Source organism: Gavia stellata, chromosome 9 (assembly GCF_030936135.1).
Source record: "Gavia stellata isolate bGavSte3 chromosome 9, bGavSte3.hap2, whole genome shotgun sequence".
In the NCBI taxonomy this organism is placed as follows: domain Eukaryota; kingdom Metazoa; phylum Chordata; class Aves; order Gaviiformes; family Gaviidae; genus Gavia; species Gavia stellata.
The window spans coordinates 20,993,314-21,137,492 of NC_082602.1; the positions used below are offsets into that span (position 1 = coordinate 20,993,314).

General features: G+C 41.8%; 4 protein-coding genes across 6 annotated transcripts; 1 reads left to right on the forward strand and 3 right to left on the reverse strand.

The window, feature by feature from the left end:
- Positions 1-1,837: 1,837 nt before the first annotated feature.
- C9H10orf71 (chromosome 9 C10orf71 homolog) lies at positions 1,838-26,827 on the forward strand. Of its 3 annotated transcripts, XR_009484091.1 has the most exons (4): positions 1,838-2,098; positions 13,006-13,176; positions 15,029-20,305; positions 26,056-26,827. XR_009484091.1 is itself a non-coding variant. In XM_059820893.1 (3 exons), exon 3 carries the CDS (start codon positions 15,205-15,207, stop codon positions 19,834-19,836), a length of 4,632 nt encoding a protein of 1,543 aa, XP_059676876.1. In that variant the 5' UTR covers positions 1,838-2,098; positions 13,006-13,176; positions 15,029-15,204; the 3' UTR covers positions 19,837-21,013. The 3 variants fall into 3 exon arrangements, 2 of the variants coding, with proteins under 2 accessions (XP_059676876.1, XP_059676877.1); XM_059820893.1 differs by lacking the exon at positions 26,056-26,827 and having other exon boundaries at positions 15,029-21,013; XM_059820894.1 differs by lacking the exons at positions 1,838-2,098; positions 26,056-26,827 and adding an exon at positions 8,039-8,108 and having other exon boundaries at positions 15,029-21,013.
- A 9,817-nt stretch (positions 26,828-36,644) lies between these two features.
- On the reverse strand, positions 36,645-53,622 carry DRGX (dorsal root ganglia homeobox). The gene is made up of 6 exons (XM_059821530.1): positions 53,589-53,622; positions 50,627-50,724; positions 50,271-50,372; positions 47,515-47,687; positions 47,072-47,184; positions 36,645-36,910 (listed from the first exon to the last, which is right to left on the reverse strand). The coding sequence occupies exons 1-6, from the start codon at positions 53,620-53,622 to the stop codon at positions 36,645-36,647; spliced, it is 786 nt and encodes a 261-aa protein (XP_059677513.1).
- Positions 53,623-70,897: 17,275 nt separating this feature from the next.
- On the reverse strand, positions 70,898-75,965 carry LOC104257000 (bone morphogenetic protein 7). The gene is made up of 5 exons (XM_059821496.1): positions 75,671-75,965; positions 75,277-75,416; positions 74,405-74,521; positions 73,023-73,224; positions 70,898-71,346 (listed from the first exon to the last, which is right to left on the reverse strand). Exons 1-5 carry the CDS (start codon positions 75,963-75,965, stop codon positions 70,898-70,900), a joined length of 1,203 nt encoding a protein of 400 aa, XP_059677479.1.
- A 10,162-nt stretch (positions 75,966-86,127) lies between these two features.
- Positions 86,128-131,267, reverse strand: ERCC6 (ERCC excision repair 6, chromatin remodeling factor). The gene is made up of 22 exons (XM_059821056.1): positions 131,255-131,267; positions 130,655-130,707; positions 129,691-130,124; positions 127,025-127,145; positions 124,542-124,650; positions 121,927-122,653; positions 113,357-113,482; positions 109,410-109,568; positions 104,641-104,776; positions 99,296-99,466; positions 98,660-98,836; positions 97,172-97,288; positions 95,647-95,742; positions 93,592-93,810; positions 92,735-92,845; positions 92,175-92,294; positions 91,036-91,130; positions 89,005-89,150; positions 88,218-88,919; positions 87,431-87,632; positions 87,018-87,096; positions 86,128-86,579 (listed from the first exon to the last, which is right to left on the reverse strand). Exons 3-22 carry the CDS (start codon positions 130,119-130,121, stop codon positions 86,151-86,153), a joined length of 4,473 nt encoding a protein of 1,490 aa, XP_059677039.1. The 5' UTR covers positions 130,122-130,124; positions 130,655-130,707; positions 131,255-131,267; the 3' UTR covers positions 86,128-86,150.
- Between the last annotated feature and the right edge of the window lie 12,912 nt (positions 131,268-144,179).

A 144,179-nucleotide genomic window follows, 5' to 3' on the forward strand; every position in this document is an offset into this window, starting at 1 on the left:
CTGTGTGTTATTCAGTAATTTTCCCCAGAAGTGGTTTTATTTTAATGACAGGCCATCTGATCCCAGAGTCTCATCTGAGCACTGAATTTGCAAATATATGTATTTATTATCATCATATTTGAACAAGCGTAATGCTTATCCCAAGATCTGAGTCCTTTCAAAGCTGGAGTCTGTAAAGCACATTCATCATAATGAATAGTGTTAACCCCAGCTGCTTTCGTGTGAGAGGCCTGTTTTGGATTTTTCAAGCAATCAACCACCCTTCCTGCACTAGCAATTACAATTTCCATAGGGGTCTTTCTAGTTGTGATTCAGCCTCTAAGCAGTTCATAAGTTCATGGGCTTACAGAAAGCAGGGCTATACCTGCCTCTCTTCATAGACAGCAGGGATGAGTTTATTTTTAGCACAAGTACTCCAGAAATACATTCCACCCCTCTTTAGAAATGTGTGGGAGAGACAGACACACATATACAGACAGTTTTGCTTACATTAGTGTCAGTGGGTGCCTGAAAACTACTTTTCCACTGTGAGTTTTCATCCCAAACCTTTTTTTGTTTGCAGTGTGCGCCAGTTCTCTCCAATGTCTTGGTTTGTAGGTGCCATGACTCAAGCAGACACCAAATACTTGTGCGCAGGTGCTCTGATGGGTGCAGGGGGTGGGTAGCAGTTGGAAGTGTGCAGTTTGGGGCCAGAACTTACCAGAAGTACCCTGATGTTTGGCAAGACCAACATTCAGTTTGGGATGAGTTAGGAGAAGCACTTGAGCAGCAAAAGCCCAGACCAGGAGTCTAGGAGAGTGAGCTTTGCAAAATCTTCCTGCTGGGATCTGAGGTGAGTGCTACACCTCTCCCAGGTGGGGAATTCAAAGCTGAGGGTTGCTTTGCAGAAGGCAGGTCATTGTCCTTCCAAGGACCGGTAAGCTTAGGCTGCTCTTGGATTGCAGGGAAGGTTAGTTCATCACAAGCCTCCCGGTGCTCAGAGATTCTCAGGCAGCAGATGCCACATGGTTGTTGCCTTGCTCATGCTGTAGCAATGTAATTAGCAGCACTTTTTAAAATGCAAATGAGCACTGGGCTCATGTGGAGCACTGCTGTGCCATGGAAGCAGGAGTTGGGCTGTAATCGCAGGAGATTCTGCTCTTCATATTGCTACAGGCTGTGGCTCAAGTCCAGCTTGATGCTGAGCCCCAAGAGAGCCTCATGACTTCAGTAAGGAGCTCTGCGCACTCAGTGTGGCACAGGGTGCAATCCATTGTTTATATCTGCAGTACAAAAACTTAGCTTGTTGACTTCATGGCATATTTCCCCTATTATTCAACATCCTATTGCAGTTTGCCAAATGAAACCCAATGCTGGCATGTGCCTCCCAGGAGGGCGGCTGGTCTTGTTTGCTTTGGAAGGATGGTGGAATGGGGTCCTTACTCCAAGAACGCTGGATACGTTTGTCCAGCCTTGATGATGAAATGAGCTATTTATGAAAAAGCACTGGTAGGGCAGTAATGTGTTACTCATGTGCATACTTCTTACACAGTATTTTTAATGGTGACCTTAAAAACCATTTTGACTCCCACCTGTAGGTACAAAAATGCAGTGCTTTAAGGTTTGAATCACTGGCTGTGGCAAGCCAATCGCACAGCATTACTTTCTGTATTAGTTATCTCTGAAGCATTACCAATGGCGAATTTGAATGTAAAAATAGCTGATGACTGTTTGTTTCATCTGTCTGTTACTTGACACCGCATGGTTATTCCAATACGTATGTTTGCCTCTTCCCCACCATGATCTCCGTTTGGTTTCCCCTTGCCTGATAACTATTTAAATACATTTTACTAACTTCGGATTCCTTGCTCACTTCACTTCACCTGGCTGGGCAGGTCTGCGAGGGCTCAAGGGTTAGCTCCTCCACTTTTATTGTTTTATTTATTTTTCAGTGGTTGTTTCCATTAAGATAACCATGTTCAGAAGGAGAGTCTGAAACACATAAATAATGGGAAGTGCTAATAGTAAGCAGGCTGCTGTAAAATGTGCTGGGGCTTTGACTTAAGGGAAGAAAGCACAGCCCTGCACTGTCCCTGGTAAGGAAGCTTCAGCACAGAAGGTAAGGGGGAAGCGTATGGGTGGTTTTAAAGCAGGGAAATGGTGAAGAATGGTGGTGTCTGAGCGTGTGAATGAGTGTGCTCTCAAGGATCAGTTGTGTGATTGCTCAGATAAGAGAAATCAAACCGCATTTATGTCTTTTTTTCAGTGATTAGAGGTGTCCAGCATTTTCTGCTCTGTAAAATGCAGGATTATCTCTGAAAGTTTGTGTGTGGAAAGAGACATACATATAGATTTGTATGCAGTGATTACTATTTATGACACATATAACTATTTGGTAAAGGGGTATGATCTTTTTAAAAGACCACTAAATTGCTATGAAGCTCCATTTAATTGTGCTGTGCATTGTGCTGTAAGCAACTTCAAGCAAATATACATTGATTTTATTTTCCAGATGATTACTGCCTACAGATAAGATACTCCTAAAAACTTTAGTGATTTGTGTAGGGGGTTGAAGGCATTTTTATTTCTCTTTTTGGAACAAATAGGAAGAGAATAATTTAAGTACTTTATAGAGAGCAATTAGTATACTACAGAGCTTGAAAAAGTAAAATAGTTCAAATACCTAGGCAGTGCTAAGAGGCCACTATAAATGACTGTGACTATGACTTGTATCCAATTTTAATCACTGGAAAATTTCTTAAATGGCATAAGCTTTTCTGAGTCCAGTTGTTGCAGAACTTCTTAATCTGCCACCCCAAGGAACTGCATTTTATTAGCCTAGTTGCAGAACTCAGCAGCAAAATAAGAACAGAAATAATTAAAATTGAGCTGGAGAAGCCAAACTGCTTATGCTTTTTTAAATGGCCTGTGAACAGGCAATCCGATTAAATCTGAATAGGGAAAAGTTTTCCAGCAGCAGGCCAAAGCAACCGGTTCACACTGACTTTGTACAGCATCAGCTAGAGGGTTCTTCACTAGTCCTCTGCCATTGCTGGGAGGGAGGCTGGGGAGAAGGAAAAGTGAGAAGAGATAAGAAGGAGAAATAAGCTTTCTGGACAGGATCAAAGTCCATGGCTCTTTTCCTTCACTTCTTCAAGGAATTGATCATGTAAAAAGCAAATGCCCTCAGTTAAATGCTTGAAGGATAAGGCCTGTGGAAAATACTAACAAATAAAAGATTCCCAGTATATTGGAGCCCCCAAACAACTAAATTTCTCCGTCTTCCCATGCTTGTCACTAGGAAGGTATTTACATACATATTCACAACTTTTAGTTACCAAAACAGTTGTAACAGGCACTCACCAGTGAACTTGAAGGCCACAGCTGGGGAGAGGTATGCAGGCATAATCGCATCCCTGCGCTGCAAAACAAAAGCACGCGGAAATTTTACTCTCTAGCCTCTTATTCCTACCTGCTTCTCTGAAATGTTTGTCTTGTCTGTGCTTGCGTTACTAGAGCTGTGCAAAAGGCCCACGAAAAAGTAAACCCCTCCAAGACCAGGAAAAAAGCCAACTAACCCTGTGAGTCAGGTTGGGAGAAAATACCACTCATCTGCATCGGTCTTTCCTTTCTTTAGTCTAGCTGAGTTTACACAGGCAGAACGTTGCTGGCAGAGGCAAATTCGGCAGGTGGGTTTTAGCTGCAGGCTTCGCTGTGCTGGCTTGCCTGCAGCCAGGCTGCCAGGTCACACAGAGCCTTGTCTGGTGTAAGCAAGCGGGTGAGTCCATTGCTTTCAGAGCTAGCGTGCCTTGCTTGAGGTAGTGTCGCGTTTTGGGACCGGCGGGCTGTGAGCCACCTGACAGGTGTGTGGGGAAAGGGAACACAGTGGGGGCTGCATGTGTGCACTGATAGGGGAACTTTACCCTTGAGAAAAGGTTGTCCCTCTTCAGTCAAGCCTACATATGTTTTTGGGTGGGTCACTGATTGCATATACATACATATCCAAAGGGTGTGTGTGTGTGTGTATATATATATTTTCATGTGTGTACTAAGTTTGGTGGTTTGTGACTATGTTGCTGCTTGCCAGGTTTTTATGGCTTTCAAGTGTGCATGGTCAGAGAGACTGCTACCAAGACCCCTGTCCCTTAACAGCCCCAGAGAAACTGAGGCAGTATTGAAGCCCTAAGAGGATAACCCTTCCCCAGAAGTAAGGTTTCCCTCTCTCTTGGGTCCCCCTGCCAAATGATCCTCTTTGGACAGGTATGGAAAGCAGATCTTTAATTACAGTCCTAGGTTTCTTTATCATCCATCTCCTGTGCTTGCAAATAAAGATATACAAGAAGGCATTAGCTAGTAATGATTAATCTAAATCACCTAGTAACAGTCAGGCCAACCTTCTTACAAGCCAAGCAGGTCAAATAGTGATGCATCTTTATTTTCAGTCTTTCACATAGCTACATCCCAGTAGTTTCAGGGATGCTTTCCCTGTTACTTACACACTCTGTCTGAGGCTGTTTTGGGAACTGTGATAGGGCTATGACAGTCAGGTACACGAAGGCCACCTAACTCATACTTTCCACTTGGAAAAGATAGAGATGAAAATCCCTGCAATTTCTGGAAAGGTCTCTAAAAGAGATGCATGTGGTTAACATTTGGCTACACCTTAATATGCAGAGTCAGCAAACAACAGTATCTGGCAGTTTACAGCTACTGCTGATCCTCAGTCTCAGATGTCCCTCTATCTATCACCTTTACCTAGATCAGACATAACCTGTCATATCTTAAGGTCAGCTTGGCTTGCCTGTCAGCTTCATTATAGACCCTTGTACAATTCTGCACACTTCTGATGGCTTCTGCTCTGTTGAGATGTATTTCAGGTGTGTCCCTGTCCCCATCCTTTGTATGTTTCAAAGCATAGGGCTCCATTGTGCAGAAATTGGAGTAAGTGCCCAGGACTCTCTGGGTTGTTGGTGCAGAAGCAGCAGTATGTTCAGAGGGAACCAGACCCTGCAAGCTGCATCCAGGATTTGTGCTGGGGCAGTGGAGCAGTGTTACTGATCATGATATTGTTGGTCACTGAGACTCATTGTTTTAACTGATCTGCTTTTAAGTAGTGACATTAGGACTTAGTCTGTTTCTCCAAAACTGAGAAATGACTCTATGAGCTACAGGAGTTGTGACCAGGCCTGTTAACTGAATGAAGACATAGAACAGTAGGTAGAATTGCCACTCGGGGTGTGGGGGAGAATTGAGGAGAAGGGCTGGGGAAGAAGTGTCTGGTGACAGCACTGGGCTGTGGGTGATGCTATTGCCTGCCTGCAGGTTTCTTCAAAGGGTCTGGGGGGTCTGGAAAAGTACTGTCATGACAGCATCACTGAGGTTGCTGAGGGACTGATTCAGCCAGAGTCATTGGGGTCTCTCTTAGGGAATAAGTGTAGATTCTGCTTAAATCTCCTGTTATTTTCCTTTCTGACTTTTGCATATATCCTTCAGAGAATAATCACAAGAAATGCCTTACCATATGCATTAACTATAAACAAATGAGGAGGTGCCTTGGGGACACACCATTAAATCATAACAATGAATCAATCTCTGAATAGGAAGAGGGAGTCATCATTTCCCAGGAAAAAAAAAAAAAAAGAACCCCCACTGCACAGTGAAGAGGGAACTGGAAGGAGCTTCCATCTTGCTCAGGATGAGACCACTGGCTAGCTTTTGCTCCTCGGAAGGAGGAAAATAGTATGGCCTCCAGGGGTAACACCTGGGGGTAAGGGTGGGTACCTGGGGGTAAGGGTGGGTGGGCTCTCCTTTGCCCTCTCAAAGTCCTCCCATAGGTGCATAGCTAGCTGTCGCTGGCCATCTTCCAGATAGCAGGCGGGAGTAAAGCAAGCTACAGCTTTTGTCCTTCAACTGGAATGGCTCTGTTATCATCACAAATGGTTGAGGAACAGTTTGTCATCGGAGGAAAGATGTTATGCAAATGGATGGTTGTGTGCTTGAGTCATATGCTCTGGCACGTATGTAAGTATGTATTTCCCTCCCTGCCACACTGCTTGCTCAAGAACTGAGCTCTCTTGACTGCGCTTGAAAGCTAGAGCAAGGTATAAGTAAGAAATAGCTCTATTCCTGCAGCCTGAGCCAGAAAACCTTGAAAATCAAAGCATCCACCTTCTCTTCCCCTCTCTGGTACAGATACCTTTTTGTCTTTGGTAACATAAGACAGGTATTTTAGGATATTGCATGTCCGTAAATCCCGTGGAATTCAGTGAGTGATAAAACCACTTAGAACTTGAAACAATTTTGAACCTAGCACCTACAAATGGCTTGAATTCTTTACTTTATAGAAAACAGATTCTGCAAAATCCTTGTCCAAACCCTAGAAATATCCAGAAGATATAAAGGAAAGGAGAAGGTGAGGCTACCAGTAAAAGAATAATACTGGTTTTCTGCAAGCCTATTATTTCCTGAGACTGCATCCCGTGTGAGTGGGTGCGGGTCAGACTCTCCTTGTCAAGAAGCTTAAATGGTCTAAGTGTAAACTTGACAGTGCAGATGGCATTGGTGTGCTGGGGCTAATAAAGAGGGCAGTGTAAGTGGGGGATAATTTCAGGTTCCCCAGCCTGGAAAGAGAAGTGAGGCATGGCTGGTTGCTAGCTGCAGATTTCCTTGTATTGGTCACAGAGGAGAATACACCTACTTCCCTCTTGTGTCTAGAGTACTTGCTGGTATCATTACAATTTTCCCATGACAGGGGCTGGGACTGTCAGCATGCTCCTTTACAAGGCATCCAAGCCATTACATTTGTTTTCTTGTCCATGTGTTTTTCTTCCCTTCCCTCCTTGTCGTGTCCTGTCTCTAGCCACTGCGATGCTGCAGTACTCTACAACTTTCCCTCTACTGTGGGAAAATCCCCTTTCTTCCACTCAGGAAGTGAAAATTCAGAAGCTTTCATCCTCTAAGCCTTGCTTGAGACTAAATGAAAGGAGATGAATACCTGCCTCATCAGCCAAAATCCTGTCAGTGCTCAGTGGAGGGGCTGTACTAATGCAATGTCAGTTGTCACCTTTAACTAGTGAGGAAGGCTTGAGTCTTCATGATCTCAAAGAGACATACAGGTATCAAGAACCTGAGGTGGAGCTGAGATCTTTGCAGTAAGTCAGTCACCTGCAAATCCATATGGATTTCACTACACAATATAATGCCAAGCTACAGCACCATACTCAGTTGAGGGTTTGGGGTTTTTTTGCAAATGCTATGGTAAAGTACCATGCTCTATGAAGGGCAGTGGAAAGGCAAATTTTTGCCTTAACTGACAAAGGTTAAGGTCTTCTTGTGTGATTCAGAAAACATAGATTTGGTTCCCTGCCCTGACACCGATGCCCTGTTTGATCTTGGGCAAATCAGTTGTTTGAAGCTGGGCCTTAGCTGCTGATCTGTAAATGAGACAGAAATCCTGCTTGCAGTGGGAGAATTTGTAAGGATAAATAGCCACGAGGTGTACCATATTACTGGGGAGCTGTATAAATATCTCAGTATACAATGACTGACCTAGTTACAGACAGTAGCCTTTTCCAGTCAGACATTTAATGCCAAGAAATGCACTGTTTGGGTTCAGTTGCTTAAATGTCACTTGTCTATTCTGACTTCAGGCCATGGGAGGAGCAGCATCTCTTTGCCTTGTGATTCTCGTAGGCTTGTGCTGTTTGTCAAGTGCTGCACCTGCCCTTTGCTTGTGTTAGTCATGTGCTCTGAGCTTTTGACTTCCTCCATCATTTCTGCATGTTACTGACTCTTCAAAGGCAGTGGATAGGGCTCAGGTAATGGAAGGAGTGAACAGGAGTTGCAAGAAAGCCTCAGTCCAGATACAACCTGTTCTGAGAAATATCTCCTTCTTCCAGACTTGACAGGCCTCTTGGCAGAATGGGGCATTTGGAGGACATTGCGAAAGGCAGTCTGGAGACCAGCTGGAAATAACTGTTGGGTCTTTGCCATTGAACCAGAAAGGGAAAGGTAGAGAGACTTGCCATGATTCACCATAGCTGTCACAAGCCATCTCTGTTCCTCCCATTTTTCTTCACGCGAGATTTTCATCTCCCAGTGCTTGAAGCTGTGTGGTCTGACCTGAAGAGGTAAGCATTCCAGCTGGGGCCTGGAAGACGTTCACATCCTTTGGGGGAAGGACATAGAGCAGGATACATAACACAAGGTCATTAGCTAGATGCACTCCCTTCTTGCATTCATGCTTCCACCAGGTTGCACTGACCTTCCTTGAGCTGTGAGTCTGATGAGTCCCTGGTTCCAGCTCCCATGGCAACAGATGCACGAGCTTCAGTAGAGCTCACTGGGAGAAAAAGACTTCAGCTGTCTTTTCTTCAAAAAAAATGGTTTGATTAAACATATAAAATCACAATCATATTCATTTTAACAACATTTCCCCTAGAAAGATAATTGGAAATTATTTTTTTGATCATTTGGAATATTTACTTAGGGAAATGTCAAAACAAGATCACACTCTTTGTTGCAATACCATCAGACTATTGTTTGCTGTAGAAAATAAAAAGAAAAGTTTCAGTTAATGTTAAATAGCATACACCTTCTCTGACTTAAGAACAGTAGTAATATACTATTTTAACTATTATGGTATATATTACATGCTACTTCTCGTGGCCTATAGTGTAAAAATAGTGAAATTATCTGAAATGAAAAGATATTTTTTAAAATCTGAATGAAATTTTGAAATATATAATTTAATTTCTCTTCAGAATCTTTATTCCACGTGAAATTTCAAAACCAATCTAAATAAGAACATCTTCCCATCACAAACACACACACACAAACACATTTCCAACAGATTATAGTGTCCATAGGATGACAATTCAGATTGCCAGCCTGCTCTGCTGGTCCAGTCTGGGACTGAACAACATCTACCACACCACTCTTAGGTCTAGACATTCTAGTAAATATTGCAGAAAAGAGCAAAATTACTTTATCCCAATGGCACTGCTATTGTCAACGGTGAGTGATACAGGTTAGAAAATCCGAATTGTCCAGAGGACATGATTTGGTGGCATAGCAATGTGGTATCGGTTCCAAATCCCTTTCCTTCCATGTTGGTCTGAATACCACATGGGGGTGAGGTTTGGCTCTTCAGAGATGTTGGATTTCACTTTACTGTGGTTACAGTTACTTATGCAGCCTTCTGGATAGTGCCCCAGTGTCAGCTTAGGAAGCAGTTGTATTTAGAGTCACCAATTCTGTTCTCAGTTATTCTACTGACGTCAGTAAACTGACTCTAGATTTATACCAGTGTAACTGAGAACAGAAGTTGGCCCAAAGTCAAGAACAGTCTCTCCTCTTCTCTGGCCCAGGACAAGCTGTTCGAGACACAATTGCTGGGCCAAATCCTCAAGGGGAATGGACCCCAACCTACACTGGTTTGGTCCAGACACATGGTTCCTTCACCTTCATTCCCAGTGCAATGATCAAAGATCTGATGCTGGAATAGCTGAGGTCACCTTGTCCTACGCTAGTCATTTCTGTCAGTGTTTGAGATCTTCACCCTAAGCTGGACTGACTTAGTTCTCCACCCTCCATCAACTGGAGCAGGTATTTGTACTTGAGCAAATTCCCTTCCCCCAAGCAGGAGAATTCACTTTGGCCACCCTTTATGACCTCAAAGCATAGATGAAAGTGGTCTTGTTGGATGAGGGAAATGGAGGCTTGTGCTAATATCTTTCACCTTATGACCATCTTAATCCAGAAATTGCCTTTCTTGACAGTTTGGGGGAATGTGGCTGGGGCAGCACTGTCCCTTTTGCCAGGCAACTCTGTTCCTGGGTTAGGGTGTTGTGATCCTCCCCCCGGTCCATGTGCCCCATGGACTGCTCAGGGAGGCAGTGTGCCTGGAGGTGCCCAGGCAGCAGGGTGGATCAGAGGGAGCATTTAGCTCGATGCAGCCCAATATGACCAGCCCACACATTCTTGGCAGTCCAAGTAGCCCAGCACAAGGGATGTTTAGGTATTCTACACCAGGCTACAGCGGTCTTTCCTTTCTCCTGGACATCCTTCTGGTTCCTTGTCTCTGACAGGGACTTACAGGGTGACCTTTAACTCCCTGACACCTTTCTGTCTGTTTTCCTAAATGGAAAATGAAGACAGCGGTACTGCGATCATTGACCAACAGCAGCATGTTCAATAACCATTCACTTACTGATCGCTGCTGCCACACAGGACTTTCCGGCAATGCTGAGAGCTTACTGAGCCAGCCTGCCTGGGCTAGTGAGGAGCTGCCATTGGCTGGGAGCGTCGTCTCAGCCTGATGACACATAGCTGAACAGGCCTGTTGCCATCCAGTCCTCTCATCTGATTATGAGCTCCTGTGTGTGCCATGAACAAACACACACCTATGCAAAAAAGTCATCAATTCATTAGGGATTCTCCTATTTCCCATGGTAAGAAGCACTAACTATTTGTCATGACGATCCCCTGGAAGCCCAAAGTAGCAGCAGCAGCATGTGTGTGAGTAGATCATGCCGCTGAATAAACCTCAGCCAGCAGTCACCACAGGGCTCTGAGTTTGGGGCTGGAACTGTGGATGGATGCCATACAGAGAGCACCACATGAAGAAACTATAGCTCACAAAGATTTGAAAAAAATAAACCTTTCTTCCCTCTCCCTTCTTTTCCCATCATCAAGGAGAATGCAGTGCTGCTGACTTCAGACTGCTATGCAACTCACAAGGGCGCTGCCAAAATGCCACCGCGATGTCTCATGGCACAACATTTCAGCCAAATGCCAGCCCTAGGTGGAAGGGGGAACCAACCAGCCCTTTATATATTGCAGCAGCAATGATGTCATACGCTCCAGCCAAGTTTGCTGGTTTGCCCAGCTCCTGTCTCGTGAAAAAAGTTGACATTCAGTCTATGCCAGGCCAGGAATAGTCTCTGTAATTTAACCTCCTCATCACAACTTGCTAGGCACTTAAGAGAGCCACTGGAAAAAGCCTCCTATTTAAAAGAGAAGGGAGGTTGGTTTCTGATTAAGCTCCTTGAAATCTGTACATTCATGCAAGCTTTTTCGGTAGCTCATATCAGATGATGCCTACTGCAAACACCTCACATGCTTCTCAGCATTTCCCAAGCAGTTCCAAATGCCCAGCATTGCTCTCCTGTGTCTTGAAAATAGCCTGAATTCAGGCATCCTTAAATGTTTTAACTAGGTGAATCCTGACCTAAGTTCAAACACTGCACCTTGCTTGCTGGCTGCCATGTTTGTCCAAAAAAGTAAAGAAATGGGACTTTACCAGGTTATTAAACCAGCCATGAACAGCTTCTTCGCCCAAAGATCAGAAGTTGCCATCATATCTATACAAGGGTTAGCCAGATCAGTACAGTACTGCTGTTTCAATCGAGTCCCAATAGTGATCTGCACCTTGAATGCTTGGTGTAGATACAGCTTTTCCAGCTTGAAACATTGCACCACCCAAGTACTAGTATTATGGCCAAGAGAGACAAGGATCTTCACAAGAGTTTCAGAGACAGTGACAGTCACTATTCTTTTTTAATCAGTGGTGCTGAGTTGCTTTTGTAACAGTGAGTCCATCTAGGAAAATAATTGCTGAGATTACATCATGATCTCCATGCTTATTGTTACCCTACTCACTTTTCAACAAATGTTCTCAGTTTACAAGGGACAAGATGTTTCTTCAGACCTCTGTCCACGAGATCTGAAAGTCGAGCTTCCTCCTAGTTCAGGCACCCCCACCAATAAATAGTGATAAACATTGTGCCGCTGGAATTTAGTCAACAGCCATGTTGATGAGTGAGCCAGAACATAATCACAATCTCCCACGGTTACATTGGCTTTGCACAGTTAAGAGTACCACAGAAGCAGTAAAATTGTAATTTACCCTCTGAGCAAAGAGATAACTGAGTACACATCTCCGCAGTGAGGATGCCCTTTTACATCTGGCTGCAACCAGACGTAACATTGGGGTTTTTTTCTTTGCTTTTACTTTTTTTCCTCAGACTTGTTAAACAGACCACAAAAAGCTCTGATTGGTACAGGCTTGTCCCTAAACTAACACTGACAACTGTCCTTCCTCCGGTAAGGTGTAGGAGGCCATCCCAGTGGGCGAGACCTTGTTGCTGCTTTTGCCAGTGTGTTTTGAATACTACCGGCTGACACAGAAGTTTTCTTAGAGGAGACCTTTGCTTCAGGAAAACTTACTGTATCTACATCTATGTACTATTTGCATTACCTCAAGGACAGGCAGTTCTCCTGGTGGGAAATGGATATATTCTTGCAAAGATGAAACAAACTAGCCTGAACCTGGGGGATCTCTAAAGCAAAAGGACAGCAGCAATGCACATTCACCATAGCTGAGCTTTCCTTTAGCATCTCCTGACTCTGGTTCATGCATGGAAGCAAAAAGATGGGTTTGTTTACTGCCCCTCACTATCCCAGCTCTCCACATTTCCTCTCCTTCACAACAGGGAGAGTGAAAAGGGTGGACTTTCAAACATCAGCTGCATTAGTTCCCAGCCCACCACACTGACGTCTGTCTATACTTGTTGGCAGTAGGAAGTCATATACAGGTGGAGTGAAAGCACACATTTTCCTCTGCAGTCACTCTGAAAGGGTGGCACAGCAGGGACATAGCAGCAGGGAAGAATTCATCTGGCACAACCCCTCTTTTTAGCCTGGAGATGTCACCCAGACTTTGCAATGGGCAGACTGCCAGGAAACCATTGCTCACTGAGCTGTTAGTCCCTGCTGGGGCTACCAGAGAGTGCTGGAGGTTGTGATAGTTGTTTGCTAGGAACCTGACTGCACTCCGCAAGCTACCAAACCTTTGAGGTATCTGGTTATTATCACTCTGGGATGGATACCTGCCTCTTTTGGTAAGAAATCCTGTAAATCACTCCTAAAATGGTTGTAAAATGTGGATGAACAAATAAATGAATGACTACAGCACAAGACAATCTTCAGATCATGCGAACAAATGTCTTTGTTTTCAAATTACAGAATTCACTTAAGATCAAAAAATGCTGAAGGTCGGAAACATCCCGAGACATTACTTCTGTCAAATCTACATCACTGGAGTACTTCTACCTCCTCACTAAAGATGGTCAGAAATGGAGCCAAGCACAAGCAGGAGAGGGAGTTCTAAAGATGAGAAGCAAAGTTACGTGGCAGGTATGTACCTGTGCTTTCTGCTCATATAACAGTTAAGAATCAAAACCAAGAGTGGGATGGTCTTTCACTCATCTTCTCTTTTTTTCTTGCTGCATTAGACACAAAAATGTATGTGCAGTGGGGGGAGTGAAACTCACTTTTGAAAAACCTTTGTACAAAGTAAAATGGAGAAGCTCTATTAAGCTCTTTTTATTTCTGGTGTAAATCTATTGTAGTTCTGCATAAGTCATTGGAATTGTATGGCTGGAAAGACAGAATCAAGATTCACTAGGATACTTTGAGTCTAAAAATAGGTTGGGTGAGGTGTTTTTAAATAGAAAAGGAAAATGAAGAGTGTTTTCATTTGAAGAAACAACCGAGCCTCAGTAGCTCAGCTGATTAAGCCCAGTTCCTCTGACTTTTCATACTTTGACCAGCACTGAGTCATCATAGGGAAAAACATGCCCCTTCCAAGAGTCTCACTGAGATGAGCCAAAGTGGAATTGTGGATTTGGACAGCTGGAGGGGCTGAAATCTGGATCTGGATTTCATTGCTCAGTTCTACAGTGGATCCAAGCTTGAGATGGAGACAACTTTCAACTGTATAGAAGCTGGAAGCTGCCATAGATGTGAAGTGTGGTGTTTCAGCTCATCACAAGTTAATGATGCAATTGTACTAGGAAATGGAGATACACATCAAACTTTCCTTGAAGAGTCTGAAAGTACTTTCCTTTTAGCTATCTCTTAAATATGCTTTTAAGCTGTAGTTTAGTCAATACCCTGCTCAAGCACTTGAATGTGAGAATAAGTATCTAAAGAGTTTACAAAGTAAACTTTAAAGAGTTTTAGTATACAGATTTCAATTATGGCTGAAGGGTCTATTTTGCTTATACTTGTTCCATCCAAAGATTCTTCAGATTGATGTGGAGATAGACAAAACCCACAGTGCTGTGGGCCCTGACTGTGCATCGTAATCAGGGTTTAATGGGAGTCTGTGATATTTTATAATTGTGTTGAATGAGTTATCTTTTGCTCTCAGCAGTTCTGGAACTGAAACCAAATATTCCCTGTGCTCCTTTAGTGGGTCTGCTAGAGTCCCCTAGGCACTCCTGCCTTCTACTGGCTAAGCTGATATTAGCAGCCTCTTCAGTTTCAGTATACCAGCCAACCGTATCTGGATATGGGTGGCTAAAGAATTTTACCCCAGCAATATTTGCTTGGAACATGCTAATGCACAGTAAATCATCTTTAGCTGTGGTCCCATTCTGCTTTCTCAAACAAGGGTTCTGCTCAGGGTAATTGCCACAGCAAAGCTCCAGCCTGATACAAGCAAGTTCATCTCTATAGACTTCATTTTCTGCAGTCATGAGCTAAAAGACAAGTGAGAATCGAGTCTTCTACAATAACTTTATTTTTCACAAAATATTTTAAATTATAATTATGATATCTTGCCAAGTAAGTTTTACCAACTTTTCTTTCATTAAGTAAGTTTTCTCCCTTTTTATTACTAATTCTTCCTGGGCAAAAAACCTTAGCTAAATACACACACAGCACTTGGAAGTGTTTATGGTTGGAGGTATGGGAGGGGAAATGCTTGAAATTTGGCTCTTATATTCTTGTTTAAGAGCCCAAGTAAAGAATCTGAGGTGAAACCACTTTTTTAATGGCACTTTCCAGAAATTAAACTATCTACCATGAGCTACCTGAATTGACCAAAATAACAATTATTTTTCATGTTGTTTATTGTGTTGCTAGCATCTTGTTTAGAATACATGTAGGAGCAAATTAGTCAGTGACTGATGTATCTCAAAATGCTCTCTGTCTAATAGTGTTAATATGGAAAAATGGTGATTTATAAATTTTGGCTTTGCAGGGAAGAACTTTTCCTTCAGCTATTCCGTAAGATGAATCAATGTGCAGCAGCACCGTCTGGAGAAATCACTTTGTGCTTGTGAATTGCAAACAGCTGGAACCACCCAACACAATCATCTGCATATCTGACACCTGAAATTAATCCTTTGGATAATTCATTCATGACTCCCAGGAACAATGCAGGGAAATAAGAAACATACAGAAGGACATAGTGATTCCTCAAGTATTGGGAGTCTCCTGGATGACACAGACAGAGAGGTGAGCAGTCTCACAGACCGGGCTTTCAAAAGTTTGTGTGTGGCAGAACTCGAAGACTCTTACAATGAACCAGATCTTGCCATTTCACCTGACTTCACCCTCCAATTCTCTGCTAAGTTTCACCCAGGGACGTTAAACCATACCGTTAAGAAAAGCAATGTCTGTAACAAGCTAACAGCAAGAAACAATGAACATACAATATGGGCTTCAACATTCCAGCAGTTACCAAAGTGTGCTCCAGAGGAGAAAAGGATTGCTAAAAATAACACCTTTGCCATGGAAAGGAAAAAGTTGAATTTGCCAGTCCCTGGTCCAAGGAACAATAAACATGTTTCAAAAGTGTCCTCATTGATTAAGACATTTGATAAGACTGCAGACCAAGGGTCAGGAAGTTCCCTGATAGCCCTTAAGCAACCCATTAAGAATAGCCTTCAAAAGTGTAAATTAAATCATGGAAATGATATGGCTTGCTGGGATGACACAGACATTTTAAGCATCCACAAGGAACTTTCTGAATTTTCTGAGGCTAGTCAAGGTAGCCGCTGTCTCAGTGGCAAACATGAGCCACAGAAAAGACCTAATAAAATAGACCTGAGTTATTGTGGCTCTGATGATTATTATCCTGTGCTGATTGAGATGTCAAAAGTAGCCAAGTCAAATTTTTCCCGTTCGTCTAAAAAGGCTTTAAAAAACAGAAGTGTGAAAGTTAATGAGCCAGCAAAAAAAGGTAATTTTCTTCACAGTGAGAACAGTGCTTTTGAATCATGGAATGTTCATCATAAAAAACTGACTGAAAAGGAGGAATTTGTTGATATAAAAACAAAAAAGGAAGGTCTTGCATACCTGGAAGAAGCACCATTTATTAAAGGATCCCACACACGTGAACATAAATTACCACCTGACAAGATCACTGCTGCTAAGAAGCAGGAGAGAGACTTTCAGATGGAGCCAGCTCCACCAGAAGCTGCTTTCAGCATCCCTCTCCCAGCTGTATACGTACCTCAGGGCCCCCTCCCTTCAGAAACCGAATTTCCTCCTGCTCTTCCTCCCACGCCCCCCCCCAGGATCCATGCGCACCAGGGTCCTCCTCAGCCACCCCCACAGGCACTTCCTCTTCCACCCCCCACCCAGCAGGGCCATGCCCCAAGACCCCCTACCCCTGAAGTCCCTCCTGTGCCACCACCCCCAATGCCAGCTCAGCTTTCCCCCCCTGCCACCTCCCAAAGCTCCATCTCACCCCACTCCGTGTCCTACAGGATGGTTTCACCCTCACCCGTGTCCCAGGCACTCAGCCCGCCTCCACCGAGACCTCTGGCCACCTTAACCGAAGAGGGGGCCCTCAGTCCCCAACTGGGCAATACCTGTCCACCCTGGAGGAGACAGAGGGCTACAAAAGGGGCAGCAGAGAAGAGACAGACTTCAAAGGAGAGGCTGACAGCCAGCGATGAGACAGTTTCATTGCCTGAAAAAGTACCTGGTGCTGAAGCTGGTCTGGATGTGACTCCTCTGGCTAAACAGGTAAACTCCCCTGGATCAATCAGTCCCTCTTTCAACATCACTGAACTCTTAACACCCATTATACCACCAAAACAGGAGGCAGACCCTGTGGAAAGCGAGCTGATCCCGCTGACACCTCCTCCCACTGAGAGTGTGGCAGCGAGAGACCACGAGGGGAGCGCGTTTGGTGATTACAGGTCTTGGGATAGTTACAAATCGAAAGCATCAAGTCTGTTATTCAACTTGAAGGATGTGCGTAAACGTGTTAAAAGCATTTATACCCCTTCTCCCCTGTTAAGGGCCTTGGAGGAGAAAAATAAAACTAGGGAAAATGTACAGGAGAGTACAAAAATGAATGCCTCACTCTCGACTTTACAAGAAAAAAGTAACAAAAATATTGCAGAAAAAGATGAATCAAGTGATATAACCTCCGTATTGTCTGGCAGTGTTCAGGAAAAGGAAAATAAAACTGATTTAACTGGACACTTTACAGACAATTACCTGACTTTGAGTTCACCCCAGACAACAGCAGACCTTTTATTTTACCAAACTGGAGACAACTTGCAGCAAGACAATTCAAAACACAAAAGTCTGGTTAAAAACACAAGGGGTAATGAAAACTTCCCCTTGTTCAGACATGAATCAAATGAACCTGATTTAAGGAAATATCTGCAGTATCCAACACTAAAACCATTCAGTAGGGACAATGCAGACACAACAGCTGGGCAGCCCGGGCAAAATCCCAGTGTCCAGGGTGAGGAAAATGAGAGACAGGCTGCTAATCAGAAAGAAGAGTTTGCCTCCAAAACACTCCCAAGCCAACTCTCACCAGCAGAGGATGTGCCTTACAGTGACATCCAAACCAGTATGGTGGTAACTGGCCATGAAGCACAAAGCAAAAGAAGCAGTAGTTCTTCGGAGCAATCTTTCATCTCCACGGTAGAGCAGCCACTTCAGGAGGAGCCGTTTCCACTGGTGCCCCTGATGCAGAAGGCATCCCTTCAAGAAAGCCAGAGGACTAAGAGTGAAATGGGTGCAGACAGTAAGAAAAGCCACAAGGAGAGAGGGAAAGAGGTTGGGGAAGATGAACTGCAATGTTATGCTTGTATCGGCTCTGGTACTGGTGCAGCAGAGAAGAGGGAGGGTAGGATTACTGGGAATGAAGAGAGGAGCTTGATGAAAGAGAAGCTGAGAGACAAAAGGGACGATGCCAGCAGCATGGATTCTGCTTCCAACAGTATAAGGGACATGTCCATCCCCAGGTCCGAGGAGCCACAAACACCCCCATCTTCAAGCTCAACCAAACCCAGTCTGTTTATGATTAAAGATAACACATTCAGGTCACCTCAGGTAATAAAGGCTGTCAAGCTGCCCCTGTTCAGGTCCTTTTCCCTGGATGATACAGTGAGCAGCAGTTATAAGGAAATGGAAAGTAGGTTTGTGCCCCCAGCAGAGCACAATAAGCAGCACCGAAACATGTTGCATGCCCAGGAGGTGGGCTGGTCGGCATCAAGGCGCAGAGGGCAGCAGAACGTGAGGGATGGAGCAACCGACACAGGGAAAGAGGCCAGTGAGCCTGGATCTACTTCAGCAACACTGGATCCCAGTCTTCTGGAAGATACAGAGAGCTTTTCGTTAGGGAAGCTGATGGAAGAGGATGAAGAGACTTGTGCTTTGTTAAATAAAGTTGGGAAAATGAATGGGGAAAGTATCTGCAGAAGGAAAGAGAAGCCCCAGACTAGGAAGGCAAGGCACAGCTTAATGCAGCCAAATTTAGGTCTGGAAAATGACCAAGCACAAAACGTCCCCAGCTATCCCACACAAAGACAGACAAATTACTTTAAGAATCATCATTTACCTAATCGCAGAGGTGGCTCTTGTGCGAAAAAAATAATCACTAGGGAGACCATTTCCCCCGTGACTGGCTCCTTATCAGAGGACCACACGTATTCTCCTGTATCCCACGAAGCTTTAGAGGATATGCTACATATGGAAGGTGCACCAGTTTTGTTAGACAGTCTTGCATGCTCTTCTGTTACAAGCCCCAGGTCAGGCAGCACAATGCACTCTCTTGCTGCCAATTCATCGTCAGACAAGCCAACAAGAGAGACAGAGGATGTTATAAACCCTGTCTTGCCAAATGTGGCACTAAAGAGCCAAGCTAATATGTCTGCAGAAGAGATACTTGATTCAGCACAGAGGAATCTGCCTTCTGATTCTGCGGGGGAAGCTGAGAGACTGGAGCCCAGGGGACTTGGGGAAAGAGCAGCAGGCAAGCCTCCTGCTGTGCCACCGAAAACAGAAAAGGCTCTGCGGCGAGCAAAAAAGCTGGCAAGCAGGAGAAAGAAAATGCAAGAGCAGCAGAAAAAACATCAAACTGAGCATACAGATGCTGTGGGGAGAAAGTCTTCTCATTCTGGAAGGACACTAGCATCTTCCTCACCCTTGGGATATTCTCCTCTCCATCCTGCCCCTCACTCAAATTTTGCTCCCACAGAAACCAGTACAAGAAGACCCAGTGGTGCATCAGCAGTAAGCCCTTCACCCTCTTCAACCCAGCGTAAACTCCTCCAAGACCCTGACTCTGGCCAATACTATGTAGTTGATTTACCAGCTGAAGCTAATTTAAAGACATTTTATGACCCAGAAACTGGCAAATATGTTCAAGTCTCAGTCCCTTCCTCGGAAGGGAATTTATACCAGCCCCACTCTTCAGAAATTATGAATTCTCCCTATGCCTCCTACCCTAGAGCACTGCCTTTAGCAGCTTCGTCTGTAGCAGTGCTGAAGTCACCTTCTCAGCTCTCCAAACCTACCTGGTTGATGCCGGCTGTACCAGGAGAACAAGGTGAACTACCTGAAGATGGCCAGCAGGACTACAGATATGCTGAAGCTGTGGATACCCAGACCTATATTGAACCAGCCTCTTACCCCTACAGTCAAGATGCTGAAGAAACTCAAGTTCACTTAGGAAAGGACATGAGCCCAACCCCAAATACTGACATAGTGTCCCTCGCAGATTTAGATGATTTTGCTGCTGAAGGAGTATCTTGAAAACTGAAGTAATGAAATATGCCAGCTAGTGTTTTGAAGAACCGTTTGGACAGACACATGCACACAAAAGCACATGCAGATTTGATGTTTGTACAACACTTTATGTCTGAATCTCATTGTGGTTTGGGTGGGAAAGAAAATGAAAGCTGACCACACTGAAAAATGTGAGGTGATGATCACTCTGAAGAAGCGTGAAACTGAGTAAGCACCAAATTATCAGTGAGATGAAGGGGCAATGCCAACTCAACAAATAAATACAACAGTATGAAGCCACTGCTTGCTGCTGCTTCTGCTTTGCCATTATGATGGCTGGGATTGCCAAAGCAAGTGTCCCTTTGCCCAGATGTGTTGCATGATATATGACACAAAGTAAAACCTATGAGACCATCTTGTTCATCCTATGAGACCTAGGACAGATGCCGCATCTGCTGAACTTTTCTTACTCACTGCCTTTGAACTACATTGACAGGTAGAAAGCATATGGCTACAAATATGCCATAAACCCAAGATTCATTTTTTGTACACATTGATTGCCCAGATGTTACTGACAAGAAGATTGTATAGTGGATGTACAATACAACAGCTGTGTCAAAAAACCTTTAAACAACCACAATACAATTACAGCTGCTCTAGACTTCTCATATACTATTGCAGTGTCCACTAACATGCTGCTGAATTCTTTACATTTCTTGATAATCTCCAACCCCCTTAGTGTCAGGGGTTATTTATAATGCAGCTTAAAATGTCAACTTATCTTGAAACTTGGCCTGAAATATTTTGGTAAGGAACAAGGTTGAATGAAATCCCATAACAGATTTAATTTTTTGTTAGGATGAGAAGACCTTTGCTTGTTATAATTGAAGTGCTTTTTGTTTTGTTTTGTTTTCAGGCTCCCACTGAAATACAACGCTAACTTTTAAAACCTGAAAAACATTGTACCTAATTTTGGTCTTGTGAATTCTGTGATTTTTAAAAAAAAAGAGATACAAAACATCCAAAGTATTAATTTCTAGAAAAGTGCTTCTTTGGTTTATCACTTTTCTTTGAAAGATCTGTATCAAAATATCACTCAACCTTGCGTAACCTTTTTTCTATCATCATAGACAATGAGAGAACCTTGGTGAAAAGATGGAAAAATTGAAAGTAATATGCCTGCTTATAAATATCTATATTTGGATATCGGTTTCCTTTTTCTCTGTCTTATTTTCATACTGTTTTCCCCAATTAAAACTGAAGTGCAGGAACTCTAAGGAGGAATTTTATCAGTGACTTTCAGCCTGATTCACATCTCAGGCTATTTTTACAGGATTGTTTTCTCTGAAGTGACTCTTGACTTCCTGAAAAGAAAGGGAAGAATCAGGCCTTTTGCTAATAAATACAATGTGGAGATGGGACACAGCCACTGCCCCACTCTCCCAGTTTTAATATGTATGATAGAGGTTTTCTTCAGTAAATTCTTCATTTCCCAGGACTGAGGCTGCTCTTAGGACACAGACCAACACTTGATGGTTTGGCTCCTTCCCTAACCTGAACTCAGCTCTCAGCCTTCCTCCATCCCTGATGAGAGCTGTGTGTTCAGAACCTGTCCTGATCCCATCAGACACTTCATTTAGTCAGTGCTAATTGCTAAAACATTTCCCTTAGAGGGGCTAGAAGGGGCATCTCTTCATTGATTTCAGTGTGGTTTGAATTTGGCCCTTAATGATTTTATGAGGTTCGTTTCACCTGTTATGCAGAGTTGTGTCAGATTTGCCATTCTGTGATTTGGCGGGGACAGTTGCAGCAGAGGTGTGGGGTGGAAATGGAGAAGCTTGCACTGGTTTGGTTTGAGTTTTGAGCACATTCAGCCAAATGTCCATATTTGAATAAACATTTATTGTTCAGTCTCCACCCTTGAAAGTTTTCAACACCTGACCTGGGCTAGCCTCAGGGCTGATCCTCCTTGAGCACGAGGTTCATCCAGAGACCTCCTGAGATCTCTTGTAGCCTGAATTAACCTATGATCCTATTCTGCAAACATTAAAATTTTTAAACCAACTTTGACTTGGAGCTCAGAAAATGCAGTCTCCCCTAGGAGAGGGCTCATTTTGAAAGAAATAAAAAAGAATTTGAAAAGGAAGAGTGTTTCAGGAACAAGGATCAATTTTCAAGTTGTTAAATTAAGTGAAATGGCTCCTATTACAAATATTTTTCCTTTTCTTTGGTCACAAATATTTTGCTAAGCTGACATGGTGCCATTCATGTCGCAATTCTCTGTTGCTGTCACTGTAAACAGCACAATGTCTATCCAGTATAGAGCAGAATGTCATCTACATGTTAAAATATAGATAAATAGATCTATTAAAATTTTCCATGGTATATTTAGACAGAACTTATGTAATCTGAAAGCCTAGCAGAGTGCACAAGCCCTTTTTTTTTTGTTTGATATTACAAATTTCAATGCCTTTAACAGCCACAAATCAAGAAGTAGGCAGGCTCTCAGAGGACAGGATAAAAGCTTGCTTTCCAGGGGGAGACTGTGGATACAAAGTATCTGTGCACAGATATAAGAGAAATGGTAATTTGATAAGCAAAATATACCTTAGCATTTTTAAAAATCCGTTTTGCTTGGTTAACTGTCATTTGTTTTGTAGATATGCACACTTCTGTGCCATTTTTTTGAGGGCCTTCTTAAGCTCTCACTGTGGAGAATGGGATCCTCCAATATACTACTTCTAGGTATGCGAGGAAAGCAGAGTGTATTTTTTACTCCACTGTGAATGCCAACTGAAACATGGGCATCTGAAAAGGAGCCAGTCCTAACTTTCATACCTACATTTCAAGTAGGACTTCTTTATTTTGGCCAATCCTTTCTGTTAGCTGCATTCACAGCGGGCTGTGTCGCTTAACTTGCACAACGGCTCAGTCACTCACAATGTCCCAGAGGGAGTTTTGTCCTAGGGAATTTGCAGCTAAACAAACACAGAATTGGGGAGTTTTGAAAACAAATATGAAAGTGGTTCTCGTCATGTATCCAGAGCTTTCCCTAGAGCACTTTGCCACAGGGAGTGAATGATGTTACATAAGTGTTGCTCCAGGTCCCAGTCCAGTATTGACTCCATTTGAGTACGAACCCATCAGCAAACCTGTCTCTGGCTTAGACCACGCTGTTGGCCAACTTCTTGCTAGGCCGTGGGAGAGTGTGTGTGTGTACAAACACACACATGCAGTCACATAAACAACCCTATATATATATGTAGAAACGTTATTTTTATATATATAATATAGCTATAAAAGTGCCATTTGTATATCAGTATAAGGCAGCAGTAATGCCTGTGATGGTGAACACAAAATGTTTGTGCGTTAAAAGGAAGCTAAATGACATCTTTTCAAATAACAAATATTTTTCTTTCCTTGCCCTTTTGTGTTTGTGTGTGTTGGGGGTTTTTTCCACTGCTGCTGTGGGAAAACGAGGATGGAAGAGGTCATTACTATGCAAAATGACAGCTGTAAATTGACCTCTTTCTTGGGGCGGAGAGGCTATGGGTAATGTGCAATAGTCATGAAAGTAGTTGTAGGAAAGCACTGTTTCATGATGCAAATGACAGCCACGTTAAATCATAGGTTAAAGAGGTGTTGAGGAAAACTAAGCTGAATTCTGCCTTGCCAGCAGCTGGTGGTTAGGCCTAAAGAACACAGCAGGCTCTTTGCATGCACAGAAGCACAGCAGGCTGAAGGGAACAGAGGGCTATTGCTTTCATTGCTCCCTTCTCCTGCACGTGGCCTTTTTTGTGTGTTGCATTTCTGGGTGCCCTGAGGCTCATTTACAGCGGTGGTTCTTCCTTGGTAGATGTGACTGAGGCCAAACCTGGCTTATCTAGTCTTTGGCTCTTGGGCCAGAACCGCCTCCCTTTGAACATCCTTCTCTTTCTGGGGCAGCTGCAACACCTTCCAGTCCAGTTGTTACACAGCAGACTTGGACTGCCATCCCACAGCCATGGCTCTGTCCCATGAGCTTGAATCTCCTCATGCAAAATGGTGGATTTGTTTTAGAGAGTGCAGTTTAATTGAAATGGCCTGTGTGTGTGTATTTTTATCAACTCCTTCTTGGGTGTTCAGTGCCTTCCTAAGTCATCGGTCCAAGAAAATGTGTGTCATTGGCATGTTGCATTGATGCAACTGTATTTGCAAATTAGTAATTATTTATTGATTAATAAACAAAATAAATAGGACTTGTTTTACAATACTGGAATGACTTCTAGCCAGCTTTTTCATTGTAATTGTCTCATTGTAATTTTATCTCCAGTTATGCTGGCAGAAAACGTTGACAACACGGAAGTGTGTATTTGCGTGTGCATGTGTGTGGTGCACAATTAAAAGATCTAGGAGACGACTGGATGCAGGGCATCCATCCCCTTTCGCCCCCTCCTAAAGAGAGGGAGCAGGAGGCTGGGCAGAAGCACCTTTAGCCCAGGACTCTTGCAATCGTTCCCACCCCTCCCTGCTGTGTGAGGGCAGCAGTTTGGCCAGAGGACCCTGGCCCCAGCACCCAGTCCAGCAGCACTGGAAGACAATCATCTTCTTGCCACCACCCAGAGGACATCAGGGCTTTCTCATTCTGTGTGCCCCCTCCACCTGGGGGTAGTTACCAGGTCTGTAATTTGATGTAACTTCTGTTTTTCCTTACTAACCAGTCCTGCCGACTGTACATAGTCTCCAAAGTCTTGTCAGTGATGGTTTTACATTTCTCCTCCATTCCTCTTATTGTCTGTTACATTATGAAACACATCAGAGACTTTTCTCAAAGTCATTTTGGCTCAGTCCTTGTCCAGACTGGCAATTTTATTTAGATCTGCTGTGCTTTGATCCCTGACTAGCCAAGCAGTCCTTGCTGACAGTGACAGTGTTACTGTGGTTTGAATATAACAGAGCATAAACAGAAAAGTTGGCTAGTTATGTTTTTACCAGAAATACACTGACAGATTTCATATCTGTATTTGGGGGATGTACTTTCTTTCCTTTCTGAGTAAATAAAGAACTCTCAGTTTGATCCTCTGTTTCACCCAAAAGCAGCATCAGAAGCTGGTGATATTGTACATAGTGGGTTACATGGGCTCTAGTGAATACATACAAATGTGTAATTTGGAGCAACTGGTGTACATCAGTCATTTTTATTAAGGAAACTCTGCTTCAGACCCTTGTAAGAGATAGAAAGAACATGGAACACTTGAGTAAATTGAACTTCAATGTGGTTTTTTTGTGAAATACTCATTATAACAACAGAGGTCAAGGATAAATTTATTTTGTCTTTAGGATGATTATTCTGGTCTTATGATGATCTTACATTCACCACTGTCCCCTGATATTAAAGATAATATTGTAATTATGGGGTTTAAATGGGTAGGGAATGGCTGAAAATGACCTGTGGTCTTCCCTCGCTTCTTTTTGATATTCTCCAAGATTTCATGATGTTGGTTTTTTACATTAGATAGTCAGGTCTTTGGTACTCTATGGCCAATTAGAGACTTGTTTCTAATATGATATTGAACATACTTAGAAGGCAGCGTTTCAATAGTGCAGAAGAGAAATCATTTATGTCCCAATTGCCTAAAGCACTGTGTTTTTATTAAAGCAGATTTAACTCAAGCCTTTGGGGAAGCAGCTTGCAGTGCTAAAAGATAAACACTTTCCCATGTCAAAGTTCATATCAAATAAATCAAGACCTGGGGTACTTTGAAAGAAAGAGAGGGGGAAGACTCTGAAAAGCAGGGACAATCTTTGAAATCCTTCTAGCAATGGAAAGAAGTTGAACTCCAGCAAAAAGTAAAAAAAAGTTCAAAGCTGGAGATATGCTTTGAAAAGCCAGGGCTTGTCAAAGTCAAGCTGCCTGACAGGCTAACTCTTCCCTACACTGGCTTGGACTCCCTTGTCCTGGAGCTCCCCGGTGTGTTCACGCTACTGCCTGCTGGCATTCAGTGTCAGAGACTCATCTTCTCACAACTCTCCCTCCAGTTGCTTAAAACTGGCATAGGGAATGGCAGCATTCAGAGAGCACAACAAAACCTGCTCCCCTCCGCCCCCCACTTTTTTACTATGCCAGAAATGCCACTGTTGTCACCAACAACATGAAGCATTTCAGGTGAGCTAAGGTGGCCTTCTTCAGGATCTTCCTTACATTGACAGGCCATGTATGGCAGACAGACTCTGAGATAAACAGCGATCCTTCTTTCTATTCTGCAGGGGATGTGAGCTGGATCTGGCCCAAGAGAGACCCTTTCTTCGATTGCACTGAGGTTGCTGAAAGTCTGTTGGTGGAATCGGTTTCTGCTGGCAAGCACTGCTTGCCTGGATCAGGTCTTCTGAGACTGCGTCCCTTCCCAAGGAAGGTGGATGGAAACATTTCAGAATTATTCCATGCCAAAACTGGCTGTGGCTTTGTGAACCTTCCAAAAGGAAAAGTCAGAAAAAAATGAAAGGAGAATGTCATATTGCATTATAATATGAGGCAATGTTATTGTTGATAATACATCCATACATGGATGTGTGCCTATACAGAGATGTATCTAGGTATGTCTACATGTCTATATATAATTATAGATATAGTATTCATGTTCTACTGAAGTGTCTGGACATGATCTAAACAGTGCCCTTGAACTGTCCTTTGCATCCCCCACCTATCAGTCCACACATCCTGTTACTTGCAGGGTCTGCCCCAAGGGAGTTCCGTTTTCCCCTGGGCTTCCCATGTACTCTGGCATGTTCCACTACACCGGGGAGACAAATGTTCACCTCTTTCCATATTCTTGCCAGGACTAGAGGGTGTACCTGCAATGCCCCCATCCCTGCTGCTCAAGGAGCAAGAGGTCTCCCTCACGCAGACTCCTTTTGCTAAAGGTGGTGCAGTTGGTGAGTCCTGAGCAGTTCCCCAGGCTGGGCCAGATGGGACTGTAAAGGGAGGTGGAGAAGCCCTTTTGCTTAATACTTCCCCTTCATGAAACCACTGCATTATCATCCCAAGACTGTTAACAAACACTTCTCCTGGCAATGGGATCAGGCCCAACAGTCCAACCCAGCAGCATAACTGGCCCTAGCACTGATCCTACTATCAGTAAACATCTTACCTTAGCAACCCGATGACCCCGAACACAAACCAAGCAGATCAAATACCAGCTGGAGTACTGGCCCAAAAACCTCCTGACAGAGCCAAGCCATGTGACTGCACCTTAGCAGGAACTTCTCTGCTAAAAAAAAAAACAGGCTGCTTTCACAACACACAAACTGCTGCTAAAAGAAGCACATTTGGGGTGGTTTTTTTCAACCGCTGTCTTCTGAGGTGGGAAATTTGCTGAAAAATTATTGAGAAGTCCTCATTTGCATACATGTATGTATAAGTAAACAGTCCTAGACATTTTCTTTTGGATTGAAACAACTTTTTAAAGAAATCACTCATTAAAAAACATGTATTAAGAAGTTGAAACTAAAGCAAAAGTTTTCAAATATCTCAAAATGTTTGCAATAGTCCAAGCTGGTTTATTACTTTGTGGTTTGTTGGGCTGAATATTGTTTTGACTTTTTTTTTTTCAGTGTTTATTTTTTGGGGTTTGGTGGTTTGGGGTTTTTTTTGTCCAGTTTGGAATGAGGAAGAGATATCACCATCACCAAAATGGCTATGTTAAGGGAAAACAGTTTCTGGTCCAGTCACAGACAAGTGCTCCTAGCGCCGGCTGCCACCAGTGAGCCACTGTGGAGCTCTCTCCTGTGCTGGACAGTCCGTATCTCTGGATACAGCTGCCATGTGGCCAGCTCCACACTGGTGGTCTTGTTATTAACACTGAGCGGGGACTATCCCTGCTGCTAACTAACTGTGTTTTCAAGTGGTAGAGGAACGTGGTTGTAGTTTTATATCCTTCTGAGCATCCAAGACATGTTCAATAGTGTGCAATATCTGCATCCCTGGAGTATACTAAAAGAGGTTATCTGATTGTGCTCAGTAGGACACTAACCACGTGGTTTACACTTGTCAATTTTTACGCTTCTCATCTGAAAAACCCAAACAACAGCCTGGTCCTTGAAAAGCTTCCAGCCACATTCACGATGTGAGAGTGGCACTAATGTAAGACCAATGGTATATTCACACTGCACTTGAAGCGCTCCTTCAGGGAGCACAGCTTTGTCAGTAAAACTGAGCTTGGTACTATGGCAGGAAGACCACCCTGTAAATAAATCTGACCCAAGTAGTAAAAAAAAGGTTTTATACATGTGACTGCAACTGTACTATGAGCTTTTGCTGGAACAGCATTGTCAGCCAAGGTCGCGTACGCCTGATAGGGCTGAGCAGGAGGAAGCCTGTGATGCTCAGGGGACATAGATAAAACCACACAAATCCCAATGCATGCTTTTTATTCTGGCTAATCCTAAATCCAGCCCAAATCAAACTAAACCCCCACTCAGTCCTATTTCCCCCAAATTAATGCTCACACTGCTGTGTATATGCCGTTAACTAACTCAGCACACAGTAGACACCATCTCCTGTACCACACTGGACTGTTTGAAGACTTTTCTGCCCCTTGTTGCTTATTGCTGTCTCTGCCAGCAGAAGCACTTCACAAGGGCTTCCTGGTCCACCTGTAGCGAGCCCAAAATACTCCCTCCTGCTGATAGAAGTGCGAGGAGCTAAGCTCAGGAAGAGAAAGGGTCCCAGGCAAAGGGCGGGGGGAGAGGGTGAAGGAAGACCCATGTGCTTAACAGGTATCATCATTTACAAAAGAAACATCTGGCCAATGCCACTCCCTTCTGCAGCAGGTGCTAAGGCTTGCGTTCCTATGGGCCTTGTTAAACTGTGGCCCAGATATATCCACCCTGACATGCAGGAGCTATTTCAGTTGGGCACATGTAAGTCCCAAAGACAGAGACTATGAAATCAAGGCCAAATCACTTGTCCATGCAGTGGCAGTAGGAACAACATGTCTTCAGTACCTTGGCTCCTCCTTTCCTCACTTATTAATGTAATTCTAAAATCTAAGTAATAACAAGGACTCTCATTTATTCACTCCTTTCCTGTTTTCACAGTGTCTGGCAAACAGTGTATTGCAGAACAGAAGAGCTCCAGTGTCACTAAAGTAATTTTATTATGTATCATCTGATTCATTGAGCTGGTGCAAAGGCATAGCTCTTAACTCACTGGATTATTGTTTAAAAAGTTTGATTTGATCTGAACTGGGCAGAAATTGGAAGGCTTCCAGAGTTTCCCATAAACAAGAGGCTTCCCAGCCTCAGCAGCTCTCTAGACAGTTGACATTTGTACAGAGCAGCAGACCTATGACATTTTAACAAAACAAATTGAATCCAACCAATGCTACCTCAAAAGAAAGTTTCAGCCCAGATCTAGTGATCCCTTTGTGTGGGGCAAAGAGTATCGCCTGCATCTTCAGCTGTACTGCTCCTCATCTCTGGTGAAGGCGTGATGCAGCCAAGGCAGCGTGGCATTGAGCAGCAGGGTGACACAGAGGCACTGAGGGGTCCCAGATGGCTCATAAGCCCTCACTGAGGGGACAGCAAGCCTCCCAAGCTATGGAGGCTGGTTCAGTTACTAAAGAAGGGGGCCCCTTAGCAAGAAATACCTCCCTTCGGTATGTCTTCACTGAAAAAAACAGATATGTAGGGCTCAGGATGGCTGGGCACGGTGCAAAGGGATCACTTGTAAGAAATCACTGAGTAAGAAACTGTCCTACTTCCTTTCCCTCCCGCTTGGACCCAGGTTGTGAGCTCCGTCCCACAGACTCATAGTGGAGGTAGGGATAAAACATGCAGCAAGTCCTGGGCTTCGCTGACAGAAAAATGGCTCTGTGGGGTGCATGAAGCTGACTCACCTAAATGCAGGTCCTGAGCCCTATGGAGGGAAACCCCATCAAAAGGAGATGAAGCTGGGGTTTGCTAACAGACACACACACACATGAGCTAATGCCTGGCTGCTTGTTGTCTGCGTTATTTATCTGAACAGCAAGCTGCAACACCAATCTGGATTACTCCTGGGTTCAGCCCCTCGGGAGAAGTATTCAGGTATTTGGCTTTCTGAGTGGGATTTTGAAACTTTCTTTTCTGACCCCCGTTGGACTGCGATTGTGAAATCCTCCCTGGAGAGCCTCTGGCTCAGTCCCAGTTAGGTTTAGCTCTAAACATGAGTAATGGTTCAGAGGAGAAATGGGATCAGCTCTTTTCTCCTGTACATCTTCCTTCCCTGTCAGCAGCCAATTTGTTGTGTGCTGCTACAAAAATATTTCTAATAAAAACAAACAACTCCCAGGGATGCTCCTATCTCTTGCTATGCCAAGGACTGGTGATCACATCAGCATCTTGGTTCTCAAGCATCTGCCAAAACCTGATGGCTTCAGCCAGCATGATGGCGCAAGGGTGAGCCAGCTGTGATATAACAGGCAGAGTTTAGGTTCCTGGGGAGTCTTCTTTGCAGAGATGGGCTTCTTTATTTAATGGGCCTTGGATCTTATTTAACACATCGGCTCATGTACAGTGAGGGTGTAAAGAAGCTCTGTGTTTATAATAAAAAACCTCAGCCTATTCAATACCGAGGGGAGTCCTAATAAATTTGCCACTATAGCAAGTGTTAGTGTCTAGGGCCAATATTGAATGCTGGAGTTCAATAAACAAAAATTCTGAAGCAGGAGAACCAAAAGGTAAACCAGTTCAGCTCACAAAACAAACACAATTTAATTAGAAATTAAAAGTTTTCTCCTGACCTTGACCAGTCCCAAGAACCAGCGTCTCAGACTGGTTGTGTCTGGGCTGCCTTCTGACGGCTGTTCCCGGGGTGCACTTTCTGACCATACTATCAGAGGTCTCCCAACCTGGGCTGAAGGGCACTGCTCAGAGTACACAGGAACTTGTATACCAGAATAGACCTTGGCAGCTAATGAGCCATATTTGTCCAGGCCATCTGTGGGGCAGAGGATGGGTAAAAGTTGTGAAAGTTGACATACTTCCAGGTGTCCACCTGTATACAGCATTAATGTCACAGTACTCTGGCTTGTGCTGCGGGTTAGAAAGCAGGGCAGTAACAACCACCCCGCCATTAGACCAGCCCAGAGAAGTGAGTATTTCCTCTGTACTAACAGAGTGTTGCAGTCTCAGGTGCTCCAGGAGACTGTAGGGCCATTTAGCTAAACTGTTAACTGTCCAAGACCAGAAACAGCTTCAATACTGCTGTCACTTTTTATGAGAAAATAGAGATGCAAGGTAACTTCCAGGCCCATCAGAACAGAGTTGGGATGGGCATTAGGTCTGGAAGTGATTCAGCCTGCAAAAAAGAGCTGCCTTTTGTTGCTCTGCATGTGAGAACTCTTCTTGGCTAAAATGGTCATGGTTTTTTCCTTCTTTGTTTCATGTCATGGATGTTACAACAGCATTGCAAAAGCACTGACTACAGAAGAAGCCATCAAGGCTAAATACTGGAGGACTTATGCAGGCCAATACTTTAAATCCTGGTGAGTTTTAACTATTATGAGTTTACCACAGGAGACTTGCCACAGCTCAAAAAAATGATGCTCAGACTTCTGAGACAGCAAACAGGCACCTACTTGTCTTGTGGCAGAGAGCTTAGGGCAGACAATAAGGATGTTGTGGTCGGATTATTAAAATATTGGCGACACACGACTCTCAAATAAGGCTGGATTTGCTATATGCCAATGAAATTCTTATTCTCATGGGTCAGATCTGTGTAAAGGCTTATTTGGTTGGTATGAGGAAAAGATTGTATTTTGTGGTAATATGGTCACCTGAAGTCAATATTTTACTACAGTGCAAAGGAAGTTTTTAACTGGAGAGGATAAAGCATTGTTTATTGTACTCTACTGCTCTTTTATTTATGGCAGGGGTGTCAAACTCTTCAGTGGAGAGGTCTGAGTTATGTACTCAGAACTCGGGCATCAATTCAGGGCTTCTCACTTCCCCCACTTCACACATTGCTTCCACTGCACAAACAGCCAGGGACAACAGGATCTTTATTGAGTAACGGCTCTTTTAGAGGGAGAATGTGCCACAGCAGCACACCACAAGCTTTTCATCTCCATCCCCTGCTCCCTTGTGGTCCGCCCAGCAGCAAACGACTTCCTCCCTCACTGCGCTGGTTTCTTTCTGCTGCAGGGAAGCAGAAAGCTTAAGCGCGCAGCAGAAATGCAAACTTCCCAGAGGCACAGCCCTACCAGCAGGCTTTTCTCCCTGGCCCTGACAGGGGATGGGGGAGTTCTCCGGGAGATGCAGACAAGGTCAACCCAAACTTGTCAAGGGCAGCAGCCTGTGGGGAACACAGAGGGGAGGGCACCAACTGCAAGAGGGTAGAGTTTGATGGTATACCAAGTTCTTTTTCTGCATGCACATGGCCTTCAGCATCATTGTAAATAATACTCTTAATAAAGAGCCAATTAGCCTAACAATCTCATTACTATCCAGCATGCAGTGTAGGACACGCTAGCCTACGGCATAACTGAGCGAAGGTGCATTCTCAGCTTCACATTTCCTGCTATAATGTAGGTAGGCATCAGGAGGCCTGAATAGATATACAAGAGATAAAAATCATGGAGAGCTGAGAGGATGGCATGCAACCTTATAAAGAAGGTCCCATGGCCTGGCGCTTTTCATCAACCTGCATTAACAAAATCTAGACCAATGCGCTGCTATAACCAGAACACAAGCCCTGAGAACCGATTCCCCCAGCTGGCTCTGCCATAGCCTCCCCAGTGTTGGGCTCAGTGCTCTGCATGGGACAGGGGGAACTGTGGTAGGGGGACAGCACAAGCAGGGAGGCAGCAACAGAGCTGGAGGCAGGACTGCAGGCTTCCGACAGAGCAGTGAGTGAGGATGCCAGGAGATGGCCTGCGCAGGGAAGGTGGGGGATGAGGGGAAATCTGGGCATTGTGAATGTCTGTGATTTCTTGAGAAAAGCACCCAGGACTGGACATGCTTTGCCAAAATCATGCAAGTGACATTTGCACAGAGGCCGTTCGTGCTACACCTGGCTCATGCTAGTATGGAAATTCACAGACAATTACTGCATGGGATCTGGTGACAATGCAGTAAGCCGTTAAACAAATCATCTTTGTCTTACATCCATTCCTCAAACCTTGGACTTCCATTTTCCTTCACAGAACTGAAAAAATATCATGCAGGCTGATTTTGGAATAGCTCACATGTAAATCATCCGCTTGGGCCTCTCATGCCGGGGTTCAGCCTGAGTGACTTTTTATAGCCGAGTTATAAACTTTTAAATGCCAGACTTAATCAGAGCTACTGAGACGGTCATTACAGGAGTGGTTTAAGTGGCATAGCCCTGATATATGATAGCACAGAAAGAAGGTAGGTGGCTCATCCACGGTGGGCAGTCTATTTGGGGGTCTGGTGGCTAGAAGCGGGCACAACTGAGAGTTTTGCTCTTGCCCTTGTGCTACTGCTTGGTGACCTCAAGCATGTTCCCTTGGGCTGCACTGCCCTGAGCAGACAAGTCTCAGACCAAAACTTGAGAGGAAAATGTGGCTCACCATGCCCTGGTTCCCCCAACATGCTAACGAGAATGCAAATATATATCTACCTCCCCTAGGGAAGTTGCAAGAACTGTTGGCAATTTGGGCTAGGGTTTAACGTGGTATTGTGCAGACTTAAAACATACAAATCTGAAAGCCTCATTTATGGCTGACTTAGAACAACCACCCACAAAATCATGCTGAATAATTATAAGCACAGACACATCAGACACTGAAGACTCTAAGAGACTTTGGGCTCAGACTTTAGGGGGACTAATTCCACTTTGCTCCTAACAGGAGGCTCTGCAAAACTTTGAGCACCCTAATTTTGCAAGTTGTGAGACACCCAGCAGGTTCCAGCTGTGAATCTGAGATCCTCCCCCACTCTGCTGCATGTTTGTGGTCTAAGCAGGACTAAGCAGGACAGTCATCAATGTGAGAGCAGATGCTTGGACGGAGAAATTGATCTGAAGAAAAACAGTACAGGAACTTTTCACGGTCTTTTTTCTAAATTTATTCAAGTATTAAATGAACAGAAACTACAGCATGCATCAGATACTTTTCTTTACTGTACAACAAAACTATGGACTTGTTTGTAATTGCAGCATTTCCAGCAACATCAGGCAGACTTGTCGATGTTATCCAGTTTTGCACAGTCACTAGAGTGTCGCATCATGAATTATTAAATCAGTGCTTCGTGGTAATACATAATTTCTTATCAATTATTCATGCTAATGTGCGTGTAGTTTACTTAATTGTGTTATTGACGATCAAAAGTAATTTCCTGAAAATCCTCAAGGACAGAAAATTTAATCAGCGTAACTACTTTTCAGATGCAATGCTGTTAAGTATTCTTAATTTGCTCAACAATTCACTTATTTATGTACCTTTCTGGAGGAAATACGAGTTTAATCAAACAATTAGATTGAAGAGTTAGTGTACAGAAGGGCTGAAGTTCAACTGAATGCAAGGTAATTATGTTGAAATGAAGTTGGGCCTGCCTCTTTGGAGCAGAATTTTTTTTTAGTCTTTTTTTGGGGGGGGCATCCACAAAAAAAAAAATTATTAGGAAGATCACTAAGAAAACAGTGAATCTCTCTTCTCCAACTGCTCCCCACAACAAAGTACACAGCAATCTATTTTATTTTGGTGGAAGAAAAAGGTTGTTGCTGTTGTTTAAACTAAGCCATAATTTGCAGCCGGGGAAGCCATCTCCACCTACAGTTCAGCAGAGCAGCTCCTGAAGCAGGAACACAAAAGCACATTTCCCCCGCAATTAGGACAGTTCAAAAGGAACACATGGTGTAGCAAAAGTAAAGCAAAATTACTCCATTTGATGAATGTGGGCCCTGTCAGTCTTTTCTTTGTACTTGGATTAAAGGACAGACCCAGCACTGCCCTCCCCAGTGGCTTGTCTCCAGAAGAAACAAATCCCACCCTGGGGGCATGGCCAGTACCCTTCACTCCTGGAGCAATGAAGGTGCTCGGTGCTACTGAGCCACCCCCTGAAGACCAGGGCTTCCACCCTTTGAATGGGCACTGATACCAAGCCCTGTCCAAGGTGTGCACTGGGGGTATGGGAGGGTCCTGTGAGCCCCAGACAAGTCCCGGGTTCTGTGAAATTCATAGGCTGAGATCACCTGGGTAGGGTAGAGAAATTTTTGCTGCCAAACTTACTTGGGACTGCCTTTCCAAGCACATCCTCAGGCTCAGATCCTGCGAGAAGCCAAACACAACCCAGTGTAAAAGCATGTGCTCAGCACATTGCAGGAGGTCCTCAGCACAATATGCAGGATCAGCCCTGAATGAAGAGCAGCAGAAAAAACTTGCGCTGGTAAAGGAAAACCTACAGGCTCTGCTAGTCAAGATTCTGTGGCAAAATCAGCCCATGGGTTAAACAGCACCACTTCTAGGGCTGCAATGGGGACCCCTTAAGGGACAGACCTTAGTAGCGTTCTCACAAAGGACCTGCTCTGAAGACATTCAGAGCTGACAGGAATCCTTCCACTGGCCTCCGTGTTACTTGGTCAAGTCTCAGAGCAGTGGTTTCACCCTGTTCTCCAAGGAGGTCTGTGGACAAGGCTAAAGAGTCTGCAAAACGCACTTAAGAAAAGCAAGTCCATGTCACTAAGTTTAAATCTGCATCTGTATTCCTCATGGAAAAAATGTGGGGCACCCCAGATTAAAATTCCTGCTTTAGAGCATTAGATCTTAGTCTGCTTTGCTTTGGGGAGTTTTGGGTCAGAGATAAGACTATATTGCCTGAGGCACCAATTTCTCCTACGCACTGTGCCCACTCTGTAATAAGATATTTTCATATCTAGATTCATTACAACAAGCCTTCAGTGAATGGAACAGTCTGATTTTGGATGGCATAAAGGAATATCCTTCCAAGCTTTATTTTCTTTTGACTAAAAACACAACATGCAAGTACATATTTGCAGTGTTGCAATGCAGGATTATTTTGTTTTACAGTCCTTCTTTCCAAGAGAGTGATGCTGAGTATCTCAGCTTTGTGCAGATCTAGACATAACTGCGCTCTCCATTAAATACCAGCATGACTGTTTGAAGCTATGAACGCTGCTCTGGAGTCATATGTCTTTTATGTCTAACCCAGGGAATGGCAAGGGTAACAAACTAATGTTCACACAGAGACTAGTGCAAGGATTTTATTCACGGATAAACTGATCTCAGCAATTTCCCAGTAATCTACTCCATGGAAAGTTTCACTTTCGGGGAAAAGAAGGGAGAAGGAAAAAACTGTGAAGAGTTTCGTTCTATGTTCTGCTTCTCTTACACCTTGCCTGGGATAGATTTGGTTGAAGTCAAATGCCATCAGAAAAAAGCAGGCCAAGCTGGTTTATACCTGCATATTCCTTCACCTCTGCTGTGCGCGGTGGGGTAAATGATGCCTGGATACCTCTCCTGCCTTGGACCTTGCGTCTGGAAGCACCGCCCTGCTGCCAGCCCTCCGTCTCGCACGGGATGGGAGCTGAGGTGTGCAGGAGCAAGCCAGGATCCTGGGCGTGTCGACGTCCCTGGGATGTGGAAGGGGGCTAAAAAGAGTTTCACGAACGTTTCCAAACACAGATAGTGCCGATAAATCAGGGGAATGAACCTACAGTGAGGCAAGAAAAGCGAGGGTGCGTGAAAGGCAGCCAAAGAGGCCACTCAGATTTGCCAGGTCCTTGGCGGCCCTGTGACGTCCTGCCCAGGCACGGCCACACTGCAGGCCACCCCACAGCAGAGCCCCGGTGGCAGGTCCCTGCCCTGAGCCGAGGGGCTGGCGCCGGTCCGGTCTCATACGCTCTTCTCCCCTTCCATGTGCTCCTTGGCTGGAGAGGGCTGCTTGTCCTGGCTGCCCTCGGGGCCGGGTTTGGCAGGAGGAGTGGGACTGCTGCTGGTGGCGGGCAGGAGGTTGGCAGACTGGAGCACAGCCTCCGAGTGCTCCCGGGCCTTCATGCGCAGCGCGGCCACGCTGGCAGTGCGGTTGCTCTGGCAGCCGTAGGTGGGCAGGAAGGAGAGGCCCATGGGGTCTGGAACGCAGCACGAGCACAGCGGGCTCCCTGGGGAGGAAGGAGACAAGGCACCATCACTGATGGGGAAGGACTGTCTGACTGTTCCCTCCATGGTCAATCTGGAGAGGACAGAGATGGTGTTGGAGTCTCGAATGGCAACAACCCCCTCCCCTATTGACCTTTAGCGGGTACACAGATGTTCTCTGCATCAGGGCTAGAAAAGACAGATCCTGTTCTGCTGAGGCCCACTGTGAAGGACCTTACACTGTGAGCCATCCAGGGTGACAAACAGAGCGAGCGAGGGCGAGCAGAATCAGAAGCAAGCAGTGAAGTTTAGATCACATGAGATTTCCTCACAAGCAAGGCTGAGCTCATCCCCCGCTCTCATACCAAGGTGCTGCTCTGTGGCTACCATCAGCCCCGTGCTGGAGGTGTCCCCTGCCCTCCACCTGCACACTGAAGCCTGGTCTGCATTTGTTGGGTGAGTGTGGGGGTCCCATCACTTGTCTACACCGGAAAGATTACTGCAGAGAGAAAGATTAAAAGATCCTGGTTATTGTGCAGGAACTACCGACCTTCTCCTATCTCACTGTAAGATGAGATAGGCTTTTCCTTGGCCAGGCCCCTGCCAACTATTGGTATCATGTCTACCTGCAAGAGTCTGTTCTACCTTCACCCACGCAACGTCTGTGCTGCTTAAGGATGACAACTCAAAGAGAACAGCCTCCAGAAGTGAGCCAAGGCCACCTAAAGCTGCTGCTGCTGACATGGCTTAAGAGTCCCATCGGGAGAGATGGGCCGGACCATCTCTACCCTATCATCTGAGACACAGGCTGTTCAAAGCAGGCAATAAAACACTGGAGAGAGTGTGAAATTAGTATTCCTCTCCCTTTAAGCCAAAAGGCAGCCCACTGACAGAGACAGTCCTCACTCCACTAGTTTCCTTCCTGATCTGGACCACTGAAGGCTCTTCCTCTGGCTAACCTTTGATAACGCTGGGACTTGGCCAGTTCCCAAACAATCACATCTGGAATTGTAGGTTGACCACTGGGCAGGACATGCAGTCCATCCAAAAAGCCACCATGGTACCTAGCTTAGATTAATCTATTGAATGAAGGAGAATGTATCAGAAGAGTAGGGAGAGGAAGCAGGGGGGGATGGCTGAGCTACTACTTTAATTTACTCTCTGGTGAGAAACATCAGGTGACACCATTTTTCCAGGGGTCTCAGAGGCCACACAAACTCCACATCCTCTTCTACACACTGGGCAAAAGCCTGTCCTTTGCTGATACACTGCCTCCCAACAAGAAACAGCCTAGCCATGCATATCCTGACACGATGCAATGTCTTCCTCTGATCTTTCCAAGCCAAGGACTTGCTTTAATTTCTGCAGTTAATATTTGAGTTAAATGGCTCATGACTAAGTGATGGAACTAATAACCTGCAGGGAGCAGGTAGTCTTTCTTTTACACTTCTGCTCTCGGTAGCAACGGGTCAGCACCCATCTGCTAGGGATGAAGGCAGACAGTTGTTTGTTTTAGGATGTTGGCAAGACTTCCCCACAGCAATTGTAAGAGATTAGCAGCTTGCAGCTAACATTCAGGAAAAAGTACTCTTTGCATTTAAAAAAAATGGATCTACAAGGAACAAGTTACTAATGTAACTGGAAAGTCTTCTTTTCTCTTGTAATATTCCTCTGTTAGAGTATATGGTCAGCAGACCAACATTTCCATGGGTCCAGGCATTCAAATAAATCACACAAGCAAGTTTCAACACTTGACTAAAATCCTCCATTTTTTGCTTTTAGCACTAGGAAGCTCAGTCTTGAATTCTGTGGCTGATTTGAGCAGGTCAGAAGGAGGGTTTATAACAAAATCCACTCAGTAACACAACCTACAGTTTTTGCCACCACCAGCCACACTAATAAAGTCATTTTTTGCCCTGTTGAATCGCAGCCACTTCAGGGTGTTGGATGGCCACTGTTTTAACAAGAGGGAGGAGAGGAAGACTGGCACTTCAGAGTCCCTACAGCTTGCAGCAGGTCTTTAGCTGCAGATGTCACACAGAAATTTGTTTTTTCACTACTATTAAGCCCCACTAGCTTAAGGTTCAGCTCTGAAATGGGGGGGCATGGAGGCCTGCCTGTGCATCAGCTGCCTTTGCACTGCTGCTTTCGAACACAAACTGAGTGAGACTTTCAAATGCAGCTGTTCATCTCCCAGGTTGAGGAGAGGGCTGGCCCGTCTTCGGTACCTAATGCAGACATTGTCTGCTTAGTGGGAGGTGGAGAGAAGTGGAAAAGAGTCTTCCTCTTTTCAGAAGAGCAGGAATCAACTCCTTCCCCTAAGAATAATTTTCATTCCATTGTTAGAGAGGGATAAAATAATTATCAGTCTTCAGTACCAATCTAAGCTCTTCGCTTAATAATTAGACCTGATATTACCAAGTGGCTCTGCAACCTGAGGGTGCAGTTACCTGTGGTGGAAACTAGGCTATCTCTAGCAATAATTCACCTATAAACCATTCCTTTCATTTTCACTGAGGTTAAAACACTTGTAAACAACAGGTCACACTCCAAAAAAATGTAAAGTAACAAGTGCCATTTGCTCCTGGGTCCAGCTGGAATAGAGGAGAGTAGGATTTAGCCCTATTTCTTTCTAATGTAGTTTGTAAGGAAGGTTGTATCTACCTTAGAATTGCCTGTGTCTGTGGGTAATAAGTCCAGCGAAATCTATCGGACTTTGCTGGCACAAAAGCCAAGACGAACAATGGGAGAATCAGGAGCCCAAGGTCTCCACCTGCCCATCAGCCAGCCCACGATGGACAGGGATCTTTCACCAAGAAGGAGGTATCCACATATAGCAGACATCAATGTTTTTTTACATCTTATTGCAGTAACCCTGAGTCCATGATGGGGAAGGAAGGAATCATTCCTACTTATTTCGGATCCTCAGAGGAGTTTAGGCACCTAGCTCCCATCAGAATCAGTGAGGTTTAGGCAGTTAGCCCTAGATCTTGATCCAGCTTCCACTAACATCTATGACAGTCTGACATTACTTTAATGGGATTTGGATCAAGTTGCTACAATACAGACAGGGTACCATTTTCTTTCTTTCAGGAACTTACTGCCTCCTGTACACAAAATTAAAATACACAATTAGATTTCCATTAACTTACAGCAAATTCTGCTGAATTGATCTGAACCTCCTTGTATTCCTATATGAGATCATACCTTAAATGCTCAGCCTGAACATAAATACTTAATGTAATAAATACAGTCTGAAATATTTGATCCACTTGGCAGTTTAATTGATCTACTACAGAGACTGACAGGAAAAATTAAATTAGTTCTGTCTTGTCTCTGCCGACATCAAATTTCAATTGTAACAATATTTGATCTACAGTTTTGGTTGTGGACCCTTTTGTGCAGTTCCAAGGTTCAGTTTCAGCTGAGAAGAGTGGGGTGGGAGCGGGGTCCATATTGATACATAAGTATTTAAAACATATATTTTGTATTTCAACTCAACAGTTTAAAGAATTTAATAGATAGCCTTTCCAAAAGGCAAAACCCCAGTTCCTTTCCTCTTTCAGTATTTGTGCATATCAGCATTTGATGTGGACAGCTGAACAGCAACCTAACACGGAGGAAAGCGAGGAAAAATTCCTGTTTAAAATCCTCACCTGTCAATGCATACTGTTTACTTTTCAGAGAAAATATTATGCTTGATTTAAGTATTGTTTACTTCTGATAGTAGTCACATTGGTTTGCTTCAGCTCTAAATCCTCATAAAATCTGAAATCACTTTCACAAGGGTTGGAAGGTCAACAACAGCCTTGAGTTCATAGTGTCATTTGCCAGTGAGAGCTGATTCAAAGGGAGTTCCCTCTTGCTCTTCATACATGATGCCAACACTGTGTCTATTAAAGTCTGAGGCACAAGCAGGAAAAACAAAAGGGGCTTTATCCAAACCTTCTTGAGCTCTGAATCAGGAGGTTCAGAAGCACAAGAAAGGCATGAACTTAAAGCCTGAAATGGAGAGGCACCAGATGCTCCCAGTACAATTCAGGGTAGCCTCAAGGCTGCTAAAGTTGTGCTAGATGGTTCCTCTTTCTAGTGCCTAAGCTGGTTAAGTGTGGAAGGCAGCCTGTGCTACCCAAAGGCTGGAAGAGCACTACAGAGCTGACAGCAGAGTCCAGATGTTATGATTTCATATCTCCTTGGCTTGTGAACCCTATATGCCCAATGCAAACAACAAAGAGCTGATGATCTGGCTCAGTTGCTCTAGCAGGAACGTTTATGTGTCAATAACTTGACACTGGAACTGGAAGATTTCATCCTCCTTTATTTGCACCATTAGTACTGTTCCAAAAAAATAATTCAGAAGCCAGAACCTTGGCTGCTTGGACAGGAAAGCTGGTGGCAAAGTCCGCAGGAGCTGGGAGAACAGAAGCAGCCTTTTGAATACTGTCAGCTCAGCAACCATTTGCCACTCTTCCCTTCCACATCAAAAACGTGATCTGACCCTAAATCCTGCTGACATGTGTCAGTCCAAGAGGGGTCAATAGGAAACCTTGTCCAGCTAAGGTCCGCTAACCTAATCAAGATTTGTCCTAAAGGAACAAGCCAGCACCCATTTCCTAGTATCTGCATATTCCCTAATATTTGTGATAAAGACCAAAAAAATCTACCTGCGAGGTAGGGCAGTGCTAGAGTCGGGGACCTGTGGTACAGGAATGAAAGTAATTTGCTCAAGGTCTGTGAATGTGCAGCAAACTAAAGAAATTTTTTAAATTCTGTAAAGTCACAGTGTCAGGTAAACTAGGGAAAATGCCGAACAGAACCCACTTGATATATTTGCTATATTACATGAAAAAAGCCAGTAAATCCATAATCAAGAATGACAGAGAAAATAAAGCACGCCAAGAGTTTTGATTTCTGTTCCCCAGTCTTACTGTAAGCAGTGGTGCTTCAATTCGGTAAACACCAGTTCAAGGGTAAGTTAAGTCCTTGAACATTTCTTTCTCAGCCTTGGCAATGGGAATTGCCCAATGGAATCAGGCAAATTCTCTTCATCTTTCCATAATAGGAATTGAAATGTAATGGATGGGCAGTTCTAGTTGTGGCTTTTTTCCTGGATACTGCAATTAAGCCTCCCTGATATGAACAACAGCAACCACAGCAGCAACAAACCATAAAAGAGCCTAATCAATGGTGCCCTGGAATATCCACTTTGATGTGCATGATGCAATCCTGCTTCTCTATCAGTGGCATGGAGGTGCCGTGAAAACTAACTGAGCTATAACTTGTGTAGAGCAGAGCTGTGGGTGAATTATGAAAGTAATTCCCTGGCAAGTGTAATTATTTCTCTCCTCATACACTGCACTCATCACGGGGTCTGGGGAAATTTCAGTGGAATGTAACAGACACACTTTTGGCCTCAGCCACCAGAATGGTAGAACACTTCCGCTAAAAACCGGAGATTCTTGTTTACACCCATTAATAACATCTTCTACATTAATGAATTGCATTCATGCTGTCATCCATTAAGAAGGTACTTTGAGGTCTCTCTCTGCACAGAACACTAGCTTCTCCTGATGACTCTATTGTTATACGGCCCATAAATAAAACAAGTATTTTCCCTTCATATTTGAGGTCTGCAATTAAATCTACTAAATGGACTGCAGATGCATGGTTTACAGTAAGTGATTCGTCTTGGAAGATCACGGAAACGTCGAAGTCACCACAATGAAGTAGCATAGTTGTCAAATTAGGACAATTTCAGAGAGTAATGAACACCAGAAATTTCATCTATGTGAGCCAACCTTCTTCCTGGCTACGGCCAGTGGTGAAGAACTAAAACCCTGAAGTAGGAAACCCTGTATACCACAGAAATTATGATCTTATGCTAATTTTTCAAATGAGAAATTGCATTTCCTGAAAGAACAGTACACAGTGAGGTAATATGGTAGCTGACAGATGCTTGCTACTAAGTACAGCCTCCGATGTGCTAAACTTCAGAGAGGGAGAGGACTCACCTAGGGAAAGGAAAAGGTCTGTTGTATTACTGAATAGAGAATATCGGATAGAAACAGAGAAAAACTGTCCAGTGGTAATATACTCTTCTTTGGAACAGACTATGCTCTGAATTACCATTCTGATCTCTGTTGTACAGCTGGCCTGCTTTCTTCACAGAACATCCTGTGGTGGCAATACCACCCCTTTGAGGAAAAAAAATCACCGTTTTAGAGACAGCAGGGTTCATGGGGCATATTGCTTAGGGAGAATAGTTTTCTTCTCATTCACCAGAGCAGACCTAGTCTCATGCTTCAGCAATATCCATACTGAGAAGCGGCACATGTGGGGTTCAGACGAGTGCTGCCTGTTGAAGAGTTGCAGAGCCACACAAAGCATGAGGCAAGCCTACACTGCACTGCACAGTCTTTCCAAAAGCAAAGTTGCAGGCTCAGTCCCTGCCCCATGCTACACTGTCCTGAGATTTCTCATCTCTGCTAGACCAAATTCATCAACTATTATATCCTTATACTACAAATTAGAACCAGGAACTATGTGCCCTAGACACTTCATGCAGCCTTGGAAATCTGGGGCTAGAGCCAAGCAATCAAAGTCAGAGAGGGAGAAAGAGAGGTATTTGTTTCTTTACAGAAGACAGAGAACTCTCAGGTGGCAGAATGAAAATGGTCCCTGAGAGCATAAAATAATTGTTAATCAGTTACATCACCATCATCACTTGTTATTCACTGTATTGATTTTAATTGTCTCCTTCTAAAGCATCAGTCAAGTATTACTCACTGACACGAACAAAGTGTTGGCTCACAAGCCCAAGAAACCATGTCTTGTCCTCTCAAAAGAATAAGAAAATAACCTAGACTTCCCAGCAGTATCTGATGTGCTGAGAGTGCCCATTTGTCTGCACGCAGCTTTTACGGTCTTACTGAAGAATACGATTCCCTTCACTGGCCAGGATTGTTCTCACGATGGTGGGAATACATATCTATTTACAGGATCCACATAGAGGACCTGCATTTAATTTGACATTTGCATAGAAGAAAGTGGGGTCATGCATCCATTGGTAGTGAAATGGTGCTTTGATTCTGGAGCAACTATTTTGCTTTCAAAAGCATGAAGATTTCCTGGTAGTTTCAAAGCATGGCCAGTGCAAGAGAGTTACCAAGAAGAGCTCTTGATCTTTTCACTCTTCCATAAAACTTGCAAAATCTTGGAAAACCTTACTACTTGCTGAATTTCTCCTTATCCAAGCAAGCCAAAAACCAAACAGCTCAGAATTTTATGCCCTGTGCTGAGTTTGATGGGATTTTGTGTGGCATAAAGTTCTATACCCTCAGAATCACTGTGGGAGAGTCTTGTTGGCAAATCTGCTGCAAAATGTGACTAGATTCGTAAGGGAGATGCTTAGGTCACTTCATTAAGACACATAATGACACAGACTAATGCCCACCTAAATGTAGGGTTAGTTGTCCTTTGACAGGCCTGAAGTGTACAAATCAGCTCCTACCTCAAAGGGGGAAATGAGAAGGGAGACTCAAACAAACTGAATTGAGTAAGACAAAGGTCATATAAAGGTTTTGTGAACACTGTGTCTCTCCCTATCCTTTCCCTGCTTACAACAACCGTTATCTCTTCCTCCAGAATGACATGTGAGCTTAGTTGTGCTCTCAAATACATTGGTTTAGATGAACCATCGTTCACCTGGTGTTTCCATACCAAAGAAAAACGAAATACAAATCAGGCCTGTGATACTTTTGGTCCACTCAGAAACTTTAGAGAGCGTCCTGTTCATCACTGCCAGGCAACGAGACTGAAGTTCAAGGTCTGCTGTGCATAGCCCCTACCCCAGCCCAAGTGAATTGCTTTTGGAGAAATAGGGAAAGAGGAACTTGCTGAGATGAGCCAAGAAAAGAGGAGACAACACTCCATATATAAATATCACAAGAAAGATGCCACAGTTATTCTCGGCTTGTATAAATCAAATTTGCCACCTTATAGAACAATAAAATCTTCCCCCTTAACCTCAAAGCCAAAATTTGATATTACTGAGACTTAGCTGCAGAAGAAAAAGATGTCGCCTCAAAGCAGCAGCTCAGTCTACAAGTTCCTTGCAAGTATAACAATATGCTGACAGGCATAGGCAGCTCCACAAAGCTCCTGGTAGGTGGATATGCAGATATGCAAATCCGTAACTGGATTTCTTAAAATCAAAATATACTACGTTATCCCAGTCCCCTTGCATGTATCTGGAGATTTCTAGTGCCAGGCAAGAAATACAAACCAGGCATCTCAGGAATGAATTGCAGGTGTAGCTGACAACATTCATCGAGAGGCTATACATGCATCTGATAACTGACCATCCCTATACAAATTATAAAAATCTATATTCACATTTGAGACCAGTTTTTCAGGGACACTGCCTCTTAGCCTGGGCAACTGACTGTCTAATAAGTATCACAACAAGAGATTCAGGAATAGGATTTTTTTCTGCCCCTAAGTTATAAAACTGCTATCAAGTAAAAAGGAGCAAATTATTAATTTCTCAATTTAGTGGCTGAGCTGTAAAATAACAGAAAATAATATCTGGAAGTCTTCCAAATAAATAAAAACAAAAAAAAACCCCTCATGACCAATATTTCTTCATTCATTTTTATTTCATTTTGCTTGGCTTTTGTTTATTGGGGTTATTTTTTTTTTAAATTTAGCTAAATTTAAACATGAAACAAGTGAGAAACATATTGAGGCATTTAATTTTGAAAATGCTTAAATGTAAATTTTAAGAAAAAAAAACATCCATTACTTCCATCCAAAATTATTCAGTGAACACAACCACATTTCCACACCTTTCAACCTGCCCTGGACTACATTTGTCAATGAACAATCTTTTTGCCTGAAGAATTTCACCTGTGTCTACTCCAGAGAGGCTGTTCCTGCCCAACAGAAGAAGCCCAAAGTCTCTGCCCCAAGACTTCGCAGTCACAGATCGGAGATCAAGAGGACTCGTGCAGTCCAGCAGCCACTGCCCACTTACAGGGTTTAGGTTGACAGTCATCCTTTAAGTTTTAGGGGTCAGGTCACACCTGTATGGCTTTTCTTGATTCAAAATCACAGGTCCCACACCTATCAAAATAGCAGTAGCTATATGGTGTGTCTGGCTTCAACTTTTTTGGCAAGACAGGAGGGAAGGGGGAACAGGGGCCAGGACACCAGACATAATGCAACACTCAGCAGTTCCAAGCATTTGCTTCCAGAATATACCTTGGCAATGCTGATTTAACTGGAAGCACTCACAAAGAGCATGAGGTATGCCAGAGAACATAGTGAGAGGTATTAGAGGACACTTGTGTTCATAGTGGAGGGTCTTAAACTGGGAAACTTTCCTCACAAATTATTGCACCACATTGAGGCAGAGAGTAAATGTATGTGCCACTTTGTGCTTGGCAGTGCTATGAGGCTTTATATCCTATAAATCTATAAATTGAATTCATCCTGCTTACACCCTTAGTATTATAAATTATTAGACTAGGAACAGCTAATGGATCAGCTGGTGATTTACTTTTAAAAGATGCATACTGCTGTTTTTTGGGAACTGAAAAGGATGTGGACACTAGATGTACCCTTCCTGAAGCCTGGGTCCCAGGTAATGAGGAATTACTTTGTATCCTCCCCTGTCCCCACGCACACGCTTTATTCAAGCTCTCAGAGGGGACCTACTGTTCAAGAAGAGAAAGGGCTGGCGTTGTGCAGAGATGTACTGCAAAGGAAACTGCATGCAAAGAGCGGATGAGGCATCGGTAACAGTGCCAGGTAATGTATAATGCAAAAGGATGTGTATAACTAATTTATTAGTATAAATTTGACTCTTAAAAAAAAGCATACGCAAAGAAAACTCTAAAGGAGCAAACCCTACCTGCCTTGCTCCTTGAGACAAACACTGACCTCAATAAAACTAACTGTCTGAGTAAAATGAAGGAGCTTTGCCACAAACGACACTACAATTTACAACAGGAGACTCACTCCTGTACCTGCAGCATCGGTCAGTGCAAGTGCTGTCAATCATAACAGAAAGAAGGATCCATCGTTTCCCAAAGGTTTCTCCACTGGCTCAACTGGGAGCATACTACCTAGCTCAAAAGAGCTGCTCTTTGAGCTCACCCCTGAAGTTAAACAAAGTCACTTACCTTTTAGAGAGGCGACATGGGATAAAGCTTGTGCGTAGGTGGCTGTGTTGAGAAGAGTCCCCGGCAGACAGGAAGGGAAGAAAGGTCCTGTAGGACCCACTGCTCGACTCAGGCTGATGGAGAAGGGAAAACAACTTACTTAAAACCAGAACTAGCTGATTCCGAAGACAGCGTATGTGCATGCACACAAACATGTTGGTGGCTCAGTGTCCAACTAGATGGGACCAAGCGTGGATAACATTAGCCTGCCACAGCCAACAGCTTCTCAACATCTCCATGGGGAGCGGTGAGTTGCAAGAGAGACAGCTCATCTTCTAATGATTTGGCCTGTACCTGAAGATGGTACTGCGTAGGTCAAAGCTTAGCAGCAGGCTATGTATGTACATACGTACGATACATGCTTGCCCCAAAGAGAGGCAGCTGATAACATGTATTACTCTTACCTCTGCTGGATCTCCAGACTCTCTTTTTTATTCCTGGTTTGATCTGCTGGAGAAGGGGAATTTAAATTCCTCACAGGAGGTGCCACCTCAGCCATGGTTTCCTTAGAGCCCTCTTGGTCGGAAGCACCCCTCTCTGTTTTCCTCCATTTAGCTCTTCGGTTTTGGAACCACACCTGGAGCAGGAGAGAAATCCAGGCTGAATACCGTGTTTAGCCCAATGCAAAGCAAGGAAATTGTAAACTGTTACTCTAGTGAAATCAGTCATTTAGAAGATTGGCTAAAACTTCTTCTTATTTGTGTCCCCATTGTTATTCTAGTTGAGCCTTAGGACTACGTTTGTATCTGGAATATTTCTGTGTCTGGACAACAAGCCAGGACTGTCTAAAGACATTCAAAAGGAATGTTAAAAAAATAATAAAAAAAAAAAATTAAAAAGAGTTTTGATGTTACTGTGCCAGTTAGCAAAACATTTAAATGTGTGCTTTCCTCCATGCACACATTTAATTCTCACTGATTTCTATGTTTTATCACATCTTTTGTATAGGGATGGACTTAAATACATATCTAAGCACTCCAACAAAACTGTATATAAGTCTTTAAATGAGCTGCTGCTAGAATCAGAGAGGTCAGAAATTAAGAGGTATGTACTAGGCCATCTTATCCAGCCCATTTCCTGGAGAGGACTGATGCTTTCTGTTATTCCTCTGATGTATTTGTCCAGTCTGCATTTAGGGGACTCAAAAGGTGGTAGATACTAATTTTGGAAGATCATTCTGCAGTTTAGCACACACCAGTTTCCAAAACTTATTTTTTCCCTGTAACGCAGTACAAATATTCATGTTCTTGATTTTATCCCCCGGCTTTTAGTCAAAACACTTTTTTTTTTCCATTTACCTTGGAGCTGATGCTCTGAAAGCACCTTGTTTGAGGTGGAAAATGCCAAGCCTCTCTTGAGGTCAGGAAATCCACATTTTAATACATGACTTCAAGATTGTTATTATTATTATTCTCCTCCTACAACTCCATTTTAGTTAGATGCCTTTTAATTGCATGTATCAGCAACCGTTGAATAATGATTTTATCTATATTCTAAATTTAGAGCAGTTAAATGCAAAGCAAAATGCAGACACTTTCTTGCGTCTTAATTGAATGAAGGTCACAGCTATAACAACATTTAATTGAGCTATTTTTCATTATCATATTTTAATGACTTTGCACTGACAGTTCGCCTGCTTCTGAGGAAAGAGCATGATGAAGTCGTTTATTTCCCTATTTAGTTATTGTTTGACAACATCATCTTCGATTAAGACTCTGCTTTATAGCACATTAATCATATTTGAATGAGCAAGGGGTATAAATGTAAACATATCTCCCATCCTCTGTGTTTCCCCATGTCCCTGCATGAAAGCAGGCTAAACAAATGCTTGCATCTATTGTCTGTTTGCATAATAGCCAACAACAAGGCTAAACACCAGTCCTCAGCAATCTAATTGTCACCACCCCTATCTCACCCTTGCACCTTTCAGGAAGAAGTTATGATCTTCCACTTCTGAATGCTCAATAATTGTGCCATTTATCTCAATTTGCAGTGCAGTCTTTAGGCACCAATAGCAAAAATGGCATTTTTTATTATTTTTTTTAAGCCAGTACCTACAATGCAGTGGCAAAAGGAGATTTTCATTTCCAAATAATAATCAGTTTAATTTGCCCGCATATGACCAATGATTCATGTTCAGATTTAATAATCAGAATCGCATAATCTGATTATAGGAGAAATAATTTGTTTACAATCCCCAATTTACTGCGGTGAATTCCATTATCTCTCTTCAGCCATTGGGTTTTAAGAGATACTAACATGACCCTAGGGAACAAAAGGCAAGCTATTATATTTCCTACAATTAGATCTTTGCATAGTCTTAACCCCAAGCACCTAAATAGAAAAAAAATACAAAAACAGCATGCAGAAAAGCCCCATAAATAAAATGAATACATAATCGTGTTCAAAAAATGGCTTGCAACTCTGTGGTGGATGCCTGCAGAGTTACAGGGATCCATCTCTGACAACCGCAGGACTGCTGTCCTTAGCAGAGCTTGTACACACACAGTTAATCCCTGGATGTGGAAAAACAAACACCTGGGTCAAAAAAAGGGGGAAAAAAAAGTGGGGAGAAGGAAGGAAGGAAGGAAGGGGTGGAAAAGGGTGCGGGTGAGAAGAGAGCTATCGTGGCCAATGGTATTTATTGGATCATATCAAAGGTGTGGGAATTGCTCTGCAGGCTCTTTAGCTGTCTAAATTAAGTGTTTAGAAAGAAGGCGAAAGGGAGAAAAGTTGAAGAGGTGTAGAAGATTTCTTCCTGGCAGCTGGGCTCCCTGCAGTTGACTAACCCCATTGCTCGACAGTGGTCATAGTTGCTTTGGAGAATCACATCTCAGCTCTTTCCTCCACACACACCCCCTCCAAAAGCAAGGAAATGGATGTGCATTGATGTAATTTAGTACCTTGGAGACGCGGACAAATTAGTGTAGAACATTATCACTAGTTAATTATGAATGACCGATTAATCAACCTAATCTAATATTCCACATTATGTTGATGTTATTAAAGTGCATCATGAAAATGACAGATCGTCTTCATTTGCGTTCTTTGGCCAAATGTGCACTCTGCAGTCATGATGTCAAAAAAAAAAAAAAGAAAGAAAAAAGAAAGTTCGTCAGTTTGAATACCCGAGAGTTAGATAATTCCCCAGAATATTTACCTGCACCCTGGCTTCCGTGAGGTTGATTTTCATAGCCAGCTCTTCCCTGGTGAACACATCGGGGTAGTGGGTTTGAGCAAAAACGGCTTCCAGTGCCTCGAGCTGGTGGAGGGCAGGAGAGCAAACATCTGTCAGGGGCAGGGCACGGCTTGGAGCGCGGGTACGGTCTCGGGGGACGTCTGTCCGGCTGCCCCAGGGAGGTTTCTGCGAGGAGTGGGGAAAGCGGGGCCGCCCGCGGCTGCGGGCTGCCGGCCGGGCAGGGAGCCGGGCGGTGCAGGGCGTGCAGAGGGCGGGCAGGGAGCCGGCAAGGGACAACAGGGGTGCAGGTCAGGGGGCAGAGAGAGGCAGGCTCGTACCTGCTGCAGGGTGAAGGTGGTGCGGTTGCGGCGCTGCTTCCTTCGCAGGAACCCGTCGTCGAAGTCGCCGGCGGAGTGACCTCCGAAGGGGGCCGCGCCTGCGGGCAGAGAGCCGTGTTAGGGGGCGCGGAGCCGCAGCCCCCGCCGCGCCCCGGGAGGGGGAAAGGGTCGGGAGCCGGGGGCACCGCGGCGGGGCCGGAGGCTCGGAACCGTTGGGGAGCTGGACGGAGCGGGCGGGGAGAGCTGCCCCATCTCCGCGGGGCGCGGAGCCCCGAGCAGCTCGGCCGGCCTGGGGGGCACCGCAGGAGCCGCCCGGGCAGCGGGTGCCCCGCCGGGCTGGGGCGTCCTGCCGGCACCTGGGGGTCCTGCCGACCTGATCTCACCCTGCCGCGGGTGAGGGGCAGCCCGCCCCCGGGAAAGGGCCTTTTTCGGGCCATTTGTGTTTTAAAAGGACGAAGAGAGGAGGCTTTGGCCTAGGTGTGGTGTCGGCAGCTCGAGGTCGTAACAGCCCTGCCTGCCTGCCGGGAGAACAAGGGGAAGCCCCCGTGCCTGGAAGGAGCAGGGCTGGGGCCGTTGGCGCTTTTCTCCCCGCACACCCACACACCGAGCAGTGGCCGAGCTGACCCCCGTGTGCTCGCCCTCATGCCCGGAGGTGAACGGCGAACACGGGCACGGGGCTTCGTACAGTGCCGAGCACCGGGGGCGGCGGGAGCGCTCGTGGGACTCGGCCACGGCTGAACCGCCGGGACTCGGCAGCGGGGCTGGAGGAGGGACCCCCTGCCCTTCCCCGACGGGGGGTTTCGAGGGGCCCGAGAGCGAGATTGGGGCACTGGGAGTTTGTCCCTGGTCGGAGGCCGGGAGAAGGCAGACGGCCCGCCGGGATGCAAACGACCTTTCGCGGAGCAGACCCCGGCCTCCGCGGCTCCCCCAGTTACACGTCACTGGTGCCCTGGCTGAACAGCTTCGCTCCCTTTCTGTTCGCTGACAGAACAGAGCAAAAAACCCCAAAACAAAACAAACAAAACCCCGAAACCTAAACCAAAACACACCACACCACCACCCCCCGGAACAGAAAAGTACCCAAACCGACAGAAGCATTGCTGAGTGTCTCCAGGACCCTACTCGCAGACCTGCCCGGTGGAGCACTCCGGGCCGGGCCGGCCCCGCCTCGGGGCACAGGGGCTGGAGGTCGCCGCTCGTCTTGCAGCATACTTTGGAAAATAAACAAGGCTCCCAGCCCCCTCCTCGCACAGGCGGACTGCTCGTTACGGCCCTGGGAGATGCTCATCAGAGAATAAAATACTGTCGCGGGGACCCCCAGAGCCCGGACGCTTCCCTCCGGCCCCGCCGGGCCTCCCCGGGCGCCCAAACCCACGGAAAAGGCTGGCCGAAAAGGGCTTTTCTGTTGCCGCTTCTTCGGGGGTTGGGTGGTATTTGGGGTTGTTGGTTTTTTTTTTTTTTTGGGGGGGGGGGTGTTTCGGTTTTTACTTGGGATGCTCTACGCTGGGTGGTTTCGTCCTTTCGCAGAGCACACCGGCCACCCCCCCGCCGCGCTGCTGCCCACACCGGGAGAGAGAGGGGCCGCTCCGCCCGCAGCCCCCGTCGCCGGGAGAGGCTGCAGCCTGCGGGGACCGCTCCCCGGCTCGGGCCGCCAAAACCAGGCACCAGCCCCAAACTGCCACCGGAGAAACAAACAAACAATCAACCAACCAAACAAGAGCGCGTTTTCAAAGCTGTCTGCCAAAAACTAACGAACAAAGCCGCCCCAGAGCTCGGTGGCACAGGCGGGGCGGCAGGGCAGGCTGGCGGGGTGCGGAGGGACCCCCGGCGCTGCCCTGCCCAGCCCGGCTCCCCCGGCCGGGCCGGGGACAACTTCGGGGAGACAATTTTCCAGCCGGCGATGCGCAGACCGGCTTGGTCCGCCGGCCCTGGGGCAACCGGGCTTAAAGCGGGGACGACCCTTCCCCGGAGGAGGGTGAAACCGGTGGACCACCGCTTCCTGGCAGCGCTACAGCGGGGAAAGCCCCTCGCTCGCCGGGTGATGCCCGTGCAAGGCGCCGGGGTGGGTGGGCGGGCAGGGGGATTTTGCGGGGACGGGCCGCTTCCCCCGCCATGCGGCCGCGGCGAGCGCCGGCACCGCCCGGGCACGGCAGGGCAGCCCGCCCGGAGCTGAAGTTGCGCGGCCGAGGCTCCGGGGCTGCTCCCGGCACTGAGAGCGCTGGCCGGAGGGAGCGGGTGCAGAGGGCCCTGGGCGCATGCGGGGGAGACACGGGGAAATCCCGAAGGCTGCCTTTTTTTAAAAAAAAAAAAGGAAACAAACAAAGTAAATAAACAAACCCCTCTGATCAATAACACAAAGAAAAAAATCCTCCTAAATATTTATTTTCCGCTTTTTATTTTTTTCAGTCGTGCCCCGTCTTTCCCCATCCTCCCGCAGAATGTTTGTAAAATAGCATTAAAGATTTATGCGGTCCCTTTGGCTGGAGGGAGGAGGCGTGACCACGTCCTGAAAATGTCCCGATTACAGCCATGACACCAACATCTGTGCTGGGAGGGGAGAAAAGCATCTCTTTCGTAGCCTGAGGCTCAACTGCGGGATCGCTATCCACAGAGGGGAGGCAGGTGGCAAAATGACGGGGGTGGGGGTGTAAAAACAAGCCTTTCCAACAGAAATCAAATTAAAAAAAAATCATGCAATCCTTCTTTCCATCCTGTGACAAGAGGGGAAAGCTGGGCGCGGGGAGGGGGGATAAGGTTGTGTTTTCTCAAGGAAAAAAATGACGTGCTTTTCTATTTAGCTGCCTCAGCTATCTCAGCACATATCTGTACCCCCACAGTCAAAAGTGCCGGCTCTTGGAGCAAGTCAGACCACAGTTTCTCCCTCCATCCCGCAGCGCACCCCCCCACACACACCTCGAAGTTCATCTCTTGTACCTACACGTCTCTGTGCGACAACACTCACCCTCTAGCTGCGGGGGGCAGTGGAAGTAGAACATGGCCCTGCGGCTGGGCGAGCGCCCGCTGCCCGCCGCTGCGAGGCCGACGGCGGCCGGGGCCGGGGCCGGGGCCGGGGCCAGCCCGCGGGGCGCGGGGCTTCCGCGCACCCCCCACACCGACACGCCGGCACCAGCTCCCCAGCCGGGCACCGCCACGCACCGCCGAGGTGTCTCCTGCCGACCTGAAGACAAAGAGAGAGGGAAAGAACAGAACAGGTGAATGACCAGAAGAAAGCTCCCAGAGAAACTCATTGATAATCCCAAATCCCATCCCAGAGGAAGCAGAGAAAGTAGTGTCTAACACTCTGTGCAACGAACTGAAAAAGCCAAAGGCAGAAAACTCCATGGTAGGTGCACAGTAATCGGAATCAGTAAAACTTTGTTGCTTCTCTTTTTCTTTTTTCTTCTTTTTTTTACCCTGAATAGCAGATTATAAAGCTCTTGTTCTTCTATCTATCTATTTATCTGTCTATCCATCCATCCAGTCATTCATTTATTCATCTATCTATCTATCTATCTGGTTATCTATCTAGTTATCTCAGATATGCCCTTCCAGAGCAAATAATTACATAAAGAAAAAAAAATGCTTATCGCTAAGAATGAACCGTTTAAAAAAAAAATCTAAATTATTCTGCCTAAATGAAACAGCAATAAAACCTAAAAGCTGTCTTCTTCCTAAAGCATCCAACACACTGTGAGCTGTGTTCGGGTTAGAAACCAATGTCCTCGGCAAGAAAAAATAACTATTCAAATTTATATGCAGCCATATAAAAAAAATCCAGAAGGCAAATAAAAATAGTAATCCATACCTAAACCGAACAGAAGTAAAAATCACCAGTAAGGTTTGGGGGTATTTTGCACTGGAATAAGGCGCTGTGAGTTGTTGGCTGCAGAGACAGAAGGGCTCTGTGGAGTTCTGGAAGCGGCCAGATGTCTTTATATCTGTCTACAGCATGCTCTGCCTCTCAGCACTTGCCTTTATAATCTCACGCATAATTGGCCTTAATCTGATTATTTCCAGTGCTGTCTACAGTGAGTAACTTGGATAGGTCTACTGGGCCCTACAAATGGCCCACGTGGTGTGCAGAGCAGGGGAAAAAAAAAAAGATGAAAAGAAAAAACCCGTCATTTCTCAGCAAACACCAGGAATGTGAACAGCAGCAACAAAATCCCATTATTTTCTGCGCGTTGGCGCTCCGGGGTTCGGCGTCCCTCGGCGTCACCCCCCTCCCCGGGGTGCCCCGGGCTGCAGGGCCGGGGGGACCGCGCCGTGCCGTGCCGTGCCGTGCCGTGCCGCGCCCCGCCGTGCCGCGCCGCGCCGTGCCCTGCCCCGCCGTGCCGTGCCGCGCCGGGAGAGCCCTGCCCCGCCGCCTGGACCCCGGCGCTGACAAAGCGCCGGCTAATTGCCGCCGGATGGGTTTTGGGGGGCCGCTCTGCACACGCCTTGCCTTTCCAAGCGATCGTACCACGGCAAAGTTTGATTTTGTTCACAGCGAGGGGTCTCTGGATTTATGTTCGCTTCCCGTCTGCAAATGATATGCGGCGGGACCCTTTGCAATTACTTTTAAAATGCATCCGAGACATAGGCTCAGCGGAGAGAGATGGCCCTTGCCTCAGCCCGGGTGAAAATTAGACTTTAAAGTACCCAGATGAAATTTTCAAGTCAGGGACGCGGGATTGGATCAAATCACATAAACTGCAAAAAAAGCAAGTATAATGGCGCATAATTGGTTCTGTAATAGCATTACACAAGGATAATAGCCTGTTATGGCCCCCTGCACATTAAGTGCTTCCCTGGCGTAAAGCCTTTATGATATTAAAGGGGGAATATAATGATATTTTGGTTATTAAATGCGTGTAATTAATTTATGCACCACTGAAAATAAAGTTGGTATTATGACCCACTCAAGATGCATCAGAAGATGTAAGTCAGACAACTGTTGATAAGTTCTGGTGTCTATACTTCGTCTAGACTGCTGATTTTATTTTGGAACAATCGCTTCTTCGGCAGACTACACAAATTTAATATTTCATAAACATTGTAATGTTCTGTGCAGGAAGGGCGAGCAAATCTACACAGGCTCTCTTAGATCTGATGGGAGTTTAAAGACGTAGCACATTCATACCAGAGCAAAGGAGGTGGATACAGACGACACAGGTGCAGAAATAGATAGAGGTTTTGAAGAGTCGATGTCTTTGGAAAGTTATTCTGCATATATTATCTCCTTAAATAAACACTAATAAGCCTTAGAAACATCACCTGCTCCATCTGCCTTTCACACTAGGCATAGATGTGGAAATTCCCCTAATGTATATCCAAGCTGAAGTTATGTTTCAGTCCTGCAGAGCATTATTTCAGCAAAGCAAGGCAAAAATTAATTGTACCCGAGATTCAAGCTGATTTGATCTGATCTTACCCACTCGTCTATAATTTTAGCATACTAGTGATAGATTTAGAAAGCTGCATTCAAATATGTTTATATATACATATATATGTGTATACAGACACACAGACGTTTATATATTTACGTGTATACACACACATAAAAGCTTTTCGGGATATCTCTGTTTGACAACAGATACTGACTTACCATCCAGGCAAGTCTCTGAACAGCAAAGTATGCTATGAATTGAGATGGCTTATACAGCACCATGCAAGACGCAAGACCAATGTTCTGTATCCGACTGCACTCCTTAAAACAGCAGCACAAGCTTTAGGTCAATTAACCTTAAAAAGAACATAACCCAGAGGTGCTGTCTGGATCTCCCCTGCCAGCCTCTCCATCCCGAGCTTTAAAATCCACGCAGGGTCAGTACTGCAGGATCCTTTTGCACAGAGACAGATGTGCCTTTTCCTTTTTCTCTGACGTCGGGAAGAGAGCGAGAGAGTGTTTTATCATAAGAACCCCTAATAAAATAATAATAACTTCATTATGGCGCTCTCAGGCCTTGCTCTAGTCAGGGGGCTGCATTGCTGTTTTGGCTCCAAGACTCACTTTCCCCAGCAGTTTGAAGCCTGCAAGTTCAGCGTATTGCAGGAGGCAGAGAGGGTGAAATGGAGCAGGGGGAAGTGCTCCAAGTCGCTCCTTTTTAAATAGAAGCAGAAGGACCCTGCGCTGCGCCGGGCGAGGCTGAACTTTCTCCCAGGGAGCACCAGCTGCAAAACAAGGAGATAACTAAGCAATATATAATCCCCCACCCCTCGCCAGTTCGGTGCCTGTTTAATTTTAATGCACGACACGTGGGGTTGACATAATTAAAAGTTAGCGCTTCGGAGTCTTGGGTGCCGCTCTCCGCCGGCCGGAGCCCAGGGGCGGCAGCGGCGCGGTTCAGCACCACGGAGAGCGCCCGCCGCTCCGCGCCCTCCGGCACCGCCCGGCCGGCCCGGCGCGGCCCCCTGGGGCGTAGAGCGGGGTTAGCCGTTCCCCCGGGGGAAGGCTGCTGTCAGGGCTGTTTCTGGGTCTCTCTGCGTCCCCCTTCTGTAGGCGCTTTCCTGCGAAGCTGGGACCACAGGGAAAAAAAGACCGGTAAATTGCTTTGGTTCATGGCTAGTACTTCTCTGGTAGTTCCTCTCATCTAGCTATCAAAGGCAAGCACTAAAAACAAGCTGCAGCATGAAATAACATACAGAGGTGAGCTACAATATTTCAGCAAAACATCGCTTTTTATGCAAAGTCCTTAAAGTCTCTCTTGCATACACTTTTTTATATTATTGTTGTTATTACTACTACTATCATCATTACATCAATATTAGTTACTAGGTCTGCAAGGAAAAGTCCAAGTAAATATAATTCTGGATAGACATTTTGCTGATTGGGTCTGTCTTAAAGCAGAACTGCTCCTGTGCTGCACACACAAACACACCTCTTCTCATTTTTCTTCCATGACACTAAAATCTAGGACTGAACTGATGAGGAAAATCACTGAATGGACATTTTCCTTGAAAGCGCTCAGCTTTGAAGGGACCATTTGTAAAACTCAAGAAAGTCTGAATGGTTCGAGTTTGATGAAATGGCTCTCTCTTGCCTTTCCATGTCCAAACACTTCCTTTCCCATGATACCCAATACCTGACCACAAAAAAAGACTAGCAGCTAAAAGGTTATTTTACCCTAATTCATGTGCAGTAAAATGTATTTTCCAATTAACCAAATTTGCCGATTTGTCCCGCTTGGACACTCTTATAATTTATAATGTAAAAGTGTTCTTTCTTTATCTAAAGACCAAGGTGACTGCTTTTAATTTTCTGTAACCTCTTTACACTTGATGTTCACCAGACTCATAATGTTAATTGGCTTCATATACGGATCATCAGTTTAATGAAGGAATAAATCCTATGTTGCTTTATGTCCCTCTGTTTTAACAATGATTGCTTTAATGAAGAATGTGACGTGTTTGAAATCAAAGCTGCAGGAGACATTAGAGGGATTTTTTATGATGACTGAAATGCTTATTTAAAGCTAAAATCATGAGGTTTCTGTATTTCAAAAGCTTTTCTTTAAATCATTTTCTATGGAAAATGCTGACACATTCTTCAGCAAAGAACTTTTTCTTTGTGATTGTGAGCAGAGACCGAGAATAACAGTTTTGTAATATAAACATCCCAATTAGGGTATGAAAATCTCTCTGAGCTGATTTTATACCTCTGCAGTTTTCATTCAGAGTTTAAGTAAAACTCCTAGTGAGTTCAAAAGGAGTTACGCCTGCCTAAATAAGGAGTATTTTGGGGTAACTAATACATCTCTTTATCAACCTCCTGTATTTTCATTGTTCATGTGTAGACGAAGAAAAGTATAGGGGAGAAAGAATTGTCAGTTCACACAAAAAAGCTCTCAATTGCTGTAATGTATTTCTCCCCATGGGGATTTTAGGATTTTGGGAGGAAGGGTAAAATGTAATGAAACATGGGCTCGTAGAGGTAGATGCCTGCAAATCAGAGCATCAATTAGTCCAACCTAGAAAGCAGCAATTAGACCCAACTACATGTGCCGGTTATACTAGCTACAGCAGGTTTAAAATGTGCAAAGCAAATGCATTCTGGTAATTGAACTTTTACATTCCTGGTCCCACTTATAATGAAAGTAAGCCTTCTTTTTTTCTTTTGTTATTCTCTAATGGGGACTGCACATACTGGATATATTTTTTCTCATTTGAAAGCTGCTGTCTGGACTGAAATTACGTGATCCTTAGATATGGGAACATGCAACACAGAAGAGAAAAGTCTCTAATCAAAGCCTGAGCAACCAATGGATTTGGACAGAAATTTCAGGACATGGCAGAGGAAGTGCTTTGGAGAGGAAGGATATTAGCTGAAATTACATACCACTGAGTAGTCATGCAGTGTGCCAGACCTGATCCCACGACCCCTTAGGTTTATGTCCCCACAAGTATTATACTCTTCAACCCAGGTGACACCAAGCTTCGAGTAGATACAGACACATCTTCTCCCCCCTCCGCCATACAGTATTATATCTAAGAGAACTACGTGTTTCCTTTCAGAGCTGACAAGGACAATAGTCCTATGGCCAGAACTGTATGAACACGCAGAAGACAGCCCATAAACCAACCATACTTTGCCTTCCCTCTCCATGGAGCACAAGAAGGTACCCTGTGGAATCTCCAGTGGCACAGAGGATTAGTCTGACAGGAGGCTTATTCAGTAGCAACAGTTCTCTACCTGGAGCTATGCCTTTACCAAACCTATGCCTGGTCCCGTTACCATTTGAAGCGACCTAGAGTGCAGGCTGGGACTATGCCAGGATCTGTTGAGGCAAAACAATACTGGTTTTCAGGGGGATTGCCTGGGTTTTTTAATGAAGATGTCATATAAAGATGCTTCTTCCCATATGTACTCTTTCCCACTAAAATGAGTCTTCTAACCAAGATTTTTGAGAAAAGACTTCCAATGGAGCAGCTGTAAGAGTGAGAAAAGGTAGTAGCATTACTTGAAGGCAGGAAAATGAGATACAGAAAGACTAATTGAATTACTCAAGTTGTCCATAATGGACAACTACTGCAGAAGAGAACAGTAAACTCAGAGTGTGTAAGTTAACATCTTCACCATTTGACCATTTGACCTTGCCTTTGGAGAAAAGTTTTTTCCAGAAGCAGCTGCTCTAGCTTGCCAGAATACAGTGTTTTGAAAATTGAACAGATCTTACATAAATGTGGATTATATGATTATTGATACTATTTACCCTGGTCAAAGGCAGAAAAGTAATTTCCTATTGCCTAAAAAGTACCCAGAGCTACTAGAAGATTGAGAGCTGTGGAGGTCAAAGTTAAAATTTGAAAGACACATGATATCTCAGATTAGGTTTGCGCTTTCTTTCAGTGGTCCTTATTCTCCCATGGATTTACCAGTTTATTTGGGATTTTTCAGATGCTTGGAAGTCTGCAGGAACTGGCCCTTGAAATATACGTTAGTTGTACTATTGTTTATTCCTCCTTTGTTCTGACAGAGCATATTTGGGAACAATATAATATTCTCAAATATAGCTGCCCAGTTTTAGGTTCCTGATCCATGTAGAGCCCCTAAACCAATGACCTGCTTTTCAAAGATGTTGACTATTGTCTGGGACTTTAGAAATCCTGTAAACAGCTCACTGTATTGGGTTTGCATGGCAAGGTTTTGACAGCAGGGGAGCTACAGGGGTGGCTTCTGTGAGAAGCTGCTAGAAGCTTCCCCTATGTCCCACAGAGCCAATGCCAGCTGGCTCCAAGACAGACCCACTGCTGGCCAAGGCCGAGCCCATCAATGACGGTGGTAGCGCCTCTGGGATAACATTTTTAAGAAAGGAAAAACAACTGTGCAATGGCAGCCGAAGAAGAGAGGAGTGAGACTATGTGAGAGAAACAACTCTGCAGACACCAAGGTCAGTGAAGAAGGAGGGGGAGGAGATGCTCCAGGTGCCAGAGCAGAGATTCCCCTGCAGCCCGTGGTGAGGACCACGGTGAGGCAGGCTGTGCCCCTGCAGCCCATGGAGGACCCCACGCCAGAGCAGGTGTATGCACCTGAAGGAGGCTATGACCCCGTGGGAAGCCCATGCTGGAGCAGGCTCCTGGCAGGACCTGAGGACCCGTGGAGAGAGGAGCCCATGATGGAGCAGGTTTGCTGGCAGGACTTGTGACCCCACAGGGGACCCACACTGGAGCAGTCTGTTCCTGAAGCACTGCACCCTTTGGAAAAGACCCATGCTGGAGCAGTTCATGAAGAACTGCAGCCCATGGGAAGGATCCATGTTGGAGAAGTTTGTGGAGAACTGTCTCCCGTGGGAGGCACTCCACACTGGAGCAGGGGAAGAGCATGAGGAGGAAGGAGCAGCAACCTACATTCCCCGTCCCCTGTGCTGCTTGGGGAGAGGAGGTAGAGAAAATCAGGAGTGAAGTTAAGACCAGGAAGAAGGGAGGGGTGGGGGGAAGCTGTTTTTAAGATTAGGGTTTATTTCTCGTTATCAGGCTCTGATTTTGATTGGTAAAAAATTAAACTAATTTACCCAAGTAGAGCCTGTTTTGCCTGTGATGGTAATTGGCGAGTGATCTCCCTGTCCTTGTCTTGACCCTTTAGTTATATTTTCTCTCCCCTGCCCAGCTGAGGAGGGGGAGCGATCCAGCCAGGGTCAACCCACCACACTCACCTTTTCCAGAGACATGCTCTCTTGACTTCTCCCCAACTCCTTGTGTTAACAAGACAGAATAATTGGCTTTCTGGCAGAATAAACTTGTCTCAGATCTCTAGCTGAGGACAGAGATGGTCCAACACCATGTTTATGCTAGCTGGATAGGTATTTTGATGCTATCATGGTCTTGTTCTTTGCCAAGTAGGATAAAGCCAAATCTTTACCTTAGTATCAAGAAGGTAAACCTTTGTGCTTATTCTGTGAAATAGCACAAAGAAAGGATTAAAACCTTCCTTTCCCCCTTTTTCTTCTTCTCATGGTGGGTGGATGACATAGTTTATGTGTAACACCTCCTCAGTCCTTCAGCTCACCCTTTTAACCATGCTTAAGTTCAAGCTCATTCCCGCTCCACCTCTTAATATTTGATTCAATGGGAAGCTAGGACTAGGTCTTTCTCCATCCAAATCCCTCTGGAGTTATTTCTAAGGATCTGGATGCTCTGTGCTAGAGTAATTCTAATGAAAGGCATTACTGAAACACTGATAGTGGTGTTCACTGATGTTCAGAGAGGTGTTGATTCAGAGAATGAGATGGAAAAATTTAAACAAGCTGAATATTACATGAACGAAGGAAAGGAGGAAATTGTAAATTCATTCTTTGGGCTTAAGAACAAGGCAATACAGGATCATGCAAAATTTAGGCCAGGGTCCTAAAGCATTCTAAAAAAGATTCAACTTGAGAGACCATCCGTATTGCCTTTCAGCCTTTCAACTCCAGCTTCATGAATCTTATCTTTCCCAATATATTTCCTTAAACTAGGACCACAAAGCCCTCCCTCCGCCCTTTCCTGTGCCCTTTGTCCCATTTTCTTACCTTCAAATGCCGGTCCTATCCCTGTCTCTGGCACCTTGGAGCATTTGGTGAAATAAGTCAGGAAGGCTTCAGACAGGACTTTGAACAGAAACAAATTATCGCACATCATGGAACTTGCAAGGTCACTTACCTAGAGGCATAAACTACCTTGGGAGCTTCTGCACAGGAGATGGTCAGCACACAGCAGTTACCACAAAGTGCTGATCTGATGATAGCATATGGAAGAAGGAAAGGTTGGGTGGCCTTGAGGAGCACAGAGCTCTGGGCAGCTGATGGACTTCTTGTACCTAAGGCTGGCCTTGCTTGAGAAGCAAGCGATATATTCACGAGCTGTCATCCAAGAAACAACAGGAGAAGTGGAATGGCCATGGTCATGCTGTTAATCAGTTTGTTTATGCTGCCTGGATGGGAGCAGAGAACGCTGCTGGCATTCTTCTGGAGTTTATTTAGGGTTTGCAATGTTTAAACCTTCATTTTATTTTATTTTTTTTAAATTACGTTTATTTTCTTAGCCTGTCCTTAGGCAAGTTACATTTATACATTCAAAGTTTACATTCACATTTTATATGTGCATTTGAGTTGTAATCACAAGTCTCAGAACACATCTCTCTTGCTGCCCAGAATGAGAATGAACCTCTTCAGAATATTTTAACTATTTTCTTTTAAAAAAATTAAATGTTGAGCTTTGAATACTGAAGCCATTCACAGAAAAAAACCCTGCCCTTTTGACATTTTGTTTTCAAAATATTCAAAAGGCACTTGTAATGAAGAAAATCCTAAAATTACTTCAAATTACAAATGTAAAATTATGTTGTTGAAATCAGAATAAAATATTACGGAACTCTGAAATTATTTTTTTTAGTAAAATTTTTCTTTTAGCTTTTCGGCTTGCAAAAACTTGAAAGCTGATCTGACTGCTTGACCCCGAAAATTCTCATGCAAGAGGGAGAAATATTTCTGCCCATTCCTGTGCAGTACCTGCTGCAGGACAGCAGTGAGGCTGGAAGGTGTTGAGCCACAGAGGCAGTTGGTGTCCGGTGTGTGACCATGGTCTGTCCTGTCCATTTACCGAAGACTGCTGTCTTTGAAACAGCTTCTGAGCTGTTGCATTCATAAACCAATATGAGAAGCCAGATGGTGCCTTTAGCGGCCGTGGACCCCCCTCAAGCGCAGCACATCAGCTGTGGCAGCAGCCTCCAGGGGAGGGAGCTGGTGGGCAGGGGGAAATGGCAAGTGTGCTGCAGCCTCTGACTCCCATCCACCTGTACAGCAATTTTCGGCTCCCGAAGCTCTCAGGCCAGTTTGAAAATGTCACTTGGTGAGTGCCTGTCATCACTATTCTGCCAGTGGGAAGGTCGTCTTATGGTCCAGCAGTAAGATTACCAGGCTTTTACAGGACTCCAGGTAAGCCACTCAGGGTGGGATTAATTTGATCACATGTTGGTGCCTGTGTTGTCAGTATCTGAAGTTGGGTGAAGTGAATCCCAGCCCTGTTTTCTCTAGGTCTCAGCCACCAGCCAGCCCACGCACATGAGAAGCAGTCCAATGTCCAGGTCAAACCCCCATCTTGGTAGAAGTCACTAGCTACAGTCAGTAATAGGACTTGAGCCTGTAAAACAAGGGCTGAAAATGCAGCACCTGTGACAATGTGAATCAGAAAGAATGTCACTGCAATGATAGTTATAAATTATATTTTGAAACAGGAGCTTATTATAATCTAGGAGAAATAATCCATCTCAGAAATCATAAGTATACGTTAGTTATCTGCTGACCCATTTTCCACCAGAAAACTAGAGAGCAAAGTTTTACCTAGTTTTACAATACCATATGAAAATAAGCCAACTACTTTCATTTTGTAATCAATGCAATTATTGAGCCAACCCATCTGAACTTTCCAGGGTAAATTGTAAATGTAAACAGGTTCACTCAGGAACTGTGAATTTCCAGAGAAACATTGGAGAATTTAGAAATGCATTTGCATTGTCATAATCTTAAAATAAATGTGATTTTTTGGAATTTTTTTATTAAGACAAAATCTTTGTGACAAAAGAAGCAGAAAAACTCTGTCAAAATCCAGTGGTAAAACTAAATAGCATATTTAGGAAATGGAAAATTATTCAGGATAGGAAGCAACAAGAACCACGTGGAGTTCATCAAATGCAAAGTCTTCATCCTGGGAGGGAACAACCCCATATATTGGCACAGGTCAGGGGCTGTCTCCTTAGGTTATCCAGGGATCCTTGCAGATAAGGACTTGATGATATGCCCTTGGTACACCTATGCAGTGCTGAACACTAACTCCTAACCCCCTTTTGGGTTGCATTAGCAAGAGCATAGTCATGAGGTCAAGGGAAATACTCACGCTGAGAGTGGATGTGCACTGGGACAGGGGCCAAGAGACATTGTCAGATCGCCATCTTTTGAGATATACATAACTCACCCGGACAGGGTCCTGAGCACCCTGCTCTGACTTTGGAGTCAACCCTGCTTTGATCAGAAAATTGGACAAAGATGATATCCAGAGGCCATTTTCCAGCCTATTTTTTTTCTGTGATTCTATTCTTGAGTAGTTTTGATAAATCAAGCACAGGAGTATTTTACGAATGGCAAACTAAATTACTTCTTCCATTCCCCCAACATGGTGCATAGTTTTCTTCTTTTTGTGGTACAGAAAGCATAATTCTTACTAAATAAATTGAAAAAAGTCTCAGAAGGTATCGGTTGATCTAGCTAAGTTAGATATCGAGTGGAGTATCTAACTACTTGTGTTTGGTTGGTTTTTTTAAACAGAAATGATGTCTTAGTTCTAACAGGAAATGCCTGTCTCTTCAGTCAAGAAATCAGAGTTTTAACTCCTATTGCTCAATTATTTTTCTTGCAACATCATCTGTTCTATTTCTGATTTTGAACCACTAAAATCATGACACCTTCCACTTACAGCCTGGACTCCAGCAGTAAAATGGGAATCCTGGGAGTAGCAGTGGAGACACAGAATTCACTGCTTATTCTGAAAATTTTGATTGTTTATTCCCAGCAGCACTTTGGCCTGTAGGGCTTTTCCCATTAGGAAAGCTGGTCCAATGCTTAGCTTGATTTAACCCCAGGGAATTTTAGACATGTTTTGGGGAAACTATACTTAATTTTTTTTTCTATGGCTTTTGAGGACACAGTTCCCTGGCCACCAACACTGGCTCAGCACATTCAGCAGAAAATTTGACATGGACAAACAGTTGATTCCTATGTGGATCACAGTACAGAGTCTACACACCGGTTTTATGCTGCCTGACAACTCTGTTTAACCTGATAGTTAACCAAACAAGATTTTTGTGAGCAGATGTGAAGCAGTGTACTGGGATTTATGCCATAACACTGCTTTGTGTCATGAGGCCTGAATTTACAGCATCACCAAAACATGGTTTCAGTTAAAGGCTAATCACTTCTCAGTAACAGGTCATTTTCCCACTTACAGACAAAACTTACAGCTTTTGTTTTCCAGAACCAAGACAGGCTGTGATCTAGCTCTGAATTAGGTCGGTAGTATCTCCATGAATCTATAGCCGCACATATTCTTGTGACAACAGAAAGTTAGCAGTCCCTCTTATTCTGTGAATGGTTTCTAGCAATAAACCCAGTAGGAAGAAAGAAATCATTATATAGCAGCTTTAAGGCACAATTGTCTCATTCACCAAAAGTCGATTCACACCTGCTAACTACTCTCCTTGGAGGTGAGCTATACTCAACGCCAAAAGGGAGAAATGGCCTAGGTGTGACATACTTTTGCACAAAGCCATTGCATACACCCTCTGGATGTGGCAATGTTCTCAAATTAGCCCCGAGCTCTCCACCTCAGTTATGGATAAGTAGCACAGTCCTTTGGGAAGCAGTTTGGGATGAACCAGGAGGGACGCTGCCTCTGATCATGAACATATGTGCTCATGGGTGTACATAAGAAAGAACCGGCATGTATACACGCATTTGCGTGTATATATTTGCATGTGTGATCTTAAAGGGACTGGAGATAATCTGGAGGATTCTGTATGTGTGGGAAAGCCCTGGAGATTAGGCACCCAGCTTCTCTTCTCTCTTTTCAGGAGACAAGCTCCAGGGCTATGAATAAAATACTATCCTCCATGGGTCTTTCAAGTAAAGCACATAAATGCCCCATTTCCTACACGAACAGGAACTATAGTAACTACCCCAGGAAGTCTGGAAACAACTCAGAGCATTCCTAACTGGATGCCTTATACTGAACACCATTTTCAAGCCTGCAGAGCAGACAGAATAGAGCAGAGGCTTTTCAGCTGCTTACAGCGCTGCTGTGCTCCAGCTTCCTCAGGGCAGGCACATTTAAGTTATCTCCCCTCCCACAAAGGAAACCATCCCAGACCAATTTCCCAAAGCCCATCCCTTCTCCCTTACCCGCCCCAGGACACCCCCTGCATATCCCTCCCCCTACTTCAGTGCCAAGAAGCACCTTCCTGTCATCTATACCTCGTGACAGGAGCACCACAGAAATCCCTTAAAACAAACATTTCTACAAACAGGAGACCATGGAAGTCTGATCTCCTGTGGATTTGTGCTCTTTACCATTAGCTTTTACCCTCAACATACTCAGATCCTACTACCATCCTGTTATAGAACATCTCTAAACACAAGGTCAAAAAATAAGTGAAAAGAATGGAAAGAATGGGACCACAATCCCACCGCAGTATTGTCAGGGCCAGGTTTAGTGCTGTCCCCACCTTATGCAATAATGAGTGTGACCGCACATACCTCACATACCTGGACCTCTTTAGTTCCAAACCCCGGGCCAAACTCTTGATCATGGCATTCAGCATAACCCTACAGCTTTACCATGGGCTTGGATTCTCTTCTTAGGCGTTGTCTGAGTCTTTCTGCCTCTGAAATCGTGCTTTCCATGTGCCTGTGGGTATAAAATGCAAGGTGTGTTATTTACCATTGCAGAATCACACTGATCCCATGCTATGAGGAGGGTGCGGGGACCCATGAGCTGTCAGAGATCCAAGCCAGCAGACCCTGAGTTGCAGAGCTGAGTGCTGTACAGATGCACCACTGTGAATGGCTAACAGGGCACTTTACTTCCAGCCACCAGCTGAGCCGGCTCAGACAGCCCCGCACCTGCTGTAGCTGTGCCCTCGGTACCCCTATTCCCTCCACACCCTAGCTGTTGCTTTTTGGTATGCCAACTAACCATATGATGTTCTGATTAAACCAAGATTCCATAGTGTAGCATTTCTTATTTTGGAATTCTTACTTACTTCAGTTAATGAATAACAATAAAATGTACCTTTATTCTAAAAAAAACCCAAAACCAAAAAACCCACAAAAAACCAAAAAACAACAACAACAAAAAAAAAACCACAAAAAAAAGAAGAGCATACTTGTGCTTAATTGTTATTCTAATTACAAGTTCTGGTGTAGTGTAAATTTTTTCCCTTGGCATTATTATGAACCTCATTTCCTTACAAAGTCCAGGATAAACAATTCCAATATATTTTGTTTTAATTATCAGGGTTTAATGGGGCATAATGAGACTATGTTGAGTGGTGCAGAAAAAAAATAATTTAACGTGTGCAAAACTACTGAGTGCTCCTAGCTTGACTGTGCATATTTCACCTATTGTAGGGCAGCACTATGTTAGCTAATATTCAGGGTACCCATCATTTATTTATTAATCATACTTACTTTTCAATAGAAAATTTTCCTTTTTTTCCCCTTGTCATCTGAAACAAGAAGAAAACCATTAAAATACCCTGGAGAAAATGGACAATTCTCTGAGTTGAGCAGTGAAGGATGCAGCTGATACACAGCTGATGGTGCTAGAAGCATTTGTCATGTCACGGACAGAAGACTGGAGTGTGCTGGACGCAGAACCTGGCTCAGCTAGTCCGTTCCAAATGCAGTCCTTCTCCTAGTGTTATTTGGCAGTGAAAACTCCTGACTTCAGTTCTTAGGGCCCCTACCAACAGAAGCATAGATAACATCAGCTGAAGTCACCATTCAGAAATTACCTTGTCTGGACTCTCACTGTAGATACATTTTCCCACTCCCAAAGTGTGGTTCCTACAGACTTGAAACACCACAGATACTTTTGCAGTTAAAAGGGAAAAGTGCAAAACAGCAGACTGGGAAATAAACCAGTCGAGTGAGATGATGACCCTTTACACTTTCCAAAGTCCCTTTGCCGATGGCACTGAATCCAATGGCTGGGCGTGGCTGATGCAGCAGTTAGCACCACCCTGCTACCACATTTATATTCCACTTTACCAGGGGGACCATATATCAAGATCAAAACACCTTTTTTTTTTTTTTCTTTTTTTTTTTCCCCCCCCGCCCTACAGAGTAGTTTTACATAGGCAGAGGAAGATTTTGGCCATTTGTCTGGGAATTCTGAACACAAGGCAGTGTGGTTAGCATGGCAATAATGCAGAAAGGACGAACACTTTTGTTCTGCCATGCTGGTTACGTCCAGCGGGTTTGAAACATTCAGTCCTACTGGAGTCCCTGTGCCTGCACCACATAGCTCACACACCACCAGTTCAACACATGATCTGCTGGATGGAAATACAGGAGTGCTATCAGAGCCTGTTTCCCTGACTTGGGGGAATCAAGCCTTTTGCCCCTCACAGAAATGAGCTTTCTGAACTTCCTTCCACTGCCTGTTCCAGCCTGGACTGAGCACCAAGTCCTTTGCTTTTACTGCTGTTCCCAGCAGCAAGACCTGCTCTTGGAGCTGTTCTGACATTGGAATGTCACAGCTCTGCTGATACTTACAACAGCCTCTGCAGCCTTCCAGAGAAACAACTAGGCAGGAGAAAACCCTTCTCTCCACACTGACCCATGCATGCCATCCTTTCTAAATCCTTGTCTTGCTCAGGCTCCTCTACTCCACCCATTCCAGGCTGTAGTTCTGATAAGCACATGCCTGGCCTACACATAGTGGGGCACAGCCTTCTCATCCATATATTCTATCTGTGAATAACAGTATTTCTTTTGTCCAGGCTTTCCAAGTTAGTGAAATTTTAATGAAGGCATCCCAAGATATACAACATACATGAAAAATAGGCCTTACACACCAAGAAAATTGAAACTATCTCAGGTATGTTAAGTTGAGGACCAACTTGAAGGGCTTTGATCACTAACTCAGGTGAGAGTTACAAAAAGCTTCAGTGGGAGTTTCACTTCAGGAATAATTACTGGATCCTCCCTGAAAGGAAACACATCTACTCTTCTTATCCATTATACTCCTTGACGTGGAGTCAGAGGACTTGATACAGTGCCCACTGAAGCCATTGAGAATGTCCTCTCTTCTGGAAAAGTACTTGATTCATGACTCTAGGAAGAAGATTCAAATACAACACAAAAAACCAGACCAATGTTACATTATGTTTATTTGAAAATTAACATTTTATATTACAGATTAAGTTAATATACTCCAAGTGTTTGTGTTTTAAATAAGATAAATGTATTACAGACATCAGTATTTACAGAAAGAAAAACATTTACATAAATAATTTTTTTTTTTTTAATCTCATTGGAGTAAAAAAATTCTCCATTTCTACCCTCTCTCGTGGGTAGAAACTGTGACGAGAAATGTCACATTCTGTGAGAAGTCTACGTCCTTCAAGGATTAATGGAGACAAGAAACCTAACCAGGCTTAAGTTACAACTCAATGAGTTGACTGAGGAACTGCAATGGGCTGGTTATCTGCATTAAATTGTAGCAAGACTGAAAGACCTCAGGGGGCCCCTTCCAAGTTTACGTCCTATTCTTCAAGTAAGAATGGAAGGGAATCAGTGAGTACCTTTCATCAAACTTGCCTCAGACACAGGACCAGGCCAGCATCCAGCATGTTCTCATGGACCTCCAAAGCTTAGCGGTCTTCTTTCTTCCTGCTGAACTATGGGGACTCTGACCCAAGCTTAGGATCCCATTGTACAGCCACTGTATAAATGCACAAAGGTAATCTCTGCTGCCACACAGCCTAACAGCCACAGCAGAGCATGGTGGAAGAGAATGGTTTTACAAAGAGGAGGACTGGCTGACCCTTCATCATACAGAGGTGCAGCCCTGAGTCGGAAGCCAGGTTTGCTGATTCCCAGACAAATCCTGACCTATGTGTTCCCTTGGATTGGCTAGCAAGTCCCAGGGGGATTTACAATGAGGTCTCTGAATTTGGTAGAGCTGCATAAAGAACCGGGGGAAGAAGTGCATTTCTGGGTAGGTAATGCATAAGCTGTAGATGGTAGAGGCCTCTGAGATTAGCTCTGGGCAAGCACTTATCCTGAAAGCTCTATGTAGGAGTGTACATCCCCACTGGATCATGCAGTAAAAACTGAGCAAGGTTGTATTACTAAGAGACCTGCATCCCATCCTGGATTGAGGCAGGATACCATGCCTGTTAAATTGTAGGAAATTCTGAGCCTCAATATACAGAACAAGATTTTAATTTGAACACTCAACTGAATGTGTTTTAGCTCCTTCACATAGCAAGTTCCTGTTTTTAACGGTTTCCTCTGGTGTACAGGCACCCAAAGTGCTCTCCATGCAAGTCAGCATACCCTCCAGAAGCCCATGGCTCTTTGAAAGCCAGCCTTAAACACCTTTCCACACAGCCGTGGTGAGGGGAAAAGGATTTGAAGCACATCTGAGCTTCTGGCTTTCCTGTTCTGTAAACTGAAATGCCGTCTCCCTTGCTATCTTCAGTGGCAAACAGGGAACTAAATGGAGATGTATGCCAAATGCAGACAAAAAGAAGTCCTGCTAGTGACAACCACACCTTGTTGCCACCATGTCTTTGTAATTTTTAAGGACCACATTCTCTTTGTCATCGAAGTAGAGAAGATTGAGGGACTTCAGTTCATCTGGCACACAGCAGGGCGTGCTGACATCTTCAGACAGTTGAAGTGTATGGACTATGGACTGAACTGTAGCATGGTTTGTTGCATTTAGACTTTCCCCCAAGGGGAAGAGACAGGATCCTCTGCAATAAAATGCATTGTATCCACTTGGGTAAATAATCCATCCTGACCAGCCAATAGCATGGAAGTCAACATAGAGTTCCCTTCGATGACATGCTGTTACCTGGCTTTTGGCAGAAGGGATTGCAGCAGCTCGAGGTCTCCTGCTCATGCTTGCACTGCTGCCTTCGATGACCTGAGTTTCATGAGGCACGCGTGAAGCATCACTTTTGGCAGGGTTCATCTCTGGTTCTGAAAGGAAGTTGTGTGTTAATCTTTCTCAAAATAAATTAATTTCCTAAGTACAGTATTCAGCATGAAAGTCTATTCCATAAATCTATATCAAAGTCTTCAGAGTAGATTTTAAAATTACATTTAAACTGTGAAAGTATTAGAAGGGGTGTGTATTCAATTGCCATTGCAGTCATATTTCAAAAACTGCCAAATCTTGTGTTTCAGTTTGTGGCCTGAAAGGCCCCAACTCAGCAGAAATATAAAGGAAAAGCTCAGTGACAGACTAAACGCATCCTGTGAACTCCACAGGCCCTTTTCAGGGCTAAATCTGGTCAGAATGGTATTTATATGGCCAGTCCTACAACACACATCACACTGAGCAGTGCTAACAGAGGGTAGAGGTCACAGCCTTTTTCTCTCTCCAGTATTCTCCTCTCAGGAACTCTACCCATACACTTGCAAAATAGAGTGTGTTTCTGCAAAGCAATATTTTAAAAAATATTTTCCAATTTTTGGATCTGAAAAAATTACCACCAGGTTTATGGAACTCTGCTAGAGAAAGAAGTTTACTGACAATAGGTTTGCTTTCTTAAAGTGTCTTCTGAGAAGCCTTGATAAATGTCCATGGAGACCTCAAGATCCGTGTACAGAGGCTGAAAACCACTGATAAACAGGCTGGTAGATGAACAATCTGCGCAGATTCACTGACCACAAACAACAAGAAGGTCTAGGGAGTTTCTTCATTGAGAAATGGGTATCGATTTCTCAATCCTGGCACAGTATCCCATACAAAGCTTGATGCTCATTAAATTGGGATCTAGGATTTCACTATAAAAATTTTCTTTGGAAAACAAAAATAAACAGGCCAGCCTCATTTTTGTTTTTAATCAATTTCACCACCTACTTCTTAATATTGATGCGAGTCCTAACTAGTTTCTTCCTAATACGCAAATACAATCGTTTACCCAGAAAACCCTGCAAATGCAAATCGGAATAATTTTTGCCCCTCCTCACAGCTTTTGCTCTTTGCATTTATCAGGCTCTAAAATCCAGCCTTAGCTGGTTTCACTGGAAGACCAGTGGGAGAGGTAAGACACTGTGTTTTGTAATTTAAGGGGTGAGGGCATTGTCTTTGATGAAAGCAGCCTTTAGTCACAATGCTAATTAGTCACTGAAGTTGAATAGGTGCTTAAAAACCAAGCCAAGGACAGAGAGGTTTAAATTGCTTATTTAACAAACTCTTCCACTCTTGAAAACTGCACTTAGTAACTCGACTTAAAGTTGCTTTACCAGCATTTTCACAAAGTTTTCCAGATCACTGAGTTTTTTTAGACTAAATCTAATCTACAATTTTCATGCAAACTTCACCACCACAAAAATAATATAAATATTAATTTATAAAAATAGAACTCCCACCCCTTTACAAACAAAATAAACCATATTGCCCCTAGGCTTTATTAATATTTCCTACAAACACAGTTCTTCTGAGGGGAGATGCAACTTAAGATGGTGGGTGACCTACTAGCAAGAACTATCAAATCAAACTCTGATCAGTGACAATGCTGAACTTCAAACCTGTACAAAACTGCAAGTAAATACTAGAGATTAGGTATACACGAGGCAGTAGAAGGTAACAGAAGATGAACAAGGAGTTCATATTCTAAAACAGAGTTGCTGCTCTCCTGTGAACTTACTATTGGCAGAGGACACAAAGCTGGAAGACCTCCGTTTGTTACTGTTGGTGAAGAGGACAAGGAGAGCATTTCTACTCTCCTGCAAAGCACCTTGGCTCTTAGCAAACTTAACCAGGTTGTGCTCAATTCTATTGTTGAATACATGTGTTGTAGTTATCAAAAAGCCATGGTTGGAGCTGCTGTTTCCAACCCACTTGGAAACCTGGTAACGACAGGGAAATGAAAAAAACCTGTTTCAATATTCTTATTACAGCATTACGATTAAGCAATACTTACGTTAGGAAAGGGGAACAGGCAACAAGCTATGAGAGGGGAGGAACATAGATACACAGTTACCTCACTTCCGTCATAATATGAGACTCAATCGAGTTAATATTTAAACCAGTAATTCAACATTTAAAACCAAGAAATACCATATGCATTCCCCAAAGCTACATTTACAGGAAGTAAATTCTCTGAAATTAATCATCTAGTGAGTAGATGAGTCTAGGAGTTAAAATTAACATTAAAATAAATCCTCTCTGACTTTAGCCAGGAATTTATTTTTCATAGCAATCTTAATATGAACTCTCCAGACTTTCCATACCATTAAAACTCATTTAAATCTAACAAACATGGCATTTGAAGAAATTAACTCGCAATCAAGCAAATTTACTTTATCTAATTGTTATAACTGCAGAGTAACAGATAAGGCCAGTGCATTCTCAAGCAGGGCTATCATGACTTCAGATGCAACTCCACCAATCATCCAAGCATGCTGTTCAGTCTGATCATAAAGCTTGGGCAACGAAAAACACTGAGAGCACAGATTTAAACCCAGGAAACTGTATGTTTTAAACCACGTTTGTTTTTTTGCTATGCAAAGGCATTCACATGCCCTTATAGTTTAAGGATATCTACAAAACAAATCTTGAAACTAACAAATAAAGAAGTCTACGGAAGAAGTTAAACGAAAAACAATCCAACCGTGTTAAATTCCAGAAACACAACATTAAAGCACACTGCACATCTGCTCTGTAGTAATGTCACCAGAATAAAAAGGAGAAATGAAAACCTACTCTTAGCACACAATCAATGTCATCTCCTCTGGCAACCTAAGGATTAACAGGTTTTAATCACAATGACATACTTGGCCTGATGTCCCTCCTATCGACTAGGTTTGGGTTACTCAATTCTCATCATGCCTGTGCTGCTAGCAGCATATAAACACTTCCCCTTTGATTCAGGTAGCACCAGGTGCACTTTTAAGTGCAGAGAGAAAGCTTCTCGCCCTGCTGCTGTCCTTCAGTTTGAACTGACCACAAAACCCAGCATAAGGGCAATAAGCTGACTGTCGTCTTAAGAGATTCAGAATTACAATTAAGTCAGAATTCTCTGCTTACTGTCTGTGTGACGTTGAATACTTCCCAGCCTTCTGTGTACAGGGACAATAATCTTGATGCAATGAGATGTTTTTTTTGTGGCTTAGTTCCACTCTCCAAGAGCTCATACACTTCCACCTTGATGAGAACAATACAAAAAAACCAATTAGAAATGAAACTAATCGTTCTTCCAGCAAAACAAGGGGGATGAAGATTATGTGTATTTCTGCCACATCATAGCCGTAAAACTGTACTATCATTCTAAACCAGGCAAAAAGTAGTTTTTGGACAGTTTAACAAAAAAACAAGTATACATCTTGTATACATCTACGTACATCTACTTCTAGATGTGTTCAGAGGCAGGATGCTGGACTGTTTGATACTATAGAAAAATATCCTGACCATTCCTTTTCTTTCTGTGTTGAACATCTAATACCATTAAAGTCTTCTGTTCCTCCAAATCTTTGTCTTCAGGTTTGCAAAAAGTCCAATCCTGCCTTTTGCCAAAGGAACAGATACACTCAGCGTCAGAGTCCTCACCTGCCCTATTTTCCTATGAGTCCCTGATTGCTATTATTATTCTTTAGAGCAGCTCAAGCAGACAAATTTCGATTCGAATTTAAAATATCTCAAACCCCAGAAAAGTATGGTATGGTTTGGGATAGGTCTGACATAGGTATAGGGAGAGCTGACTGCCATTGCACACAAAGGACAGAATACTGCCGAAGTCCAAACCTTGTGTCTACCTCTTTGCATGCTGGAGGCAAAGAAAATCAAATACAAATAAAACCAAAGCAGGTTTATGTGGTAAGTGGTTGCACTCCTCATTTTCAGTATTACTAAAAATGGAAGCACAAGTAAGTGTTCAACCGGCAGATTATTTCCCCACTTACTTTGCAAAAGTGTTTCACGTCAGACCTTCTAGACACATGTGTCCTCTTCAGCTTGAAGACCCTGAACTCGGCTTTCAGCATCTGCTCACCCTTCTCCATCGCGCTGATGTCGAAGTAGAAGTGGTACTGGTCCACGCGAACTGGAAGAGAGCCTTCTTTACGGACAACGCAAGACCCCGCAAAATGAGCTGCACCCCCGCGTTTTCCATAGCAGCTGCCAGGTCTACCCAAACCTGCAGGGGGTACGCGAAGCGGGAGGCGAAGGGGCTCCGCTGCGGGCACGGAGGCCGCTCCCCCGCTCGGGAAATGCCGCCGCTGCTCCCTCCGCTGCGGGGAATTCCCCTCCCGGCACGGCCCCCGCCGCCCCCCGGCCCCGGCGGGGCCCCCGGCCCACCTCGGTCCTCGAAGCTGCGCACCACGTCGCCCTCCAGCAGCCCCGGGGCGCGGGTGATACCGTTGGCGTCGGCCACCCTGTTGAAGAGATCCACCATGAACTGGGGCGGCTTCTTGCGCGGCAGGACGTCGGGCGGCAGCTCCTCGATGTCGAAGACCTCCCGCAGCCGCTGCAAGGCCGCCGCCAGGACCTCGTCCCGCGGGCCGGGGGCCGGGGGCAGGGGCAGGCCGCTCACCGCCGGCAGGCTCAGCAGCCGGGCCAGGGCCAGCCACAGCCACAGCCGGCGGGCCGCCATGGCCGACGGCGCTGGCTCGGGCAGGCCGCCGCGGGGGCCCCGCGCCGCTTCGCGGCTGTGACCGCACCGGGGTGAGGGGGCAGCGGCCCTTGCGCGGGCGCCGGCCCGCCAAGGCTGAGGGCGGCGAGGCGAGTGCGCGCAGCGGGGCGCTGGGCAGGGTGCTCAGCCCCGATGGCCGCTTCCCTCGGGGGTGGGCGGCCGCCCCTCGCCCGGGCCATTAAGGCCACTTAAACGCTGAATGGGGCATCGCCGCTCGCTCGTTAACATCAGAGGGCCGCCGGCCGGGGCTCGGGGGAAGGGCTGTTGGGTTCAGGGGAAGCCCAGTGTCTGCAAAGAAGACCGCACCTGTGAAAATCTTATTCGTTAAATTTGTTTTTTTAAGAAGGCTTTGATGTGGGCATTGCTGATCCCGGGTGCTCTTTCCTGTCATTGCCACAGCAATAAAACGGACAGTGGAGAATGAGCGTGAGCCTCTCCATCTTCCAGCTTCACAGCCTGCAGGATTGCCCCTGGTGCGGGCCCAGGTACCAGGGGGGCTCGGCCGTGCCGCCGGACAGAGCCTGCCCTTACACACGTCTCTAACTCCGGCCCTACAGCGGCCAAGGGCGAGGGGGGAGGGACGGAGTCCGGGTTTCTGCCTCCGCGGTGCAGCAAGAGCAGCCAGGCTTCGAAGTAACTAGGGATGGGGGGAGGCAGACACATTCTGAAAAGCTATTTTAAGGGTTAAGTAATTGAAAACTGAACCAGCTTTCCATAATTTGCCTTTTTTCCCCCCTTTGGTTAATGAAAGGAGTTCCACCCCACCCCTCCAAAAAAAACAAACAAAAAAAACCCCAACCCAAACCCTAAGCATCCTGCATACTAGTCCTTTTGGAGGCAGTCTGGCAACTTATTGAGGAGCAATTATACATTGCTGATGGTTCACTCAGCAGTACCTGTTCTGCTTGAGCCACATGGCCCCATCTTCCCTTTCCAGGCAGGAAAGCAAAGGGAAGTAGGTTACGGGGCAGGTAGAAATGTCCTCTGGCTCCTCTGCTTAGGCACACTATGTTAGACAGGTGTACTTGCACTGCGCAAGCATCTGGGCCCATAGGGGAATGAGGTGGTGACAAAGAAGGTACAGCTCCACACGCTCCCAAATTAGCCATTTGAAGAAAAAAAAAAAAGGTTTAATCCAGATTGTTCAAACAGCTCTGATACAGGAAGCACTCACCTTTTGCTGCTCTAAAGCTTAAGTTCCTAAGGCACTTGGCCATGGGGCTCTTCAGCTCCAGACTCCTTCCTACTGTCACTCATTCCAGCCTTCAGCTATTGTAATCACATTTGAAAAAAAACATCTGGATAGTTATTATTGCTATGTTTTTTTCACCAGGAGACAACCTTGCTGATACAGTTTGCTACATGAGGTGCAGAGAACTGATGGAGGAAAATGAGAAGCAGTTAATCAGATCAGTGTAAAGAGCACTGTTGCTGCACATAAAGCTACAGCCAACTTTGATTCGCAGAACTCTCCAGTTGTCTCCTAAGGACTGTAGGTATCTCAGCTCATGGCTAAAAGCAGTGCTGGATAAAGTAATATCCATTCAACTACCTGCCTGAGAGCATGGAAAGAGACTAGTAAGATATGAGAAATCATCACCAGACTGTTTTTCAGTCATCTTAAAAGCTTTGCTTCCACTCCACTGCTTCTTCAACAGGCTTATCCTCACAAACCCTGCCCTACTCTTGGGCCTCTTCATTTACTCCTAGTATCATCCCTAGGCATATACCTCCATTTTTACTCTCATGGTGCTGCTTCCAGACATTAATGTCTGGAAACACATATCTAGGGTTCCCAAACAACCTTAACTCTGCCCTAGAGGCAAAGATTTATGAAAAAATCCTCTCTGTTTAATATAAGCTGGGACCACAAACAATGAAATGCCTCAATCACAGTGGTGCAACTGCAGAAACTCCAGCCTACAGTTACCCAAACGTAACCCACTGAGTGCTGTGTTCTTTTATTTTCATATTTCTGATTAGGCAAACAACATAATGAAAGCCTCGCTCCCTATTCTTTCGTAAGACTGTGTGACTCACCATTTATGTAAGCCTTATGCAGGAATTGGTCATAGCTCCACTGATGATACTACGTACCGGTTTTCAATTAGTGCAGAGCTTCAACCTCCCTGTTCTGTACAATAAAAATAGGTTCTTTCAACTTACGCGTTGTGAGCAGTGTGGCTTTGGGAGCCCAGGAAAAGCAGGGAATCTGTAGGGAACTATGATAGATAGTTAACAACTTAAAATTTTAGGTGGATTCTCTAAAGAGTTCAGCATTGGCATTGCTTTTCCTTCTCCCTCTCTCAAATGGCTGGATAAACAACTTGGAGGGTCTGAAGAGTTCAAAATCATCTGGCTTTCAGGTAGAACTTATGGGTAAGAATGGTGGGATTTATTATGTGGCCTGACACATCATCTTTGATGCCATTATCATTAATAAGGGACAGCAGTATTGAAAAAGCATGGTTATTGCATGGTATCACTAGTGGGCAAAGCAAAATTTACTTGGGAGCCTTCATTGTGCATTTCAGAACCTTAGCAAGTTTGCACTTAAATGCAAGTCCAACCCTGCCATTCAGAAATGAAGAGCTCAGCTCAGAATACACTCTCCCTTCTCCTGTTAATTTTATATTGGCACAAACAATAAGAAACTGGTGAATAGAGCAGACTGGAAGTTGCTTCTTTCTCAACAGCTGCCCAACACTTCTCTGTACGTTCTCTGTGCAGGTCCTGTAGTTCCTAGTTTAGTGACTCACAGCAGATCTCTTCTTTCTGGAAAAAAAAAAAAAGAGTAGTTTTCTGCTCTCTGAACACAGCAATGATGCACTGCAGTCTTCACTGTGGCTTTTGCAGGCAGGGAGCAAGAACACAAGGTATTTCACTCACTTCATAGCAGCTGTTTTAGACCCACTTAAAAAAGAGGAATGACCCTTGTGTGAAATCTATCAAGACTTCTTTTTACTTCTAATGATAGTAGAGACAGCAAAACCAGGGTCACGAACAAAAGTTAAGCATTACTGAGGAAAGCTTCGTCTTTTAAGTCTCAGCTGAAGGAACAGGACTGTACCACATCAGCGATACCGTGTGAAGTTGACGTCACCCCAGAGCCTAGAATAGCAATCCCTTGAGGGCTGGGTAGATGGAGAGAGTCACTGAGTTAGTAAGCGTATATTCAGCATTTAGCTTGAATGTTGGAACATGGAAATTATAAATGGCCCTAAGTAGCAGAGAGCATTTTTACCATGTATCTAATATATAAATACCTCTTCCCAGAGGAGATAAACTCCCAAGTGCAGACTTGCCAGCACATCCTGACTCCAAGACATGTGCCCTACTCAAGCCCTTCAAAAACTGGACTCTCAGCAATTTTTTATGATAGTTTTGTGTAAACTACAGTTGCTGAATTAATGATCTAGACAATAAGATGCCACATTACCTTTGTTTTTCCAACCAGAACTTCTTTGTATTGTGCTATCATTTCCTGAAGCATTTCCAAAGGACTTGAAAGATTTCTTGCCTTCCCTGAAAGACTGCATCTGTCAGATGGGGAAACCAATGCAGTAGGCGGTATAAAATCGCATCCAAAGTCACCCAGAGGTTTATAGCTGGAGAATCTAGATCTCCCTGCTCCTAAAAGACCAAACAGGTAGATTACTCCACATTTTAAACCATCTCTGTGACTACGCTATCTAACTTAATTCCTTCCTAATTTTTCCTCATGGCTTAAGTAATTTTTTGGCCCATACATTGGGAGTAAGCCAAGTTTGGATAAAGCTGCTACGGGGCCTCTTCACATCTAATCTTTTCATCATCTTTATGTATCATTTGAGAAAGCACAGCTACCACCACCAGAAGTGACACTGCATCGTCCTTCCTTGCTGAACCACTGAGATATGGCTGTTCCTCAACACCTCCTCCCTCCAAGAGAGGAAACTGCTTAAACTGTTATTACTAGATTTGACATAGGAATGACAGCAGTATGCAAAAAGAATGCAAGTCAGGTATTATCCCACCAATTTTATCATTCATATAGCCAGTTCCTTCTTTTAAAAATATGATTATTTTATGTTGGAGAAAAGTGTTACCCTTTCGAACGAACATTAGTCAAGTTACTGTTTTCTCTAAGATTGTTTTGTCAAATTAATTTACTGCTTCCTGTGACAGTTTTCCCTAAAGGATACATCCTGTTAACAGTAACTTTGACACTGCTTTTTCTAGTTATGTGATGCCTGCCTGGATATCTTTGTCACCGAGAAAGTATGGTATATCATTATATGTGGATTTTTTTTTTTTTATAGACCTCAATGTGTAACATTTTAAGATCTATTGGAAAATCCCCTTCCTCCCCACCAATGCTGTTATGAGGATTCCCCTTTCATTTTCGCACTGTTACACAGTAGTATAATTGTTTACTGAACAGATTTTGTGTATTTGCTCAGTCTTAGCAAATGCAAAACATTATCCTTCTGTGAAGAGCTTTTTCCTTACATACTAGTGATGGGGCATTACAGGTCCTGGCAGTATTCATTCACTACCAAACTGAGTTAATTGGTAGATGAGGAAAAAAAAGCCCTGATTCAGTTGCAGACTATCACAGAAGCACAGAATCATTAAGGTTGGAAAAGACCTGCAAGATCATCAAGTCCAACCATCAACCCAACACCACCATGGCCACTAAACCATGTCCCACAATGCCACGTCCACATGTTCCTTGAACACCTCCAGTGATGGTGACTCCACCACTTCCCTGGGCAGCCTGTTCCAATGCTTCACCACTCTCTCAGTAAAGACATTTTTCCTAATATCCAGCCTGAACCTCCCCTGGCGCAACTTGAGGCCATTTCCTCTAGTCCTGTCGCTAGTCACTTGGGAGAAGAGACCAACACCCACCTCTCTGCAACCCCCTTTCAGGTAATTGTAGAGAGCGATAAGGTCTCCCCTCAGCCTCCTCTTCTCCAGACTGATCAACCCCAGTTCCCTCAGCCGCTCCTCATAAGACTTGTGCTCCAGACCCCTCACCAGCTTCATTGCCCTTCTCTGGACACGCTCCAGCACCTCAATGTCCTTCTTGTAGTGAGGGGCCCAAAACTGAACACAGTTTTCAAGGGGTGGCCTCACCAGTGCTGAGTACAGGGTCACGATCACCTCCCTACTCCTGCTGGCCACACTGTTTCTGATACAGGCCAGGATGCCGTTGGTGGTCTTGGCCACCTGGGCACACTGCTGGGTCATACTCAGGCGGCTGTCGACCAGCACCCCCAGGTCCTTTTCTGCTGGGCAGCTTTCCAGCCACTTTTCCCCAAGCCTGTAGCGTTGCATGGGGTTGTTGTGACCCAAGTGCAGGACCCGACACTTGGCCTTGTTGAACCTCATACAATTGGCCTCGGCCCATTGATCCAGCCTGTCCAGATCCCTCTGCAGAGCCTTCCTACCCTCGAGCAGATCAACACTCCCGTCCAACTTGGTGTCATCTGCAAACTTGCTGAGGGAGCACCTAATCCCCTCATCCAGATCGTTGATAAATTAAACAAGACCAGCCCCAAAACTGAGCCCTGGGGGACTCTGCTTGCGACCGGCTGCCAACTGGATTTCACTCCATTCACCACAAGTCTCTGGGCTCGGCCGTCCAGACAGTTTTTCACCCAGTGAAGAGTGCACCTGTCTAAGCCACGAGTCACCAGCTTCTCCAGGAGAATACTGTGGGAGACAGTGTCGAAGGCTTTACTAAAGTCCAGGTACAGAACATCCACTAACATCAGTATAACCAAGTGCACTTCATATATAACTTTAACTGGGAAATGAAGACACAAAGGTCTCTTCAGATGGCTACTAAAAATCATTGCCATCACTTATGTCCATGATTTTTGAAAAGCACATCTCAAACTGAATTTGGGGTTCAGCCAAAAATGGAGCCCACAAGATCATTCTTTGTGAAAAATCAACACAAACCTGTGCAACAGGCTATTCCTCTTCAGGAACACCTCTAATTGTCCTTTCCATACAGCAGTATCAATAAGCACACAGAAACTGGAGAAAGGCTAATGTTCTGCAGCTGTTTCAATCACGTACTTGCAGCATCCCAGATAACACGCTCTTTGGCTCTGATGAAGGCTAGTATCAGGCGGCTAGGTCCTCAAGGTACAGCATCAGCCCATCCATGTCAGTGGAGCTGTGTTTACAACAGCTGAGGAACTGGAAACTTCTTAGTCCTAACAACTCGGTAGCTCAAAGAAGGGAAGTGTTGCAGGATTTTATGAACAGCAACAAAAATCCCATCAAGTCCTTTTGAAAGTCTTGTCCCTTCTGTTGTAGCTTCTTGAAAGGCAGAGAATGGCACTGCTAGAAGGCAGTCAAAGTTAGCCAAGTTTAGCAATCTTGGCATCAAAAAGCAAAGTTCACATTGTGACTTGAGTACAACTGTCTACAGGTGACTACCATCTGAAGCCAAAACTTACAGATATAGAAGCCCAATTCCCTACAGCTTTACTTGGGAAGGTAACATTTATTAGCTGTAGTAGACTCAATTCTCCACATGGTGTAGCCCTTTGAGAAGAGGCTGAGCCACAGTATGAAGTTATGGATTTAAAGATACTCCTCTCCATTTTTAATCACCATTTCTATCAATCTGTCGATTCAGCATCTTGCTAACGTTTCTTTTGTGGTGGGCCATTATTGTTCAGAAGAGTCAGATGCCTATAACCTTTAGCAGAAACTCTTTTCTCTAGGTCAGAATTTAGCTCCTATACCAAAGATGAGTGCATTGGCTATACAAGACTTCAGTGTTCAGCAAAAGGATGAACACAGGAGAATAAACACCTGGAAGAATGTACAAGGAGAACAGGATGGGGCGAGGGGAGGAAACATCTTATTAAACAAAACAAGAGGTTTTTTTACCTCCCCCTTTACAAACATGGTTCGAAACCAGAACAATCAATTATGGTTAAGTTTTAACTTCTGCTGTTAAAATACCAGTGCAGCATGTTTTACCCAAACAGTGTACACAGTCCCCATAACCGCTTACAGAACAACCCAAGTTTTTGCTATTTAGCTTTCTAGATTTTTGTTCAACTGCATATGTCTGGTGAGCTGTGTGGATAGTAGGTCACATCATCTACATTGGCATGACATTTTTGGAGTACCATGGTGCTCAGCTTTTAGCATCTTTACAGGAAAGAAATTTTCAGTAGTTCCTTGTGGTATACTTTTTTTTTTAATTTAAAGATTATACTCACTGTTTCATGCTGACATGTCTTTCTTTCCTTAATAAGATTTAATGATCTTTTTCAACTTGATTCCTAAATTAACATCTGTATGTTGATTGTTCTTTATCCCCTTTTTACTGAGGTAAGAAAACAAATTATAAAACCACAAGCATTCCACATGAATGATTTTTGGAATCATGCACAAATAAGTAGCAACTACCAACTGCAGTATTGAATACTTGGAAACCGAGAAGGCTAAAATACAAGCTTTTAAAAAATACTACGTATCTATAAGCTATGTAATGGTAAACATGTTTAACTATGCAGTATCATTAGTCAGGAATTGTTTCAGGTATTCTTTGAAAATGTGAAAGGAATTAACTTTACACAGGTAAAGCTAAAGAAACAAAACAAAAAAATCAGATAATGCTTTATGGAATCAAAGTAGGATTATTCTGAAATAACTCTTCTACTTTAAAATGTATCGCAGCTATGTTATATTTCAGAACTTTTACATATACATCAGCCTGTAGACCTTTAATCACATACACTTTTGAGATTAAATACTTAGAAATATTTTTTTGAGTACTATACTAATATTCATTCAGTCTTTAAACACTTTAAAGAAAAGCTAGTACTGGGAAAAAAACCTAGTTGCTAGGATGCATAATTTGAAGTTGTATGAAAAATGGAAGTATACTTAAAGATAACATTAATCATGAGCCATAATCATCATTAGTCAGAGCCACACTATACAGGAAAAGATGGCTCCCTGACCCCATTCTTCCCTCCGCCCCCAAAGAAGACTACTAGAAGAGACTTCTGGTTTTGCTTTTTTAATAAGTCCGTAAAAGCCAAGGATTTATAAAAAGCACATGCAAGTTCATTTACATTTACAGATCAGGGAGAAGCTGCAAACTTCCCTTAGTACAGGAACTATGTCTTTAAGATTGAAAGTAGTAAATAAAACGGAACACCAGAACTGAAAGCTAAAGTGACAACAGCAGCTTTGCTGACAGCTGAATTCCTGGTTTGTTCCTGGGGCATAGGGATGCGTGGTGGCATGACACCCAAACCCAATTAAAATTCTCTATAGCTTTGGAGAGAACGGCAAAATTGGTTTGTTTTTACTCTTTTACTGATCCACTTTAAGTCATATCAACAGATCTACAATTTTTGAAGTGTTTTGTAATTGTAGCCTAGATTCTTGGTTTCATCCTTCTCCTGAAAGAGAGAATATAAGTGAAGAGAAATGGGATCAGAAAAAGATGTCAGGAAAAGCTACAACAGTCCCACCTTCAAATGCCATGAGGAAAAGAAACAGATACTTGGACTGTGCCCTCTCCAACTCCAGTCGGTGAAAAGCCAACTGACCAGTTATTGAAACAGTGAGGCACCACTTTTTGCTAAAGGATCTGTAGAGATTTGCACTGAGCAAAAACAAGAGGAAAAGCCACTGGAAGTATCTTTAAGACTTTCTTTATGAGAATAAAGTAACAGTTTGTATTCTTGCTTCACCATTAATCTTTCAATATTTGTACTTGAAGTAAACAAGATACTTTGACACAGAACAAAAAACTAAAAGTAGCTCAGCTTTCCCTTGTCTCAATAGCTTAGGGATAGGAAGGACATTAGGCACATTTAACTGTTCCTAGTTTAAGCCATACAGTAATTTAATGTTGCTGCAAGAATGTGGTTTTCTTCTCAAAATCTATCCTTTTTTCCCCCCCTTAAGATTTCCTTACATAACACACCAGTACCTTGAAGACAGACCCAATGTATTACTCGGGTTTGCTACAGATAATCCAATTCTTCTTTCCTTGGAAGAAAACGGGTATTAGAACTTGTCTGACTGTCAGGAAGACTGAGATTTTCCCTATCTACAGAATAGGTATGACCTGTAACTTCTGTATATGCTCCAATTATGTCTCTGTCCAAAAGTGATTACATTTAGTAAAATACAGTGAAACCATTCCCTCTCTGACCAACTAACACCTCAAGTCTTTGTCAAGGTATAAAATTTTGTAAGTGCTAACAGGGAACTGGAAAGTTTTTGACATAGATTACAGTGGGACCCATGAACATTTCATGGGATTTCAATTATCAGTCCACAACCTGTTGCAATCATAACAGTTACTGTCACCTCACAGTGGTAAGAAATACTGTACCAAGCAATTGCCAGTGGTGTACGGGACTGTAACCAAATGGATGATTATGGTGTAAATGGGTTTTCCATAATACAGCAAGTTTTCTATAATTATCAACTGTCAGTCATCTCAATATCCTGCCAGGCTTTCCATTTTTTGTGATTAAACCTCCACAGCAGGAGAATTATTTCTCAAGTTAGTTAGTGACGTAAGTTACCCTGCATATGACAGATGCTGCCACAGTGAAAACATCAACATTAAAACAAAATTCTCACTACTGATGAAAGTGTCATACAATGATTTTGATGCACTTGTCAGTACAAGTGAATCTCTCATGCTGACCACTATCATCTCCTCCTCCCTTTTTTTTTTTGATGGTACACTGTGTGCCCCATGACCATTCAAGTAACATACAGAAAATAGAGGAAGAGGTTCTTGGAATTTCACAGAAATCAAATAAAAGTCTTACAACCCATGGCAACATCCATGGTTCTTATTGCAATAAAAAGTCAGTATGTAGTCTTCATCCCATTTATATTAAGATTTCTTTTAAAGAAAAGTTGCCGACATTTTGTATTGTTTCATCTATGAGGTAGATGGCACTTTCATATAAATAGTGTAAATCAGAAATTAAGTTAGCTCTGAGCCTGCAACAAGCGCTGCACCACTGACTCCTCAAGTCAATTATTAAATCATGAATACGAAGTAATTCCTCATTTTAAAAGACAAACAGTAAGTCTTTGAAAGGAGAGTCGTGGTTGAGAGCACAGACAGGTGCCTCCCCTTGACAAAGGTCAGTGGAATTCTGGCTTGAGCCTCCAGACACCTTCACCATTCGGGCTCCTATGGAAGGTGCAGAGATTGCGGAGAAGTTCTCTAAAGACACAGGACTGTGCTGCAGGCAGTTTGGACTCAAATTCGTGTAGTAGTTCCTGAGTGCTGGCCTCGCCATCCACACGGGCCTGGAACGCTATGAAGTTACGCACATTCACGAGCAGTTCATCATATTCTGTTGAACAGGGGGCTGGGGCGGGTGCTTGCTGATGATTCTCGTCTCCCTCATTCCCTGTCTGTTGTGGTAAAATAAGGTGGTTTCTTGCCCTCATCTTAGCTAATAAAGATGAAGAGTCTAGTGTACCAGATGACGATTCTCCAAATTTTCCATCGAAGTGTCCATTGGAACTACACTTCTTTACATTTTCTTTCTTTGTTGTATCTGCATCCTGCAAATAAACATGCAGACTATGGAGAAAGTTGCATTCTTAGATCCACAGAACCTGTGAAACAAAATCTGCCTGCTGTTTCGACTTAACAAACATGAACACTCAGAAGCTCGTAATCTGAAATACATAATAAAGAGGTAACATGTTCTGGTTTCAAATTTAGAACTTAGGAAGTGAAAAAAAAGCATTGCTGGTATTGAGACAGATAACCAGACCATGCTGCAATTTGTGACTGCTGTATCTAATTAGACTTCATCAAGTTGCTATATCAAAACATGAAACATCAAATTAATGGGTGACAAAGTTCTAGAATTCTACATAATCATAGGACAAATGGGTATGAGACACATCTACAGTGTAAATCAGATTTGTTGCATAGATCAGAACATTTCACATGTATCAGCTATTAAAAGAGAAACATTAGCCTGTGTCTCTTACCTTGCACTTCTTTGCAGATGATGCACATGTGGAATGTGAAGAAAGCAGCATGGAGTTTCTTTTTTGACCAAAGCGACTCCTAAAAACCCACAGAAGAATTAACTCCATAAAACATCCTTCTCAAAATGATTAGGATAGTTTTGCCAAAAGACACTGACTGGGTTTCCATTGTAGGGTTTTCAAGAGCCCTCTGTCAAACTCTTTCATCTACTGTGCAACAATAATGCTTTCTTCGTACTTCAGAATGGACTTCCTAGGCTTGTAATATGCCTTCATGTCTTTATTAAATATAAAACATGAAACTCCACTTTGATACATGTTACTGCAAATACCAAGTGCAAAAAAAAGTTAAATCCATAGCATCTTAAGGAACTCTTCTATTTTTGGAAAAGCAGTGTGAGAACTGAACTTACTTTACTCCTGATGGTGCACCTGAAAGACCACTCATGCCTGTCCAGGTTGGCACACCAGAAGCAGCTCCTAAACATCGCTGTCGAGAGACTTTTAAGGCTCTTAAGGCATCCTGGGCCACTCTGTTTGCTTCTGCTTCCACCAGCACATGATCTGCACTGGAAGCTTCCATAATGGCATCATGCTTCATAACACTGTGTACCCCTAAAAACCAGAAGAGACAAGAAAAGGTGAAGGAGGACATTTGTTAATTTACATGGTTATCTGTAAAATTAAATATTCACAATTTAAGCAAGTGCCACAATCACATTTTTCCTTTTTCGGGTTGATTATATTCAGCACTTCAGTATAGTAATTTCTAATAAGAGAACTCCCTTCTATCAGTTAAGCAATCAATTTGACAGCAAACCACTTCATTCACAACAGACTTGGCAATTATGTAATTGATCATTTCTATTGTTATGGACAGGACAGACAGAAGTGAAACCCTTGTGTAAATGAAGGTTGGTTACATCGTTATTTCCAGAAGAAACACTGCACTACTTCTGTATCCAGAAGCGTTTCTGGAAGGCTGCAGGTTTCTGAAATGTTGTGCCAAGGTAATTAGCACATTCATAACCGGAGCATTTCAGTGATGAACATTTTAATGTTTCACTACAGTAACAGAATAGATAAAACACGTTTTGTATTGTAGCTCTAACCAACCCTGCTCCTTCCCTCACCTGCGTGTTTTATATACCTCTGTTTAAATAGTCTGACACTGTTGAAGAGCCAAATAAAAACAGTTACCTGATTTTTTGAAAAGTTTCTCCAAGACGTAATCATCATTTTTCTTTGAGTCTTCCCCCTTCTCTTCACTGTTCTCCCTTCTGTATCGCTTTTGTTTCACTAGATGAGGAATGCGCTCTCCTTCAAATTTGGCATCTTTGCGACGTTTCCTCTTAGACTCATCTTTGTGGCTCTCACATGACAGCATATGCTTTGTTTTTGAGGTACATTTATAATGATTATTATCTAATTGTCCATCTCCAGTTTTAGCAACCTGCTTTTCCCAAGAGCCAGCTGCACCACATGTATAGCTAAAATCTCCATTGGTATTTGCATTCGCTGCTCCATGTACTTCATCAGCCACCACGGTGTTCAGACATTTGGCATAACCTGACAATAACTGGGACATAGATTTGTGAACTGTTCCCAAGCTTTCCTCCTTGCTTTTATTCAATGAATTTGCATTAATAGCAGCTTGTGCATTATCTTTTGCATAGCTATTCTGGTCAAAGTTTTCCAACTTTCTTTTGGCTTTCTCACTTCTCTTTATCACTTTAGAAGAATTTGTCATGTGAGTGGTTGAGTAGGAATTGGATGACTTGCTGTACTTTGGTGAGCTGTTTTCTGTAAGATGGAGATCACCTTTAGAAGTGTCTTTATCAGGTGGCTTTTCAAGTTTCCGTTTCAATTGGGGTTTTGGGACTTGAACATCTGAACCAGTACCTGAGGGATGAATGAAATTAGCATCCATTTATCATACACTTCAAACATTTTTTTTTCTTTTAAACAAAGAGAAAAAAATGTGTACCTGCAAAAATTGCACTTGTTTCTGTCCCCTGGGACACATCTGGGCTGCTCAGAGTAAAAAGTTCATAAAGGTCATTGGATTTGAAAAAGCGACGCTGCTTAGGGTCTTTCAGCACTCTGTTTGTTAAAAACTGTTTGAAGATTTGTCTAAAAAAGAAAGAGTACTTTGTCAATGAAGCAATGTCTAGCTATGTTTAAGTACTGAATGCAGTACTTAAACAGAAAACTGTATAAGCACAAACATTACCCTACAGAACAATTAAGCAGTGGGAAGATGATGTTAGTTTCCAAAAGACAATTTTGAGTTAGTAACTTTCAAACCACCAACTAAATCGTTAAACACAGGGATTTATTGCTTTGCAACAACCCCATAACACAACAGGTAACCACCATCCTGAAATGTCCTATGAGGCATCCCTTAACTAAGCAATAAATAACTTCACAGCTAGAATTTTTTTTTGTCCATTAAAATTGAAAAGCTTGCATATATTGCAATAAAACTATCAGAAAGCTCCTGAAAGAAAAACAAGAGCTTGTTAAAATGACAACATTTTAATGGTTCAATTGGTTGGAGGAATCAAAAGCAGCAGAGTAGCTCACTCTGATGGTGACGACTGGATGACAACCACTGAAAAGGGAAATCACACTTGTGATTGAGAGGAAGGGAAAAAAAAGCCCATCTGCAGTTGACTGAAAGGAACAAATCTGGGGGAGAACTAAGCTGCAAGAAGTCTTCTAGTATTGTTAAATCTACTTCTATGCCATGTTTGTACTACATAGCTTTTGATTGCAAGTTCTAAGCACTCTTTTCCTGCACAAAAACACATCCCTAAATAAAGCTGGAAATCAGTTCTCAAGAAGTGTTTTTATCATGGTTTTGGCTCTGCTGGCAGTAAGCAGGGAAACTATTTTTAAATCCAATTGGCAAAAACTAAGTTTAAACATAGGTGCCAGCTACTGTAGTACACCCATCAGAAGACTTCAAAGTTTTTAAGAATTAATTGAGCTTCATAGCTTCCTGCAAAGTTGATCACATATTTGCAGGGAAGAAGACACAGGCAAAGAGAAAAGACAACTTGCTTAAAGTTCTAAGTCCGTTGCACTGTTCTGGAAAGAAATGAATTTCTGATGGCTGTCCTGACCCTTACAGCCCACTTCCTTGATGTTGTCAGTGTTGTTCAAGCAGAACTATGCCAGAGAAACACAAGCCAACCAACAGCGAATGCATTGTGTCCATGCGGTAAAACAGATTAAAAAAGACACTCAGTAAGTGTGGGTATTTCATTATTTAGAGCTTTTCGTTCATCTGCATTTTCAAAGAGGGTATTCCAGTTCTAAAGAGTAATGCCTAGACAGAGGATTCCCATGTACATTCATTTGGAATTCATGTAAGTAAAGCTAACTACTGAGAAAGCTGAATGGGAAAGCAAACCAAAAAGATTCCATTGATTTTGAAATACAAGCACTTCAAGGCTTTAGCTACATTTTGGAATAAATATGACTGGTGGTTCTTGGGATTTAATTCTCTCACTTTGGAATGATTTGGGAATAAAATCAAATTGGGTTTGTGGAGTAGTAAATGGATGTATGTACCACATACATCTTTATATATCCTAAGGACAATATAAAGAACTTGTTGATTTCAGTTTGCATTTCAGACTTGTTGAGTCTCATGTTCCAAGCAAGAGGCTCATTTTTTCCTGCCTATGCCTCATACTCTCTCACTTACAGTGAATTCTGGATGTGCTGGACACAGCTACTGGAACAGACTGATGATGTATATTTAGTATGTAGGTCTTGGAGCTAGAGAGGCAGCAGCACAGCCCTGCAGCTGGGAGTCTAATATTAGAAGAAGGCCCATTTCTCAGTAGAAAATTTTAAAAGCTTTCTGTGACGTGCCCATTGTGACCAAGGTTGGGGGTTACAAGCCATGTGTGCATATGCACAGGTATGTCACTGTTACACCACCTCAGATTCGCTACACAAATTGTTTTGAGCATACAGCTGTATCCAAGGAATTGTTCTGACTGACCTGTGGTATATCTTCTCTTCAATAGTACCTGCAGTGAGAAGCCTATACACAGTCACCTGTTTCTTTTGGCCTATTCTCCAAGCACGTTCCCGAGCCTGGAACACAAAAGGTTTGGTTACCAGACATTAGCCTCTTAGACATGTGTTTGACAGAGAGCTATTGATACCACTGTTTCAAACCTAGTTTGGACTTTTAACAAATAGTTCAAGAAATTACATAGCTGTGGTATTTCTACAGCATTAGGACAACTAACTCAGCAGGAGAGGAAAACAATTTGGAAAGTTTACACATGTAAAAAGACAAGTCTCCAATTGTACCAAGAAATCTATGCAAAAAAATCTCAGTAAGTTTTGTTAAAATTAGAACTCATATCTAGAATATATACTTTATATAGACTTAGTCCAAAAGGGATTTATTTCACAATACAGCTTTAATAGACACATTTCCTTTGAACTCTTCTTCTTAACTGAAAGCTTTCCTACAAACATCTTGAACCAACTGCTAAAACAGTGCGCTCTAGTCAGACTACACACTCGTACATCTCAGAGCTATGTAGGATTTCCATCAAAAATAGTTTTTTTCCTCTCAAACATGTAAGCCCCATATACTGTTAAGGGACCTGATAAACCAGAGTCTCATCACGTCATCAGATGAAGTATAACTTCTTTAAGGTATTGGCTTAACAACAGCTTCAAAGGGCATAGCTACCTATCATTATTTAGTGACAAAGCCAATTTAAGCACCACTTGTTCTCCTTTTCTTACCCTGCCACCATGAACAGTCATGCCTGATTGTACTCTCCCTTCAGAAACATCTAGCTTGTTTGTCTGTTTATTCAAAAAAACCCAGGCCGTTTCAACTGTTTGTTTGACTACACTCTAAACAGACTATATGAATCGACAGAATTGAAGAGTGGTAAGGTATAACAGCAAAAAGGGATGTGGTGGGAATCACTTAAATTGGCTTTGCCACAAGAGTAATCATAATGCAGAACTGCACCCTAAGCGACCATTGCTGGGAACAGCAACTTAGGGAAGAGTAACATAGTGCTTTAACACTATTTGAGGAGATAAATATCATTCTGTCTTCAGTTTTATTTCAACTTAGCTGGTAAATGGAACGTAATGAACCAAACTCACCTGTGTGTCTGTACTGGGATTCCAGTCAGGATCATAAATAATAACCCGGTCAGCACCAGTCAAGTTAACTCCAATGCCGCCAACACGAGTTGTTAGAATAAAAATAAATATGGATTTGTCCTACAACACAAGAGAGAATTTGCTAAAGCAAGAATTACCAAAGTACAAGATAATTTTTTTTATTTCCTGGATTCTTTTATTATCAGCATTATTTGCAAAGATGCAAAGGAAGCCAAGAGAAGGAATACATTTCCTTGTTTGCCTAATATCTCTCTTGACAAATAAAAGTAGTTTGATCTAAATTTAATTTACTGTTGTCCAATAAAATTTCTCCCCCTTTTCAACTGCATTTTTTTTCTTAGCCGAAAACCCAACTTAAAAATGTGAAAAAAGCGATGACCTTTTTCCCCCTCTCACAAAGAAAGTGATTTTATGTGACTGAACTCCCCATTTTCATGTCTCAAACCTGCAGTAGTATATTTAACAACAGACCAAAAAGGAACGCAAGAACTCAACCATACTCGCTAACAGGCATTAGTGTGTGGGATGCAACATCTCACCTCATTATATCTTGTTATAAGGGGCTGTCTGGAAGCTATTGTTGTGGTGCCATCCATCTTGAGGTAGGAATAGTTTCTGTCTCTCACAAAGACTTCAAGTATCTGCAGCATCTGTCGTGATGGAAAAAATTTAATGAAATCCAGACGTGAAGACTGAGCAACTGTCTGATCAAGTCATAAGAATTTCTGGTACTAACTGCAGATACCAACCAAAAACTTGTGAATCTTAAATGAGCAGAAAATTCATTAACTTATGTAATTGGGGGAAAAAAAACCCCAAACTAGTTATTTCACTGCTGAATGCACGCGTGGAATGTTTGTGCTTGGTTTGGGAAGTCCAGAGCCATGGTCTCAAGACAATTAACCAGGTAAATGGTCCTGCATCCCAGGGGAATCCATGGAAGCAAGACAAAATTGTGAATACATAGGGAAAACAAATGAAGGTCACTGTCTATGCTACTAGCCCAAAGCACGCAATTCTGAGGACCATACGTGCACAGGCACTAAACAGAGCAAGCAAACTGACTACTAATTCTATCCTGAAACGACACAGTAGGGACAATAAACACATCACCACTGCTTCAGCCTGGTATTATATGGGTATAACTGATACAAGCTTTGACTCAGTATACTGAATTTGGGCAACACTGCCACAACACTCTGTCATTCCAGTAAAGTTTACTGAGCTTGGGAACTGGTCTCCAATTATTCCAAAGACATTAGTCATTTTAGTATTTTTTTCAATAAGATGTTAATTTTCTGAGAAGGACACTACAAAAGGTGGTTCTAATTACAAGTCTTGTTGGGACACACACGCAATTTTTTAGTAATAACTAAAACCAATTAGCTCATCTTACCTGTCTTGACTGAGTAAAAAACAACACTCTGTGACCTTGCTTGTGCCATATTTTCAGCAAGGATTCTACCACTATCATTTTTCCAGAACGTTTCCAATATCCAAACTGATCTGCTTCCTCCACTTCAGGATCTGGTACACCCTTCGAAATCCTGGGACCACCAGAGAAGAGATCAGGGTGGTTGCAAATCTTTCTCAAAGCTACTAGACCTGAGAAAATCTAAAGAATACAGGAGAAAAAATTTTTTTATTTTCTTTATTATTGGTTGTGGTTGAGAAAAATAAACAGCAATGGATTAATCCAGTCATCATCAAGAAGTTTGTTTTTAACACTGGTTTGCTCTTTAGAAAAGCCAATGGACACTAATATTCATTTCATGGAAAATTTTAGTAAAGATCAGCACAAGAGAAGGTCAATGAAATTCTATGTTCTCATGTGCCTGTCCTGGTGATAATGTTAAGAGAATTCTGCAACAATTTTCACATTAGCAAAAGCAGTCCCTAGCAGTAACTCACAGTCAAATCTTTCCTACTCAAAAGGAAAAATTCCACCAAGTTTGTTACTTGAAATTATGGTGTCCTTCCTTCCAACCCCTGCCATGTTAGCAAGTAACTTAAGACAGACCTTGAGGATAGCAAGTATACCCACCAGAATGCATGGTAACAAAGAACAGATGAGTAAACATATTTCAACCAACATACGAAGTTGAAAATTACCACTTTTGATGCCATGTTAGAAGGGTTCTGTTCAGTATTGATTAGGAGGGTTCTGTTCAGTTATTCATGCAATATTACAAGTGTCATTTATTCTTCCAATACAATGGGCACTCATAAAAATGAACTAGCTTGAAACAGCAAAACCCTCAATCTTTTATCACTACAAGTTGGATAAGCCTGCTTATAATTTATGGTTTGTTTGTACAATGGGGTTTTTGTTTTTCAGCTGGGATTCACTGCTGTCATCACAAAATGTCTAATAAAAGCACTGACATTTACTGTTCAAAATTTTCAGAACTCTAGCAAATATGATAGCCCATTCTGTAACATCTTAGAGAAATTTCTGCAGATAGTACAAGCCATCTCTTGAAGATGAAGCTCCTTAAAATAATTTTCACTGGGATAAGTAAAATGGCTAGGCACTTGAAAAAACTTGGCCACTATAATTTTATGAGATCTGGAAAAATAAAAAAGTCAAAACAGTGATAAGGTCAACATCTGTTTTGTATGGCTTTGCAACATACATGGCTGTACTGACCATACAACTAACTGGAGCCACAGGGGGTGAGGGGAGAAAGGATTTCACAGTTCACAAGACAAGGAAACGTGGTAAATTACACATTATAACCAAGACATATTACTTCTCCTCTTACAAACAATAGATCTGTGTCCTGCAGCTAAAATGGGAGTGAAAAACATCCACCACATGCATACAAAAGTCAAATGGACCAGATGTGCGCAATGTAGGAGTCACAGGAAATAGCAGACTTTTTTACCCAGACAACAGCAGGCATTTGAAACTGTATTTCAATTATGGCTGTCATCCTGGCTAGAGCAAATTCAACATTTATGTTGTGAGGATGGAGGCAAAAGATGTTGAAGTGACTAGTAAGACAGTAACAAGGATGCTTGCTATTTGCTCTGCTAAATGTTAAGACTCTGTGAAATCATCAACTGTTGCATCACGAACTTATCATACCTGAATTGTATTCTCAGGACAAATTACTCTTTTCCTTTGTTTCATTTGCATGCTTTTAACCAGTTGCAATAGTTACCTACAGCAGGTCATCCAATATGCCATAATTTGCTCCCAAGATCACAAGCATATTGCGAAGCCAATTCCATTCCCACTTTTATGTGGTCATGCCACTACATACGGATCACTAACTCTATATATTCCATGGAACATTTCTGAGAAAAAAAAGCAGGCATCCACAAAAGCAGAACTGAGATCAGTGTGTTTGGTTCCCTTTCTGCTCAGAATCCAGCTAGAAGAATACGAAGGTCAGCCCACGACTTTATCCATCAAACTCTGTCATTAAGCTTAATTAATGCCAACCTGCATGTCTCCATTGAGAATCTGGTAAACTTCTTTAGAGTTGATGAACTTTTGATAGACTTGACGCTGCTCATCTGTCAAACGGCAAAAGAGGACCTACCAAAACAAAAAATAAACGACTCAAGCCCAACCTGTCAACTCCAAATAGAGTGAATTTTAAAGTTTTATGATGTGCTACAATGAAGCTTCACAGATGTCTGACATACTAAAATACTAAGTTAAAAAATACTGTATAGAAATCATTAGAAATAAAAAACCTTACAATTTTTAGAGAATGAACATAATGATGAAGATGGGTGTCATGAGTTTTTCTGTGCCCTTTTCCAATTGTTATTTTTTCCCCTCAAATTGCTTTAGTTTTGGAAGTGCTGGCATTTTCCAATTTTAATGAGGTAACTGTGCAATGTTAGATTCTCTCAAAGCTATGTTTATAGGGAACGCTTTCCATTGTGTGTCTGTTATGTCCCTTACAACTTGCAAATTCTTAGTACCTCAGGGAAGGTTAGCACACATAATCTGTTCTGTCATTAGCCTTTGAGTATGAGCATATAATGATTTTTCAGATGATCTGATAGGCTAAAATGGAACAACATCACTTCCTCGCATCCTGCACGGCACCCAACGTTATGCCACTAGTCAAAGTTATGTAGTGCCCTGTGACTGACAAGAACACAGCCAGATTTGTGTAATCTGTTTATGATTGCATTCTTTAGAGTAAGTAGCCCAGACTCTTTAAAGTATACAGAAATCCAAAATTTCATTAAAAAAGGTCATTAGACCGCACAGCAGAAACTGAGCATGGCCTACTCATTTATTATGTATCTTTCAGCACTGTCTTGCAAAGACTAGCATGTCTACTTTTCTTTTAGAGGGAGGACACAGGAGGGAAAAGAGTGAGGAGAGGACAAGAAAGCCCGAAGCACCAAAACCTGAGTGGCAGAAGAATCTAATAATTACTACAAGTGAGTATTTGTAGGAATTTCAGTTGTTTAAATAATCCTTTCAACCTTCTCTACTTTGAATCAAAATGTTTCCTAAAAAATATCTCACCTCTTTGTAAAGCAAAGTAGTTTTAAATCAAAAGGCTAACATTTTTGAAATTTATTAGAAGGCACAGGCCCAGCTAGCTTGCAATATGAACAACTGCCATCAAGTATTTCCCTACTATTTGCTGCCCAAATTAACCTTTTTATAGCAGGAAACAATGTTAAATTGTCCAAGACACGCACCGTAAGAAACACCCCACAGACAACTCATTTGCATGCACCTGTGACCTAGGAGGACAGCATGAAGCAGACCTGACTACACTTCATATATCCTTTGTTTTCCAGATGAGAGTGTACTTGTATAGACCCTGCAAGATTATGACCATTTAATACTCAGAACACAGGTGAAAGCTCTACACCTTATCTTTAGTTAAAACAGCATTTCTTTTGCTATTAGCACAAATTATTTTCAAATGTCCATGAAAGATTGGATACTGGGGAGGGAGAGGGCTCAAATCTAATAGTAAAGACAAGCAAACCTGTTCATTTTTATCTGGAAGTGAAAGGCTCATTTTTACATCAGCCTTCATTCTTCGCAGCAAGTAGGGGTTTATGGTATCCCGTAACACACAGGCACATTTGTATGCAGTTTTCACCTGAAAAAGGAAGAAAAAGCAGAAGCTGTATTTTGGTTCTTGATCTTAATTTTAGCAACAAGCAAAATTGTATAATTAGTAATAGCAAAATCCTAATAAAATGAGATGGTTTATTAATTATGTGGTTCTACAGTTACATATTCAACACAACACGAATTGCAATAAAATTCATATTAGCAACAATAACATTGAATAAGTAAGTCTTCCTCAGATACCACTAATTTATCTTTCCTAATTTAGTGGACTTTAAGAGAGACCACAAATTAGACATTTCTTTTAGAAACCAATCTAAGAAGTGAGTATCAACTCGCACAGAACCAAAATCCTCATGAAAAACTGCTAATACATATACTGAAGATCAAAAAAGAAGCCTGCAGCAATGGTGGTTACTAGACAATAAGGAAAGATTAGTGCCCGCTTGAGACTATTAAAAAAAAAAAAATCGGTACAAGAAAATCCCCGTGATCACAGAAACTAAAGGTCACTCTGGCCTTAAATGGAACATATGGTTCTATAATGGGTAATGGATGTGTGAGATGGGTATTAACTGTACATAATGGCTAAAAATACCTTCATTTCTCTTAAAGCAAAACAAAGAATATAATAAATTATTGATATGTAAAAAACAAATTGGCAGTCCAATTTAGTAAATTACTCAGCTTTAGACAAGGGAAGTACTTAAACTCAAAAAGAAGATAAACTTTAGAAATGTATGTGTGCAAAACGTTATAAAGAATATTTAAAAGGATACAAGTTTATTAGCATTTATATGAAACTTATTCTGCAGATTATTATGCAGACAATTTATCTATCAGCTAATTTGAAAAATGTTTAAGAAGTCGTAAATACCAAGAACCGCAACTACAAAGACTAATAGAGATACTTATTAAAAATAATACTCCAAATAATTTTTGCTTTCAAAATTAAATAGTTTATCTATTTTCAGACTTCCAATACCTACTTTAGCTTTTTAAAATGAAAACAATTTTCAGTTTGGATTTAAGGATTCCATCGCATAATTTGCCAAAGCTTGATATCAAACAGGAAAGTTCTATTTAAATAGATCAAAATACAAGATCAGTCACCTCCCACTCCAATTTGCTTATCTTTACTTTGTATCAAAGAATACTTCTAATGATTTAAACTTTAGGGCTTTTGACACAAAAACCTTGTGTATAAGCTATACGCCTGTATAAATGAAACGGTCTCATTTAGTTGAACAGTTCTTTTCACACGTGCAGCAGTAAAACGCATATGTAACTCTCTTTTGGGTTCCTATCTAGAACACACAGCATGAAGTACATTTAAAAGTCAGTTTAGAAACAATGTAACAGTTTCCTTCAAGCAGAGTGGTATTTTTGATGCATTTACCTGGACAGGAGAGGCATTGGAATATCCTCCCATGGTTATTGGAACAGAAAATTGCTCCATGAACACAGGTAGTGTTCCCAGTTTCCCTGGGAATACAAAGTCAAAGAGAGACCAGAGCTCCTTTAGGTTATTTTGCATAGGGGAGCCAGACAAGATGATTCGATGAGGTGTGCGGAACTATTAATAAAAAACACAAAACCAAAAGAAAGTTATTTTCATGGTTCATGGAGTAACCTGCCTCCTGCCTCAGAGGACATTCAACTTCACCATCAATGAATTCTAATTTTAAAATATGGCCTCATATTCATGAAACAAACAGCTTTCTGCAATATATTGTCCATAAACTGTTAGTAGAAAATGAACACCAGCAATGTGACATTTATCCCTAATGGTAAATTACTACACAATTGAAAATTTCTGATTTTTTTCCTCTACCATACCTCTGTAAATTTACTGACGTAAACTCATTAAAAACATTAAGTAAATTAAATGGTTAAATACAGACCATTGTATTTATGCTTTTATTCTTTGTTAATGGTCAAATATGTATTTTTATGATAAAGTAATACAGGCTATTAGATTTTGGAACTTCACCCCAGAGCACTTAAAATCTTCCATTTATTTTTTATAAAGTACCTGCTTGCATGCAAGTGTGACTGCAGCATTTGGATTTCGGATTTTGTGACCCTCATCCAGAATCACATAATGCCAGTTATATCTGTGGATGTTATCCTGCATCAGTCGAATGTATGAATAAGACGTAATTAAAATTCCATGGCATGAAGCAATTTCATGAATTAGTTTCACCTAAAAGCAAAAGGTGCACATTGTCAGTAACAGCAAGACAGAAAACTCAGACCTACTGAACTACAGGTTTGCTGCCCAAGGTATGTACAAAAAATTTTGAAAAAAGCAGATATATAATTTATTTTGCAAAGAAAATAAGTATAGGCAAGATTTTGATTATATGATTCTCAGCTCATCTGTGAAAGAATGAAGCGCTTGAATACTGTGTTGCAACAGACCGGAACCCTGGTCAGAAGGGAACAGTGGTTTATTTTTCTTTTTTAAAGGCAATGTCTGAGAAAACAAACATTAAATTTGATTAAAGTAACTGGTTTCTTCAAGTTCTCCTATATTCACCTCACAAACTCAGCTTTGTGTATTGCATGCAAGATCTAGAATGTTAGAGGAAAATTAAACAAGTGAAAAACTGAAAAACAATCATAAAAATCTATTTGGTTAATCCTAAATTCTGTCCAACTTTTCTCATTAATAGGATGAATATATTTGTTATCAATCTTCAAATTTTGTGCTTCTCCTGTAAGCTATATCCTTTTCCCAAATTTTTACTAGCCTTTATAGCTGTAAATTATGTAGGGCAGGGATAGTCTATATCACCTTCCACAACATTCACAGTGTTCAAGACTCGTCTTTCTTGCATTTATCCTCCACATATAAATCTAGAAGACTTGAACAGAAGACGATGAGCTGGGAGGCAATTCTGGATGAAACAAACATACCCAATGTAAAAGAAAAAAAAATAGAACTACCACAGATTTTGCTAAAGGAAAGACAAAACCCTTATTACTAGAAGTACCTTTAAGAAAAAAAAACCAACCAAACCCAGCAAAAACAAAAGGGAAATATCCATCTCAAAGACTCAGATGCTGTTAAAAGTCCATGATCTCTTATTGTAAAATTTCTTGCTCAGACATACCCCAAGATTCAAAAAGCTCTTCTGTGTTTAACTGTTCAAGAATTTCTACTTTCTGATTATCATCTCCTGATAAAACCGTGACACATTATTTAATGCTGACATCATGATTCTCAATAGAATATGTAACGTTTAGAACAATTTGTATTACAGACAGAGTAGGATTTCTAGGCAGGTGTGGACATCCAAAGCTTAATTCTACCTGGTACATTGCCCATAGTTTGCAAACATGTCCTAGAGTCTCAGCAATGGCCTATCCTAGAATATTGTAGACATCTCAACCCAAACACTTAAGACAAATTATCTCGGGCGATTTCAAATTAAAAGCTTGTAAAATATGTAACCTCTCCTAGTTTTTGCAATTAATAGGGTACATCTGCAATTAGCCTGACTTACAGAATGCTACACCGTTGTCATTAAAAGATGTTTTGTGAAAGTGCTGCTGTTATTATCGAGGCTCAAGAGACCAATCCCTCCTAGAGGGCAAACAGTGGACTAGGAGAAAACAACAACCATAAATCACGTTGTCAGGTAGCAGAGAGAACAGAAGTGAAACAGAGGCACATGAAGGCCATTCACTGTAAACACACCACAGCAGAATCCTAGTCAGGATTTACTGGATCTGTAATTAATTAAAGTTTCCTTCAAGCTAAATTTTTAATAAACAAGGATTTGTGCTGACAATGAAGAAATACAACACCACAATTTTTATCAACTCACACTACAACACTTATTAACTCTCATTTTACTGCATTGGGTACTTTCTCAGAGGTTGCCTTCACTTCAGTTGCAGCTCTTGGAATAATTTAAAGTATTTTAAAATATGGTAACAGATTTAATAGTGGAAACACACTGATTTGAGGCTGTAGCTTTTAAGAATTTATGCTATTTTATCATGTATTCCTTAATTCACAATTCCTGTTTGGTTAGATTCAGGCATGTTTATTCCCTGTCCCCCGAGGAAACACACTTCAGTGAAATATTTCAGGGCATGCACTGTTAAACTCGAAAAAAAAAAGTCAGCTTAAGAGAGACAAATCCTACTAATGCCAAAAGATTACACAGCAGTTACCTAGCTTTGAAACTGTGAACTCTGGCCTTTAACAGATGCTAATGAATAAGGGAACACCGAGTAGATCAAGTAATTCTGATCTTACAGTTCTGCTCAGCACAGTATTTCAGGCCTTTACAATTCAAGGACAGTATTTTCTCCTAACTTAGGGTGATAAGTTGATTGTGTTGCTTTGTCTTCACTGGGACACATGCAATGTACAAAGACTGGAAGATTTTTAGCAAGCACTGTTCCTGAAGGCTAAAACGTTTATGATTTATTTTAAGGACACACCTCTAAGTAAATTTTTTTTCCTGTTGGTACGTCACACTAGCTATATGTTTGTTTCTGAAGCTACAAAAACAGGACAATTTTTTGACTGATGCTTATAAAAATAAGGTTTATCTTTTTTAGCATAAAGTAGTCTTTTAAAAATGTTTAGGAGGACCTGAACTCTTCTATAATATAATGTATTAAAAATGGTAATTTTCTTAAAAAGAAATCTGTATATTAAGACTGAACTTAAAGAACTAGGCTAGTGATAACTATGGCATTTTCTAAACATTCAGGTACCTTTAAGGCAAGTGTGAACTTACAGAGATAGTATCTAGTCACACAACCACGTATCACTCGTGAATCAAAAATGCATTCTTCAGCAGGCTTATCGCTATCTCATAACCAACCATTAAGCCCAGAGATCCATAAATTCATCCTATAAAACCTCTTTATTATTTCCCTGCCCCCAACAAAACAATCTAAATGGCACCATGAAGAGGCTTCAAAAGAATACATTACAATGTTTAATAATGTAAAAGTTGCAATAAAAAGAGCTAAAGAACTTATCACATATTTAACAAAAATGCTACTTCTCATGGTATGATACTAAGTTTACCCGAGTTTGGTCCTTAACTCAGAAATAGAGCCTTTGGCTGAAATAGAGGTTCCATATGCAGTCATGCCAATAACTATAACCTCTACACCTTATTTTCTTTACGTGTAGATCGCGTACTCTGCTGTGAGGGTAGAAGATCTAAAATCTCCAGTGTGCAAAGTCATCTTCAAATAGGTGGTTCAACAGGTGCAAGCATCATGAACCGACAATTGCTTTCGATGGCTGCGTTGTGTGTCCAGCATTTGACCAGAATAAGGGAATGTAAAGTTACGGCTTTGCCACTGGTATGTGGTTACCACCAGAAAGAATTGTTAAGCTCAGTGATACCCATTCTAAAGATCAAGAAATTAAAAGTTCAGCCTTGATGTTAAAAAAACACAGCCTTTTTCCATATGCGATATGTTAAAACAAGATCATTCTTATCTCTGTTAGCCCAGAGGCTGAAGTGACCTTTTTCACCCCAAAACAGGTAGCAACGTTCAGTTCCCCAATCCTGTCTCCTGGAAAGTTAGCTGTCCAGCGCAAAACCCTTCTCATTTACTGACAGAACAACAGGCAAATCCTGGAATTGTCAGTTTAATTCCAAACAGGTCTGTGCAACATTGAGACCACAGGTGCATAGCGACTTGGCTTTTGGCCATGTAAAATTAACCTCAATCAAAGAACAAACATATGTTCTTACGCAGTCTAACCACAATTTTCTTATTTATTTGTGAAACTTATTTAAGTTTATGCTTTATGCCAGAGCATGAGAGCAGAATGGTCCCTGGATCAGTATTATAAAGTTAACACATGCAAAAGCAGTCTCCTGTAATGCCATAGGTTATCAGAAGATGCAATTGTCATGAGATCAGACCAGCACTAACATACTCATAGAAAGAATGTATATTGAAAAGAAATTCTAGGCAGGAGTAAATCACCTGGCCTGGATTTTATGTGATATGTGTTATTTATGCTAGTAAATTAGTAGTAAACTTTTCTTGCAGGTTTAAGGCTAATTAGATAATTAGATTAGATAATTTTTTTTTTAAACTTTACTTTAGTCATTAGCTTGCTCTTCTCTGATTAAGAGGCATCTAGGAAAAAAGTGTGTATGAGATGAAGACCACATCAGCAGTGACACTTGTTTAAAGTATACTGTTGCATCTGTCAGAAGATAAGACATGAGGGCAGAATTAACTGAACCTATCTAAAGTGATCATATGGTATCCAAATTCCTTAATTTTAAGTTGTTGAGTAGGCACTTGTGGGAGGACAGCGGGGAGGTAAAGTCCTGAAAACCTGACTGGTCCTGCAGATGGAAAAATTTGAGCCAGTCTGTCAAGTGCATTAATTAACAAATACCCCAAAATAAACCCACACTATTTAATTTAGGAAGACATGTGAGCATGTTTTTGAGGGCAACAGACTTTTAGGGCTTGAAAACATACCAAGTTAATTGAACAACAGGAAGCTATTAGCACATTAGAGCACACTATTCCTTTTTTGCCATGTACTGTAACTGCATCAATTACCTCAGAATACGTTTAATCAAGTGCAATTAAGCACTATATCATTTTAATGTTATTACAAGAAATTCAATAAATATTTAAAGAGAAATTTAAAAATGCTTTGCTGAATCCTGAAAATCCATTTAAGCATCTGAAATACGAGGCCAAGGGAAAACAAAAATCTGTTTTCCTTGTTTTGTTCCTGCAAGGTACCAAGGATTGAAACTTCAGACAAGCCAGGCTTGCCAGCTTAAGAAATGGAATAAGAACACACATATTAAGCGACTGGCCAAGAAAATTAAGACAGAAAAGGCACTGCTTGAAAAAAAGAAAACCAACAAAGTAACACCGTCATTAAAGAAAACGAGACTAGGTGATATCAACTGACATACTGACCAAATGAAGAGAAATTGCCTCTGCAAGCAAAATGTATTAAATATTAGATCAATGACATCCTGATACATGAAAGCGTGAGGGAAAAATTGACCAGTACTAGAAGCATGTATCTGGTGTACAAGCAGTCTAGTCATGAACTTCGAGCATGGACTACAGTACAAGCAAAGCTCAAGCAAGAAACCTGTTACTATGCTTAATTTGTTCAGGTAACGCTGGCCTATATCATAATATAAATGTACTCCGTGCCGTCCCCTTTTTGTCCAGTTTCCTAACAAATCTATACAAGACTGTCAACTTTTTGTTCTTTTAAAACAATCAGAGAAAGAGCACAAGCTTGCACAGAAACATTCAGGAACAGGGGATATTTTTTTTTTGGCTAGCACAAAAAGCAAAAAGAGAAGCTTCTGGAATTACAAAATGGATGTCAACCATTACCTTTTTGTTGCTATAAGAACCAGTTTCATGGAGAATGGCGACTCTAAATGGAGGCCACCAAGTGTGGAATTCTTTTACCCACTGATGCATCACAGTAGCTGGACAAACGATCACTGTTGGACCCAATCCCTGGTACCTAAAATAAAGTATTCAAGAAAAAAACCCCTTTAAGATGAAATAAATACTCTATATTAAGTGCTCATTAAAATACACACATATTAAAATGACACATTTTATAGTTCAAGTGGAATATGAGAGCTATGGAAATTAATTGGCATTTTGTTTTTCTGGAAGTCTTTTTTAAAGTAAGATGAAAGGGATACTGCTATAAGAACCTATCCACTGAACATTTAATGGATGCATCTATCAAGATAAACACAGAAATATAAAAGCTCCAAACAATAAGGCATAAGGGAACTTCCTCCTGTGGTAATACAAATCAGGTTTGGGTGACTGCTGTTTCTATAAGAGAAAAGAAATCATTAACAAACAACTATTTTATTACTTCTATTAAAGAGAATGTGTAGCTAGAGTCTCACAAATAGACTTACCACACAGGTGTTCTGTTTCATGTTGGTAATATACTGTACTATTACCACCATAATTTACAGATAAGACCAGGACTCTAAAGCAGCAGAATATATCATACATGGAAGTTGAGGTCTGAGCTGGGCTTAAACTGTCTCATAGGTTTCTTATTCATAATCGTATGATTGTTTCTGAAATTACCGAGGATGTTTGAAACAAAGTCTTTCTGTATATTAAGTTCGGAGCTACTCTTAAGGTTAAGAAGAGAATAATCTCTCACACAACAGCCAAACAAGAAATATTAGCATCACAAACAAATACCAACAATTATATAGGAAATATTCTAAGTAGTGGTTACTAGTAGCTATTTTAAAAATATATTTGCTCTTTAAAAAACAGAACAAAGTGACTTTGCAAACAAAGGCAATAGCTACAGTTATCACATACTGATCTGTGTCTGGCCGACTATGTACTATACAAGTGGTAATAAAGAAACAATTCAAAAGATCACAGTATACACTCAAGATCCCATGCATATAGCACTGAAGAAGGATTTCCCAGACACCAGCAGTACCCTGCTTTAAAAAAACCCCTGTTAATGCCTTCAGAAACTGCTGACGTTAAGAAATAATATTCTTTATTGAAAGCTTATACATACGCAGAATAACAACCTGGATGTTGCTAATCTCTTTCATGATGAAAAAATATTATCTAACAACCTTACATAGTCTAATTAAAAATCTCCCAGCAATCCAAGGGGAAGTTAGAAGTTGGAGATGCAAAAAATTGCTTCAACTATCCTACGAATCCAAATAACCACTGCTACTGCTCTTGAAAATATCTATAGCAAAAAAGCCAACTTTCCCAGAACATATTAGTTTCTCATTCTTCATGGGTAGTAACAAATTACCTCTGTTTATTCCCCTGGTCTGTATCAAACAAGCTCACATGCCAGGTTTATCTGTTTTTTTTTTTTCCCCCTCAGCTCACACAAAGAGTTCACACTCCCCCTCCACTTGGTTGTGTGAAACCTCTTCTGTGTCTAGTCTGGCTCTAACCACTTTCCACTAGCCAACATTTTATATAAATAAATAAAAGCTCTCAAGAGAAGAATAAAAGAGTCATCTAACTTCTTCCAGTCTCCTGTTTCACAAAACTAAACAAACCACCCACTTCTGCTTGCTACACTTAGGAGGCATCCTTCATTCTCATAATCACTGCAACAGATTTGCTCTGCTGGCCATCCAATTTATATTTGTTTTCCTTGAACAAAGGTGACACTAATAACCTTCCAAACCAAAGTCTTACTGGTGGCTTGTACCAGGATACTAATACTGTCTTGTTCCTACCCCAAATACATTGCCAAAATGTATTCTGTCCCTTTTTCACAGTTGCATTGTACTAATAGCTTATGATCAGTATACCCAAATCTCTTTCTTCTTCTGTTGCTTCTGGTTTACAAAACCCAAATTCACAGCAAGTATCCTTTATTAGTTCTGATTTAATTGGATGTGATTAGAATTGCAAATAAGATCCATTTCTGCAAATTACTACCAAGAAAAAGGAAGCTGTAGTCATACTATATTTATCATTTTTAAGTACTCAAAACTTAGAAAAACATGTTGCATTATAACCAATGCTACTGCCAAGCTCTGGCAAATCATACCTTCAGAATGAAACTGAAATGACAACTAAATCCTACTGAAAATAAAAGAACAGGGCAGCAAGAGCGATACAAATTTTCTGAGGCAATGGATTTTTATTTATGTAAGCACCATGGAAATTAATCTCTCTGCCACTCATAGCAGAGATTGAACCTTAATGTTTAATGTGTATGATTATATCTCAGTATCTTGAACAGCACAGATGAGTAAATAATCAGTGTACAAACATCATGGCAGAGTTTCTTATCTGATCTCTCAAATAAATGAACCAAAGTCTGTAGTGAAAGGCAACATCTTTGTTACACAAAATAACGTATTTGGAAACAAGCAAACTTGTGGACCCCCAAGCCCTTCAACAGATTTCAACCTAAATACAGGCTAGAGATGGGTTACTTGAAGTTTGCTGCTGCTTTGTTTTTTCTTGCAAAGGGACCACTGGTCTGAAAGCTGTTACTTGTTCTGAATATCTCAGCTTGTCTAACAAAGGACCTTTCCCCCTCTGTAAATCTTGCTTCCCTTATATCCTTACACCACTATAGCTGCAACACTTCTACTGATACCTCACATGACATTTGGCTCTCCCCAGCTGTCTGGCTTAATAACTGTTAAAAGTGAGACAACATCTTGATTTTTGTAATAGTTGTACTCCGTGTAACAAGTAGGTCCTTACTTCAGCTAGTCTTCGGGCTCTTTCAAAATCAGAAGAACACTGGAATCAGAAGCAGTTTACAAAAGGAAATTTCTACTCACCTTATTTTCAAGAATACTTTTGCAGAAAATTTCACTGATAGAAAATAAAGCTGAATATTTTGAGTATCAGCAAAAGCGACCCTATTGTCTTAATACTCAAGTGCCTCCAAATACAGCAATCTTTGCAATTCTGCACAGGAATGACAATATTGCCTCCATTTTACAGGAAGGCCAGCTGAGGCTGGGAAAGCCCCCAGTGCCGGATTCATACAGTAGTACGCTAGCTCCAGCTACACATCAAGGTAATGAGATACGAGCTAGGCTGGAAGACTTTTAAACATGCTGACAACACAACTATGTGCGCTCTTAATGCCTGCTTCTCAGCCAGACTGACCAGAAGGTCTTCTGCTTACTAGGCTACACGGCTTTCAGATAGAAGCTAGCGAGCCAGTGTTACTGCCTTCCGAGTTCAGAGTGCAGATGGGGAAAATGCTTGACTATGCAAAGATCAAGTTGTTTAGACCCTCTGCCTTACAGAACACAAGCAAAATCAGAGTAAGGTTCACCAAAAAATTAAACCTTGTTTCCTTCCACGGAATTACTATCATGATGGACTTAATGACATGCATCAGCCAAAACCCGAAACTAAACACAGTATCTTACATGCAGAAAGAACACTGCAACTTAGGTGTGCAATTATATTTTGGCCTTTTCAAAGTTTTATTGTAGTTTCATTGCAGTATCTTAGGTTTTAAGCTGTAACTGTGTAACAATGTCAAGAGATGTTCCTGAAGGATTTTCATCAACTCCGTGGTCCTCCAGCTGGGGCAGGGAATATACCTACACAAAATAATCTGTACAGTAGCATCCTTAAATCAGGCAGCCATATCGAAGTAAATCAACTGGCCTCAGTGATGGAGGACCTGGAGTTTTTTTATATAAAGGCTACAGTAGGAAGCAACTGGAGAAAAGACAGTAATATTTTCTCTTTAAAGCATTCTTTTACAATTCATGTACATGCTGAACATAATTTAAATATGCCTCTATATAAAGTTAATTATTTTTGTGTAGTATAGTACTATGATATTTGCTTAATTGCATGTAGTAATTTACATCAGATAAACAGGCCAACAGAACTAGAAAAATCAAGTATTATTCATGCGTGCATTTGTAAATCCAAGGACACCAACAAGTATCTTTTCCGGTAATTTCACCAATTAAGAAGGAATTTTAAAGCATTGTTCAGTAACAAAAAAGCATAGAAGCTCTTGTAAGAAGGCCAGTCACTAACATAGTTTTGAAAAGCCACAACAACAACGACAAAAAAAGCAGATGGAAATTCCTCTGTATAAGTTACTGTTTTTACTATTACTACTGTTTTTTTGGCATAGATAATTCCCTGCCAGTCAGGAACTCTAACTTTCATTGCAAATCAGCTTGCTGCTTCCTGTAAAGCATTTACCTGGTGGCTTGCCAGAACAAATATTTTAATGTAAAATTTAATAAATGGAACTAAAGGTATTACATCTAATTTAAAATTCCATATTGTGTAAACTGTTGATATTAATGTAATTGAGTTTGTAAACAATCCATTTGTGGAAGCTAACCTTAGACACTGTATTGACCCAAAATATCTAGTGCGGCTCATCTGCAAAATGAAGCATCAATGCCTGGAATTCATTAAAAGTGTTACATGTTTAATTTTTCCTGCCCTACAGCTCCATTGTCTCGTAAAATTTTTCCTTTGATGTCCCCCACTAAAAGAATTAAAGGAATATTGTAATTGAAATGTCATTAATAATTCACAGGACCCTCCTCCACCAGCAATACATCTGATGAAATATTAATGGAGCTCCACAGACTGACAGTCTGCAGAGGAGCACTTGCCTGTAATTTGAACCACGAGTCCTGATCTTGCTGTAGCTCAGACCTGCCAAGAAGGCAATTATCTGGATGGTCTTGCCCAATCCCATCTCATCTCCCAGAATTCCTCCTGCCTGCTGGCAGTGCAATTCCCAGAGCCACCTAACACCTGTCTGCTGGTACCTAAAACAAGGAAAAAGAAGACGGCAAATGTTTGATAATACAGATCGTAACAGAAAGTACTCATGAATTAATCATTTGGCAAGGTTCTTATACTAGTTACAGTAACATGCTGGATGTGTGTTTTACACGAGTGCTGTATTTACTAGGTCATACATTTTTGATGCACTCAGACATTACATGTGACTTTCATTCTTTATGCAACACTAAAACATTTCTAATTAAACTGATAGTCATGGTAATTAGAGGGTATTTTATTTCACATATTTTTTAAGTGTTAAAAGCAACTTGGAAAGCTACTCTAACAAAGCATTATCTTTTCAGATAAGATGACATGTAAGGGTCTAGTAAACTATGTTATTTGGAACATATACCTTGAACTGAAGGAAAAGCTTGACTTGTAAGGGGTACAGACTTTATACTCCACTGTGAAAACTGATCACATCTGCCAAAGCATGCTTTCTTTTTACATAAATTCATTTAACAACATTTAGTCTCTTTCAATGAAGAAAAAAGCCAACAAGGCAAAATGTTTTGGAAGGCAAAACAATAGAAACTACTCTAGTGAATGGGATACAGCAGAGCGTTATTATGTGAGAGTATCAGGACAGTTTCTACTCCCAGTCATTCACTGGCAATTGTATAAGCAATAATGTAAAATACATTCCAATTAAAAGAAGTAGACTAGAAAGCAAGATTTACAATGGCAAGCTAAAAAGGTGGCAATAAGATGCTGGACTGAGAATCACTTTAGGACATGCTTTTTTATAATGATATGAAATAGTGATACCAGTAGGAATAACACCACCTGTGTGGGTTAAATTGAAAACAGAACAGAAAAAAATTAAGAAACAGTATATTTAAATTACAGTTTAAAAACCCGAAAATACACGTTTCAGCACTTCTGCGTCTTGTAACTTAGAAGAACAAGGTTACTGATATCATTTTCCTGAGGGCATGCATTCCTGGAGTGCAGAGCACAGAAAAGAGCAAAACACATTTTATTTTTTTTTAAATAGGGATTGTTCATTTTAGGGAATTGTCTTATGTGCATTCCAAAATCCTGTTTCATTCTTTGAAGAAATAATATTTAGGACTACTGACAGCTAATGACACTAGTGTCTACAAAGTACTATTAAAAATCAATTTATGATGAGTTCTGTATGGATTTAGAGAATGCTAAATGGAGACAAACAAATGGCTTGAGTAGTTAGAAAAAGATGATCAAAGAACACATCTAATGGTTCAGACATCATACTATCTGCTGATGTCTCAAGTGCATCTGTCCCAAGAAGCCCTTAAAAGGCCCCTTTTATTAGAAATTAATTCACCTTAAAAATGCAGTAATCTAAAAAACAACTATGAAACGGCTTGCAGGATTAGCTATAATTGGGTTAAGATACCACCGTTACTACCCTTTATGAAGACAAACCATTTTGTGATAGAAATATTAAAGGATTGGAGAGAACCCTAATTCCAGTCAGAAGCTGCTCCCCCAGAAGAACATCCAGCATGTCTCTTCAGAAGACCACCATTCAAGAACTTCCTGATATTATTTTGTATTATTTCTTAGGATTACATCCAGTGCTTAAAAGCTAGCTCCATTTACAAGCATCTTTCTCCCTCTCCCCCTTCTCCTGAGAAAGTTTCACAGTAGAGAATTAAGTCTGTGAAAAATTCTGCTCCAAGGTTATCTAAAAATGGAAAATATGCAGGTGCTTTCTTTGTATAATCATGTAAACATGCAATAATTGCAACTATGCAGAAGTTAAAGTAAAAAAAAAATCCCCCCCAATAATTTTTTATGTTTCTATGTAGAGATAATGGATTCTCTTTAATCTTATGCTTTCATCACAGCAATTTTTATGTTTTGTTTTTCACTCCAAAAATACTGTAGAAGTAAAATAAAAATGTTGCCTGGTCTTCCAAAATAGTTATATTTGGACTGTATTCACATGAGCAATCATGCTGCGATTCATCCTTCAAAATTAACCACAGTACATAGCAGAGTTTAGCTGCATTATTGCTGAGACAAAATGGTATTTCAGACATATCAGGGAAATCAAACACTGAAAGCAAATTGTGAAGAAACCTGGTTTGTCGTTTATACAGACAACATTCTCTCATGCTAAGCGCAGACAGTATAAGGCAATGTTTGTAAGTCAGTCTTGCTGAGTATGTTTGGTTTTGTTCCACAGCAGCACCAATGGTATTCTTGCTGAATGTTCCTCAAAGCAGACAAGTATATAGGGAAGAAACAGATTGTCCACTTTAACAGGCTTACCGAAGAATGAAGTTAAGGGTCTACTATGTCTAGTGTGAGCTAACTTCTTTGGAATACAATTCAATTATGCAGGAAGATCATTTACAGTATACTGCTATACACCTCCTTGGGTCAATATACTTCCACGTTTTGTACTAAACTTGCTCAGAACTCAAAGTTTAATGCCTATTGACTATGGGCCTTCCAACATTGGAGATTTCAGCATTTAAGTTACAAGTCAGACGAATCATTCAACTCAATTGATCTTTCTAACCACTTAGGAAGTTTTGCCAACTGACTCATGCTTGCAGGGATACCCTTCATTAGTGAGGCTGGTACCTCTAAGATTAATCTTTAGTTGTCTGCTTTATTTCAATTCCCTTCGGGTTGCTCAGACCACACATCTGTTCTCAGGACAATTACTTCTGCAGTACCTTTGCATAAACAACTGGAGACCACATATTGGCTGTGTATGGTCCTGGCAACCAAGTCATTAATTCAATTCCATTTCAGAGCTAGTGCTTTCCTTCTGAGGAACTGCAAGACAACAGTAATAATTTCTTTGAGGTTAAGACTAAGTGGTCCTGTTGGAAGGGATACCATGCACGCCCGTCATAAACCAGGGCTTTCTGCTACACTAATTATAAGATTTTAGAGTGTTAGCTTTTGAAAGAGATGTTCTTCCTGCTGTGCAAAACGTTGCCAACAAAAATGAGTTCAAGCCTATTATGCATGAAAGTTAAGGGAGAGATTATGGATGAAGTTAACTTGTCAGCTGCTAGCTTGTTTGGGCTGCCTTTTGTAGATAGTTTTTTGAGATGAACTTGAAAGCATCACTGGGCACCATGGTCTCAAAAAACCTGAAACAGAAAGCAGTCACGTCCCAATCTGTAATCCAGCATTAAGCAGCTAAAGAATAAGTTGTTTTCCATCTACTAAAGGAATTAAGAATGCACTCTCTATATTTTAAAATTTTACTGGGCAAAATGTTCAAGCCTATTTTATAATATGAATTATAAGTAGTTACTTTGAGTAGACTCTGAGTAGTTATTTAAAGAAAAACTTGTATTTTTTTTATTGGCAGAAAATTTCACTCACTCCACCCCATCACAGAAACGCCTACATTTCTTGTTTTCCTTTACTTGCCAACACCTTATTCTTCAAAGTAAAGTTATTCTACCACTCCACACCTGAATTAAAAGCAAGCACTTATCAATAAAAGAAAGCATTTATAAAAACAGACAATTTGTAGTTTAGCTAATATACCTTCACAATATTCACATCAGTCAGTTATCATCTGTATTTTCATGTAATGGCATTTTGCGCTTGTAATAAATTAGTTTCTTTGAGGTTTGATCCTGGAGCCTTTTTTTAAAGAAATAATCCTAAAGAAACAACTGAAGTAAAAGTTGAGGCATCATTCACTGAAAAGTTTCAGCAAAGGGCATCCGGAAATCACCATGACTATTACTAATATTAATAACAGCATACAGCAGCATAATATTAGAATAAAGTACACAATACATACTTAAAAAGCTTTTTGAAGAGAAATCCTGGTACTTTGAAACCCTCTTCAAATTCAGTGTCACTTTCTTCAGAAAGATCCTCAGCTGTTTGATGTTCTTTGTCCTTCAAATGTTCTTTTTGCCACCTCCTACAGTGATGCAAGGAGTCAACATTCAACTATTGCATAGAAAAGATACTATATGAAAACTACACTGAATTTTTCATCAGTTAAAAACCCAACAAAAATGCATTCTCTGATGTCATGATTTAAATAGCAATCCTTTGGAGGACAGAATTATGCAAGTAAATGCTCAAAATAGCTGACATATTAAAAGGTACATGCACTCCTGACTATTTAGTTGTAAGCCTTCAGAGTTTTATAGCTAATTACAATTTTCTATAGACAGAAATACTAATATAATGGAATCAACAGTTAACATCATCAAAAAAATCTGGCTACCCTAAATTCCTAAACCTCCATAAAAATCTCCCACAAATGTATCAATAAAGCTTAGGTATTCCAAAGCTATTTTATTAATTTAACCAAAAACTTAAATAACTTCCTTCACCTAGAGAAATGTGCAGCCATGTATAATTTTATACAGAAGACTCAGTTGGAAACATCACCATCCTTGGGGTGACGTGCTCTAAATCTGTTAAGCAGTCATTATTAAGAGTTTTTCTGAGGTTTTGAAATTACAGAGTGATTTGTGGTCTGCAGCCTAATCTTATTTGGACTCTAGGCAGCTTAGAGAATTACCTTCCCATCCCATCGTTCCCCCAGCTTTTGAAAAAGTACCAAAGGATCTTCAACATCCAAGGAAATTATGGACTCGTGTTTTAGTGACCCAAAAACATCTACCTGTAACAGTAAAGCGTATGCTACTGCTAGCTGGGTATGTACTAACCAATCAATAGCACTTCACTGACAGTTTGGGTTTTGCTGGAATTCTCCCATGAAAGTGCCATTCACTGCAGTCACACTGAATGTGGTGTATAAACTGACAAAATCCCTACAGAAATGGGCAAGCTATAGAACAGATGAAAAACATCCTTATGTTACTGTTTTGGATGCAGCACAAAAGCAGCCATATTTCATCTCATAAAAAGGCTGAAGGAGAAGGAGACCTGATAGTCTAGAAGTATCTGAAATATAAAACATGAAGACTAAAATTCTTTAGGTCCCAAAGAACTATAAATAGCAACAATGGGACAAAAAGAAGATGGGAAAAATCAGGCCAAAAAAAGTAAGTTAAGCCACCTAGCACTGAAATCTACTCCATTAAGTGACAAACAGTCTCCTGAGTGAGATGCTGGAAAACTCATCTGTCCAGTCTTTTAACTCTACATTGAAGAAACCCTGGAGAATGCACTCTACAACAGTCCTGCAGTAACTGGATGGAGGAGGACTTAACATGATGCAACAGCTTTCCAGTACACCTCCAGTTTCTGAATGACAATCATCACAGGTGAGTGAATAGTCCATTTCCCTCCTGGTAACATTTCACCATTTACCCTTTACACACATGGCTTCTTGTTAGCTTAGGTTGCCTCTGTAGCAGCAAAAAAAAAAAAAAAAAAAAAAAGAGGCAAGATAATGGATTAAGAAAGATCTAAAAAACAAAACAAAAACCCCAATGCTCTTCTGCAAAACACACTCCATATTCTGGGAAAAAGGATTTCTGAACGATTTAAATACGTGAGGAAATTCAGATTTTCCTCTCTTTTTTTAAAATTGTTATTTATCTTGATTTTTCTGTAAAGCTCTGCATTGCTTTCAAGCATTCAAAGATAAACTGCATCTGGAGGTTGACATGCAAATTGTATTTTATTTCCAGCCTTGCTATGCACAATCTAGTATGCTGTAAGCTTATGAGCTGACTGCCTTATGTTTTCAAAGCTACTAGCCCAATTTTATCCATGTCAGGAAAAAGAAGCATAATCACAAAAACATTAGTTAATTTCTGTCTCAAAGTTGACACTATCATCAGCTATGGGAACATCAGCTTAAACAGTTTAATTATCTTGCTTTATATCCTGACCTAACTAGCCAAAAGGAGGGAGATAGAAGTCACTGTTAAAATTTTTCTCAAACAACTGCCTGTAGGACAGCTACCATCCCTAACATTTTTCACTTCCAACCCGGCAAACAAACCAGAAGATGCTATAAAACATCTCAAGTGTTGCTACAAGTCCTTAAGACTTCAGCTATGCTGCTATCTAGCTCAGTCATGTTAAGAGTAGACACGACTGGCACAATGTCACGTACAGTACTGTAACTCCTTCCAGCCTGAAATGAGAAGTGCCTTCTCCCCTAGAGAAAAATCCTGTCAGCTAAAATCATTTAAGATAGGAAACTTGAATGAAATTTTATCTTGAACACATTAGTGAACGAAAAAAACAAACAAACAGGCAATGAAGGTCTAGTGTTCCCCTTGTATTTTTTAACTACGTAAGCAGTTCTGAGGGCAATTAAACCAATGATGCCTGTCTTCCTAAGGACAGACACTACTCCGCATTCTCTGGTACAAAATAAGGTGAAAACACTAAAAGAGACTCTTCTTGCTGTTAGGGCATTCAAAATCATCCTCCATGGGATCTGCAAACTCACAACAAGACTTAAGCTCAAGCTGTGTTTCCTCCAGTGGCAGCATTAACAGTTTCTCTTGTCTTCCTGACCACTTCAGTGAAACTTGTTGGAACTTCCACTTAAAGGTTTCTGCGTCTCAGGCAAATTTGTTTAAAAAAATTTGTGTCAGGAACAAAAGAACAGGGAAGCAGTTCAACAGTTCATATACAAACAACACAATCATATACCCTTCCTAATGAAAGAAAGCTAATTATGGCAGGTTTCTAGACCAGCTTTTCACCAGTATCTTTTGAGAAAATACTTACAGTCTGCCTTTATGGAACCAGTCACAAACTTGGAACTGTGGTACTGTTTTATTAAGTGAAAATAAACACCACCATCTCCAAAAACACACAAGTTACAGTAACTGCCAAAAATGATTGCACTGAAAAACTAAGACAACACAATGCTGGACAGGTTTAGAAAACCCGCTTCACTGGAATATATTTTGACCTCTTAAGTCAGGAAGTCTCCAGAAGCAAAAATCATGATGGAGAGAAAAAGCAGCGTCAAAGTTTTCCCCACAGATACTTTTATATATCCATCCTAACACAGGAATGGAAATCTCTATCTTAGACTAACAGCCTGTTAAATGTTTGACTTAGGAAAGCAACATTCATGCTCTGGTGTCTAGCAGGCAGATATGATACATTCTAGAGGCAGAGCATAAAAATGCATTTATTTTTGTTCAGTACTACAATGTTGTGCTGTCAGGCACAGATGGTCAATTATTCTTTTGAGTTCTAGAAAAAGATCAATGATTCAAATTGACAAATGCTGACAGTCATTGCTTCAGACTGTGTTATTACTGGAACTAAGACATGTCAGAACTTGATTATTTTATCCGACCGGGTTATGACAAGACTCAAACCAAGGAAGAAAACTCCTACTTACCACCCTAAATTCAAAACAATTGTAGATTACAAAACTTCTGAAGTGACAGCTAGGTAAAGAATTCATATTAAACTCAAGCAAGGCAACAATTTGTAGAAGAGCTTGCTTCTAATTCTGTATTTCAATATGAATTGCCACTAGTCAACACTGGAGCTTCAGTCTCCCCTGGGAAGAAACAGATTGCCCTCTAGTGTACACTAGAAAAAGTGATCCAGAAACAACCAAGAAGAAACGTTTCTGAGATTAGCTCGTAGCTGTCCAGGAATTCAGGCGCTTCACCTTAATATAACTACAATATTTTCTGCAACAAGTGTGATTGATCAATGTTGGGATTTCTCTTAGATTATTAGATACCTAGAAAATACATATGCCTAGAATTTGAACTAATAAATCCCGTACTTTGTATTGCTGAAAAGTTTATTTTATACACACTGTATCTGTTACTTTACTGAAGTGTATAATTACACAAGCTGTAGTATTGAACTACTCTCTTGCAAAGGTCTGGAGGTCTTTTTGCCCTCAATTGCCAGTTTAAAGAAAATGAAGATATTTGTTGTTACCACTAAGAACTTTCAAAGTTTGAAGAAGCTATTCAGTTTTTGAAAGGCTGTGAACTTATGTAAGACATTGTATTAAGATATTCTACACTAAAACTTCATTATTTTCTTCAAAAAAGTGTAAACATCTAAATGGCTGAAGCAATGGAAGGACAAACACTATTTGCTAGACCAGATCAGTCAGTTGGTCAGTCTGGTCTTGTACCTTTCCCCAGAAATCAAACTTTGGAGGGAGAAACAGCAGCAGGTCATATTTGACTTAACTACACAGTAACGTATTGACCATTTAGTTGCTATATTCCTTATGCGCCTCAGTTAAACATCATTAGCATGCCTAAACAATCAGAAAATACAGGTTTTACTATATCACCAAGGTGTCTTGAAAATAAAAGCATGACCTTTGAGAAATCTGGTTTATGTTGTCCATGGTCACTGACATAAATACAATTTTATCCTGAAAGTGCAGTATGAAAGCCATATATCATACAATTAAATCTTTCTTAATATAAGAATGTATTTAGATACTAAGACCATTTCCCACTTATTGCAATGCCCTAGAAAGAAATTCTGCATCCAAAACAGTAATGAGCACAATTTGATTTTTTTAAAAAAATACGGTCAGGAACCAAGCTGAGTGTTTAATATAGTTTGCATTTGTGAAGCACAATATATTTTCTAATCCCTTACAGATTATTCTAATTTGCTAAACTGAAGCATTCAGCATTACTTTTCTGATCTAACTTTTTATGGTCTATATGGGTGGATTTAACTGGTACGTCCTAACAGATGAAATACACGCAGTTAATACCACAAGTCTCCATAAGTAAATTAAGACTGATGTAGACAATTACACACTTCAGTTTAGAATGAAAGGTGTACTGAGCGAGTGAGCCAAAACAGATCTTCATTTGTGTCTTGGCTTTGTCATTTTGAAAAGCAGTTATGACACTCTAAGAAAGTATCTTTCAGGAAAGGTAATATTTAATCCTTTTTTAATTTGTAACTTTGAAGCATCAAGAGTTTCAGCGACTGATATTCGAAGAGAGCTAGCACATGAAAATTGATCTGATCTGAGAAAAACAACTGTTTTTTAAGCAAATTTTATTTTTTGGTTTCATTCTTTGTATCAACTGCTTTGTGCACTGATAGCCACAACTTCCAGCTACTCAGCTGCTTGGATGTCACTTGGGAGACATGGAAAGAAGCAGGTTTCCTAGCCTTGCCTCCAAGCACGTGACAGCAATTGAAGAATTCAAAGAACTCTACTCCACAAACTACACAGATTACACAAGAAAACACAGATATGGCACTTATCTCCCATAACATGACATGTAGTTCCTTCCTTGAAGCAGCAGGCTATGGGAATAGTGCTATGGGAATAGTGATCACAAGATTACTAATTTTTTGTTTTGACTCCAAGCTGTTACCTTATGCAGATACTGTATTAGTGATGTCAATAATGTAACACATTAACTACATATATTGATAAGCAGCAAAAATTACTTGGTTTTACTTATGCTTTGCCTTTTAATACATGCAAAGGAAAACTTTGATTAATATGCAAAAAAAATCTTGAGAAGCTGCAGTTTCCACATCTGCAAAGTTCTGAGAATAATACAAGAAAATAATGCAGCAGTTTTCTTGTTGAAAACAAAGAAAAAGGTTTATTTCCTATACATTTCATCTGCATACAAGGTTACCTTTATTTTGTGATCCTAAGTAAAATAAGCTGAAAACAGGTGCATTTTCACTCACTCCATAGTCTTCAAAGAAACTGGCTCTGCCATGACCTGACCATTCCACCAGGCAGGAGGCAACAGATTAAGATTCCACCATCGCCAATTTTAAACACTTCTAGACCAAGATAGCCTTCTAGAACAAGGCTACAAGAACACTTCTAGACCAAGATAGTCACCGCTGAGTATGACAAAATATACATCAATAACATACCTGCTGATGAGGATCAGGTCTCTGAGACCTTCAGCACCATCCTAGAGACTGATTTCCTAATCCTCTGGGTTCAGCTGGTAATAGCCAGTATGAAGGACAGTTGGGAATGATGATACACTACTTCTCACTGAATCTTAAACTTACCTTTTAGCTGCTTGACAGTATCCTACTTATTTACCTTACGCTCCATAACCCTGATGTTCCTTGCTACTGTTCATTATTCCTGCAAGCTATGATTCACTTTAGACATTAACCTTTTCAGAACAGAAGATTTTTCCCCTGCATGTCTGCACAGCAACATGGCTCCAGTAACAGTAACTAGAGAAAGGCAAGACCCATGCAAGGCAAAAAACCTGAAATTACTGAGACCATGAGCTGAATTCTGTATAGCTAACTTTCATTGTTTCACGTTACACTGATCACACCTTGCTTTGAGTGACTAGGCTGACCACTGCAGGTAGCCTTTAGAAGGAAAGGAAAGAGGCGGCGGGTGCTCTCCCGCCTGCCATGTTTACTGCAGATAACACCAGCTCCTGTTCTGAAAACAGTCTCTTGTTCTAGAGATGCTTTGCAGTCCCGCAGTTAGCTAATTATCATGCTTTAACAACATCATCGTAGTTTCCCCTTGACACAGACCAATCTCTTCAAGTCCCATCTCTGAAAAGTTTTAATGTTAAGGAAACTCATTTTCAATCTTTAAAAGTGTAGGACTGTATTCGGCGCCAAGCACAAGACTAGATGTTCAGAAGACTAAAGTAATCCTAAAGGATTTTCTCCTGCCTCTCTCAGGGGTAAAATATACCATAATCTCACCCATTCATTTGCATTCAAAAGTAAAACTGACATGAAACAAGACATAAATGTAAGCAAATGACAGCATTTCTATAGCATTCTTAATACTTTTCTTAATTCACTACATTTTATTTTCTCATGGCATTTCCCATAATGAAGATTACCTGGGGGTGTCAACATAAAAACGTCAATGTGGACAGCTGCAGCTTAACAGCCACAATAACTGTAGCTATGAAATTTTTAAGAGATGTAGTGTTTTGGTAGCAATTACAGTTATTGATATTTCTAAAATTCATTTAGGCTTTTATTGTAACTTTAGTAACCAAAAGAAATGTAGTCTATGATATGACTTTGCTAAGGATAAATTGTCACAATCTTAACGTTATTAAAAAACGTGTTTGAATGAATTTAAACTGTGAGTCATATTAAAACTTTCAATCAAAATAAATTACTCTTGATGAAAACACTGAATTAAAAATGATTTAATATTGGTCTAATTTAAATGTGAAGAGTGCAGTTTTATTCAATAAAATAGTAAATATTTTACCAATTAAGTACAATTAATTTTTGTTAATGCATCCAATAAAAAACATATTTCTTTTTGACCCTTTGGACATTGTTCAGATTAGCCTCTTGCAGAAATCTTCCTGAAAGATGAAAACATCTCAACAGCACACTGTAGCTACAGAGATCATCAACACAGCAGTTATACAAATTTCATAAATCACAGAATAGCACAAGGTGTTTCAGCTGCTGTTTTCAAAAATAACTTGTGCTCTTAGCTGTATTTCCCCACCTAACATACTAGATTCTCCTTAGAAACCTTACTCAGATTACACCCTTAGGTCAACATAGCAACAGAAAACACCACTACTACCACCATTGTTACTATCTTTTTAGGCAAGGATGTTTTCACTCTCACGCTCATCAAGAATAAAGAGAGGAAAATCACTATCAAGCAGCAGCTCTTTTTAGACTTGACTAACAGCAGTATAAATGTCCAGTCTTCATTACTTATGTCTTCCAATATGTTATGCAAGAGATATCATGTGTTAATAATCAAATAACATAGATATTGTCCTTTCCCACATAAATTTTTTACAAGTTTAAATTCAAAACATCCTTTTAATATTGACTTTCAAATAAACCTGTTAGCCATATAAACTATACATAATTGCCTCGGATTTCAATAAACCAACAGATTCTACAAAAATAGTATGTAACCATAATTTATTCAAATGATTTCCTCTTGACTAGCAGTTAATAATTTCAAGTCAAAAACTAAGCATCTCACTGCATCCCAAACCAAAGATTTATCTCGCAGTGGAAAAGTACCAGCCCTTTGAACAGGGAGGGCACTGACTGCCTGCACTGTAATTTTGCCTATCAAACACAGGACATTGGTTTTTTTTTTTTTTTTTGAAAGGTAGGTATATGACCTACAGACAAAGGCAGTACTTAAGTGTAAAGCTGTCAAGTAATAAGTTGTTTTATATATACACTCGATTTTGGGCACATTCACAGTTCTGCAAACAACAAACACACACTGATACACAAATAGCTTATTACTGAAGGACCTATAACAATCAGAAAAATCTAACAGCAAAGTCCTTGTCATTAAGAGGTATGTCTGATTCCTTTCGGAGGGCTCTGATCATTCTGACTGTCTCGTTTTCCTTACCTCAGTTCCTGGCAGTGTATTACAGACATTGCCCTTTGCATGTTCAACATCATTTGCTAATGTTACTAATAAAAACATCTAGGACTAACCTTAATCTCCGTTTATAATAGTCTTCATTTCCATCATCTCTCCACTTCCTTACTTTGCGCTTCCCCAGTGTACGTTTTTCTTCCTCAGAGCTTGGAAAGAAGTCAACATCATCTTCAGCTTCTTTAAAATCTCTCTTCACAAAGTATTTTCTTTTTCTTGACGAATTCCTAAGTTCATAATCAGAATCATTCTCAGAATGAGAAGATGCCTGCTCTTCCTCCTCTTCTGCTGCTTCCGGATCAAAGAGCTCCTCATGAGGTACATACTCAGACTCTTCACTATCATCCTCCTGTTCACGCCTGAACTTCTTGGCCTCAAGATACTTCTTTTCTTTTGGAATCTCTGCCTTTGATTGAATCTGAAGGGCATGCTTCTGAAGTTTACTCATGTGGTTTTTTAATTGGTTATCTGTTTTTGACAGGGTTTCATCCCTTTTTTCCTTTGTAGTAGATGCGGAAGCTACGCCCTGAACATTTTTGGCTTTTGCTTTCTTCTTTGCTCTTTTGTGAAGGGATGTCTTCTTTCTTTCAAATGACAGCTTAGCTTGGTCTGCTAAGTACTTCTCAAAATCAGATGTTTCATTTAGCATTAATCGTCGTGTCTTCCTCTCTGGCTTCTGAGGTATTTTAGTTCCAAATGGAGTCATCTGGCCGGTACGAATAAGCTCTTCCCACTCTGTTTCCTGAACAGGCATAAGCATACTGCCAAGGCATGATGGACCAGGTTCTACAACAAAAATCAGAACATTTAGAATGCCTTTAACACCTTCTGAATGACTCAAACACAGTAACAAGGGTGTTTTGGTTTGGTTTTTTCCCCCCAAGCTTTACATGCATTCAGCTCAGTTTTTACATACAATTTAAAAGTCCAAATTATTGTCACACACAATACTTGAAGTTCAAAAAAGGCAAAATCCAACAAAACAGAAGGCCAAAAAAGTCGACTGTAACTTTTACTTCAAACTACTTCTCAAACTTCATGTAGGAAACATTATACATGCTATCAAAATGCAAATACTTCTGAAACAACACACAGCAGCAAGAACTACCATGAAATTACAGTCCCCCATGGCACATGAACTCTACTGAGCTCCCTATGCTGTCAATTCAACCCATGTCACCATGTTCAGTGCAAGAAACCACTGCGTTCCCATATGCAGCAATATTGTCTATTTCTATTTTATTATTGATCTTTCAGTCCTACTCATAAGCTTGAAATTTGACATTTTCATTACCATACCAGAACAGACACAAATCTTACAAAACACAGAAAAGACTGTCTTCCCACATGCTTCAAAAAAAGAAAAAACCCATCTTCCTACTTTATAATACTAATATTAGGATTATGACTTTAAAAGTCAGATTGGCTGCACAGCACATTGCCATAAAAGAGCACTTCAGTTAACCTGCATACACAGTTACTATACATATTAACACAAACTATAATTGATGTCTGAAACCAAAGAGGGGGGAAAAGCTCTTGAATTCAGGAAGCTGCAGGGGAATTCCAGCCTGAAATCTATTATTAGGGTCCAAAATTTCAAAGCAGCTGTACCAGAATTGCCAGCATGGCATGCTACTGTATATGGTCCCATTTAAAGCACTGTATTTACCACCAAAACACATTTAACGAGTAATGATGATGCATCAGGCATGAAACTCCTCCTTCTCTAACCCCTCAGTTTCTCAAACTACTGGAACCGCTCAACTCCATTTCTTCTGCCCTGGGCTCCATTCACTTCCTACTTGCATTTCATCACACTGGGTGCCTGAGTTTTACTGCATGAACCCCTTCAAAGAAAAAGGATTAAAAGATGCTTTTCTACTAAGAAAAATTTACTGAGGTTTTGACTCCTGTAAGTTTTATTGGATCAGGAGAGATGCATGAGCTCTGTGAGATCTGGAATCCACTCCAACCACATCTGCAATGGACAAAGAGTTTACACCTCTGCAAACAACCATATAACCCAAAGGCCATGCGCAGATGTCAATGGGGTCCAAACCTGCCTTGCAGAATACTGCAGATTAGTGATTGTGGCCAAGACACAGCCAAGCTGGAGTAACAAAATCCAAGCTCAGTTTGCAGACAGCAGTGAGAAAGAACACCTAGTGAAACAGAGAGAACAAATATCCTACTTTGGAAGAAACCTTATTTTTATTTTTTTTAAATCACAGTGCAGCCTGAAAAAGAGAAACACTTCCCCCTTCCATTTCTAGTGATACTTCCTGACAATAAGAAAAAACAATTTTGTTAATGTTGATTGATAGCATCCAGCATATAAAAATGTAATTCAATCATGATGTTAGTCATCTTTATCAAATTAGCTGTGAAAAAATGTTAGGATTTCCAATTTATTAAGCCCAATACTCTAATGTGCCTCAGCCATCCCTCCTGAGCTGAACACAGATTAACATCCATTTTTTAAAACTTCCCACATGAAGATGCCAAGATCTGCAATTCTGCAGGTGCAGAGAATAAGTGTTCTTAACTCCCTCTTTGAAAGCAAACCACTGAAATTTATTTCCTTATTGGCAAAGATCTTGCAAACTAGCTTCAAACAAAAAAAAAAGGCATTACATCAAAGTAGAACAGAACTTTCAGCCTTCTCCCATACCTTCATCTTCCTCGAATTCAGTCTCATTTACTTTATTGAGAATCTCTGTTCCACCAAGAATTGCTTGGAGACGCTTTTGTTTTGCTTTGATCTTCTTTAGCTGTTGCTCCTTGAATGACAAGTAGATACATAGTTTAATTTTTAACCTGGTTCATAAACTTGCTATTCTTTTAAACAACTTAAAAAAGTGTCACCACAATATCTGTAAGTGATTCTGTGTCCAACCCACAGAACACACACAATTTTGTGCGTACAATCATCTTACGATATGCATGCAGTAAGATCAGATTGTTTATACGCACAAATTTCATGTGCACAGCATGCATGTTTATGTACATCTTTTGAGGTTATTTTATGAATGTGTTGATTCTAGTGAAGGAAACCCATCAAGTGGATTAGTGAGATTCACAGAGAACACCAAAAGATTTGTCCAAGATTTGCAAGACTGGGTTAATGGTTTATAAGCCATTAAAAACAGCTATAAGATTTACTAGGATTTATTTATCATTCCAGAAGTTTTGGAATGTTTTGTTAGAAAGAAACTGAAATTGTAAATCAGTCCATCATCCTAGTATATGTTTGTACGCAGTTAATTCAGGAGTAGTCACAGTTAATTTAACAGCAAAAACTACAAAGTGAAAATACTTTAAAAAAATAAGTGAAAAAAATCAACATTACAGATGCTATAACAGGTATAATTCATCACTGCTATGAAAATAATTCATAGCTAGCTCTTTTGTTACACCTTTTATCTGACTGTAATATCCTCAACTGTGTATTTACTAGTGATGTTGTGATACCTTGATGATGCTAACTTTTGTTTATGAAACAAGAAATTCCAACCAGTAAAACAAAGACACAGGCAATGTAATTTTCCATATTTGTAATTCCATTCTTTGGGAATATTTCCTTAACTAGAGAGGCACATGCTTCAGTAAAAATCAAGTTCATGGCAAAATGAGCAAGTTTGTTTTTTTTTTTTTAGGTGAAGAACGGTTCACTAGACTGCCCATATCTTCACGTAGCACTTTTCAAACCACAAAGGGTAAGTTTATTCATGTATGGTACAATATATTACCTCCCGTGTATGCACTATTATCCTTGCTACCAGAGTACTTTATATCATAAAACACTCCCTGCATGACAGCTCTAGGGAAATAGCTGTCTTGTACCAGTCATTAATTTCCCATTTGTCTCAATAACGGAAGAATTCAGTCTTCTCTAACCATTTTTTTTAAATACTACAAAAGGAAGAGTACTAAAAGGCACTTCGCCATGCAAAAAGTAGCTCAAGATCAGCTTTAAATACAGTGCCTGCCTCCAAACAGCCTCCAAAACACTCTAGAGGTTATTAGGACCACTTTTACAGATCATAGTTTTCATACAGGGATTTATTCTTACACTTCAAGGACTATTAAAGATGGCTAACAATGAACTTGCAATGAGGTTTGAACTTCCCCTGCAACTAACACTTGTGTAAATTACTTCAAGTAATATGAAAACAAGCAAAATACAGTGTCCGATTACATGATCGCTCTTTAATGGCAAGTTGGCTTTAATGCATTTCTTCTCACTACTTCCAGCTACTTGTTCCTAGTCCTGTGCCACTGTTCAGTACTGTCCCCCTCACTCTCTTAATTGGCCAAATTGTGAGTACAGTGTTATCCAAGTTGCTGAAATGATTCAGTTGTTTGTTTTTTAACCTTGATGAGTCAGTGGAAAATGGCCTGAGACTGGGAAGAAGTGTCTGAGGGCAAAGGACAGTAAGTTTTTCAGTCAGGTTTATCATTAGAGAAAATATTAGGGTAAATTTTCATCAGACAGTGAGCTGATCAAAGTGCTACATTCCTGACCAGGAGAAGTTTCCCTTTTCTCAAATCTCCTTCCTATTCACAGCTGTATAGTTTTATTGCTTGCATTACCCTGATGCCTGCCAGATTGCTCTACAAGCTCCTTTAACTTACTTGTCTGGCAGAAAAATGCTGGAGCAGTTTCTGCCAAATCAATGAGTTAAAATGGCTCACAGAAAGGAATGATGTGTACTGGTACAAGACAGATACAGACAATGAAAAAGGATTAAGGAAAGTAATGTAGGGAATGAAGACCATGAGAGCTGAGATTTAGGTCAACTATTGAATCATGCCCTAACAATGCTTTGCTAATTCTCCAAATACTATCAGGTGGGATTTAATTAAATTAATGCAAATCAGTCTTCTGAGCAGGTCCTGGAACCTCAGTTTTACAGCTTGTTCTGAAACTTAGAATTAAAAGAAAAAAAAATTCAGTTCTCACTTTCACATCTTTAAATTAGTTTTTTACATTTTTTGGCAGAAAATTAAACCATTTAAAAGGGAAGGAACAGCAACTGTAGACTGACTCTGAACTACATAGTTAAGCAAGAATTAATTGTATCACATAATCCAAACCTTAAGCCAAAGTACAAGCTAAGTATTGTCAGCAGGAAATTAATGTAATCCAATCACCTTGTTATATTTTTGCCGTTTTACAGAATCTAGCTTTCTGTTTATATCTTTGTTGTCGGCAGCTTGAGGTGAAAGTTGCTCAATAATTTTATTTATTTGTTTCAGAGATGCTGTACATGATCTGAAAAAACAAAAAGATTGCAATGTACTAGTCAACTCTAGGAAGAAAAACAGCACATTCTTGATTCAGACAATTTAGAAATTCCAGGAGATTTAAAGTAAGATTTAAAAAGGTCTAAAGGTAAGTTTCTAAATAAAGCATCTTATATTTAAACAACACTGGAAATACTAAACACTAAATTTAAATATTTTAAACAAAATTTTGCTAATACTGAAATTCCAAAGGCAAGGAAACTGAAAAAAGCCACTGCAACATTTAGTAGTCAAAAGTTACAAGTCTGATCATGATAATAAGCAAGTGATAGTGGCTGATTTTATTATTCAAGGTAAACAAAACACAAAACAAAAATCTAAATGGGAAATCCCATGTTTTCATTTTCTAAAACTGTTTTAATAGTTTGATGCCGTTATATAAGGAAGTCTATTTCTTTTACCTTTATAATGTCGCTTTTGCACAAAGACTAGATTACAAAATACAAATACAGTTTCCGGAACACAGACTAGCTCAAAGAATTAACAGCACATTAACATTAAACTTTCCTTACTCATGAACTCCTATTTTTCATGTTTCCATATACAATATGAAATTCAGGCTGAACCACATACTATAACCTAATACCACTTCTGCCTTTGAATTCGTTTGCAAGGAAGGAGGCACTGCCCTACCATCAGAAGCAACAAATCTAGGTTTGCTGACTCAAGTAGCAGAACATTTCATAAGGATACACAAATTAACATCTCAAAGCATTATGAAAAACGTTAAAGAAAACTCTTTATAACACCTGCAAAGTGGACATTATTCCCCTCTTATGCAAGGAAAAGCTCTACATAAGTCTCCTCAATTGCCAGGGAGGAAATTGTTGGGCCACATTTCTCTCCAACTCTAATCTGGATTCTACTACTGTTCTCCTAGGGGACATATTCTGCCAGCTCCCCAGCTATCACTGCCATCTTTACTTCTCCATTCTCTTTCAATACTTTTGAACATCCCATCCCCTTTCTCAAGTTTTCTGTTTTGTTGCTTTGAAGTATATCATCCTCTTGCACATCTCCTACCTTTTGGCTCTTGCTTCCTTGGCCCTAGGGTCTCTTGACACATACCACTACTGCCCTCTTCCACAAAGCTTTATTTAATAGGACTGCAGGATTTAAACAGGATTTAACTTCAACCATTTTTTATTCCCCTCCTTCTGTTTAAATTTGAGTGTATCTTACAGAATCATGCAGCTTCTACCATGGACTCTGTGCCAACTACTCAAAAACCACTTCTTGCCTGATATTACCTTTAGTCATGCATTCACCGTGTTACAGGACTTTAACCAACTCTGTCATGCTCTACTCGTACATCTTTACTTTTGTTAGTCCCTCTGCTCAAGAAGCCAGCTATATCTCTGCTAATTTTCTCCAAGATCAACTTTCAGACTTGCACATTACATCTTATACAAATGAGGTTCTCCAGGTCTGCATAAACCATTTGTATCCCCTCAGGTAAATTTCATTTTACAACTTTAAGCAGAAGGTGAAAATAGAGGGGGAAGAAAAATCATAGGATGCTTCTTAAAGAAAAACAGGAAAATATCAACTAATTGACAGTGCCGTGCACCACTCTCTCAATAACCGCATAATCTACTTGCAATGGTTACGGTGCTCCATTCTTCCTCTCAATGACCATCTTACTCATTACGTCCTTCTGCTACATAACATCTTAAATTAGGTTCCAGTTTTGCAAACTTACTTAATTTTACATCTCCACACCCAAACTGGAAAATTAATGAAGTGCATAAAATTAAGCATATGCATGACAAGAGGGCTATGTGAGAGTTCACATAGGTAACGGAGGCCTACAGCACTCTTGAGCACTAGAAACCAACATTAATGCAATACATTGAAAGATGCACAGGTAGAATTATTTACCTGCAGTAGTTCACACAGTAACTCTACAATGAGACTAGAAACAGCAAAGAAGATCTAAGATCACAACTCAACAGATTAGTGGCTCCTATCCCTCAGAGTCTTCTACTATCAATATACCATGTTAGTTAAGCATTTGATTCTTTTAAAGTGTTACCAAGTACTTCATACAAGCACTTGTGACAGGTTGTTTTGGTTGTTGTACACTCATGATGTGGAGTCATTCAAGTTACAGAAAGCACATAACCAGATGCAGATAACCCCAGGAAGCATACAGAATTGAAGAAGTGGCACTTTTTCTGACTCTGACTTTGAACAACAGAGTATAATGCAGTTCTCCACTGCCCAGAAAACACACATGCATCTTGGTAACGTAGGAGACAAAGCAGAAAGAGAGATGCGCTGTCCTCTACTAGCTTGATGCATGACTGAATTAGTCAAATAAGAGCAATGAAGCATTGCTCTGATGGGAAAAATATTTTCTCCTTTTTTAAAAGGTGGGTGACCCGGAAGAGTACATGTGATCTACTGCTTTCAAAACAACTTTTCGTCCTCCGGCTTTGAAAAACATGAGACACCAAGCCTCATTAGATAGTCAGTAACAGAAAGGCACAGTAAGAAAGGACACAATTTACCTTAAGTCATCCAGCACTGACTGATATTCTTTCTCCGCATCAGCTATTTTTGTTGCTTTATTAGCTTCATTAATTGCATTATCTACTTGCTGAAGAACTCCTTGCTCCAATACATCCTGGTCATAGACATCAACTCCTAAACCTTTAAGCTCAGAAGCCTGTGCACTATATGAGACAGACTGAATCTGCTGCCTGTTGATCTGTAAAAGGGGTTGTCCTCTTCTGGGCACCTCCAAAGAAACAGCCATGGAAGTGGATGACTGGCTGGCAGAGTTGGGAACTCTAATACTATTATCCGGGTCACTGTTACAAATGCCATTTTCTTGTTCAATTCCCAATTCCTCAGCATTATGCAGGCAATTATTGCTTGAAGCAGTAACAGGGTCTTGATCTTGGATACTGTCTGGCAGGTGGCTGTTGTCTGTCGGCATCTTCTGCTCAAAGGCAACAAAGAAGAACTATATCATCTTAAGAACATTCACATGCACAAAATTCCTCATGAAGACTGTGCCCAAATAAAAGTGAGCATGTTTCTTTATGAGATATTATTGTTTCAAAAGACCTAGTCTACTCCTCCATGAGTCCTCCCCCCAAAGGCTTCTCCACACTAATTTCCGCAATCAAAAGAAAAAAGTGGCCAAAACTTCTTAAAGGCAACCATACGAAATACTCCTGGAAGACGCTGATATCAAGACAAATAAAACAACCTGTAAAAATTACTCTCCTTGCCACAGAGTGAACTCAATCTTGTGTGTAAATGGTCATGCTCCAGAAGACTATGACATTATAAAAACATATGCAACTTAACATATCCAAAACATCCAAGTTTTTGAAACAGGATAAGACTTGCCAGTGAAAGCACCTATAAGAACAGTTGGCTGTAGGCTTTAGTTGGACAATTTGGCTTTGAAGTAGAACATAAAGCATACTAGTTGTTAGGAAATTTAACACTAGACTGACTTACCAAGGCAAGCCTAGAGCTGGTATTGTTTGGATCCTTCAGGGTGCGACTGTGTTCTGAAAAGATGTAATTTTTATCAACTCCAGTGAGAAACAAACTTGCAAGAAGACATTAATAAGGCAGGTGGGCTTCTTCAGCAACCTATTCTAGCATAGCAGCCCGTGAATCTCAGTCCCAGCTCACGGTTTTCTTCCATCAGCTCCGAACACGCACGCAACGGGTTTGGCCCTGCATCCAGGCACGAGGTACCATGACAACCACGCGCACCAGCCAGTCCCCCTCAAGGGACCCCGGACCCCATCCATCCCCCCACCTACACCGGTCCCCAAGCTCCCGTGCTTCACCACCTCCCTCTGCGAGCAAACCCGGAGCTGTCGGGGTCGGAACAGGACCACCGGCCAAAGGCTGCCCCTCGCGGCTGGCGCCAAGGCGCGGCCGGGATGGAAACGCGAGGGGCTCCGGGGGGCGCCGCCTCCCCCCGGCCTCTGCCCAAGCCGGGCAGGCCACGGCCCCGCGTGGAGGGCGGGAGGGGCCGCTGGCGGCCCCCATGCGCGGCGGAGGAGGAGGAGGAGGAGGAGGAGGAAGAGGAGGGTGAGGACTCACCTCGCTCCTCGGCACCCGGGACGCCCCACCGCCGCTGCGTATGGCGCACGCGCAGCGAACGGCACCTGCGCTCTGCCACTCACCGCCCGCCCACGCCGAACGCGTATGCGTCATTTCCTTAACGTCTGTGACGGCCGCAGTTGCGCATGTGTGGCGCGACAGAGGGTTGGGGCGTGGCGTACTGCGGGTGGTCGTCGTGGCTTCCCGCCCGGCCGCGGCGGGGTGGCTGCCTGTGGCGTGAGCAGCCGTGGTCGGCTGTCCCCGAGGCCGCTGGCAGCCGCCGACCTTTACCATCAGGCTGCCTCGTTGATGCGGTTTTACCTGGCCGTGCATGGCCTCGGCTCGGGCCGCTCGCACACAGGGCCCCTCGGGTGGCCGCCCAGCAGGGGAGCGATGCTTGTGGCAGAAGTGCCGGTAGACCAGAGCCACGGAGGACCTGCCCGCAGGGACCGCTTCCAAAGTTCAGTTTCCCACCTTGATGTGCCTTAATGTCACGGGATTGTCCTTTGAAAGGCTTGGGAAAGGAAAGATGATCTAGTGGCTGCAAAATTAGCCCAGAGAAACGTTGTGCAAATAGTATAATTTGATTGCATCAAGGTTCCTCCAAGGGAAGAAAACAAGGATGCTACACAGCTTGGGGTTTAGCAGCAGGATTGCTTGTAGGCTTAGTAAGCAATTGGTGAGAGGAGCAGGCTTTTAAGGGCTACTGTTCTGCCTGCTGGGCTCTGTAGCAGCAGTTTCTTCTGTTTTCTGCATTCCTTTCTATTTTCTCCCTAATTCTCTGGTGGAGACAAAAGCAGAAAACTAGATTTTCTCCAGGGCTCCTTTTGCTTTCTCTTACCTTCTCTCCCCTTCCTTCTGTCTCCCCATTTCAGTGGCATGAGACTCTTGGACCCACCTCCTCCTGCTTTGGGCAGCAGAACTGGATTTATTGGCTGACAGCCTTGGGCCAGTTGCAAGAGGATAAATACATAGCAGAATACATTTTGAAATGTGTTGCTAATTAAATGCTGAGGCAGATAGGTTTAACTCTTGGCTTCAGGGGACAATTTGTGATTCAGTTTGACCAAAGAGTTGCTTTTTTCAACCGCTTTTTAGTTGTCCTGCTCTGTGTATTCTTAATGTCATCTTCTTGCAGTGAATGACTTGAAACAAGATGCAGATATAAAAAAATGTATTATTATTTTGTAAGTTATTCAGGGATGGTGACACGGCATATATAAGTGACAGTCATGATACCTTATTCTTCTCACACTTAATTTCAACAAAATGCAACAGACCAAGAGAGAAAGGAAGCTTGTCCGCTAATGATAATACATTTATAGTGCACCTTCGATCCAAAGAAATCCCAGGTCCTACTGGTTAGTCACCCTGCATGTAGAAGACTATGATTGTAACTATGCAGAAATGTCACGGTTGTTTAACAGAGGAATAGTAGAGGTGGTGTTTGTGTATGACTAGATGTAATGTTTTAATCACGAATGTTTAAGGATGTAGGTTAGGGTGTATAGGGAGAGAAGAGAACTTCTATTAGATTTTGGCCTTGTCTTCTTTACACCCTGCCTTTAGATATTTGTACACATTGATGAGATCTTCCCTTCCTTCTTCTTAGGCTATACAGTTCCAGCTGTTTTCAACCTTTCCTCGCAAGGTCCATTCCCTACTCATCTTAGTGGCCCTTTACTGGACTCTTTAGTAGCCCCGTATCTCTCTTGTACTGGGAAAGTCCTGGTCTCTTTAGACATTCATTGTCTGACATTTTCTCAACTGTGTTCCTGCAGTGCACTGATGGAGCCCACGTTGCTATAGTAAAACTCTGTTGATAAATGAAGCACCCAGCTATTCAAGCATTTCAAACATCATTGAAAGGTTTTTTTGCCAAATTTGTGGCATACCTAACACACCACAGAGTCCCTATACACTAGCTCCAAGAGTAGGAGTTCTGTTACTTTTTCTCATAAATCACCACCACTGACAGTTTTAATAAAATACTGTGTCCTACCAAGTTGTCCATGTTGCCAGCTCTCCATGACACTTTATACCATTTTCTTTAATACCCACTGCTGTGAGTGTTAATGAATAACTCTTAAAATTGTTGGTGGCCTGGCTTTATTCTGAACTACAATTGCAGGTCCTTGACTGAAGATGTTCCTTTCCCTTCCTTCCATTCCCTTATTCCCTCCAGCCCCCAGTGTTTGGAAGTCTCAAGAAAACACAGAACTGGTCCTCTAAGGTCTGTAAGGCCAAGACCCATAATGTCAGCAGGCAAAATAAAACAGTGCTTAGCTAATAGACTCTTTTTTGTTTCCTTTACTCTGAAATATGCTATTACTTCAAATATCCTTTACTTAGTATTTAATGACTAGAATGAGGAGGCTTATTTTTAACCTTCATTGCCATATTCTAAATACAAGGAACAATGCTTTGTAATTGCTGAAACAATTGAAAATGTGGAGTGCGAAGTCTTTCAGCAGAGTGAGAAAGGCAGCAACCAGGGGGCATTTAAGGACAGAACAACATCAAGCTGTTGTCACAACTAAACTGATGGGTAGGCTCAGTTTTCCAGAAACTGATTAATGAGAGGGAAAAGATAAGCTGTCCTGGAAGAAGAAAAAAAGAGCTTTGTATTATTTGCTAGGAGAGGAGTTTTCAAATGAAAGGTTGCTGCTTTCCCAAGCTCTAGAGGAAAATGAGTGAAGATTTGCTTATATGTTAACAGCCTTCTATGGGTTAACAGATTACTAATGTGGGAGATGGTCAGTACTAAGTCCAGAAGAAAGAGGCTATAATCCAACATTAAATACTACTGTTTCAAGGCAGGTACTTGCAGAACAAAGCAGTTACATTGGTATCCTGACTGTGACTCCAAACGTCCCTGCTAGAGCTTGCTCATCAAGATCCCTATTGTGCTCTGGATATTAGGGGATATATGGGACTGAAGAGGATCTTTGTGGGAGTGTTCTGAAACCATGATACAAAAATGTGGGAGGCCCTTCAGGCAGAGACTGATCAATGTCATCTGTCTGTGAAACACCATGTACACCGGGAATGATGTATAAATAATAAAGCCTATGGTGCAACTAGTCTGTTGCAATCTGGGTCAGGCTCCCAGGTGGTGTGAATGAAGGCTGTTCCACTGAAGTCTGCCTGAAGCCAGGTCTCCCAGCAGGTGAAAATCAATGTGGCTCCATTAAAGTCATAGCAGGGCTAGATTCTGTAGGCCTTTAAAGCTAGTTCTGTGGTGGGCCATCCTTGATGCATTTCCAGCGCTATACCTTTCTTTACCTCTTCTACCTCAACACATAGTTTTGCCTAAGCAGGTGAGATCTATGGTTTCGATCTGTTCCCAGCCTCAGCTATTGCCTGGCACTGTCTGTTACAAAGGCTGTAAAAGTACAAAATCTGTATTAAAAACAGAATGACTTTGAAGTTATATTTTCAGTGCAGTCATTTTCACAGAGAAAATTAACCTCTGGTGAACCAAAAGTTCAAGTCTGCTCTCAGCTGCATACACACATGGCTTCTGATCCTTTCATGTAGTCACTGGTAGAGTCCCATGCATCCATGTTTCTCAGTATTGTACTGCAGTATCTCATTGCATTTACCTTAATTTTCTGATTTTTTTTCTACATGTAGATGACTGCTAGCTGCAGTGCAGCTACTCTGCTAAATCACTGGCAGTGAGGTTTCCTAGGCAGGACTAGTTCTGCTTGTTTGGTTAGGTTTTTTTACATGTTGTTAATGTAGCCATAGTCTTCACCCCCTTCACATGCAAGCATTAGTGATGACACTAAATCCTTGCTGGAGCTGGTTCTGGCAGCTTTGGACATGCAGTAATTATGCTCTTTTACTTGAACTAGTAAGACTGGGAAATTAAATTGCATGGACATCTTCCCTTTCTGTCAGCCTTCTGGGATTACTGGGCAGGATCCTGGCAGAGTGTGTAAAGCAGCAGCTCGGAGCTCAGCTGTTGGTTCTGGAGGGCTGTGAGGAAATGCAAACAGGCTTCCAAGGAAGCTCAAATAGAATAACGACTTGGAAAGGAAGCAATTTGTTTCTGTGGCTCTGAATTGGGTAATGAAAAATCAGGTTCTGTAAATTATTGTCAGTGATGAGGGGCAAAGGGGCAGCGGTTTAATTTTTAGTCCATAATTTTTATTCAGTTTCCTACTCTAAAAAGTTATTCTGAGAGTCATGGTCTGGGAATTCTATGAGAAACACATCCCACTGATGTACCCAGTGTACCCAGTAATAACCTGCCATGTATAAGTCTCTGGTTCTTCGCATGAGATGATCCTCTCAAGCCCTTTAGTGGCCTGGTTGTGCTGTTAAGGGTGTGCCCTGCTGACAGTTGGCCAAATCTTCAGTCTTGCTTTTTCAATTAGGCCTTTCCTCCACAGATTTTAGTATGTATTTTGCCAAACTGAAGGCTAAGGAAGGACTTTGTGACAGAACATATTTATGGAGTTTTGTTCTGAGGAAATCCTGTACATGAACTATGACTGATTGCAATGGAGCACCTGCACAGAAATGCTTGGACTGACCAGCTAAGAAAAAAGTAATCTGAACCACTACATCTTCAGAATTAAGTAACCCCAGGATTTGAACATCTTTCTCGAGCTCTCATCACACAAGTGTTTACATGCATTAAGGTGACCTGAGATGGTTGAGCCTCAGGCATGTGACTGCTACTCTTATTTATGGAGCAGTCCCAGTGGACACAGTGCTTTGCTAAATATTTAAAGATGCTTCTTGTCCCAAAGTGCTTAGGCCTAAGATTTTCATTTATTCATAGATTCATAGAGCCTAAGGGCAGACGGGACCATTAGATCATTTTTTTCTGACCTCCTGTGTGACACACAGCAAAAATTCTCACTCAGTAACTCCTACATCAGGCCTGTGTCTTGGAGCTGAGATAGCAAGACATCACATTTTAATTTAAATACATTGAACAGTAGAAAATCCACTGCATGACTTGGTAGTTTGTTCTAGGGGCTAGTTCCCCTTGCTATGAAAAAACATGTTTCAAGTAGCCTGAAACACGCTAGCTTTAAAAGAAAGCCAGGTGCTTAAATAAGGGGCTGGCCTGTTAAACATAGTGGAGGGGAAGGACTCCAATGGAATTTTAGAAGAAGCCTCAAACACAGCTTTGTAAAATCTTGAGACTGAATTTCAGGATAACAAACTCCCTTATCTGCTTAGAGGTCTGCAATGGATGGACACCGCAGGTTCCACCTAAAACTTCCCTAAGCAGTTATGTGCTTCCCTGTGCAATAGCTATTCCTAGAAATTCTGCTTTGGTGGTTGAGCTGATCAGCTGGTTACATTTGTCCTGCCTGAGGCCAGCTTAGAAGCTGAAAATCCCAACACTATGCTGGAGGGGTGTGGAATAATTGCTGGAGGTAACTTAGGAATTAAATTTATATTTGCATTTTAAGGAAAGGTACAGCATTGAAGAAATCTTCAGGGTGGAGTGTGGCGGATATGCAAAGAATACATCCTGCAACATCAAGGGAGCTTGGTGTGCTGACTCTAAGAGAAACTGCACAGAGGGTGGAGCAGAGTGAAGACACCGTGGTCAGGCTCTGTGATAAGACGGGAACGGGAAGGTACTATGGAACTGATAAGCTGCATATTTACTACCCTGAGGTGCATATTTACCACCCTGGGCCAACAGTCTGTCATTTTTTGACAAAATACTATCCTTTGGGTGAACTTTGCTCATTATAATCTCATTATAATACCAAAAAACACACCTTCATCCCAAAGCTACCCACCAGGCGCGACCACCCCTCAATGAGCTTGCACTCTGGATTTTTCTTAGTCTATACGTTTAAAGCAGAATGAGAAACTTTTACACCAATTACAATAGAGGTATGTATGACGAGAGTCACTCAAGCTCCACCTGAAAAGACAAACAGTATAAAAATGGCTTAAGGGAGGAGGGATGCCATTGCAGACCACCTCTGACACCTGGGATCAGTCGACGGGCTGAGCCTCTCTTCCCCCCACAGGGACACCTTTGGGTAAGATTCAAACACTTGGTTATACCGAGTGCTTCCCCGAGAAATTTAGAAATCTATAGAGTTGCTTTATAACTTAACGCGTTTGTAGCCAGGCTATATTACTCATATTCTTGGTATTTGCACATGCTTTGCAGGCAGTAATTTTATGACCGGCAATCCAGAAGAACTTGTGTATCTGTTGCTTCAATAAACTGCACTATTCACTAATCTAGCCATAAGAGTTCTCATTGAACGACACCAAATCCCTTAAGCGTGGCCGTGCTAGTTTATGGACCACGACTAGACTGAAAGCTTATGGTGTTACGAGTGTGGCTGTAATCGTGAGAGTTCAATATATTGAATGTGACCGGACTTGTAGCACAGAGAATTGGCCATCACTCAGAATCTAAGCCTAGCCGCCCCCAGCCCCTCTGATATCTGAGGACAAGCTGGAACGCAGCGGGGTTTATTTTCTGCCAAATTGCCTTGCCCTTTAACACAACAGAGGGGTCAGTTAGTCAGGTATGGAGTATCCTAGTGCCCACAGGCAGCACTGTTCTGTTAAAAGCAGATGGCAGTCACAGATTTAGTGCATATCAGTTTAGCTTCTCTAGTTTTCAATCCTTTCCTGATGAAGTACCAGCTATGAGTCTGAGCCAACACCCTAGGAGGTTTCTGTGCTGGTGGTGAAAATGCTATGCACTGAGGCACACTGACACTTTTAAAACAAAATGCTAAAACTGTGAAGTTGTGATGAAGATAGATAATAAATGATTTAGGAGCTGCATTACTTCTCAGGAGGGCACAGAATTGCTGGCAGCATTGGCAGAAATGGGAATTCCATCCACAGTAATAAAGCATCTGTATCTCTTCATACCAGCAAGTTCAGTGGCAAGTATCTCTCAGAGCCATGCCAGTGTAATAAAGCTAATATATCAACTTAAGAGAGATGCTAAGCTCTTTGAAAATAATTGTGTAGTTGGCAAGCAATAGTTTTTACTCTTTATATCGCAGAGAAATAAAACTGGGTTTTTTTCTCCGTCTCTCTCCCTGCTGTGGTGCATTTACGAAATTAAATGCAGAAATGTACTCCTAATGCACTATTAGGTTGAAAAAATCATGACTGCAAATGGGAACAAATTCCAGAAGTAAGGAATTCTCCCACTACTTTACTGTGGTTAGATTGCCCACCTTTTGTATTTCCAACAAATATTGCTGGACTAAGGCTGACATGCAAGGAAGTTCTTGACCATACCAATTTTTTAGGAAAGCTCCGTGTTTGTGCTTATTTATGCTGCGTGTTTCTCCAGAAGAAGAAAAAAGTGACTTTCTAGCCAAATCTGCTGCAGCTCTTAGAGGACTGTTCCTGAGCTTGTAGTCAGATCATTGCTTCACATGTGCCTTTGCTATCTATCTTTTATAGCTCTATGTACGCAGCACTTTTTAAGGCCCCATATAAAAAGCAAACAAACAGATACTCGTTTTAAGTACTGAGTAAGCATGTAATTGGATGTTGCCAGAGCAATTGCATCAATCTCCGACAGGCAAAGAGGGGAGTTGAACTTGGAAATTTATTGTGTCTTTGCAAACCAGCCTTTCACATTTTGTGTACTTCATAGCTGTTCAGCAGGAAGCTTATGGCGAGGCTGTGGCCCTCGTATCCCAGAACCAGGATCTTCTGTTGCCATTTTACCCAGGCAGCCATAGGCTGCTGCTTTCTCACCTGCTGACATGTGCTGAGTCTCCTTGCAGTATATGGTGATTCCTAAAGCTCGTTGGCAGAGTCATGCTAAGACCATGTTTGAGTTGTTAGATGGTGCCAGGAAGAGAACCATATAAATATTCAAGTTCTCGAAAGTCTTTCACCTCCTCAAAAACTGGGCTGACAGAGACAGAGGCGGTAGCGGCCACCTGCCTGCTTTAACACTAGAGGGAGGTATCGCATAAAAGAAATCATAAAGGCATCTAAAATAGCGCAATTTAAAACGATTTATGTGTCTTGGAAGGGAACAAAACACTGATTTCTTTTTAAAGCCTCTGTTTTTATTGGAATACATTATGGGAGGCCTCATTTGTTGCTCAGAATGCTCTTGGCCAGAGTGAAATTCAACCTTCCTGATGAAGCAGGCAGATTCAGCTTGGGCTGCTCTGCTTTGTCTTAGCTGGGCTCTCCTGGGACAACCTTATGCACAGGGCCTGGAGGTAGTTCAGCCTCTATAAATAGCTCGTTGCTGAATTCTTGTGTGAGCAGATTTTGAAGGCTGTGCCAAAGGATAAAGAGTTGTGTTGTTTTATTCACTTTAGACTGACACACTCAAAGAGATTTCCCTGTCTGGCCTCAGTTTGTACTCAAAGCAGAGGCCAGGGAGATGAAATGTCAGTGCCTCACTCTGTATTTATTTCTCCCTAATTGCAAGCCTATAAGCAAAATAATAGGGATTGACTTAATGATGGTGGCTATGTAGGGATGGTTGTGGTCCCTGAGGAGGTTTTCCCTCTCCCCCTTTATCCCATTAGTTCCTCCTGTTGTAGCGAGGATCCTGTACTATATAAGGGGTAGATAATGCACAGCTCCCTTATTTATGGTAGGACTGCTTCCATGCCTGTAAACTGCATTTTGCTAGGTTGCACAAAAAGAGCATAGAAAAATGTGAATAGTTATTTGAGGGCTCCATAGCAGTTGATAGTAACCTAGAGTGATATAAGGCATATATTGTACTGAGCAGAGAGTTGGAAGTTACATTTCTAAAGTGGGGAAGTTACATTTCTAAAGTGGGGACCAGGTAGCTGAAAATCCTGCAAGTTAATTCCAACAAAGTGGGAGAGGAATTATGATTACCTGTTCTTTCCCCCACTCCTTATTGTCAGGAGTAAAGGTGGTTCATGGAGAAGGGAAGTGGCGTAGGAGAAAGGGCCCAGGAGCTCTAGGTACCCTGCCCAAATCTTTCAATGAGCTCTGTTCAATGGAGATGCTTATTTCTTTTTCTCCTAGACTTATATCTGCCTTGCCTCAGCTGGTGAGCACAGTTACACCTAGCAGGGAAAGGGAGAAAAAAGTGCTCTGAGGCAGTCTTTTCCAGTCAGATAGGAGGGATGAAACGCTGCTGAGGGAGCAAGAGAGGCAGAGCTGGGATGTGCAGATGGGGACAGAAACAGATGTGAGAAGGAAATGTGTAGAGGGGGACTGGAGAGGAAAGAACAGATGTGAAGAGTGAGGGAAGGGCTGTTATGAAATCTGGGGACCAGAATTAATTGCTGAGCAGGGCAGTGCAGAGGTATATGGGTGGCTGTTTTGAGTGGACTTATATCTTTGAATTTAAGTGAGGTATAGCATATATGCTGGTGGGCCCAGGTGCTTTAAGATCACTGTGGTGAAGGTCTTGAGAGATAGAAGGTCTGTTGTCAGAAGGTGCAAGTTATAGGCACTTCAAATGGATGGCAGGAATTTAAAAGAATAATAAAATGTGTAAGTTACAGCTATCAAGACCTTGTTTAGAGTCACTTAAGCTGTTCCATGAATTTATCCTTTAACAAGTTCCAGGCAGTGCCTTTCATCCTTTTGGCAATACTTAAAATGTCCTGAGTCTCTGCTGAAGTGGGAGTTGGTCCACTGTTCCTGTTGCATCATGCTGCTCCAGCTCAGCTGTGTATTGCTTCTAACAAAGGAACTTCCACTGTGTCTGTCTGCAGTTTCATTCTGTTGAATCCCTTGGACACCTCATCATCTGTGATTCTCACCAAAGGCCTTGAGATATGTTGTGTTAAACAGCTAAAAGAAAATTGCGTTGGGAAAGCTGCTGATGTGGTTTCTTTTACCTTTCAGAATATAATCCTGCAGGTCTGTAGTTATTATAGCAGATCTCTGTTTAGGGCAAGGAAGATTTCTCAAGGTGCTGTTTTAAGACTTCCTGGTTTGTGCTGCAAATTGTTAATCAGTCCATGACAGCATAAATAAAATTAAAGGGTTTAATTAAAACTAATGAATGACTGAATGGAGAATACACAGCGTGTTCCACTTGCAGAGCACTGGTGCTGTGAATAATTAAAATGTCACAAAGTAGGAGATGTCTTAGTAAAAATGTTGGAGCTGCAAAAACAGAGGCCCCTGAACTTTGGTAGTTTGGGAAGGTTTTGCTCTTTAAATTGGTTGAAATCAGTTTATGTAAGTTAGGGGAAAGATACATAAACATATACAACTTTGATTTTTATTAGGAGGCAGTCAAAGTTGGAAGCTTGGTGCCAAACAAACCCTACTGCATTTTGGATCGGTTTGCATGTCTCTGAAGATCTAACCATTTTCATACTGTATTAATCCTAAAACCATATCACCCAGGGGGTTAGTTTCTTCTTTTGACTCATCTGTGACTGTATTCTTGCAAAGTAAACTTGTTATTACAGGCTATCACATTGTTGTTACTTGTTAATGTTCTAGCTACTCAAAGCATAAGCATTCTTTTGATTTAAACCCAAACCTGAACCACAGCCTGAACTGGATCTGCCTTTGGCTCAGGTTTGATGTATGTGACGTGGTCAAATAACAGGCCAAGAAAATAAGTCAGCTGGACTGTTTTAAATAGATCCAGGGGGCATGAGGTGGGAGTTAGAAAGATGAGGCCAAGAGGCTGATCAGACTGTTGTAAATCTTGGGATTACAAATTAGACCCAGAGCATCGGTTCTAGGAATAATAGGAAAACATCTTCCATCTTGCTGCTTTACAGTGGCTTGCTGTCTGTGGTATGACGTGTTTGATACCACCCCTATGTGACCTGTTCTGAGGTTGGCATCCTCCTTTTCCTCAGCTCTGGACTTTTCCCCAGATCTCCTGACCCTATGACATCTTCTGAGGCAAGGAGCCTGTTGGAGGATGAAATAGGATCTGGATAAATGTCCTGGCTACTGACATCACTGATGAAATAGTAATGCCCCCGACGCCTGCTTTCTGTGTCATAATGACCCAAGGTGAGCGTCAGTGAGGGACCTTACTCAGTGCAGGGGTTTAACTACATGCGTTGGGAGGTTTAAAAGGTACCATACCTCCATCAAGTGCCTCTAGAGGCCATGATCTAATGGTAGGCTGTATTGGGTGCAAGTTAAAGTGGGGTGAAAAGGTGAAGATCATCTGTGAGGTAAGTGGCTATGCTATTGTATAATCCTAGCTCTGTAACATGTAATTTCTTAAGATGGCTGAGTAAATAAATTTACCTCGAGAATTTCCACCAGTTTAGCCTGGTAGGTTAAGACTAGAAGAACATTGCAACTTCCAAGTGGCACCATGGAGTCTTTCATGTCCAGACTGGGTATACAAAGCCTCACTACTAACGATACCCACAATATATTCCCTCTCAATGCTTGGCTGTCTGTTTAGCGGAAGATCAGACTAGATTATGATAATGGTCCCTCTGAGTCTTAAACATTTATAAAGGAATGAGTAGACTTTGCCAGGAACTCAAGTGATTTCTTAATGTTACATTAAATAACATTTAAAAGTATGGCATAACCCTAACATATTTGCCATTGGCTTAATGCTTTGGCATTATGAATAGTGTGGAAAAAAGGTATCTCAAACATGCATTTCTCTCAGGAGAAAAGACTTTTGAAGAATGTGGAGTTTTTATGCCTAAAGTTTTTTCTTTCCATATGTGTTTTTGGCTTATTTTGGTCCAAAATTCAAATACTTCGGAAGTAAAACATCGAGAAGCTACCTAAGAAAAAAATGTAATTCTCCCTGCACCTCACTTTGGATATGTTTGAGTTGGGGGAGGTTATACTGAAGAAAATGTGGGCCTCTCAATATGCTGCAAATCCCAAATATCTGTACATTATCAAAGCAGACTAGACTTTCTGGCTCACCCTATAGCATTAGGGGCCTTGGTTACCCAGAAAAAATAATAATTAATAACCAGCAATTGGAGTTAATTAGGTATGGTCAATTCCTCACATAAATTATGCTGATTTATGTGAATTCTTAGACTTTAATGGCTACATTAATAATTAACTACAAATTAAAAATAATCACAAGTGCAACTGAGAAAATATCTTCCCACTGGTTACTTTATGATTCAGTTTCAATTAAAGGGTTCGGTACTCATTTTCAATCAACCAGGGCTTGTATGCTGCTGCTGGTGACATCACTGTAAATCTGGGGTGAGGTCCTTGTGAAGTCAGTGGCATTGCTCCAGATTTACATCGATCTAGCCAAAAGCAAAATATAGTCCTTCCACAACGCATTCCCTTATCTTCAAAGGGAATTGGTTTCATCTGTAATAAAGTATCTCAGGGCAGCATAGGCTAAGCCTAGTTATTTGGCTTCACTGAGGCTCTTTGTGTGAATGAATCTTCTTAGATTTGAGCCTAAAAGGTTGAAATCCATAAGCAACCTCCCATAGACTTCACTGGAGCAGATCCAGGCTCTATAGAGCCTCTGCGAAGAGGCTTTTCATTATGGCAAGATGCAGTTAAGGTTGCAAAAATTTGTTGAGCTTTTCATAAGCACGCATATAAAAACTTACATTTCCTAAATTCCAGAAGCTGCCCAATATGATTACAATGTAGCTAGAAAGAGGAAGGGGTGAGGTGTTTGGGACTGTGTCCATGCTGGTCTGTTCTTGCAAGGGATAGTTCTGGTTAGCTATATTGTCTTGCTGTATGCATCAGCACAATATTTTTTTCCAAACATGGCTCAATCAGTTACCTCATTAGTTTATTTTCTTAGTTACTTGTGAAGTGATCAAAAGCCAAAACTTCAGATCCAGATTCCTCAGTGAATAGTCCCATGTTTTTAACTTACTGAGTTTGATGCTTGCTACACGGTAGAGTATACGGTGTATACTTCTAGGACGTAGGACCTCTGGGTTGTATTTTGCCATGTGGTTAGGTATGGCAAAACAGAAAAAAACCTTTGTTTAGGTATGTACAAAAG

Bases quoted from the DNA above. Each gene is read 5' to 3' on its own strand.
- ERCC6 (XM_059821056.1), bottom strand. From the start codon at position 130,121: ATGCCGACAGACAACAGCCACCTGCCAGACAGTATCCAAGATCAAGAC. The intron at 98,837-99,295 runs GTACTTTATAAA...TTTTATTAATAG, and splicing joins TCACACTTGCATGCAAGCAG to TTCCGCACACCTCATCGAAT. The intron at 91,131-92,174 runs GTGAGTTTGGTT...TTTGTGTTCCAG, and splicing joins ATCCCAGTACAGACACACAG to GCTCGGGAACGTGCTTGGAG.
- DRGX (XM_059821530.1), bottom strand. From the start codon at position 53,622: ATGTTCTACTTCCACTGCCCCCCGCAGCTAGAGG. The intron at 50,725-53,588 runs GTGAGTGTTGTC...CTCTGCCCGCAG, and splicing joins CTGCCCCCCGCAGCTAGAGG to GCGCGGCCCCCTTCGGAGGT. The intron at 47,688-50,270 runs GTAAATATTCTG...CTCCTGCTCCAG, and splicing joins TCACGGAAGCCAGGGTGCAG to GTGTGGTTCCAAAACCGAAG.
- LOC104257000 (XM_059821496.1), bottom strand. From the start codon at position 75,965: ATGGCGGCCCGCCGGCTGTGGCTGTGGCTGGCCCTGGCCCGGCTGCTG. The intron at 74,522-75,276 runs GTAAGTGGGGAA...GTTCTCATCAAG, and splicing joins ACGTGAAACACTTTTGCAAA to GTGGAAGTGTATGAGCTCTT. The intron at 73,225-74,404 runs GTAAGCAGAGAA...TGTCGTTACCAG, and splicing joins TATTCAACGTCACACAGACA to GTTTCCAAGTGGGTTGGAAA.
- C9H10orf71 (XM_059820893.1), top strand. From the start codon at position 15,205: ATGCAGGGAAATAAGAAACATACAGAAGGACATAGTGATTCCTCAAGT.